Source organism: Mizuhopecten yessoensis, unplaced genomic scaffold (genome assembly GCF_002113885.1).
Source record: "Mizuhopecten yessoensis strain PY_sf001 unplaced genomic scaffold, ASM211388v2 scaffold10455, whole genome shotgun sequence".
NCBI lineage: Eukaryota > Metazoa > Mollusca > Bivalvia > Pectinida > Pectinidae > Mizuhopecten > Mizuhopecten yessoensis.
Window position 1 is genome coordinate 136,431 of NW_018408555.1, and position 120,171 is coordinate 256,601.

Below are 120,171 nucleotides of genomic sequence, written 5' to 3' on the forward strand. Positions count from 1 at the left end.
ATACCCGAAGCTACACACACCCGTGCACAGTGGTCGTCTTTATACTTTCCCCGTTCAATATTCGAATTAAATTAAAACGATACGTAAAACAGACATTGTACTTCAGTCTCATAATTCAATCAGAGACGTATAAAAACAGACTATAAACTATACGGACCCGCGAATTAGTTACAATAATGTTTGTTTTGACTTAACCCTGATATGTCGGAATAATCATTCTTAAATCTTTTTTTGGATGCTGTTGGAAGGAGGGGTGGCATTTATTTCATATATTACTCTTTACACAGCGGGATAGGTCTAAACAAACCAACTGTAGCCGGGTCCCTGTGACTGAACTTTACCTTCGAAATAACAATAGCCGCAGGTAACAGGGGTTATCCTACGTTTAATAAATTATAAACTATATGTATCTGTATCTGTTTAACCAACTTTTTAGATAGATATCAATGTTCTGTATACCATGCTGTCAGTTCTGAGTTTCCGCCGCCTCTTACATCAGACTAAGACTGTTTGACAGTAGACGTCTGGTTTGGGACCAGAGCGCACTAATTACTATGTTTATGAAAACGTAACCGTTTGTTATCGGAGAGTTTTAATTGAGATGCTGACAACAGAAATCTACTATGGCACAACACATACCTCACATACATCGATAAATAGATTATTTATTGATCCATAACCTCGCTCCGTTCGGGAAGCGCGTTAGGCCCAATCGGTAACACCGGTCCTATCGGTAGGCTTGCGTTCGCACCGGGTTCGTCCTGCGGTCGTATAGCGGCTCGTCTCCGTTCGGGAAGCGTGCGTCCTGCGTTCGTGCCACAAAAAGTGGATACTTGGGCGTAATTCTAACTGTACCGTTTTTTAGAAAAACATGCAAAATATTCATAAAATTTAAAATATAATCAACATTGTGAACTTGCCTATATATAGTTACAGTGGTAGTCTATATTTTAAACTTCTTAAAAAACTTTCCATATATGTATTTTGTCTACTGAATCATTTTTATGCAATATAAAAACCGGTAAAGTACTTTATTAGCATGCCAAACATGATCAATGCCTAATTTCACATACTCTTGAAGATTTGATTATCAATGTTTATTATGGTAAAAACCCATACATTTTCTGTTTTTGTATCATACCAAAACACTTTATTATATTACGCATGTTTTAAAGTTATGTGCAGCAGTTATAACTCATGAATATATATTCTGCCGAAGTAATCTTTCTTCTGGAGAACTACGTAAGGTTGAGATTGTGTTATAGACAAGGATAAGCAATTATATAAAAATAATCAAATAATCTTAACAGTAAAACTATTATACATTTTATTATACCCTCTGCAACAAAGTTGGGGGGTATACTGGAATTAGCTTGCCTGTCTGTCTGTCTGTCTGTCAGTCCGTAGAAAAAAGATTGTCCAGAAAACTCCTTCTAAAGTAATGGACCAGTTTCAGCGAAAGTTTCCAGATATGTACACCTCAAGTTATGCAAATGTTTTCCTTCTGATCCTTTTTTTACAGAGTTATGGCCCTTTGATAAATTATTTTTGTCCAGATATGTCCTCCAAAACTAAGGGGTCAATTTCAACATAATTTTTCAGGTATAATAACTTCCACCTGATGGTGTCCATCAAGGTATTTTTTTCCCGAATCTGATCCTTTTTAACGGAGTAATAGCACTTTGTTGAAAAACACTTGTCCTGACAACTCCTCCAAAACTATGCAGCCAATTTCAACGAAAGTTTACAGATATGGTAACTGCCCCCTGACATAGTGCATCTAAATAGTATGTTTCATTCCGAACCTTTAAAAAGGAGTTATGGCCCTTTGTAGAAAAAGAACCTTTGTCTGCCTCATAAACTACTGGGCCGATTTCAATGAATGTTTACAGATATGGCAATTACCCCCTGTTGTCGTGCATCATGGAACGTGTATCAGGGTAGTACTTTTTTTTATTTCGATTCTTTTTAAGGAGTTATGGCCCTTTGTTAAAAATCTTTGAAAACTCTTCCTTAACTACTAGGACGACTTAAGCAAAACTGGTTCATCGGGGCTAACAGGATTTGGTGTTGAAGTATGTTTTGGCATAGGGAGGGAGTACAGGAAGTATGTAAGTGACATATATTCTTGGGGGGGGGGGGGGNTGCAAGGCTTTGCCTTAGTTAGCCTTTAGCTTACATCCTAGGTTAAATAGGAGTGGGGGTATTAGTTAGTCTTTGGCTTACAGCTCTAGTTACTATTTTATTTGCCCTATTGCCCATTCATTTAACAAAATATGGAGAAATATTACATTATTTTATATCGTTAACTCTAAACAAATAAAGCAAGGAAAGGTATCCTTGTCTGACTCCACATGCAACAAATTATTTCAGCACATTTGATTTTTGTGACCTTGAGCGAAGACCAAGGTCATCAACGTTTACAGAACTTAAAGGGACATCACGTGAAAAGGCGTTTTTTTTTTTAATGAATGTATGTATTGTATGCACTTCCACTTATGTTACCTCGCTATCCCCATATTCATAGTCCGTTCCAAATGTCCAGTTTGACCACTTGAATTGTTCGGGAAAGCCCGGCTAAAAATAGCGCCGATAACGTCACCTGATTAGGCAGCAAACACAAGTGGTGCGAGCGAGATGAAACGGTTTACAAAGAGGCCCTCAGAGAGGGGCCGTCAGGCAACTGCAACTTCTTACCGCACTATGAAACCAAGTTATATGATTTCTAATTCCGTATTCAAACTTATTGAACAGTAATTATTCATCATCAGAAGTTAATTGCACACTTGCCAATATTAAGAATTTAAATTTATTTAGCTTTTAACATAAATCTGTTGCCAATAAAATTAAACCAAGGATGGGGCACAAGATTTTATAATTTATCACAGCCTTCTCCCGTGACCGGTACAGGTGGTACGGGGCTAAACACTCCCTCAACAATGGGACAAACCTTTCTGTAAAAAGGAATATTCACGAGACGAATATCCCTTTTCAAATGTTTACATAAAGTGCATATATGCAATGACAAACTACACGCGAATATAAAAAGGAAACGTTTGTGAATTTATTTATTACATTAAACAACTCAATGTCTTTGGCCATTTTTTTTCTAGACCATGAATATAAATCTATGTATACTCTCTTTCCCACTTTCACTGTCTCCAAACGCTAACATTTAGGAAGTCATATTAACCATCACACACAATAAACTGTATGGCAAAACCACTACGTGTACATGTAGAATATGTGTCAATAAGGAACGTGTTGAGATACTTGATAATTATATTTTTTCAATACTTTACAGAGATTAAAGCATACTTTTAAATGGACCTTTTTATGCTGAGACAACTTTTCTTTAATCAGTTCCTTTGGTCCGAAACAGAAGCCGTAGTTATCGGCAGCACGCGCCATTTTTATAACGTAATCAAATATTTTTTCCCCTGTTTTCAATACGTATTCCGATTCTATCTGAAGTCGAAAATTTATTCTTTATAGAGAAAAGGTTGTTACATGATCATACATTCTAAGTCAACATCATATGAAAACATGAACTGTTGAAAAATTACGATTTAAAAAAAAAGTGTTATGCGATCCTATTTACTAGAAGTAGGTTCTCCTTCCTCAGTTATTCATCCTGGTCCGTCATTTTGACATTTTTAATCTAGCTGCGATAACGTAGCTTTCTGACGAAGAGCGATTTTTTTTTTATATATTGCGTCGTCGCGCCAGGGCAGGCCGGGTATTATATTAGTACTAATTTAAAACTTGCATGTCAAAACAAAAAACAATCGTTTAATTCAGCAATATAATTAAATCATACCATTTTACTGATCCCGGTAATATTATAAATTATGTAAATCTAATAGCGCACGTATCTCATTTGACCCCGAGCACCGACAGAGGATCAGAGAACAGAATACGCCGTGGCCATCACAGCAGTTATCCCTTGGGGGGCCTCATGGCAAAATCAAACTAACCAGTCACTTATCCCTTTCGTTTGCATAAACCACTGTATAATTAAAAAAAACACAAAGTAAACTCTCTCCGATACATGCCCATTAACATATTAAACTAAGTTCATCTGTGTTCAAACTCACACAATGATACTAGCGAGGTTAATAGTTTTAGATATTTATTCATAACATAAACAGCGCTAGCATTTCTGTCGATTTTATTTCAGCTTAACCGGCCGCTATCCGGAAGAAAACATGCACCGTACTGACTGCTAGGGCAGTTATTTTCTGCTTTGAATACTTCCCACTGGCAATAATGATTCCGTAACGTACCCCTTGCGCTATCTTTTGACCATTTGGCAACTATTCGCTTCGTAGCTGACACGGTACAACACTTTTCTTTGGCTTACTTCACACGGCCAGTCATTTTGTTTACAAAGAAATGGTGTGCTATGCGCATGCGCTAGTAGAGGGAAATCCCTGAACAAAACGTTGGTCAGACAGGTAGAAATACCGATGATTATCTTAGATTTAATCATTTTTATGAATCTATTTCAGCCAAATCCGATCGGCATTTTCCATAAGGAGTCTCACTTGATATGTTTATGTAGTATTTGGAAAAAAGACAAAAACAAAGTTACTTCAGCGTGATGCCCCTTTAAATCAATTCACATGAACAACCTACTTGCCAAATACCAAGACCAAAGGACTTTTGGTCAGGAAGAAACACAAGTTAAAGGAAAAATGGAAGGAAAGTTACGTATTTCTTTTTTTGAATCAAAAGTGTTATTTGACAAAGTTACCGGTTTTCAATTTTCTTGAAATTCCTGATGTTGAAAGATATTATTGGTAGCTAACTTTTAAGTAAGTTTGAAATATAGACTGGTTTTAGAACTATGTAAATTAACGTGTCGAAAATCGAAATTTTCTCATTAGTAATGCAATTTCACATACTTTTCTGCTTAAATCTTCAATAAAAAGAACAGTTCTTTCTTCAAATAGTGTAATATTCGGTATCAAAATGAAAGTAGGAATATGTTGCACACGATGATGATATAATTATATAGTAATTTTTTTTTAAATGCTCTAGGAGGAATTGTGTTACCGCACCTTTAACACCCACACAGGTGTAAGTCACTGAGGTCCCATTTATCCTAAAATGAATTCTGAAACTAACGGTTCCTTATTTAAGCTTCCTATACTCATACCTTTTTGTAGTTATCTTGTTTTTAAATTCCAAGCGGGGGCCGACGCTAATGTTAAATCACCATAGGCGTTGACCCTACCAAATTAGATGAGAGGCCTACAAAAACATGACATTTTCAAGTTTGGAATGACACGACCTTTAGTACGGCCATCTACCACTATACTATATAATCACCCTTATCGTCACCTTATTAAGTAATTAACAACACGTGCTTTTATTACAATATAGAAAAATAAAGATGAAGCAATACAGAACTCAAAGATCCATTCGGTATCAATGATATCGTGGTTTATAGAGTGAAAAGTGTAAACGATTTCCAGATCAATGCCTTGAAGCCAATCGTCGAGAATAAGAAAGACAAACAAAAATTGATTAATTTAAAAAAAAAAAAATACTAGCTGATCTAATCATAAATCAGTAAGTCCTGATCTGAAGAAAAATATTGTTCCATGATGATATTGTGAATGAACCAACAGTTGCTTCAGTTAATTGACCTGCTGCACATATCCGTACAAAGTTATCAGAACTAGTCCTGCTACAGGCTGCCAGTAACAACGTTACATTTGTAGGCACACTTACATTTTATTATAGTGGATATAAAACCTGATGTCAAGAACGTTATATGTTTTTATTATTCGGGATCGCATTCGTTGCTATTTAAATGTAATTTCCTACATCAATATCCAACATCTCGGAAAAAGGCAGAAATAACTATCACGGATTCGTCGTCTTGAAATGCAATAAAACGGCGATAAATCTGCAGGTTGGTCTTGATGTTGCCATGTTGGAAGTGTCGTAAACATACGCCAATCTCCCGTGTGGACATAGCTTCCGTAGTGATAAATGGTCAATAATGAGCCATCGGTTAGCAACGCTAATGTAAAATTTCTCATATTTATTGAATTAGTTCATAGCTTGCATACAGCTAAGAGGAGATATAGGGTTCGTTTCAGTTTAATGAGGAGGCCGAAGGGGAGTTATTACTTAAATCTGAACAGAAGATAACCCAACTACTGTACTATACAGTACGAAATATACAGTCAGGTCTACGTTATTGTAGACAACTTTAATGTTCGATAAGAAAGTGAATCGCTTACATCATTCCAACACGATCCAGATTCCTCCGTTTTTATTACATTTTCCATATAAGAGGTCACCTCATGAGACATTCACGTGCTACTACAGCAGCCGCCTTGGTGGAGGTTTACAACATCGATTCAAAGTTCAAGTGCTCATTTAAATAGATAAATCAGGACACGGCTGGTGACTGTGGCGGGACTACTCTTTCCTTTGACTGAACCAGGTTTCACAGTACCACTTTTACCTCACTACTTCTTTAACGTTTCAGACATGTCACATTTGTTAATATGCATTTAGCTGACTTTTTTAACTGCCTGCATCGACTTACTTAAATATTTAACAGGTGCGTAGGTGAATCGGAAAGAGGCAAAGGCGACAACCGTGGTCAGGTAGCGCCAAATATGGCACACGCGTCTTTTACCAGGACGGCTGAGTTCGATTCCTCGATCGTACGTGCAATCGTATTTAGTCACATATCTGACCACGTGGGTTTTCTCCGGGTACTCCGGTTTCTTTCCACTTTTAGATCCACTGTGCGTTTCCATTTAGGCCGGCATGAGTGATTAATACAAGTTGGAAAAACGTCTTCAATAATTCTTGATGAATGAATAAAGTTTATATTACTGAAAGGTATTTACCAATTTTATTCCGTTGTATTTAATGGAGATATATGGAATATAAATCAAACCATCATTATTATTATTTGTGTTTTTTGTTTTTGTTTTTGTTTTTGTTTTCACTACAAAGTGATTGTTTTAAGTAGATTGCATTCAAATGGATACAAGAATATCATATCATCCAGTATCCAGTGTACAAAATCACGGCACTACGATTGCTTAAGTTCTTATCGCTGTTATAAGACAGTTGTTAGCTTTTGTTTTGAAGCACATCGGTTGACAGTATCGCTCTTATGGTAAAACGATCGTTTTTCATACTGTTAACTTAAAAGAACCTGACTAATATAATTTTGAATATAATTCAGTTCTTACGTTATATATTTGTCTTGATTAATAAATATTACATTGTAAAGACAACTTTCAACATTTATGAGTTACTATTACCGCCACCTGACAATAAACAACAGCTGTTGACATAACTACACAAGTAGTGTATGTTCGTGCTTTGGTAGAGTAATCGGTGATTCAAAATTTAGGATACATTATAATATAACATGTATATACTGTTATACTCCTTTAGGTGGTAAAACAATGACTAGTTACAGTTACTTTTCTGCCATTAAAAAATCAACAAATCAGCGACAGAATCTCAAGGAACACAAATCTGTCAATAAGCCATCAGAATTATAAAAAATGATTTCCGATAACTGTCAGACATACCAAACAATCCCCTCATCAAATATAGAACAATAACATAAAAACACACGCAAACCCCAACACAATTACACACACAAACCCCAACTCGATTACCCACGCAAACTCCTACACAATTACACACGCAAACTCCTACACAATTACCACAAATGTGCAAACCCTTCATAATTACAATACAAGCTTTATATCTATTTTCAGTAAGTTATAAAAACTGACGAAATTATTTTTTTTCCTTATATTTTTTTCCATCTACATTATTCAGTAGAACGTAACAATATTCAACCACTACACCAGGTGTCCACGTTACGTGAATATCAACATTAGTCAAACTGCTTCAACACGGATCGTTTAATCATAACCGCTGTCATCGCGACCTTGGGGTAAGAAGTTTTCTGATGCTTGTAGACACAGACACTTCCGTCATCGAAAGTAATTTCCGTCACAATTTGGATTTTGTCTTAACGAGCACCATGTGTTTCTTGTGGACATGAGTAGTTATTTAAATGTGTCCTTGAAAGCCTTTTGTCACGAACACTTTGGTCCGTCTGGCCAGACGAAACTGTTCATATCCATTTTCCTGTCACATAAATACAAATAAGGCGTTGTGTGGAAGATTCAGTTTTAGGCTTGGGAATTAGATAAACGTGATTGTATAATAAAATGTATAGAGAATGGCAATGAAATAAAATGATGAATTTAGTTTTTAGCATTCACGAATGTGTCTATACTCTTTGGTGATTTATATACTTGTTTTGGATTTGACGGGCGACATCATAAAAGGTGGCACATAAGATCAGAAGGTGCTTACCATTATTGAGCATTTTGTTATTATTGTATTGTTTTAACTTATAGATATCCCTATTTGTTTCCATTGTCATGAATTCCACTTGACCTGTAGATTTGTTGGAAAACTATTCGACGTGTTTAATTACAAGAGACGACCGTCTGAGGCGGTTAATGTGGGTTCACTGAGGAATCGAGATTTATACTATTACAAATACAGTACTAGGAAATATATTGAGCAGCGTAAATGCACAAACAAACTATCATCAATTATAAACAACATCTGTTCTGATTAATCTTAACCAAAAATTTGGTAATCACATATTTTATCATCCTTTCTTAAGCTACACTTGAATTAATTTTTAAGACTTGGTTTGTCCGCCATTCTATTTATAATGAAAAATGCAGATACGACCAAATTATTGCCTCAATACAAATGGCATTTTAATTAGAAACATCAGCTATGTAGACGAAGCCAATGAAACTGAAATTAACGGAATAAATGTCAACCTACTCTCACTAAGACAACGGTAATTGTGAACATGTAGATTAGGTTAGACTCTGTGAAAACAGTAGAGCAGATAAAGCGAATTTAAACAGCGATCCATGCAAGTACTCGACTGAATGCATCAGATCTCGTCAAATGTGTGTGCTGTTGCCTAAGCAACGGAAACAGTAGAGAGCACGCTGTTCAGTAGGAGGCCACATTATATATCTCACATCGCCTATGTTTACTTTTTGCTATCAGTTATTATGACACAATGGGTAATGCCTATTCACAATACAATGTTCTGCCAAAAGCCGCGTTCTAATTAGCCTTGAAATAAAAGTCATGACATGCAAACCTTTCATGTTACCAATATTAATTTAAGTCACAGTTTGGTTCCCGTTGGTCATTGTATTCTTCACTGTTGGCTTTGTAACCATAACTTTTGTCACTTCCTTTGCTTGTCAGGTAAAAAACTGAAATGATTTTACGTTAATAATGTACAAATGGGGTGTTCTCTGAGTGCCAACATATTTACCAACAATAGGTAGGTGTTGTTTTATGAAACAATGGCAAGTCAATTATATACTGTTTCTTTCTTAGATAATGTTTGCTTCTATATTTGTGGTCAAATCATAAAATGTAACATCGTCAGAACACTGAAAAGTGTCTCGACATATTTAAAAAAAGAAAAAATGAACAAAGAAAACGTTTGAAATAACAGTGAAATATTCCTTCATCTGTGATAAATATATTGTCCCCGACCTTTCCTATATCATCTTATTTTGCTTTGGAAGTAAGGATTAAAAGTATTAAACTCTAAATAATCCTTTTAAAAAACTAAGAAAAGGTTATGTCATTAGAGAACATACATGTATGAAGGAGGCTGAAATGTTTTAGCACTTGTTAAGCACAAATGAACGAATTTTCTTTTTAGAAAGTTAAAAGCTTGAACATTAATTTATGAAATGCCGAAAAAAAAGGACACTGAAAATGTAGAAAAAATACTTCAAATTAAAGAAAAATCTCAAATGAAAGGAAAATATAATAAAAGAAAAATTCTTTCAAATAAAACACAGGGAAAAGCTATCGGTTTTTAAGCTATTGAGATTCTGATCTCATTCAAGATGGAAAAGGCTGAAGAGGCATCTGCACAAATTGAACCATATTAGTTAATTAGATAAGCCCCCAGTCCAAATACATGTATTTATAAATCCTTTTTACTTCTGTAATTGTGGCGTCGTCTTTATTACCTTGTTTAAATCTAACTTTAATAGTTTTTTTATTTGATATAATCTAGACCTTAAAGCCCAAAGTCTGTCACTATTGTCCGATTTTGACAAGCTCGGTCGATACATTTTTACATGTTTTTTTGCATAACGACTGGACTGCCAGATATATATATACATACATGTTTCACTATAATCTGCATACTGTGACGCTTTTACTTTTTTTTATCTATATTTGACGTGACGTAATAGTATCGATATATTGCAAAGGGTGGGGTGGATACAGTTCCCCTACGGTTATCTTTATCATAGCCACAATTTTTAGGAACATTCCTTAAATAGAGAAATTCCTTAAATTAAAAATTATCTTATATTTAGTAAAGCATTACGAAATTTTAGGAAAATGTCTTGAATTAGATTTCCCTTTAACTCAAATAATGCTTTAATATGGAAAGAGACATAAGGCATTTCCTTACGATAAGGAAACGTTTATGAAACTGATGCCTGAATACTTGTTGAGGGCATTGCCAATTCTCACCTGAAAAGCGTGTTTTTTTTTAAATGATAATATTCCATGCAACATATTTCCATTAATTCCAAAAGTTTTCAAACTACTAAAAATAACTTTTTTTTCATTTGAAAATTCTTTTTCGATTTCATTTTTCTGATTATTCAAATAAACAATAAAACATTTTTTAAACCATATCGATTCTTAAAAAAAAAGTGTAATTTTATCACTTATACACCTGTAAGGTACTAATAAATACATACAGATTTGGTTTCCTCAGTAAATGACTAAGATATAAATTAATTAGGGTATTGTTAAATTTGAATTAATTGTGCTTTACAATTAATGTTATTCATCTGTCATTGAAAGATAAGTTCAATTAAAATTTTCTCAAATACTATATGGATCAGCTTTTTAATATTATCAAAAATATGAAAATTATGAAAATAAGAAAATTAAAAAGTCAAAAAAATATAAATGTATATATTTATATTAACATATGTGCTTGAGTTCCAACAGTTTTACAGGTAGATTACTTGTTGAAACCACAGACTTAGATACAAATCTAATCTAATTCCGTGTTGAAACTCAGACACATTTTAAGAAAAAGACTATAATTGCTATCATAACAAGTTGCCCTACAGAGAAATTAAAAATGTTGGCACTCAGAGATACACTCAGACGATAGTTTAACACGTAATTCCTTCCGTCCTATTTTTTTAAACTGTATTTAGCCAACGAATATTGACCTAGTTACAAGAGCATTCCCTCCTCTTCTTCCACCACCGCAATCAACTGTGATCCGCTGTCCTGATCACAAAAGACGTTCTGCCCAGTCGATCCCATAATTAATTTCTTAATCTTTTGTCATTAAAGATCAATATATAAACACGTAAGCAGTTACTGTGTAGAACTAATATCCACCGTGAGGCTTCTCGTAGATGAAAGGACATGACAGTATTGGCTAAACATTAACTCGACTGTTGCGTCGCGACCTTTTCCACTCATCAAATAGGATAATAAATGTCATTTTGTTTTTGTCCGTTTGAACGGATTTCTAATAACACACTAAGACATCTAAACACACTGTAAAATGAAAGGAAATGTCCATTGTGTGGGTTTTGTTTTCGTTTATTCTTACTCTGGCTTATGACCTGCTTTATTTACCAGATTATTTCTGTATTGTCATATAAAGACGATGTATTCTTTTGTTAACATTTCCAAGATTCCCACCTATACCTATATATGTACTTTACAAACACAGATATTTCCAAGGCAACAAATATCTGGTAGAAATGAAAACATTTTGTAACATCACGGAATTAGATTAGCAATCAAAAATATATGCATCTAGCTAGCCAATAAAGTATCTGTCGTTCCATTTGCGATTAAGCAATGGTATGTACTTTATCATGACCTTATTCCTAACTTTACTATGTAAGTGTCTACCATAATAAAAAAAAGACTTGTTGACAAACGACACCATTATATAATGCAGAATACTGTTGTTCAGGACTATATACAGGATAAACGGACTGTATACAAGTAGATGTCACAACCAAGCATCACTTTGATAAAGAGTCACGTTTCTTGCTAACGAGATAAAAACTCTCATGTAATACTAGGTACGGTAGTCTAGTAGTAGGACACCGGACTCTTGACCGAATGCATGGTTGCAGGTTTGAGTCACGTCATTGTGTTGTATCTTTTAACTCCGCTTGTTCCAGTCTACTCAGCTGTAAATAAGTACGTGGTTGGGCAGTGCTAGAATTGTTGAATACTAGCTGTGAGCGTCGAAATGGCAGCACTGGCTGTATGGTCCCAGACATTTGAGAAACATATTAGCTGGTTGCAATTTGCAAATGCACTATAACCACGGATAATAATAAGTGAACTGCTTTGAGACGGCCTACAAACTAGGTTGTGATAAAGCGGTATATCAGAACCTCGAGTTCTCTTTATTCTATTTCGGAAATGTGGTTCATTAAGTCGACATATTTAACTCGTGATGGCAAAGACACGATGCTTAACAAACGTCGCCTTGGTGCCTGTTGTATTCATAATGACCGATTGTATCTATGTGTATTGACCGATTGTATCTATGTGTAATGACCGATTGTATCTATGTGTAATGACCGATTGTATATATGTATAATGACCGATTGTATCTATGTATAATGACCGATTGTATCTATGTATAATGACCGATTTATCTATGTGTATTGACCGATTGTATCTATGTATAATGACCGATAGGAAAATATGTGTAATGACCGATTGTATCTATGTATAATGACGGAAACCCATTTTCTTTTTATTTTAATTCATAACCAAAGTCACGTTTTATGGCATTCACTGTATTTATGACATGTGTTATAATTCACCTAAGGCTTTCACTATAAACACCTAATTACCTGATGAACACTTGGGATGCCACACTGGTACCTTTTATATATTATACAAATACAATACATACAATGGTCTCCACTGCTCAGGGGTTTTATATCTCCGATCTATGGTAAGAGTACTGGCATGATGACGAACCTTGTTTATGCCCATTTGTAAACTATTTCCGGGACTTACCTTCTAAATGAAGCAGAAATGATGAGTATTCTAACTTTTCACTACGATATGGTATATTTATTGGGCCATTTTTTGTGTTGTTGTGGTGAAGAAGCGAAAAATCGACGCTCTATTTTCTTAAACGGCGCTTTGGTGCTTTTTTCACTTTTCATGGTAGGAGAAAATGTCCAATTTTTTATTTTTCTTAATGGCGCTTTTTTTTGCGTCAAATATGTACCAAATAAGGACATATTAAGGCGCTTTTGTGCATCGTTACCACTCAGTCATATAACGCTGTCGAAAACACGGTCAAAATCTCACAAGTAATTACTTAGTGACATTCTAATTTGGCAGAGAAAGAAAGATAACAGTGATCGTAATAGAATTTGTTTTTTTCTTGAAAATGCTGATCACCGGTGATGCAGGATGATAATAGTGTCAAGATGTTTTTGATTTATTTCAATAAAACTAGAATAATAAACATTTTATCTCAGTTCATTATTATAACCTCCCATGGAAACACATTAAAGATCCTTTATGACAGCAATATAATAAAACATTTCCCTAAGATTTTGTTTTTTTCTTTTTCACTTATTTCAGCGTGCTGCAATGGTGTTGTTGATTTCTTCTAAATATTATAGATAATTGGCCGTGATTGAGTTAAGAACAATGCATATGTTTACCAGTTTGTCCTGGCGCTAACATACCCTACAACAGCACAGGAGAGCCATTTATTTAGTACAGTGAGGCTATCCTCGGACGTCGCTGTCCGAGAAAGACTTCAATAACAGTGTGGTTTCCACCAAAGATTGTAGTCTAGACAACCTAAGTATGTCCACAAAACTGACAGTCTCTGAAAACACCAGGATCTTCAGGCGCACAGAGTTTCCATTCAACACCACAGACATACCGAGAGTGCTATAGCGCTATCTTTGCGTATTCCTAACTCCTGTGTCACCTGATGACTTTCCAGTGCAGTGTTCTCCCGTGAAATGCGTAAACATGAGAATAGGATGTGTTATTGTGAGTTTTACAAAATATTATATCAAGAGAGTTTCAAATTGTAAAAGAATGTAAGTTAAAATAAAAGGTGTTGTCAGCGTACGAAATTTGATCAAATAGTCTTTCCTATCCTATCTACATACGTAGAATGGAGCAGCCGTTTGTCACTGTTTAGTTGAACAACCTGGTATTATTGTTTTGAAAATGACCATTCAAATCAGTTTCATTCCCAGCTTCCCTGTCTGTCGCTCCACTAATTCAGCTAAAGGGAAATTCCCTCTAGTGCGAGGTCGAAACGAAACCGTAAACCTATGTACAATTAAACTCTGCGGAATATGTTTGTTGTACATATGATTACTGTTGCCTTTTGGCTTCCCACTAAACAGCTCTCCCTGTCTTATAGTACATTATTTGAATCCTGATGATGAAGGTGCACATGTAGCAGGCGGGGTCAGAAGTTTTTGCCACCAAAACAACTTCCCGTTGTGAAGTTCTGACTGCCGAATCCACTACAGGGTCACTCAATGCTACAAATCTCAGTACGAAATCGATCGTAACTGTCCAAGCTGCAGACGACGAAATCGACCTTTACCACAAAAGATTTAAAATTAGTGTTAAGGAATACAGTGCTTATTGTCACCAATTCGAAACGAAACGAAACAGTATGTTCCGTTTATTGTAATGAGCCTGTTACTGCATCCTTGTCCTACTTTTCTCACAATCTCGAAAAATGCCTAGTAAACACAAAACTGTTAACACGAAAACTCAGTGTTAACATTTTTCGAATGTCCTCAAACTGAACGATGGACAAATTAAAATTTCTTGTTGATCCTGTTGCAATTGGAAAAAGAACAAGACCATTACGGGAAATTATTGTGAAACGTCATTTTCAAGAATATGTTTTGCAAAAAGGCTATCATCTTGTTCAATGTCTTGCTTGGCTTAGCTTGCAATGTACAAAATGGCCGGTTTGAAGTATACTGCAATCTATAAACAGCCAACATGCATTACGGAGTTACACATTACGGAATTACACATTCGTTATGAATATCATACTTTGGGGTAAAATTTGACCCACATACCAAAGATTACAGATTTTCAGTAACTCTAGTGGCATCAAAAGTGATAGAGTCATAACTTATTTCTTTGATATGTATGTAAGACCACATTACGAATGGTCTCCGATTTCGAAATCATAGCTTTGTTCAATATTTTGTTTCTTTGCGTGGAACGCCGTCATGTCATGTATCGTACAATCAGCGTGTACCCTTCCTTATATCGGCAAATACACTCGGACCAATGCAAGACCAATATCGATTTTGAAAACATGTATAAATCGCAATCGCATTCATCTTACGGCTTGCTTTTATTATATTTACTGCTAATGCTTTTGAATATTTTTTTCTGACATGTTGGCCGTACTCAGTTTGCATAATTTACCAATTCTAATGTGAAGTGCAAAATGTAAAGGAAAATTTGTATACACCCCATCGTGAATTTGTCCTCACGTTCAAAAGAAGGGTGTAAATCAAACAAGGAATGAAAACATCCTGATGAACAGGCTCAGGTAAGATGTAAGTAAAACAAGTGGTACAAATATGTCGAAGTACATGCCTTGATCCAATGTTTATAAAACGAGGGGTGAAATCGTCATGCCTAACCATCCTTGTTTTAGTGTGAATAAATGAATGTATGTGAATTCTACGTGACGTGTTCCATTCTATTATTCAGGGTGAATGTAGACGTATTCTACACATTTCTGAAGTGTTATGTTACCTAACCCGTGATTACACACATTGTTTGGTAGGAATTTATATCCACACCACTCCTTTAAATAGAAACAATAACCAGCTGCTAAATCGAAGGTCATTTGTGACGTTATACGTAAAGCAAATTACTTCGCTGTCATTTTTCCTTTAAAGTTTGTTGTGACACTTAAGGATAAAACATACACTACACGGTAAGCCTTATCATGGTTGATATATTACGTATGTCACCGGCATAACTTCGTCCTAGGTATACACATAAGACGTATAGCATTGTCACATCGAGTTTCAAAATAATCTCCCTGGTTTTGGGAGTGATATATAAACACACCATGCGACATTTTTGTGCTAAGCTGTTGATATACAGAAAACACAGATCGTGTTTTGTTAAAACTAGCACTGTTCAACTTTACACCCAGTGATACATATATAATGGATGAACAAATGTTTTACTTGTTTTTCACCTATTTTTTGGAATCGTAAGTGATCGAAGATTTTTAAAACATAATTTTGTTAAAAACTCCACTGAAAGATGGGCAAACTACGTTTTGTCACGAATGTATGGCATTGTAGATATCAAAAAATATATAATGGCGTTAGTCAACAATAGCGTCGGCTTCACTTCTTTGTGACGTCATGATTAAAAGAAAACGAAGTGTCGATGCTGTTGTTGTTGTATCAATTAGTCGTTAACTAAGAGAATATCAATAAAAGTATAAAGAACAATGAAAATTCAGGCGATCATTGCGATAGCCTATGTTATTGGTAGGAAGCTTGCATGTCCATGGAAAGCATGTAAAACAAACAGAAAATATATTAAATGGAACCTTACTCATTATATAAATTAAGATACTTAATCACCAGAAATATGAAGAAATGTGGCACGTATTGGCAAATTGTGTTTGTAATTGCAAAAAGGCAAACAATAAAATAAATCATTTCACGACACCAAATGGCCATTTCGTCCATGAAGGTCTTATCAGGGGTACTTAAGGTCTACAGAATGAAAAATCTATGTCTTAAGTTTTCCGAATGTCTTAACTGTTCCGAATGTCTACTGTGTTCTGAAACATGTAAAGATTACAGTCTAAATATGTTGAGTGTTTCTGCATTTTTTTTATCTGTTCCTTGGAAATTGGAAAGATATCCTGCAAATTACCATTAGTGAAGAGTCATGTGAATCATTAGAAGCAATGTCATTATGACTCTTTACTGATTACTACCATGTCCAGAGCGTAAGACCACAGTTACACCGAGACACACATGTAAAATCTTGGTCCAGTCTATGTAGTACCAAGTTCTGAAACAGAAAAACTCGAGTGATTACGAAAATACAAGGTTCATAATAGAATTACCGATATTCACTTCGCAAAAGGAAATAGAGTGTTTCTCAATTAGAGCATAATGTCGCCCATAGTCTTCATCAAACCCGAAACACTATGTCGTAAGCCACCTATCACGTAAATAGTGATAAATAAGCCAGTGAATAAACGTAGTTGGTAGAAGCAGGGATGTTGTTATCAAGAAAAGAAAACTTCACAATCGTACAAATCGAAATTGTCGCGTTTACGATACAGTTTTAAGTAAGCCGTTCCTGTTGGTCAAAATGTTCTATTGTGTATTCGGTGAATTCAAATATTTTCGACCAATGTTACAAGGATAGTGAGTTTCCCTTTTCTAATCCGATATGTTCTGTTAATAAAATTAACTATGCTTATTCTATTTAGTACATTGACGAGCAACAGTATGAGACGACTCAATATGACATGTTTGATAAAAAGTTGTTTAATATTTGTCACGACCAAAACTGTGATAAAAACAAAAGCACCGAGGTGAAGGACTTGGTTTGAAGAAAGACACACCGACTTCAGACGTTACGCTGGTTTTATTGACTAGTCTTCAATCACCCTCCTCGTCGGCTGCCAGGCGTGTCCTTGGAATGCTTTAAAATGACTGAGCACATTGCGTCCTCGACTAATGACCCTATCAAAATTAGGTTATTAAATATTTGTAGCTTGAACCACTTTTAGAGATAACCTTTAAGAAATCTAATTGTTTTATTACATGTACAACTTGTCAAATAATAGATCCAGTTTGTCAGGATAGTTTCAGAAACTAATACACAATGCAAGCTGAACAGTTTCGTCGAATATGCAGACATTGGGTGACCGAGTAACAGAACATATCAAGTCATTCATATCTTTTTGAATCTCACAATAAAATGTTTTCTTAACAGGTAACGTGATAATACTTACAAACGCTAGGTATCGCCGTCAATTTAACATTCTATGAACTTCTACAAATATAAACATAGCGTCGACTTGTTTGTTTGTACTGATTAACCAGTTACCTCCTTGGATCCCCATGAACAAATCTCTTCACCCAATATTTACAATCTGCAATGTTTTATAATGTTTCTTCCATTATATTTTTACTTAGGAACTTGACATATCAATGCGATATCGTCAACCTGCTGTGTGAGTGGCGTTTAGCAAAATAGTATACATGTATCTGTTTTTTGAATTTCAGTCGTTAACAGTCCTTCAAAAAACCCCGCATACTGTTATAGGCAACACTGTGATATAGCATAACGGCCACTGGTGTCATTAGCTGGAATCAATGTATTTAATCCGTCAGTTCAATCCGCCATTTTAATCTAATATCCTTGAACGTCTTCTTGATGGGTTATCAGCTTTGATTATCAATCACTGTCTCAATGGAATTCTGTTTCCCTCATGTCGTCTGCAGCAGAGACAGCATGATGTATTTTCCTTCTTTGTCCAGCTCAAGGTGTCACAGCGCCATGTTTCTGCTTCACACTAATACCAAACTTTCTAACTTTCCCAATGTTTTCGTGAAAATCTTTCATTTATGCACTGGCAATTTACTGTCTGACAATTCGGTATTCTCTTGTTGTTTTTCTTGATATATAAAAAGAACCCTTTTTCTGTTCAACATCAAATTATTAATTAGGTTTTTATCCCGTATTATTGTTTCCCTCAAAAGCTTAATCTAGCTACAATTTGCGCAAAGTCGTTAAATTGATTGCATTTAAAAGTTTTTTAAATGTAAAAAACGCAATACTAAATTTCATAATGATCACTTTTAGAAATTAAGTTTAATGGTTTGTTAATCCGGTGACAGTGAGCTGACATTTCTGAAGGCCAAGGTCTCCAACAGCCGTGCACTAACGGCACCGCCAGAGAGCTGCCACCTTGATGGTGATAACCTGCAATGGCATGCTGATCAGGAACTACTAACGGTAGGGGGAACTCGGCTGTGATATGTTTTGTCCGCTCATCGTTACACCAGTCCTCCTGTTTTCTGCAGTTTTAAGGCTTTGAAAAACAAATTACAAACATCAATGCCCTATCTAATGGTTCGTATAATTGCCTGTTTACACGGAAACGTAATTTTTTGTAGTAATGTCATCGGGTACTCGCTTTTCATCCCTTATCAATATTCTTATTTGTACCTTAATGATGTGTTTAATGCTCTATCATTCAACACAAAATAAGTCAATCTGGAAATGTCAAAAACACACAGTAATCTATCACTTTTAGATATGAGGAAATAAATATATTAAAGTTAAACAGATTGTATTGAAAGTTGATTGTATAATGTCAAAAGGATTGGATAACAAGCTAAAAGCCTGTCCAAGTCCTTTTCCTTAGTGGTTTAATGATTTGTTAAACTGTTAACATTAATTTTGATAACCGATTACAGTTTATAAGTTATTGAGAAATGTCATACCGTTCATAATAAATAGTAAAATATCAATCATACTGGTAAAGCCGAAAGTTAGGGTGACGTCTTCCTCACTGTCGTCATTTGTAAAGAAGAAGAGCAGATTCAAAAGTGTATCATTGTGGTCAGTTAGGAAACAACTTATTGAAGGGCTTTACGAGACAAGATAGTAGACCCTACGCAAATGACATAGATCTAAACGTGTTTTTGTTTGATATTTGATACAACATGATCACTAGCACTAAGCCTACTGGTGTCTCCCAAGCCTCATTAGATATACTTGATACATGAAGCATTCATATGAAAAAAATGACTTTCAATTATCTTGAGCATGTATGACAATCAATATTTTGTTTTATTTGATTTTAGCAACAAAAGTGATACCCATGTATTGACACAATAGTGTTTCTGAACAGTGAATGGCTAAGAAGTTGGGGTTGCAAGTACCTGACTGCAGCAACTACAGTGTTGTGAACTTCACCATCAAAATACTAATCTTTCTGGCTGATATGTTTTCGCCTTTCCTGACCGTTATGTTCCCGCCTTAATGTCCATTTCCAGCCTCAGTATCCACAACCTCGGAGCAGCGACCTGACGTTTGCTGTTTTCCTAGCTCATCCTGATTAATCTGTAGTCCATTCGGACGAACACCTCTGTCTCTGAGGTAATTAACTCGTCCATCTCCCACCAGAGGTAGCGACAGATATGTGTCTGCTGTCCCTTAATGTTCCAGCAATTACTTCTCATCTTCAAAAATACACATATATAATGATAAATCTCGGATCGGTTAGACCATGCACATTTTTTGTCTTATTCGAAGATTATTATTTATCGGAATTTTTTTTTTCTAGGCTGTTGATATTATGGTTTTTATGACGGGAAATATGTCGATGGATGCCTAAAAGCATGTCAGACCTTAACGTATTGACCTATGTCCCCTTCCTACAAGATTGATCAGTTTCCAAAATATCAATGTTTCTTAATCGTCCAAATTGTGATGAAAAAGCATTGTACAGTGTGTGCCTCCATAATTTATAGACTTTTGCAGCACGGGTCATCTAACTCATAACAAAATGTGAAACTGACCAGACTCGGAAGTATGCGTCTTAAATGGCCTTCACTGTGGCGATAGTCTCATTTAAATTAGGTCAAGGGACATAACTCAGACATGTCTGGCAGAGTAACACGTCCTGTAACATCGCATCATGCCATCTCTACAAGACAGATGTATATATGATCTACAGTTCTATAATGGGAAAGTGATTTAACGAGTTTCTAATAGTGATCAATATGTATGGTACCATGACATGTAACAAATCATCGGTATTTTTTTGTCGACAGATCCGAGAGATCCCGAAGGGAGCCAGTATTTATCTTAACATCATGGCAGCACCCGAGAGCATTGGGTGTGCCTATATTATGTACATTGCCGGTGTCATCAATTATCCTTCTTAATAACAGCGTTGTAAATCAACAGTGAAGTGCGTTATTAATGTATCTGTGAGCTAAAGTATTCTAGGACGACGTACGTTACCGTCATACGTCATTAGCTGTTTGTTGAGTCTATTTTGGATGTTTATGATAGGACATGTCAGAATGTCTTGCCATCCTTTCAACACATACGGTGTTTCCTTTGATGTTCAGTATTTTGTTGTTTGAATGCTGCTGTCCTCGTTGATCACGTGACGTTGTCCATCACAGTAAACATATTTTTTATGACATGATCACTTTTCATATGAGATATTTTGAAACGTTAGCTAGTCCTTCAAGAAAGGATATGTGTGTTTTTTGTATTAATGGCGCGTACAAAAAGTAACTGAGAATGGTATCACACATTTTACGTCATCTTTAGGAGTTTACTTTCATGCTTGATTACGGAATAGTTAGGTGCCAGACAAGGAGATGTTTTTGAAACGTTCACTAAGTACTTTATTTTAACATTAAATACCAATTACAAAGTAAAATATCATTCCAGTTAATGGTATAAATATTTTTGTTACATGTGTGTTTTAGTTTAAGTACCATTGTGGTATACAACAACACTTTAAGACCATTATGATGTGCGGAACAGTATAGTAGAGTTCCCACAATGGGGTCCCGTGACCACTTTTCCGAGACCAGGGTTTGAAAGTTGATTTTAGTCAATCTGAGGGTGCTGATTAAAATGAGCTGGGGTGAACCTCGTGAAAATGTGACTCGGCCAGACGCGAAAATTCAATATGGCAAACAAGTACATATCTTTACTTGTAGATGTCCGTTTTATATGATTTTAGGTCTATTTATATGTTTTAAGGGTCAGGGATTTTATTTATTTGTACAGCAACTTGATTGAAGTAAGCGTTAGAACGAAAAATGGTCTGTTATTGTTTTGCTGCTAAAAACCAGGATAACCACAAGCTGACTGCAAAGGAAAAGACCAGGAAGACACCCTTAATGGTTTGGATGGAAAAGTTTCGTCTTTGACCGATGTAAATTACATAAAAGAACCATTGTATGAAATGTCTGGTAAATGAATTTGTTTATTATGGGTTTAACGTCATTACAACAGCCAGAATCCTATGATTGGTTTGTTTTTAATTTGGTTAACGTCCTATTAACAGCTAATGTCACGTGCCTCCGGGTGTGTGACTTAAGCGTGTATCTGTGTATGTGTCCAGAGACAGGGTATGTTGGTGTACTTGCCTCCTTGTGATAGCAGGGATCTGATGCCGACTTAATAGTGCTATCTCGCTGAAAAGCAATGCGGAAGGCACACAGCACACCATTTTGTCCAGTAACATTATACTGACAACGGGTGAACCAGTTGTTGCCATTTCCCTTAATGCTGAACGCTAACCAGGGAATAACAACTACCTTTTTTAAGGTATGTATCGGCCTAGGGACAGAACCCATTGGCTTCCTCACATAGGCGAACGTTCAACGCTAAAGCCAAAAGCGAGGTGTTTCCAAACAAGGCGCAAGGAAATAAAGGGTAGTTAGAAATAAAAAGAAATATAATACAAATCCCAAATATTGTAATTGTTGCAGCAGATTTATTTTGGTCGCTTTTATGTCCCAAAATAGAGGGCACAAAAACAAATCCCCAATGGTTAACATGAGAACGGTTGTCTAGGTAGTGGTCGCCACAAACAGCTATATATAGCTATTTAGAGAAGAAAGAATACAGGAAAGGAAGGAAACCAAAAAGATCTTTAGTGTTGTAATGGGAGAAGCAGATCAATTTTTGTCTCTTCCCTATCCCCTTCGTAGAAGACACGGACGAAACTCCCCAATTCTGCAGGGGCTCTTACTTTAGTCGCTTCATATGGCCATGCAGTGGGATTCAGCAGACTTATTCTTTTTCCAAACTGCACAGGTTGCTTGGTCAATGAAACATGTAGACTTTCAGTCACCATCTTTTTCTTTATCCAGAGTCACTACATTTGATGGTATGCGGCACTTGGACTTCTTTTTAAACTGATCCCACTTCAGTGTTCTGGTTTCACCTAAAGGCTAACAAATTTTTATCATTGTAGATGTGTCAAACAGTGAATGTGGACATTTGCTGAAGAACCTCTTGTGTCACTGGAAATGCTTTGCAACATCTTTCAAAAGATTGCGTGCCTCATGAGTTTCTGTTTTCCATGTCAATCTAAGTCAGATATTGCATCACAACCACTGTGGATACGTAATGGAATCAAGGATTTAGCTACCTCAACAAAGCCAAGACCTCTGCAGCTAATGATAGTGTCCTTCCGTTTGCTAGCAAGCGTGCCCTCAAGCTGATGTACAAGATATGCAGAAAAATAACAACATCGATATCCTCGGCATTAATCACCATTGTCTCCATTTCTCTTGCTTTTTGGATTTGCGAACAGTTGAAGAACAGGATTGCGTGCTGTAATGGGTGCCTTTGGCATGGTATTTCAGTGAGAAAGCACTATAAAGTCGGCATCAGATCCGTGCTATCATAAGGAGACAAGTACACCAACATACCCTGTCTCCGGCACACATACACACATGCACGGTTACACAACGCACATAGAGGCACGTCCTTAAATGACCTTAGCTGTTGATAGGACGTTCAACTAATTAAAAACAAACAAAACCAATCATAGGAGTCTGGCTGATGCAAGGACGATAAACCCGAAATAAACAAAATCATTTACCAGACATTTCATACAATGGTTGTTTCATCTAATTTACACTGGTTGAAGGGTGTCTTCCTGTTCTTTTCCTTTGCAGTCAGCTTGCGGTTATTTTTCGTTCTAACGCTTACTTTAATCAAGTTGCTGTACTAATAAATAAAATCCCTGACCCTTAAAACATATATTTAGACCTAAAATCATATAAAACGGACATCTACAAGCAAAGATATGTATTTGTTTGATATACCAGACGACTGGTGGCCATTTTGAATTTTCGCGTCTGGCCGAGTTAGCCCACATTTTCACGAGGTTCACCCCAGCTCATTTTAATCAGCACCCTCAAATTGATTAAAATCAACTTTCAAACCTTTGTCCCGGAAAAGTGGTCACGGGACCCCATTGTGGGAACTCTAGTAGGACTTTGTGTGTATGTGTTCACCTCATTATTTAAGATTTGAAGTGGGCTGGTACACACTTGGTGTACTGGCTAATACATAGATGTTGTACTATTCTTCCTCTCTTCTCTGTTCCAAATTGCAATGTCTCCAACTGTTTAGTTCGTAGTCGCTATGTCGTATGTTATCATTTAAGAATATCTTATCGTGTAGGTCCTACCTATAATAATAAGTTATGTGTAAGGTAAGCAGCTCTATTGCCTCCAGCTTTGGTTACTTAGTGGAGCGTAGGTCTCTTGGGAGCATTTCTCTGTCTTTACTTCCCGGGTTGAGGAGCCTGTAGAGATCACATGTTATACTTTTAGTGTTGACTCTCCTCGTTGTGTTTACGTCTGTCATGTTGCACGGTATAAATGCACAAAGTAGTGAGTTGCATACCTTAAAGTATTGAAGAAACTTAAACTTGGTGCCAGTGATTGATCTCCAGACTGATATGGAAGGGAATCTATCCACAATAACTTCCGTCTGTCACTCTTGCTTTCACACCTGTCTGAAGTTCCGTTCCGATACAGTTCTAAAATGACTTCTTTTATATAATACTAGGCAGTCATTGAGTCCGTCTTGATTATTAAAGACCGGGAAGACACAGTTGGGTAAGAAGGACGTATTTTTGGAAGGCTGTGCTTTAAAGAAGATTTCCGATTTCCAATCCCTTATCATCTACAACTGCTTGAAGAAGTAAAAGAAAAGACCAGGTGTTTCGAAAGGGAAAGCGTATTCTACTTCATCAATGAAACTCCCAATGAAATTCTTAATCAATTCAAAGTAATGTCACGGCCTTAACATGAGTACCGAGGTAGTGACTACGAAACCACGAGGCACACATCGTCTTCAACATCCCCGATGTTCATAGCCTAAAATCGTACGCAGTAAAGAGACGCTAGGAGTTACATGAATGTTTGTGTTCAGATCTATTCAAGAGAATTCTGGGTTGACCGAGATGTCTCCTAACCGACCATTATATTAGGATGCTCTCTTAGCCTTTTCTTATCTCTGATATACTCCTAGAGAAGACAGATTGATTGAATATTTAGTGGTCTGTGTTCTGCATTCTGTGTTGAATTTTAGAAGATATTTGGCGAGCTCTATCCAACCGCATGATCATGTGATGCGACTATTGTTTGGCCATTTTTGAAGTGGAAGCGTCCTGCTGATTTGTTGACCTATTGTAATTCTTTGTATATTGTATCTTCTTTTCGTGTATTACCCCCACTTTTACTTCACTTTCTGTCTTGGCGCTCAATTGCGAGAAAACAATTATTATCTAACATCCTGCCCTCTAGAACAGAATTGAACTGATGAATAAAAGCTACAAAATTGAAAACAAATCTGGGTTACTAATGATGCTTTGAGATGTACATAGCAGTATGTGTCTGACGAAACACTGCTAATGGTGGACGTACTATACTTCCCCGTGCAGTTGGGGATTAGTCATATTGAATAAAAAGTTAATAGAATTGTCTTCATTTTATTTTTCCTTTTGGTAACGCGTTTGGCTAGTTGAAAGCAATCTTTTTCCATGCTGAACCCATTTTGTTTCACTGGTAGATTACATATTGATGTCGTTGTTGAATAAGTATGCTCGACTTTAATGTAATTTCTGCTGGTTTTCAGTGCCTCTAGAAGTTGACTCAACGCGTACTTATAATTTGGAGAGGGTACTTATGATAATTGGTACCTGAGGAATTTATCATTCGAAATGATGTTCAAACCAGACTATTCCTTCTCAGATTTGTGTATTACTGTAAACTGTCGATTTGCCCCTGTATGACATTGGTTTTGTAAGATCTCAGTCTTGCTAACAATCGCAAATTTCTGTTCGAAAGAACGTTTGTTTGTTGGGGGTTTAAAGTCGCACAAGCCATTGTAACATAAGGACGGGCGCCCGGGGAGACACCGCCGAAGCGAAAAAGTAGATAGGAAAGAAGAAAGGTAAACAAGGAAAGGTATGAAACAAAAAAGATCCCAATAAGTGTTGCAATAGGAGCAGCAGATACTGTTCGTCTCTTACATGCCCCCTCCGTATAGAAGACACCTCCGCCCCCCTATTGTCATGGGGTTCCAAGTCGCCTCGCACGATCATGCAGTGAGATACAACACGCTTAGGGGGAATAATCATATGTGGATTATGACTACGTCACCAAGTCACGCAAAATGGAGAAAGAAATATTTCACATACCGTATTGAAAAGATGACGAAGCTTTATACAATAATAACAAAATATGGAACCTTTTCCTTTGTGATTAGAATTAAACTTTCTTATTTGGAAAACAGCTGCTTCATTGTGGTGTTTTTCATTATTGCTACTGCAGAAACGCGCATGCATAACAACAGACAACATAAGTGAATTGAAATGTCGGTAGAGTGATTAATGAAGTCTGCAATACGCTTTCGGTACACAACTGGCATTCTTCGGCAAACAATCTCATGATATATTCATATATACCTGTAGGTGTTGGAAGTGTAAGAAGTATGCTGTCGTACACATTGCATATTTTAGTATAAACATGCGATATAAATTATAAGTATTATAACAAGTACACGTTTCTAAAATACGTGGTATCTGTTGTATATATATTGACACAACACTCTAACAAGACACTGCTCCACCTAGAGCTGTACATTCACACCAGACCCTAGGAATGTTGATGACATGCGCGTTCTAAGTTACTGACATGTAGGCTGCTGTAAGGTTTGGGTATTTGGAAGATAGATATCACTAAGGGTAGAACCAAATGTACATCGTACAAGTTATTGCTCCTGCCTGAGGAGTTGTTTCCCGATTGAACTGCCTGATAAATACCCAATATGTTCTGTGTTTCTTGCGACTGTCGCTATGCCAGTAAGTATAACCTGTAAGTTAAAGGGAGGCGACTGTCGCTATGCCAGTTAGTATAACCTGTAAGTTAAAGGGACGTTTGCTTATAGGAACAAGTCAGTCGCTAAACATGTAGATCTAACAGAACTGGCAGCTAAGTTAACAAAACCAAACCTACACAAATAGATGTATCACTACCATCACTGTCCACTAGATGTCACACTACCAACGCTGACGACTAGATGTACCACTACCATCACTGACCAAAAGATGTAACGCTACCAATACTGACAACTAGATGTCACTCTACAAACACTGACCACTAGATGTAACACTACAATCACTGACCACAAGATTAAACACTACCATCACTGACCACTAGATGTAGCACTACTAACACTGACCACTAGATGTAACACTATATTCACTGACCACTAGATGTAACACTACATTCACTGACCACTAGATGTAACACTACAAACATTGACCACAAGATGTAACACTACCATCACTGACCACTAGATGTAACGCTACTAACACTGACCACTAGATGTAACACTACATTCACTGACCACTAGATGTAACACTACAAATATTGACCACAAGATGTAACACTACCAGCACTGACCACTAGATGTAACACTACAAACACTGACCACTATATATAACACTACCATCACTGACCACTAGATGTAACACTACAAACACTGACCACAATATGTAGCACTACCATCACTGACCACTAGAAGTAACACTGACATCTATTACATCTAGTGGTCAGTAGAACACTACAGACACTGCCGACTAGATATAAAACTACAAACACTGACCACTATGTATAACAATACCATCGCTGACCACTAGATATAAAACTAACAACAGTGACCACTATATGTCACACTATCAACAATGACCACTAGATGTATCACTCCTAACACTAACCACTACATGAAACACTACCAACACTGACCACTATTGTTAAAACTACCAACACTGACCACAAGATGTGACACTACCAACAATGACAACTAGATGTAATTGTACCAAAACTGACCACTAGATGTATCACTACCTACAATGACCACTAGATGTATCACAAACATCACTGACCACTAGATGTAACAATACTTACACTGACCACTAGATGTAGCGCTTCAAACATTGACCACTAGATGTGACATTACCAATACAGAACACTAGATGTAAAACTACCAACACTGACCACTAGATGTAACACTACAAACAATGACCACTAGATGTCACCTTACCAACACTGACCACTAGATGTAATACTAACTTTACTTACCACTAGAAGTAACACTTCAAACACTGACCACTAGATGTAACACTACCAACACTGACCACAAGATGTAACACTACCAACACTGACCACAAGATGTAACACAACAAACACTGACCACAAGATGTAAAACTACCATCACTGACCACAAGATGTAACACTACCATCACTGACCACAAGATGTAACACTACAAACACTGACCACTAGATGTAACACTACTAACACTGACCACTAGATGTAACACCACATTCACTGACCACTCGATGTAACACTACAAACAGTGACCACAAGATGTAACACTACAAACACTGACCACAAGATGTAACACTACCAACACTGACCACAAGATGTAACACTACCATCACTGACTACTCGATGTAACACTACAAACACTGACCACAAGATGTAACACTACCATCACTGACCACAAGATGTAACACTACCATCACTGACAACTAAATGAATAATACTTACCATGTCGGAACGAATCGTACCTTACAACATTAAAATTTCTTGAGTTTTACATTCAGTGCAAGCCCTGTTGTAAATGCCTGTGGTCTTAATGTGTTTTGTCCTTGCTTGTGTGTTGCGAATTCTTCAAAAAATCGTTATATGTTTCAGCCCATTAAGCCTCAGTCACACATTCAGGATTTTTACTGCCGTCCTTGAAAGGACCACTCCCGATTAAAATTGTCAAAAGTCTGATCAAGATCCTGTAATTCGTGGCGGGAAATTCACAAATTTGTGAAAACATTTATTTAATCACGACAACAATCAGATATTGTTCAGGAAGCGTCCCGATTCAGCCGTTTCATGCCGAATTCGTCCCGATTCTCCCGTTCTCAATCCGAATCTGATCCGATTTGCATCTTCCGCATGGTAAAAAACGACCGAATCTGTCCCGACAGCGTCCTGATTCTCTCGAACGCGCCCCGACAGAGATCAGACAGTGACCGGACAGTGACCGACGCATTCGGCAAGATTTGGACGCAATCTGGACTTAATCGGCTAGAAACGGCAATGACAAATTTATCCAAATCTTGCCCGTTTATCACGACAGCGTCCCGATCCACACGACACCGTCCAGACAACACAGGATATTGCTACGATTTGATCCAATACAGTAGAATCTGTCACGACATAGTCACGATTGTAATCCGACTAGACGAATGTTACGGGACGTCCCTAACTGTCGGGAGTGCTTGGCCGACCTCTCCGGACCATTTCCGATCCGTAGGACTCTGTTACGAACGTATATGACTGCGTTCAGACATTGATAGATTGAGGATAGTATTCCGACTTTTTCGCTTTCCGTGTGGCAGCGCTGTCTGATCTCAAACTGGAACCATAATCGGCACTGTGTGAGCGCCGCATAATATTCAGCACAATTTTATTCAAAGCGTGACTTTTCCCTATTTACACATTAATTCCCCATCAACATCACAATTAATTCAAATACAATAATTACACAATGCTCATAATTCTGAATAATCCTATATACATGAAAAACTGACCAGTTTGGCTGTTTAATTGTACGTCCTATTATCAGCTATGGTCATTTAAGGACGTGCCAGGTTTTTGTGGTGGAGGAAAGCCGGAGTTCAACCACCGACCTACGGTCCCCATGTAGGCCTCGAACCCGCGACCTAGTGGTGGAGGGCTAGTGGTAGCAAAATATCAGACGACTGACTTAACCATTTGCCACCCGGGCGGGCCCCCCCCCCCCCCCCCCAATTATTTTTTTTTATAAAAAAAACCGGCCAGTATACTAATAAATTTAGAATAAGCTTGTTTTATTTTGTTATCAGCGGTTATAAGTGTTATAAACTAAGTACTTCAGATACCCAGTGGGCCAATACAGGTCCAAATCCATCTATAAATATGAGAATATAAATAGTAATTCTAAAACGGAATAAAATCGGCAACTTTAACATGTTAATTTATCCATCAATGTAAAGCATAATGTTACATACTTAATGATCACTTATATAAATCATATTTATGTTCAATTAATATACAAAATAAACCTCTTAATATATCCATCAGTGTAAAGCATGATGTGAACAAATAATGTAAACAAATACATTTATACTGTTGTAGATGTATTGCTAATTTAATCCGAAATCAAGCATTTCACAGATCTGTGGAATAAGAAGAAATGAGAAAATCACATGATTTTTCGTTTCTCCGCATGTACAACTTCCATGACTACATGAATATTGTTATATGCTTTTCTTCTTCTTTCGTGTTATAAACCTATCTTTATAAACTTAGACAAATGTGATCTAGATCTATTTTATACGTGAATATGGGTGATTTAGAAAAAAAATACAGGTAGCTTTAAGAGCATTGTTCTTTGGTCTTGCAAATATCTTACAAATAATTTGAATCACGTGAAACAATGAGTCTAAATAATAAAAGAGAGGAGAAGATAATGATGTCTTGACAAGGGAGACAAATCTCACAATGAAAGAAAATATTAGTAGGGTATCTGTTGACATTCAGAGTATCAAATTTTTCCGACTTATGTATTTTATTTACATTGTGATAAACTTTCAAAACATACTTATATTTTGACATATGTTATAGGTATATCTAACGGTATCTGGTTTGAATTTGAAAATAAGGAAATTAATTAAGATTTGTTTTCAAGCTTTTGAAAAGGCCAAGAAAAGAAACGAATTAATCTTGATCCCCTCCTAAAAATCAAAACCGTTGATAAACGTGACAACTACAGAATACAGTCATAAGTCTGATATGGCAAGAGACGTGTACATATCTTTGTATTATTATACTACTATATACATTTACGTCTCTGATATGGTCCTATACTGATAAAAAAAATGTAGTCCTTTTAAATATATTCTACAATGTTTGTTAACTTCTGAGCATTGTTCATATAGTTATAACATTCAAAATAGCATTTTAGGAAATATACGCAGTGATTTGAAAATTGTTCGTTGTCAAAAAGTATTCCGGATATTATGTATCGGTATTTGGCCTTTACTTTATATTTTCCCTAGGTTAACAAAACGCTTATAAGCAAGCATTTACCTTACCTAGATCAATTAGTTTTGGCTTGCTTAGTAACGTCTGTGATGGATTGTCTGTGAAAAAAGTATATTTTGCCGCCAGAATGGATGTTTCAAAGCAATTAACTCGAGTTCTCGAAAAGAAAGGATTTTCTTCGGGTAATGACCAATCGTTAAGCGATAGTAATGAGAACATACCGTAAACTGTTAAATAATATTATGTTATCAGGTGGCAGCTCACCTGCCAGGTGCCCGCTTATATTTAGATAATCAGTGATCATGTCGACGTGATTGTGATTTGCATGTTACAGTGTACGGTACATGCACATATCATTATATTTTGTACGATAATATCATGTATGCAAAAAAATGATATATAACCAGATATATATCAATGATTTACTTTTTTTTTTTTTTACATTTTGTGCAGGAAGTTATACATGTATGTTTACAAAAATATTTCAGATTTAATCTTAATTTCAGAATCTAGATTCTCAAAGTACTATACATGATGTTATAGCAATGCTATTTGAAAACTTGTTTAGCAGATATGAATTGGATTACCACATTCTCAATCGGTATACAGGGATTTGTAAAAGATGTGGATTAATTAGGTTTTCTTACATGCGTCAGCTGTAGGGAATTTTCCTTTAGCTCAGCGGTAGAGCATCGGGCTGGAGAGCCAAGGGTCGCAGTTCGAGCCCCAGCGACGGCACTATCTTTATCACTATTCCTCGTCATATTACAAACTGGTGCCATTGGCCCTCCCTGTTCAAGGTAGGAGAACCCTTGGCGTGGGAGTCAAAGAGCCTGGAAAGTCTGGGAATGCAGGGTTTGAGTCCCAGTGAATGATGGATTTTTTTTTTTGTCTTCCGAAGTTCCTTCCTTATAATGATACAATAGTGAAAAGTATAAGAAAGGGTGCATATAGATGCACTGCCACAATTTCTTTTCCTGTCTTATATTTCAATTGAAAACCAATACCTGTGGTTGGTAAGGGTCTGCAGTTCTTGAATTTAAATGAATGCCGTTTTGACCCATTTGTATTTACAATAGATGTCATGGCCATCCCTTTTGTGCCTTGAATTTATAAGTTGATACCAGGATTCCAATTGATGTTGTTAGTTGTTTCTTATTGTTAGTAGAGCTGTTTTTGAGAAGGAAGATGTAGGGAACTGAGCTCATGTAAAGATGTTTAATGGGTTAATATCCATTGTCTTCAAAATTGTTGCTGTTTTCATGTCATGTTATATTTAATTATGTCGAATCCCCTTTTCACCTAGCCCAATCCCCTATCTTTAAAAAGATCAAACATTTTTGTTTTACCCATTCCAAAACATGTTAAGAATGGTAGAAGGGCTGGTGCTGCCAAAAATCGCATTATGATTTCCCCAATTCGCCCACTCTCAGTAGGTAAATTACATGTACATGTATAAAACAAATCCTCTGTGTGTTTTTCTGTAAGCTCATTGATGAATACTGATAATGTAATACATCTAACTTAAGTATATATGGTCAGACAAATCAAAGTGTTTCATTTTCAGACTGATCCATTTTTACGTCTGATTCTAAATCTGAATTTTATTCAGAATTTGTTTCTTTCCTCCAATTTCTCATAATAAAAATGCTGTATTTTAAGTTTAGTTATAAGTTAGTTTTCACAGGGATTGTATGTTAGCTTAAGGCAAGGTATTTCACACATGTTCCAATCATCTACATCTACATGAAATAAAATGATCCATAAAAACATAAATTAGGAAACTATATGTTTTCCTGGCCTAGCTATTTACATAGTAGATGCCCTAATTATTTAATTAGTAATTGTCTTTGAAGCAAAATCCTGGAGAAAGGCAGCAATATTTTTGTCTGACCTTTACATTTTCATTTAATGTTTCAAGACAGATTCCATTTTTTTTGTGAAAAACATATGTCTTGTCATATAACCAACAGCAATCTTAACCCTTCAACTCTTGTAACATGTGTTGTTATATCGGTGTGGTGACAGTTTAAGATTACATCATTTCATGTTGTCTAGATCTATTGCTTGTCAAATTACTAAACTGACGAGTCATTATATATTAGTTACTATATTTTATGTTTCTATTCAGTTATAACTTCACATTTGCATCAGATAGGATTTATCATTTTAATTACTGAAATTCCTTTGCAAATTTTTAGAAAGTAACAGGGTTTTTTTCGGTTTTTTTTCTCATGTGATATATAACTCCAGAATATACATTGTGACAATGATAAATTACTGCTGTCAAGCTGAAAGCAGAGTTTGCCTATACTCGCAAGTATTTGAAGCTTACAACCTAAGATATAAATGTAACTTGTTACAAAGTTATTTAATTAAAACACCAGATTGAGTATACCCATCAATCCTCATCAGTAATGCCTCAAGGATACTGTGGGATGTTAATTACAAAAAACAAAATTTGAGTTGCAGCTGCTGGAGTTTGTGTTGTAATAATAAGATTCCAATGTGGAGGTGTATGATTGGCAAAAAGTGATACATCTTTGTCTAGATTTAAAAAAAATATTATCAGTGAGCAGTTATATAAGAAGAGATGTATAAAACGATGCAAAATGATTAAATCTATAAGACACTGGCAGGATTGACATATTTCAGTCAGTGTCATTACAACTACATGTAATTAAGAAAAGACATGGTAAGCAAAGTAAGACTAATTAAGAGAGACTGTAAGTAATTAAGAATGATATTGAAAAAATCATTTGAAAGTAAGCAGAGGAAACATTAACATAAAGATGTAAATCAAAGATTTTTATTCTTAATTGGGGAAACTATGGCACCCAGAAATAGTCTAAATCAGAACAATAATGAAACCTTTGATGTAGCAAATTATATCATGTATGATGCAAGCCATCAAATTTTCTTTATGACTGGTTGTAGTGAACAAATATGAGTTAATGTGCCTTGAGAACCAGGCAAAAGACAATGGCCCTGATGAGGAGAGAACCAGACTGTCCTTCCAGGTCCTCGATGACCTCATTCCTAAGCTTGGTGTCTACACACGTATCTTTGCCAAGGTCAGGGACGACCTTTATGGTATGACTATATCCTAAAGTAACTTGTTTATGTACTGGTTAAACAAGGCACTGTCATTATTATATATAAAATTATGTGTTCTGCAATGTTTGGACTGCACTTATGTGTGGCCATTGACTTATTGTACAGTTTTAAAGTCATCGATTCATTTATAGATATGAACATATTATAAAGCTATAAGCACTGATATAACACTTATGCTGAAGACGCTATTTCAAAAACATTTATTATGATATAGTTAAGGATTAGAACCTGAGACATTTCTACCTAAATTAAGATCAGTTCAGTAAAAAGTGATTTCAAATGAAAGGTCAAGGGATATTTACAACATACATGATGACATAAAAAGTAGGGTCATGATGGTTTTAATATCTATACAATAAACTGTTGATTAAATCTTTTGAAATATGGTTAATCATTGTAACATGCAGATTACTATCAAAATTAAACATATATAACAAAATATTGGCAACTGTGTGGATAGCAATATTATTTTCACCATCTAGGAATTTAGGATGCAAGTTATTAGTATATTTTTATTTCTGTTAAGTATTTTTATATTTCTGATTACCGTAGTCAATCTATATTTTTGATTAGTACCTGGTAAATCTATATTTCTGATCAATTTTATATTTCTGATTAGTAAATCTGTATTTCTGATTAGTACCTGGTAAATCTATATTTCTGATTAATTTTATATTTCTGATTAGTAAATCTGTATTTCTGATTTGTCAATTTATATTTCTGATTAGTAAATCTGTATTTCTGATTAGTCAATTTATATTTCTGATCAGTAAATTTATATTTGATTAGTAAATTTATGTTTATGATTAGCATATTTATATTTCTGATAAGTAAATTTTAATATTTCTGATTAGTATATATTTTGTATTTCTGTGTTCAGCATCAGTTTACAGTGAAAACCTGACGGCACATAAAGATGGCAGTATTGCCCAGATTCCGTACTACACTCAAGTCAGACGTATCCATGACGAACATGATGACAAACTAGACGTTGTCACCGAACAGTTAGATATTGTCAAACAAAGGTAAAGTATCCTCATTTCTCCTTAAACAGCGTCTGTGTAGGTATTACAGGGAGCACTGTCTTCAATTCTATAGATTAAGAGTCTGTAACATACCACGAAGAGTGATGTAAACAACTAAACATGTACTTACCACAAAGTAGACAGATGGACATTTTATGTTATGTAAGTGTTCACTTTGTTTAAAGCTTTTATGGATGCACATTATTTTGAGGCAGAATTATCTGGGTGTGAAACATGACTTTGATTTCAATTTAAAATGGTTTTGTTATTGCATCCATTTTAATTTCCAATATTTTTTACATACCCAGGTACTTTAAAACTCAGATGACCTTCCAAACAATAAAAATATTTTTAAATATGGTAAATGTTGAGGGTAGCACCAGTGAAATGCTGGTAAAGAGAATTATAATAAATCCTGACTCCACCATGTTGTTTAAGTTGTGGATGCATAATACCAGACTTTGTAGATGTTAAGACGAAGAGGCATAGGTCAGAGCTGAAGGAGAATTTCTTGGTGCCACACCATAGATTTCTTATACATTGTTTATGTGAATTAAACAGGCTTGTTCCACCATCACTAACCTGTAATAGTGTACAATAGCTTGGTGCTGTGTATGCACTTAATGCAGATGCCTGATATCTTAGAGACAGAACATATCTTTAGATTCACCAGTTAAAAGGTATATGGCATGTGGTATTTACCACGAAATCACCAGACGACAGTTATCATCCATAACCATAAAAATAAAATAAAAACAATTATAGTTAGCAAAATATATTAAGTGTAGGATTTGTGAAGAAGTATGAACTATTATGTGAAGAAAATTCTGGACAAGACATACTCTGTATATATGTCACAACATAAAAAAACCATACAAAATGTGTATTCAAAAGTGACCAGGAAAATGGTAATGAATTTCTGTAACTGGCAAATGTCCAAAACAATCATTTAACTTATACACTCAGTTCATCCATTCATCATTTGCCTCTGTGTGACAACTGTCCTCTGCCTTTACTCTCCAGACAGGATGGTGGAGGACAGGTATTAGTTATAGCAATGGGAGAGAGCTTTGTTGGCAGGCTGCCAGACAGCTCATTCTGTCTGCTGTAGGTCCGAGTCTTCTGATGAAAAGTGGCAATAATTGTCTGTTTCATATTATCAAATACGAATCATGTCTTTTTCAATAATATTTCCATAGATGTTTTATAAATATCGGTTGTGTCTGTAACTAGACAAAGTTAATTAAGGCCCTAATACAGAGTTTCTAGGGATTGCTTTTTTGGTGTTTCTTCATTTCCGATATACAATCGGACATAAAACAAGCTTTCTGGCCTCATGAGTGGCTCAGACATATTGCACAATTTTTTTCTATTGGGCAGATTGTAATGAAAGTGATTGGAATGTGATGATCTTTTAGGTTTTAAGAATAGAATCAACATTTCTGAATGATGATCACCATGGATTGGCGTTGGATTGTCTGAGATAATTACAGTTAAAGTTTGGGTCCTATTCATCAGACACTGTTAATAACTTGTGGAAGTGAAACATACAGTGTATATGGAGAGTAGTTTATAACTTGAAGATCAACTTTCTCTGCTGCTGTGAATTTAACTTGTTTGTTTTAAATGAAAATGTCTATCGTTTAAAACATGTTACGTATATATACATACCATTTCTGTAATTTGAAATGTTAAAAAGAGAAACTATTTTTGATTTTTTTTACATGCGTTACAATCTCCTGAAATACACCTCGGTTAGCCCAACACTATGACTAGGCTGTCATTAACAAAAGAATAAGTACTGTAGACAGGTACCTGTGTATAACAGGTAGTATATAACAGGTTATACATGAAGCATTGCATAGCTTTCAGTTGTCATTCATAGCCAATGTGAATGCCAAATGAATCATGACAACAAATTCAATATGAAGTGCTAAGTGCACATATGTTCATTGAATTTGTTGTCTTTCTGTTAGCATCTATAGTGAATGTTTTAATCTCATAGAAAATGTACTTTTTAATGAAAATTCTAAGCATTATAAGCTCAAATAAGTGTAAAATAATATGTAGGCTTTGTATTACAGAATATGTATGATCACTCAAGCATGGTTCCTGTGTATAACAGGAGATGTATGGTCGCTGTAGCCAGGTACCTGTGTATTACAGGAGATGTATATTCACTGTAGCCAGGTACCTGTGTATTACGAGAGATGTACGGTGACTGTAGCTAGGTACCTGTGTATTACAGGAGATGTATGGTGACTAGCTAGGTACCTGTGTATTACAGGAGATGTATGGTGACTGTAGCTAGGTACCTGTGTATTACAGGAGATGTATGGTCGCTGTAGCCAGGTAACTGTGTATTACAGGAGAGGTATATTCACTGTAGCCAGGTACCTGTGTATTACAAGAGATGTATGGTGACTGTAGCCAGGTACCTGTGTATTACAGGAGATGTATATTCACTGTAGCCAGGTACATGTGTATTACAGGAGATGTATATTCACTGATGCATGGTACCTGTGTATTACAGGAGATGTATGGTGACTGAAGCCAGGTACCTGTGTATTACAGGAGATGTATGGTGATTGTAGCCAGGTATCTGTGTATTATAGGAGATGTATGGTCACTGAAGCATGGTACCTGTGTATTACAGGAGATGTATGTTCACTGTAGCCTGGTACCTGTGTATAACAGGAAATGTATATTCACTGTAGCCAGGTACATGTGTAATACAGTATGTGTATGGTGATTGTATAAGCAAGGTACCTGTGTATTACAGGAGATGTATGGTTACTGTAGCCAGATTCCTATGTATTAATGAGATGTATGGTCAGTGTAGCCAGGTACCTGTGTACTACAGGAGATGTATGGTGACTGTAGCCAGGTACCTGTGTATTACAGGAGATGTATGGTGACTGTAGCTAGGTACCAGTGTGTATTACAGGAGATGTATGGTGACTGTAGCTAGGTACCTGTGTATTACAGGAGATGTATGGTGACTAGCTAGGTACCTGTGTATTACAGGAGATGTATGGTGACTGTAGCTAGGTACCTGTGTATTACAGGAGATGTATGGTGACTGTAGCCCTGAGGTACAGTAACTATGACTAAATGATGTGATTGATACCAAACATTGATCTGTGTATTTCCAGATTATTTGAGAAACACAAGCAGCTGGAGGACAGTCAACAGAAAGGAGCCATGCTAGAGGAGCGCATTGAAGAAATGAACCAAAGACTTGTCATGGTAGATAGCATGCTCACAGATAAAACCTCCGATATTGTCAGGTAGGGCAGCCTTCGTACTTAGGTGCAACATGTACTTTCTCTTTACAATGTTAAGCAGAATAGCAGAGTTTACATTATTCCTAGTTAGTTGTGAGATAATTTGCTTTTCGGTTACAAAGAATGGCATCACTGACAGGATGGATTTGATAGACACATCAGCCTTATACTTAAATCAAGTATGTTGATTTCCCAAATGGACTTGTAATTGAAGAAATGGATCAATAGAATTTGAATATGTCTTATAAGATATGCTATAACACTGGATCAATTTTGTTTCAGAGAAATGTTGTTAACTTTGTTGCACTGGGAACCATTTCTCCTGGTGAAATGATTCATGTTACTTAACCTACAGGTTTATGTACATTGTAAGAAGCCAAGTACTATCTTTTATATTTGTCTGATTTACAGACTGGAGGAGGAGCTAGCTGAGGAACAAGAAAAGGGTGAGCAGACACAGGCACGGTTGGATGGTGATGTAGACGATCTCCGGGTAAGTTGTCTCCCCTGACAGCTGATTATCTATATGACAATTGTTCTTTGCAGAAGGCATACTTTTATAGCTGGTGGTATTTCAAGGGAGATTGTCTTTGTACAAGTGTGATGTCAAAGACAAAGTGTCTTTTTAACAGGTAGTATTTCAAGAGAGGTTTTTTGATAAGAGGTAGTTTTTGTGTGGCCTCTTATAAGAGGTAGTTTTTTGACTGAGGGTCTATCATAAGAGGTAGTTTTTGTGACAGATGGCCTCTCATAAAGGTAGTTTATGTGACTGATGGCCTCTCATAAGAGGTAGTTTTTGTGACAGATGGCCTCTCATAAAGGTAGTTTATGTGACTGATGGCCTCTCATAAGAGGTAGTTTTTGTGACAGATGGCCTCTCATAAAGGTAGTTTATGTGACTGATGGCCTCTCATAAGAGGTAGTTTTTGTGACAGATGGCCTCTCATAAAGGTAGTTTATGTGACTGATGGCCTCTCATAAGAGGTAGTTTTTGTGACAGATGGCCTCTCATAAAAGGTAGTTTTTGTGACTGATGGCCTCTCATAAGAGGTAGTTTTTGTGACAGGTGGTCTCTCATAAGAGGTAGTTTTTGTGACAGATGGCCTCTCAAAAGAGGCAGTTTTTTTGACTGATGGCCTCTCATAAGAGGTAGTTTTTGTGACAGGTGGTCTCTCATAAGAGGTAGTTTATGTGATAGACAGTCTGTGGTCTGTTTTGACAGGTGGGGTCTCCTGTCTCGTGATAAAAGGACCTTAATATTTCGTTACAGAATGTCTCTCTAATAAAACAGGTGATCCATGATTATGGATGATTGTAATTTCCCTGTCCTCTAAACCGACAAAAAGTGGGATAATCCTGCACTTTCCTGATTTCTCTTTTTCTTATAATATGATCATGTCATATCTCATAGCCACCATGTGTTTTTCAAGGTCGTAATGACACCAAATGTTCACCCTCGTGTTCTATTATGAGGTCACAGACTGGCTCCAGGCGTTAAACATTGTTCTCTGAACATCATCTGACATTGAGCTTTTTTCATGTATGGCAAAAACCAAATTATACAATGTATGTCAGAATTGTTTTTAAACCACCTTAAGGATGTACTCTTCTGAGGTTTCAATCACGTTCAAGTCTCGTTTTGATCTGGTGTAATGGGTTTTTGTAATATTTAACAAATTATGATAGGTATAATAGCAAACACACATCTGAAAAACATGTAAAAAAAAACAGATGTCTGTTGTGTGTAGAACATTTTTTACAAGAATTTTAAAAAAATGACCAATTTGGTGGCCATTTTGAAAAAGTATATTTATGTGAATTTCTTGTGCTTCACAAAGGGCCAAAATTCACCTTTTTTGACACTAGATTGATCACTTAAATTGTCATTGTGTCACCATTTTTAATTGTAACAGTTCAATTTTGCTGTACAACTTTATAATGTTCAATATGATTAAAATAATATGCAAAAAAGTGGAAAGTTATATATTATTGATATTTTTTTTTACATCTTAGGGTAACTGAAGCACTTTTGATTTTTGACCCCGAAAAAGGTGAAAAATAACACAAATAATAATGGGACAAAAAAAGAAGCACACCGACCCCCCATTTTTGTGGCTGTTTTAGAAAGAGAAACACATTTTCTTTTGATTCAGTGAATATTAAAAAAAGTTTATAACAGGATTTTTTTTATATCAAGCGTTTAATTGGCCAAAAATGGTGAAAAATGTGCATTTTTTCATTAAAAAATAAGGGGTAGGGGTAACTAAAATCGCATTTCTGAGTAAAATGAATAAGTTTAAGACATTTTACTTCCAAAGTTTCAAAGAAAATAATATTTTTATCAATTCTACAAACATTCATATGTATCTGATAACACACTTGGAAGAAATTGTATGAATTTGTTTTGCAAATGGTCAAAACCCGAAAATTCACCTAAAATCACATGTTGTGGTAAATTGGTATCTTTGACCGATCATACCACAAAAACGAACACACCGACATTTATTTTTTTTTGCATTTTCTACTATGTCATTATCTCCTTTTTCATAAAATCAATATAAGAAAAAAAGTTTAATACAGGAATTTTTTGACTTCTCAGAGGTGTACATCCTTAAGGGATTGCTATAACAGGATTAAAATGTTCAAAACAGCTTTTAGGAATACTCTTTCTATTTTTTGTAGATCTGTATTTCCATCATCTATATTAAAAAAATAGGAAAAATTCCTGAAGAAAAGCAGCATAAAAATGGATGGTATTTACTGTAGCTAGAATGTTTCACCATTTTTTATGTGGCTCCATATAATACTGAACTGTTCAATCTGAACACTGACAGGAACATTTCAATTTAGTATAAGATTCATCAGTTTGATCTAAAAAAAATATTTATTAAAGATGACACTATATTTTACATTTCATTCACAATAAATTCTAATTACCAATGTTCCAAGCAAATTAAATTTGTCTAAGGCTTCAGAAGGCTCGTTCTGATTGCTTGTGTTAATTGTTTGCTGTGTTAGATGATGATAGGAGATCCGTAATAGTTACACAGGTAGGATGTAAGAATTGTACCTGCTGCCCCCCGATTGCATGTTCATAAGAGAAGACTAAATTTGGAATATTACCTCTTCTCTTCTTTCTAAACAACTTTCTTCTTCCTAATGTCTCCCTTGATTATGCCTCACTTTTGGCCTTTAGTTGAGCGTTTGCCCCTGTGAGGAAGGCTTTGTGTTCTGTTCCCTGGCCGAGACATACCAGAGTCTGTAAAAATGGTAGTTTCTACTCCAACTTAACACTCAGCAATTTAGGAGTGGGACGACTGATTCGCCCGTTGTCAGTATAATATGACCGGATGGGGTGTCCTGCTGGGTCACTCACTTACAGTCTCCGGCAGTATGTTTCAGCAAGTTAGCACTATAAAGTCGCCATCAGTTCCGCGCTATCACAAGGAGACAAACACGAACATATCGCAGCCTCCCAAAACACACACACATACACTACACGCATGCATCTTGCACACATTGGAGGCCGTCCTTAAATGACCATAGCTGTTGATAGGACGTTAAACAATACTAAACCAAACCAAACCAATTTTAAGAAACATTTCAATTTTACGATTTTGAAATGGTTTCAAAAACTGTCAAGATATTTCTGAATGAACATATTCATGGCTTGATTTAATTGATTGGTTAAACTTGAATGGAAGTTTAGATCATGATCTATTTTGTTGATTTTTCTAGTATTTTTTTCAATATATCATTGAGTCAGTCCATCCCTGTGAATCGCTGAAATGCTGGGCATATCTCCTTAATACTGATTCAATCACAGTCACCTATAATTACCAAATTGTGTATGTGACTTTGTGTGTATCTTTTAGAACGGCAGATGTCATTTCATTGGGTTTCTCATCCCACTATATATAGAGTTATCCCCCTTTGTTAGCTCCTTGTCAAGGTAAATCCCATATAATATACTCTGTCAACTACAATAATTATCACATTTTGTATGGTAGTACCACGTGTTTGATGGTGGAGTTTTGCCTACTGAAATGTTGTACTATTTCCCACTATATACAAATTATATATCATTCCCATCCTTCATTTTTAATACTGAAGTTTGTCTGGTGGGAAATTTATTAAATAGATTTCTGACAATTAATACTTTGTCTAGTTTGTTGTTTAAGGCATCACATTTGATAACTCACTAACTCTGAGCATGATTATAGAAAAAATGGGGGTTTGATTTTTTATTTCTTCAGTACTAATGACAGAGTCATTCACATTTTTTACTTGAATTAGGAGATCTTTGAATTTCCTGCAGGGGAAAATACAAGCTTCAAACTCTAAATACAAACTAAGGATTCGTAGATGATAGATAATATATACACACACAACATGCTGAAGGAAATAAAATAACCTTGTCAATGTATCAGTTTTAGCTGATAATGATTACTATTTAGGGATATGGTTCATATATATACTTATAATGCCTTAAACTAAATGGCAGAGCTGATTTCTGTACATAATTTCCTGATAGTTAATCCATCTGATAAAAGTTTCTGCCTGTGACACGGGGTTATAGACTCCATTATAGATAAAGATATTGAAACCTCAAATACACATGTACCATCACATCTGTTTTGTTATTTTTTTTCCTATTATAATAAATAGTCTTGATACCAGGGTGTATTTGTCAGATAAGTAGCTTCATAGATGCTCAGAGATAAAACCTTTGTATAATAATGGTCAGTGTATGTGAGGGGGTTTTGTGTAAGGGTGACTTATAGATAGCAGTCGACTATAGACCTGCCGATGAAAGTTCGCCACAGACCCAGGAGACCCAGTTAAAGACTCTTTGATCTGTACATAAACCAGCTATGATGTGAGAGATTAGGTGCCCGTAAGGTATCATCAGGTGTCATCAGGCTTCAGCTACATGTATCCCTGGAGATCACATCTGCCCATCAACATTGCCTTCAATTACCTCTCCTATCCCTGATCCTCCAACTGCCCCTCCAGTTATTTTATTTTCCTAACAGACTCAGACTTTTTACTCTCCTGAACATTTCATGTCTTCATAGGGAATTCCAAAAATAGGTAAATTAATCATGAAAGCTAGGTTCTTGAACCTCTCTTTCTGGGACATATTGTTGATAATCTTGACATCTTAGTTTCTTCAAATTTAGGGATGGTGTTGCAGTCTCTTTTGACAGGAATTTTATCACTTTCCTATTGAATTAAAACAAAAATGATCAGCTGCATTCTGTGTGCAATCCTGACAGGTTGAACATCTCAGGGTATTAATTTTACTCTTCTCAGATGTGTTTTAAATAAATTAAAAAAAAAAAAAATGATGATCGAGATTAGCTCTGAATCAAAACCTTTTTTTATTTTAGAACAGATGACAGCTTAGAGCTCTGGAGTTTTTGTCACAGCAATGTAGTGCAAACTAATCCCTCTTCCAAACTACTAATGCTGTACATTTTAGAGGTCCAGAATTTCTATATATCTTCCTAGTGCTGGTATGAGTACGAGAATTTCTATATATCTGTCTGGTGCTGGTATGAGTATAAGCATTTCTATATATCTGTCTGGTGCTGGTATGAGTACGAGAATTTCTATATACCTGTCTGGTACTGGTATGAGTACGAGAATTTCTATATATCTGTCTGGTGCTGGTATGAGTACGAGAATTTCTATATATCTTCCTGGTGCTGGTATGAGTACGAGAATTTCTAGGTTGTGATTTTGTTTGTGGGTATTAATTGTGTGTTGGTGTGAGTTTGGTGGTAGCGTTTTTTGTTTTGGGTGTATATATATCTGTCTGGTGCTGGTATGAGTACGAGAATTTCTATATATTTGTCTGGTGCTGGTATGAGTACGAGAATATCTATATATCTGTCTGGTGCTGGTATGAGGAGGAGAATTTGTATATACCTGTCTGGTACTGGTATGAGTACGAGAATTTCTATATACCTGTCTGGTGCTGGTATGAGTACGAGAATTTCTATAGATCTGTCTGGTGCTGGTATGAGTACCAGAATTTCTATATATCTGTCTGGTGCTGGTATGAGGAGGAGAATTTGTATATACCTGTCTGGTACTGGTATGAGTACGAGAATTTCTATATATTTGTCTGGTGCTAGTATGAGTACCAGAATTTCTATATATCTGTCTGGTGCTGGTATGAGTATAACCAGAATTTCTATATATATATATTGACTGACGTTTCAAGTTAATAAAGTTTCAACAATTGCAACAAAAAACCACCAAAATATGCATATCAATTCATATTCATAATTTGAGAACTATATTTCGATGGATAACAAAAACTCAGTTATAAATACTGACATGTAAAAGGGCACTGTTCAATGTTATTTCTCCAGTGTCTGTGACGTAATGCACTAGTGTTTCGCACAATAATTTTATTACATACTGATTTTAAAATTCTTTTCAAAATCCAATACCTTCGTTTATCTGAACAACAATGTATTTTAAACATTAGAAAGCTCTGTAACCAGTATTACAAAATGTTTTCTTTATGAAAATTATTGCTTTCACTTGCTCCCGTCCGACCAGAAGTTCTTGTGAGCAGAAATTCATGCAAATACCTGGACGTCAATGTGCTTTTATAGTCAAATATCTGTTTGAAATTAATGATTTAATGTCCATTCATGATTACAGGCACATATAATTACAAACAAATCATTTTATTTGCGTATTTTATCAACTCAAAATTGTTTCAAAATATTTCCACTTCCGTGATGCATTCATGCATCATTTGGCCCAGACCGGGTAATGCATTCGGCCCAGACCTGGTGATGCGTTAATGCATTCGACCCAGACCTGGTGATGCGTTAATGCCTTCGGCCCAGACCTGGTGATGCGTTAATTCATTCGGCCCAGCCCTGGTGATGCGTTAATGCATTTGGCCCAGACCCGGTGATGCCTTAATGCATCATTCGGCCCAGACCCCGTGATGCATTAATGCATCATTCGACCCAGCCCCGGTGATGCATTAATGCATCATTTAGACCAGACCCGGTGATAAATTAATGCATCATTCGGACCAGACCCGGTGATGCATTAATGCACCATTCGGCCCAGACCCGATGATGAATTAATGCATCATTCGGCCCAGACCCCGTGATGCATTAATGCATCATTCGACCCAGGCCCGGTGATGCATTAATGCATCATTCGGCCTAGACCCGGTGATAAATTAATGCATCATTCGGCCTAGACCCGGTGATGAATTAATGCATCATTCGGCCCAGACCCGGTGATGCATTAATGCATCATTCGACCCAGACCCGGTGATGCATTAATGCATCACCAGGAAAGGGTAAATGTAACCATGGGCTTCACACTACTAATTATTTACTTTACCAGTATTATACAGTATATGTATCTTATCTACTATGTCACCTACATTTGTACAAGCTATATTGCCTATTGTACATCAGAATTTCTCTTAGAATCGCACTGGTTGCATTAATTGAAATCAGGTCTGCATAGCTCATCAGTCAACCCTGAGGCTCCTCATAATTAGGAGGGAGACTCCCCCATTTTGACCAAAATTTACCAATCTCCCTGGAAACTCTGGGGCCCTCATTCAAGTCAAAACTCACACAAACCTAAAATCTACATCCTGTGGTCAAATGATCTCCTAGTTACTGCAGGGTGTACTGTGTAATGACCATAATAGGTGTGTCTGAATCAAATGAATGCTTTTTGGAGTTATTTTGATACATAAAATAGGAAAAGATAAATTGAGCAAAGCAGTTTCAGTCACGTTTCATGCACTTTCTCCCTCATTGGAGGTTTCAGAGGTTGATACCTATGAGGTTTCATATTCCACTATATACAGAGTTACAGCCCATTGTTTACGTGTATTTCTGATACTAAATTTTGTCTGGGGGTAGGCCACACAGCTATGAGTACTTTGCCTTGTTTGTTATTGTAAGGTGTTGATGCATGTTTCTCATAAACATAAAATGCTAAATGTTTTTCATAAGGTATTTAATGGACATTAAATATTACATCAATACACGAATTTAATTAAAACCGTAAGATTATGTAATTGATCATTTTGCGAATGAAAACCTTGTGAAAGGACCTGATAAACATGACTTTGAAAATCTGTAATTTGTGAAAATTGAGTGATTCATATAGTATTGGGACGAATTATGAACCGTCGTTTACAACGTTAAGGTCAAAGAATACATTGGGTCGGTCACAACAGGGAGGCACGGTAGTCTAGTGGAAGGACGCCAGGCTTGTGACCGAAGGGTTGCACGTTCGAGTAATGGCACAGCACTCACAATGTTGTATCTTTGAGCAAGATACTTTTCTCAGCTTGTTCCAGTCTACTCAGCTGTAAATAAGTACATTGTTGGGCAGTGCTAGAATTGTAGAAATGCTAGCTGCAAGCGCCGAAATGGCAGCACTGGCTGTATGCTCCCCGGGGAATTGAGAAAGATATTGGCTGGTTGCAAAGGCCCTATAACCACGGATATAATTTGTGAACCGCTTTGAGACGACTTATGAACTAGGTTGTGATCAACCAGTATATAAGAACCTCAAATTATTATTATTTTTATTAACAGGCCTATAGGTTTAACACCACAGCAAGTGTCTTGTTTATATTCCTGCATAAAGACAGCAGAGCAATAACATTGCAAAAGCGGTCGTAAAAGTGACTTAATTATCGATGCTCTTCTTTATCATTTCCACTGCTTGTAGAGTATAAATACACAATGGTTAGTGGAAAGCCAATGTTTTTAACCTTTTACCAAAAATAGAATGAAAAGCTTGTGAGAAATAAGAGCCATAGAAACATTTGATAGGGCTATAATGAGATACTCTGAATGGTGGAATTTGATTTAATATAGAAACATGAAATATGAGGAGAATTTGATCTGATAAACCCTGTCATCCGCTAGGTCGGGATGATGTAGTGCACCCTTACTGTTACAGTGCACGTCACATGAGCTAATGATTGACATGCCGTCACGATACGACTCTCGTGAAACCTAATTACGCCATTTTGTGTCAATATTACATCACAATATCAACAAACTGTTGTTCCATTGACTTGGAGATCTGAGAAATAGATGAATTAGTTTATGCTGTAGAGGGTCGACCTTTAATTACTGTGGGTTAAGGGGCCTATCTAAACACAATACAGCTAATGATCAAAGACTTGTAATGGTTCCTCTACAATTTACCGACCCTGTAGAGCAATCAAATCCCCCAGCTTATTACAGATACCGTTATCGAGTCAAAATGATATTGAACTTGACGTACAATCGAGAGAGGTGTCTGTCCACTTTTGAATGATTTAAAAGTACATTAATATTATGTCCTGTATAGAGTATTATTGATAGCCTTTATTATAGCTACTTTATACATTTCAGGTAGGAATTAATTTCCATACAAACAGACAATTTTTAAGAGAAAAAGTCATAGCTTAAACCATACTATATTTAGGCCCATTTGTTCTTCTTCTGAATAACAAAAATGTCCAGGGTGACGATCGATATTTTGTCAGTAGCATGCTGTGATGAAGGGCTATCAAGTTTGTCAAATGAATTACCTTGACTGTAATCAAGGTCACAGTGGTCAAATATGTTGAAATCTTTAAACGAAAGTTCTTCTGAATAACCAAAAGGTCCAGGGTGATGTTATTTGGCCAGTAGTATGCTGGCATGAAGGGCTACCTAGTTTGTTCCAATAAATGACCTTCACCCATATTCAAGGTCACAGGGGTAAAAAATATTGAAATCTTTAAATGAATTCTTCTGAATAACCAAAATGTCCAGAGTGATGATATTTGGTCAATATAGCATGCTGTGAGGAAGGGCTACCAAATTTGTTAAAATGAATGACTTTAAATGACTTCTTCTAAATAACAAAAATGCAAAGGATGGTGATATGTCACCAGTAGCATGCTCAGATGAAGAGCTGACAAATGCCCATGTGAATAACCTTGACACACTTACAAGGTCACATCTTGTCATTTGTGTCTAAATGTTTAATAGCCATCTTCACAATTAACAAAAGGTACAGGGTGCACGTGGTTGTATTTGGCAAGTTGCAATCTGGGATGAAGGGCTATAAAACTTGTTCAACTTAATGTCCTTGTTTGACTTTCAAGGTCACAGGGGTCAAATGTGTTTAAATCTTTTAACAAAGACACTGATATTTTGCCTGTAGCTTTATTTTTATCAACTTTTAAGGTTACAATTGTGAGATCAATACCAGATGAGTGATGCAGGCTCATTGGGCCTCTTGTTGAGAACAATGCAGAATGTGATGTGATATATTGTTTGGGATTGTACATATATAGTTGGATAGAGTACAATAATTGAAATGCTGTAGGAAAGTTCCTGAACTTATTGAATATGTCTCTCCTGTTTTTGAATTAATATACTTACTGCCATGGTTAATAAATATACAATGCTGACTGTGTGTTAATTGTTCTAGGAATCTCTGGAGGAGGCCCACGGTGAAATTGAGTACCTGTCCCGATACAAAAAAGGCTATGATGATCTGTACAATGGTGAGTGGTTAATGGGAGTTAACTCTTACTCTTGGTGTGTGTACAATGGTGAGTGGTTAATGGGAGCTAACTCTTACTCTTGGGGTATGTACAATGGTGAGTGGTTAATGGGAGCTAACTCTTACTCTTGGTGTGTGTACAATGAAAACTGATTTAGGAATTAGGTAGCTAAACAACGGTGCCGTCAGATACATGATTTGTTGAGCATTGAAGATATTAAATATCAAAATTTTTTGATATATTTTATTAATGGTTAAGGGGAGTTAATGCTTGGTGTTTGTAAGTGGATGACGAGAGCTGATGGAAGGGGAGTTAATACTTGATGTTGTTAAGTGGATGACGAGAGCTAATGGAAGCAACCACATGTAGTTAAAATATTTTGATATATTTTAGCATTTCTGGACCAGCCTGAAATAGACGATTTGCCCAAAAAGAACCTGAGACCTGTCATATCTACCAAAAGGGTGAGTTTACAAAGGAATTACAATTTAATCAATAAGGGGATTAAAGGTTACTTTACTGATGTCTGATAAGTAATAACCCTTCGATATTCACTTCCGAAACTGAACTGGGTCCTGAAGGATAAATATTTTGTGGCTTTTATACTAAGACACTACTGACCTTTTAGGCTAACCTGATGACAAACATCGAGGCTGCCCAGCGTCTGGAGGAACAAATCATGAGTGTGATGAACACAGCAGTGGAAGGTAAGGACATTTGCTAGGTCGAGGTCATCTGAAAGGTCAAGGACATCTGTAGATGATCAGAATAGATAAACAATTATTGTAATATATGTCATTGTAATGTACTGTAAATAAGGAATGCAATTTCTGGTCTCTGATGTAACACCAGGATTAATGGAATCTACAGATGTTAGAACAGAGTCAGCTGATGAAGTTAAGGGCAACTTCAAGGTCATTTGTTATAGGGAACACTGATTCAAGGTCAAAATAATGTGAGCTGATGAAGATTAGGGCAGTTTCTTCTCTTAAGACTGGTTTAAGGTCAATATCAGGTCAGTTATTGAAGGGAATTCAAGGTCATCTCTAGAAGGTTCAGGCTGTTTCAAGGTCATCTTAAGATTAGCTGCAGGAGGTACAGACTACTTCAAGGTCAATATACAGTGTCAGCTATAGAAGGGGAATGGTCCAAGGTCAGTACAAGGTCAGTTATGGAAGGAAAAAAATATTTAAGGTCTTCTGTAGAAAGTATAGACTATTTCAAGATCATCACAAGGTACAGCTCCAAAGTTAATTCATTCAACCCTGAAGATTCTTTAGAACTCTTCCAACTCAAAGGTTGGAATAGTTCATTATGAAATTTTAGGGGTGAATGAGTTAATGCAGGTCTGCTGTAGAAGGCACTGTATCTGTGAGATCAAGATCATCTGAAGATTAGGTAGGACAGTAAGGTCAGGTAACCATACATCTGAAGTAAACATTGGCAAGGGAATGTAGGGAAAGTCAAGGTCAGCTGGAGAAAGTGAAACAACTTCGTGACAAGTTTATAACCCTGATCTGATTAAACTAAGCTATAGAATGTGAGGAGTGCTTCAAGTTTAAGGTCAGGTGTGAAGACAACAATAAGGTCTAGACCAGCTGTATGTGCAAGAGCATGCAGTAACATTATGTTCTGTTGAGTTACCCGTGTTTATTTGACTGCTACGTAAAATTGTTTCGATACCTATATACATGTATATACTTTAATAAATGAATATAAACATAATTTACAACAATTATGAAACAGGTTATTTAAACTTATATTAATCACTCTGGTTGGCCCGGATGATAGCGGAGAGGGGTCTTAATGTTGCCTTGGTGAAAGGTGAGTGCATTATCCAATGTGCCATTCTACCACCCCATATACCTGAACAGATTCTTTGTGGTTACAGAGTTTGACAAGTTCCTAGAAGAGCATAAAGAAGAGCTACAGAAGATTGAGATTCGTGACGATCTGACCAATGCTGAGTTTGAGGTCCAGGAGATGGACATTGAGCAGGCTGACCAAGAGGTACTCACTGTTTGTGTCTCAATACACATGTTGGCTCTCATCTGTACCCCTTTAGAATATCTGTAGTTTAAATATCTTGTTTAATTTTTAAAGTGTCTTTAATAGTTTTCTTTTCAAATGAACCTTTTCCAATTTTAAATTTGAACATTTACTGCAAAGATTTACCAAAAAAATAAAAACATTTTTGTTTCATACAATACATCCTAAAGACTTGTCAGACTTGTATTGGTGATACAATATATTAATTAAACAGTGTTTGATGTTGTAATATTCTATGACTATCAAGCTGGAGGCAATGCAGGACAGGTTCAGGAATACAGTGGGAGACATCAGCAATGAGCTCCAGCTCCTCAAACAACACGGCACCATGTTGATGGAGCAGCTACAGACCCTGGAGCAGAACAAACCAACACTTGTGTAAGTCAACAACCTGATGTCCACCATAGCTCAGTTCAAATTAGGACAAATTTAGATTGTGTGAGGCAACAACCCATGGCAAATTCAAAAACAACCATCAGAGTGCTCAGTTGCCATAGGAGCATAGCAACCATCAAGGCTTCAATCAGCACAAATCATACAAAGTTACATGAAAACTGTATCAGTACCTAATTAAGTGGCTTGTTTCCTGCGCATTCTTCACGAACAAAGTTGCAGTAAGATTTCATATTAAACAAAAATGTCTTTAATTAACGTTCAATGGCATGTTCCCTGTGGCAAGATTAATTTCATAAAAACATTTAATTAAAGATGATAATGTATTTTTTAATCCTATTTTGCAGAAAGAGAAATAGAGAGAGATCCAAGTTCTCTGACACCAATATCCAGCCAGGTTTGGGGAAGTCAGGTCAGTTACATAATTGTTAGTTCAAGGTCAGATTATGAACCAATAGAACAATGGTGGTGTAACTGTTGTCAGAATTACACACGATCAACCATGTAATTGTGGTTAAATTAATTGGATTTTGACTTAATGATACATTTTGATCTGTTCCAGACTCCATTTTGTCTGTTGGTCTCCAAGACACAGAGGCTGATGAGGAGGGGGATGCAGATCCATTTATCCCCCAGGAGCGGGTTTTTGCCAAATATGCTGCCATGCTGTACACCTCTAATAACATGTCTAAGTCATTTGAGGAGTTTAAGGATGCCAAGTTCTGCTCCAGCTGTGGTGAAAAGGTGATTATGGAAGGACTACCTACCAAGTGTTACAAACACCTGGACATCTATTCTGTTCCAGTTATATATAGGCAAATACATGATAGTACTCACTATGAGAAAGTCAAATCAGATCTAAACCCATTAGTCATAAAAAAGATAACAAGTTTTCTTAAGTTCATAAAAGAAAGAGAGCTATTAACCGACAATGAAATCAAATACCTAACGCCTAAGAATCCCCGAACCCCGATATTTTACACACTACCTAAAATACACAAAGCAGGTAATCCGGGAAGACCCATAGTATCGCAAATAGGCAGCTGCACAGAAAAGATATCAGAATTTGTAGATCACCATCTTAAACCACTAGCCATGAACACAGACTCATATTTGAAAGATAGCAACGATTTCCTACGAAGAATAAAAAACTTAGGCCAATTACAGACGGGGAGTATACTATGTACAGCGGACGTATCGTCGCTGTACACATCTATCCCGCACGCAGAAGGAATTAGGGCAGCGAAGTTAGCCTTAGATGAGAGAGGTCCGCGTGCACAACCCAGCACGTGGATCATCCTTCGGATGATTGCACTAATATTAACAAACAACTGTTTTAGGTTCAACACGGACCATTACTTGCAGAAACTAGGCACCGCCATGGGGACCAAGATGGCACCTAACTATGCAATAATTTTCATGGATTACATTGAGAAGAAATTCCTAGCCACACAAGAAAAAATACCACTAGTTTGGTGGAGATATATAGATGACATTTTCTTTATATGGACACATACAAGAGAGGAACTTGCTTCCTTCTGTGAAGCCATGAACTCAAACCACCCTACAATTAAGTTCACCTTTGATATCAGCGATACCGAGGTCAACTTCTTAGACACCACTATATACAAACAACCGGACGGCAGCTTGGGAAGCAAACTGTATAACAAACCCACGAATGCGTTTCTATACTTGCACTACCATAGCTGTCACCCCAAACGTTGTAAAACCAGTATCCCGTATTCACAAGCATTAAGAATCAAGAAAATATGCAGTGACCCAAATCACTTCGAACAGGAATGCTCCAACCTAATAGAGAGATTCAGGAAAAGAGGATACCCGTTTAACCTACTGACCGAGGCAGTCAATAAAGCACGAGCCGTGTCTAGGGAAGAATTATTAAACCCTGAAATGAAAGAGAACAGCCGCAAGGTAATACCTTTCGTTATCCCTCACAACCCAGCAAACCCACCGATTGGATTATTCCTCAAAAAATACAAACACATCTTAGGTCAGGGCCCGGGAACCAGGGGCCTGTTGGATTACAAAATGATAATGGCCTACACCAGACCCAAGTCCATTAGGAATGTATTAGTGAAGAGCGATATCTGCCGTGACTCTATCCAACCGGGCAGTGGTCCGTGCGGAAGTAACTGCAGAATATGTGCGCATATGAAACCCACTATCCACTTTACAAGTCACACTACCAGATTAGAATATAAAGTACAGGGACATGTCACATGCCAAAGTGTGAACGCGGTGTACCTAATATCATGTAAAAAATGCGGCATGCAGTATGTCGGACAAACATCGACGACGATAAATACACGCATCCGCAATCATTTGTATAGCATCATTAACAAACACCCAGACAAGCCGGTGGCGGGACATTTCACGTCGTCAGATCACAATACCAGTGACGTCATAGTCACCGGTCTGTTATCGAACGTCAGCGATACCAACCGTCGCCTGAGAATTGAAGAGAGTTGGATCAGGATACTTAGAACAACGCAGCCAGAAGGTCTTAATATTATATCGTGATGGCGCGCACAAAACTAACACCTCGGAAACAGGCAACAGATAAAAGAAAGCAAGAAAAGCAGAAAATACCGTGCATAAGATGCGGCAAAACGTACTCAAGTTAAGGAAACCTGAGAAGACCTGCAGATACAGCAAACACCATACTGAAAACATGGCACCGATGTAAAATTTGTAAACGTACTTACGGAAGGAAAGGGGCGTACAACGAACATTTAAAGAAAAAACACCCAGGATATCAAGTGGAACCTGAAATTTTCCAGGACAACACTAGGATGAACGCAAAGAAACCGGAGGATAAGCGCCCGTTCGAGGTGCTGACTAAGAAACAAATACAACAGATAAAATTCCGATTGAAACCAGCGGACGGCCCATACGACACAGTCGGGCCGGCCTGTAAAACTATCGACCTGTTTTGGATTTGGCACTGGAGGAATTAAAGAAAGACCTAGAATTATCCGATAGTGATGATACAGCATCAAACTCCAACATATCATCTACGGTCGACTACCGGAGATTGGATTACCAGTCTGAGTCTATGTCGACGGTGTGCCTAGATGAACGAGTCTATGATGCCTAGTTGAGATGAGGATCAGAAGAATGACTATGTTATATAAATATATATATATGTTTCTGTACCACCATTCAAGCATATTAGAAACTAATGCGTATTTACTTTAATCTTTTCACTGTTAATTCCGAAAATTGAACTATAAATGACAACAGTAACCGTGATGGAATATCATAGAACTTTTAATGAGTTACCGTTATTTTATGATCATGTGATGTCTATTGTATGACGTCACAAATAACAATGAAAACTTTCTCCCGATTTTCAGTACCTTAGGGGTAAAAATTTGTTAAAACTTTGTCCTGAAGAAGCCCACTGTTCGGGCGAAACCGGTAGACGATTCACACGAATAAAAATCAACTTATCCCGAACCTGTTGCGATTGTCTTATATACTTAGTTTCCCCTATTCTTTCAATCGCCCTGCATACCGGGTGGTATCCGGGCAAGGGATATAAAGAACCAACGGAACCTTAATAAAAAGTCACGGCGTTGGCTCTACCCCTGGATTTACGCTGTTCCAGTTATAGTATAAAGCTAATAATGCATTATCGTTACCTACTGTGTCTCATGCAATGATTTATGTCTTCTGATCTGAGTGTTAAGATTTTTTAGTTTGAAGGTCATACAGCCATAGTAATCTATAAAGAATAATTCCAAATAGTGGATTGTGCAGGTACGGTCTTTTCAAATTGATTTAGCGAAACATAATAATTTCATGTGCTGATTTTTTTTATCCCTTTGATGTCTTTAGAAGAAAGTTTATTTTATGCAGATTTGTAATTGTAAATCGGATTTTTTTTTTTTTGTACTGTTAATTCTCCTTGTAGACCGTGATATGTCCACACAAGTTGCCTGGTGTTGACAAGGTCATTGTTCTCCCACACAACACGACCCACATCAAAATCACACGGCCAAAGGTCCGAATCAACAAGGAACTCATCGAGTAAGTTAATCATCTAGTTGTAATCATAAGCATGTGATGCTCACATAATATGGAACATTTATTCTGTTTCATTGTCAAACCTTGAAAATACACGAATAGATTTGAGTTTATCAACTCTCAGTTATAAATTTGGATTTTAATCTGTTTCATTGTCAAACCTTGGAAACAAACATATTAATTTGAGTTGATAGACTCTCAGTTATTGATTTAAATTGACCCTTGTATACAGTGAGATGATGAAGCCGCGTAGTCCAGAGCTGTCCTTCGACATGCCGTCCACAGCAGCATCCTACAGTCGCCCCCGTATGGACAGTAGTGTGATGACCATCCAGACTCCGGCCACCTCTAGGGAGAGTCCAAGTCTAGTGGGCAGTGAGGCTCATATGGTAATTATTACTGTTGTGATACTGGTCATCAGATTTTGGATCAAATGTTACATGAAGTTAATTTAAAAGACAAAGAGATATCAAATCTGGATAACATTTTTGAGGAATAATTCTGCACATGTAAAAGTCACATATATATCTCATGGTAATTTGTTGTTAATTTACATATCTCCAAAACTTTTACCTGTTGCAGATATTGTAAGAATATGCATATGTAATATGTTTTCAAGAGATTTCTTCTTAGATTCTGTGATACAATAGTATCTGTACTGTTTGTTCCATAGGATGGGTTTACAGGGAGACCAGTAAGTAATACCGAAATTGTGGAGCTTATTTTCTTTTAATATTATATGCATATTGTGCTATTTTATTACAGACAGGCCAGTATACATTATATATGCTAACTTACTTATTTCAAGTTTAAAACCTTATTAGACTGACTAAAGTAAATTAATGCTGAGTTTATGATGCTTTTTTACACTGGCTGGTGTGTTTGTGTGTGTTTTGGAGAAAACTAAGCTATCAATTATCGTGTTCTTGCTGTTGAGTCCAGAAGGACTACATGATTGTACTGTCTGTTGGTCCTGTGCTCTAGCCCAGTCAATAAGGACAATCACACTTAATACTTGTTTATCAGACATCAGCTAGGTTACTGAAGCCTGTATGATCCTAATTAACAGCTACTTTCATTTTATATCTATAATGTTCTGTTATATACTACAGTTATGGTGTATTTTTGGTTTGTAATTTCAATGATGTATAAAAATGTGAAGCAGAAATATGAGCTAGTCTAGTGTCAGACATACAATTACCTGATTTACATAAACTATCAGGTATTGTTGAAATGATATTCACTGTACACTCCAACATGAGTAAAGTTTTAAGTAATTATCAACACTGCATGTTCGAATAATAACTGTAAGTAAAGGGAAATTACCCAGGTACATTTTATGTATATTAAACAGTTGATGAAATCAGAAGTTATTATCCCCAACTCCTGTTGTATTTCTCACTGAATTGCTTCCCAGATCAAATGCTTGTTTTTATTTACCCTTGTCATATGCACTATGAAAGACGTAAATATTTCTATCATTGCAAAACTTTTGATTGAGACCCTAATAATGTATACACATAATAAAATAATTATAATGTTATATACTGTTTGTCAGCCTGTAAACATTACGTATCTTACCTGTTCTCAGCAACACACCATGCACAGGCTGTTTGATGACTACAAGGACAGAACTCACTTGGAGAGGAACATTCCACGACAACTCTCCCTGGTAATTATAATGTTTTTATATTATTATCTGATCTTCATGATTGACAGATATGTAAACTTTCTATTTATGGGAAATCCATCACAGGTCAGACATCCAGAGACCTCTCCCAAGACTATATGGGACCCTCTATAGACATACAACTTCTGTAAACTTTCTAGGAATATGGTCTTTATGACAGGTAGTGTTCTCTCATAACAGGAAGTTTCCCTAGAAAGGTGTTTTCTCATGACACATGATCTCTCTAGACAAACAATCAAAGTAAATATAAAAAGATGTCCGATCATGAAAGTAGTCTTTCTATGAAGAAAGACAGCCAATCATTTCAGGTAGTCCCTCTGGACAGACTCTCTAGATAAACAGTCGTAAGAAATGTGCATTGTGATCTGTCACAACAGTGGTTGCATCTGCACCCACTAGTGTGACAACAACCCAGGGTACACTAACTAGTGTGACAACAACCCAGGGTACACTAACTAGTGTAACAACCAAGGGTACACTAACTAGTGTGACAACCAATGGTACACTAACTAGTGTGTCAACAACCCAGGGTACACTAACTAGTGTGACAATAACCCAGGGTACACTAACTAGTGTGAAAACAACCCAGGGTACCCTAACTAGTGTGACAACAACCCAGGGTCCACTAACTAGTGTGACAACAACCCAGGGTACACTTACTAGTGTGACAACAACCCAGGGCAACTAACTAGTGTGACAATAGCCCAGGGTACACTAACTAGTGTGACAACAACCCAGGGTATACTAATTAGTGTGACAACAACCTAGGGTACACTTACTAGTGTGACAACAACCCAGGGCAACTAACTAGTGTGACAATAACCCAGGGTACACTAACTAGTGTGACAACAACCCAGGGTACACTAACTAGTGTGACAACAACCCAGGGTCCACTAACTAGTGTGACAACAACCCAGGGTACACTAACTAGTGTGACAACAACCCAGGGTACACTAACTAGTGTGACAACAACCCAGGGTACACTAACTAGTGTGACAACAACCCAGGGTACACTAACTAGTGTGACAACAACCCAGGGTACACTAACTAGTGTGACAACAACCCAGGGTACACTAACTAGTGTGACAACAACCCAGGGTACACTAACTAGTGTGACAACAACCCAGGGTACACTAACTAGTGTGACAACAACCCAGGGTACACTAACTAGTGTGACAACAACCCAGGGTACACTAACTAGTGTGACAACAACCCAGGGTACACTAACTAGTGTGACAACAACCCAGGGTACACTAACTAGTGTGACAACAACCCAGGGTACACTAACTAGTGTGACAACAACCCAGGGTACACTAACTAGTGTGACAACAACCCAGGGTACACTAACTAGTGTGACAACAACCCAGGGTACACTAACTAGTGTGACAACAACCCAGGGTACACTAACTAGTGTGACAACAACCCAGGGTACACTAACTAGTGTGACAACAACCCAGGGTACACTAACTAGTGTGACAACAACCCAGGGTACACTAACTAGTGTGACAACAACCCAGGGTACACTAACTAGTGTGACAACAACCCAGGGTACACTAACTAGTGTGACAACAACCCAGGGTACACTAACTAGTGTGACAACAACCCAGGGTACACTAACTAGTGTGACAACAACCCAGGGTACACTAACTAGTGTGACAACAACCCAGGGTACACTAACTAGTGTGACAACAACCCAGGGTACACTAACTAGTGTGACAACAACCCAGGGTACACTAACTAGTGTGACAACAACCCAGGGTACACTAACTAGTGTGACAACAACCCAGGGTACACTAACTAGTGTGACAACAACCCAGGGTACACTAACTAGTGTGACAACAACCCAGGGTACACTAACTAGTGTGACAACAACCCAGGGTACACTAACTAGTGTGACAACAACCCAGGGTACACTAACTAGTGTGACAACAACCCAGGGTACACTAACTAGTGTGACAACAACCCAGGGTACACTAACTAGTGTGACAACAACCCAGGGTACACTAACTAGTGTGACAACAACCCAGGGTACACTAACTAGTGTGACAACAACCCAGGGTACACTAACTAGTGTGACAACAACCCAGGGTACACTAACTAGTGTGACAACAACCCAGGGTACACTAACTAGTGTGACAACAACCCAGGGTACACTAACTAGTGTGACAACAACCCAGGGTACACTAACTAGTGTGACAACAACCCAGGGTACACTAACTAGTGTGACAACAACCCAGGGTACACTAACTAGTGTGACAACAACCCAGGGTACACTAACTAGTGTGACAACAACCCAGGGTACACTAACTAGTGTGACAACAACCCAGGGTACACTAACTAGTGTGACAACAACCCAGGGTACACTAACTAGTGTGACAACAACCCAGGGTACACTAACTAGTGTGACAACAACCCAGGGTACACTAACTAGTGTGACAACAACCCAGGGTACACTAACTAGTGTGACAACAACCCAGGGTACACTAACTAGTGTGACAACAACCCAGGGTACACTAACTAGTGTGACAACAACCCAGGGTACACTAACTAGTGTGACAACAACCCAGGGTACACTAACTAGTGTGACAACAACCCAGGGTACACTAACTAGTGTGACAACAACCCAGGGTACACTAACTAGTGTGACAACAACCCAGGGTACACTAACTAGTGTGACAACAACCCAGGGTACACTAACTAGTGTGACAACAACCCAGGGTACACTAACTAGTGTGACAACAACCCAGGGTACACTAACTAGTGTGACAACAACCCAGGGTACACTAACTAGTGTGACAACAACCCAGGGTACACTAACTAGTGTGACAACAACCCAGGGTACACTAACTAGTGTGACAACAACCCAGGGTACACTAACTAGTGTGACAACAACCCAGGGTACACTAACTAGTGTGACAACAACCCAGGGTACACTAACTAGTGTGACAACAACCCAGGGTACACTAACTAGTGTGACAACAACCCAGGGTACACTAACTAGTGTGACAACAACCCAGGGTACACTAACTAGTGTGACAACAACCCAGGGTACACTAACTAGTGTGACAACAACCCAGGGTACACTAACTAGTGTGACAACAACCCAGGGTACACTAACTAGTGTGACAACAACCCAGGGTACACTAACTAGTGTGACAACAACCCAGGGTACACTAACTAGTGTGACAACAACCAAGGGTACACTAACTAGTGTGACAACAACCAAGGGTACACTAACTAGTGTGACAACCCACGGTACACTAACTAGTGTAACAACCCAGGGTACACTAACTAGTGTAACAACCCAGGGTACACTAACTAGTGTGACAACCCAGGGTACACTAACTAGTGTGACAACAACCAAGGGTACACTAACTAGTGTTCACTAACTAGTGTGACAACAACCAAGGGTACACTAGTGGGTAGAGTTACAGTTATTACCAGGGTGTTACAGTGGCCCTCATGATCATGACAGAGTGAGTTTCTTGACTGATTGTCTCTGTAGACAGGCCCTTCTCTCTAGAGAGGTCACAGCTTTTTCTGGGATGAGACATAACCATGAAATTTGTATTCTAATATTGCAATATTACAATAATGTTTAATTTTCAAAAATCTCGCCATAGGAACGAACACTGTCCCAGGTGGAGCAATTTTGGGCATACATGATCTGGACAGACGAGAATGGTGACGAGAATGACCTTCACCACTCGACCTTGGACCATGTGTACCTGTATATGAGGGAGCGATACATCATAGAAGATATCATGTTCCTATGTGCTCATGACTTTTTATCCTCAGTGGCAGAGTCAGGGGCAATAAATAAGGTGATGAAAACATTTATATCTTGACTATAGTTTTATAGCTGATCTTGTCATTCTAGTTTTGAGGAATTTCAAAATTTTTGCATCGTTGTTGTAAATGACACAATATATATCTGATGCTTTACTAGTAATAAAACCAAAGCATTCTGTGAATGATTAAATTCTCCGAACAGCATATTTATTTAAAATCTTAGTAATTTATCAGTCATATAAAATACTAATTAAAGTCTTTATATCTTACAATTCGCTGTTTAATATACCTAATATATACCAGGTACTTTATTGAATTATTATTATTATATATGTAACGCCCTGTTAATCTCATACAGTACCTGTAACTTTTGACTCCAGACAGTCCATGTGTTTGGCCACATCCTTGCTGGTAACCTGGACGGAGCTGTGTTCCGCTACGCCATGTTGATGTCAGATTTCATTCAGGCCGTGGAATGGAAGGAGGTGGAGGACTTCCGAGCGTTTGCCTCAGTTGTCTACCCTTTCCTTGGGGTATGTCTCAGTTGTCTACCTTTTCCTTGGGGTATGTCTCAGTTATCTACCCTTTCCTTGGGGTATGTCTCAGTTATCTACCCTTTCGTTGGGGTATGTCTCAGTTATCTACCCTTTCCTTGGGGTATGTCTCAGTTATCTACCCTTTCCATGGGGTATGTCTCAGTTTTCTACCCTTTCCTTGGGGTATGTCTCAGTTATCTACCCTTTCCTTGGGGTATGTCTCAGTTATCTACCCTTTCCTTGGGGTATGTCTCAGTTATCTACCCTTTCCTTGGGGTATGTCTCAGTTGTCTACCCTTTCCTTGGGGTACCCCCCGGGTATGTCTCAGTTATCTACCCTTTCCTTGAGGTATGTCTCGGTTATCTTCCCCTTTCCTTGAGGTATGTCTCAGTTATCTTCCCTTTCCTTGGGGTATGTCTCATTGCCTAGTCCAAGAGTTGCCTTCCTTTTTCTGGGAGTTTGTGTAGGTTATTTATTCTTTTCTATGCTGGGTGTAAAATTCTTTTCTATGCTGGGTGTTTTTTACACTTGGGTATGTCGCGACTGTCAAAAAATATTTTCATTGGGTGAGAACTAAATACACATCAGATATATTTCCCTATATACAAATGTCTTGAATGTCAGATAGCTGCTTATTATATGGTGGTAGCTGTTTTACATTGAATGTATAGCATGGAATGGGATCAATGGTAAGTTACAAACAGTGCTGTAAGCAGTGCCTGGTTGTTTGGCAGAAAATTTCAAAATGCAAGCAAAAGTTGTTTAAATTGAAAAATGTATTGTAAACATAAATAAGATATATAAAGTATAAAATTGAGCAGTTACAAGGGTGGTGGAATGTACATAACAAAAATAATGTCATACTATATGGCTATTTACTTGAGGGGGTGGGGAGTGTGAAAATATTTGTTTTATTTCTTAATGATCTAATTCTCAATTTCATTTTATACTAGACATCTAAGCATTTGGAAGCTATAAAAACATTAAGTGTTCTCCCTGGTGTATAGACAAGCTGTATACTTTACAGGAGGATGATGTGGAGACCCTACAGATGAGCTACACCTCCTTCAGTGAGAACAGAATCTCAGAACAACTTGTCTGCCAGTTCCTTATGCACCTGATTCTCAAGTACAGGGAGCCATGTTTCCAGGAGGTGAGAAAGCCATAATTCAACCTCCAGCCATCAACCTCAATCATTGAAATCTTCTTCGACTGTATTGCCATCTCCCTTCAACCTTACAACATTCTGATTTCCATCCTCCATTTCATTTAAATCTCCCAAGGCTTCACCTTAAAACATGATTTCAAATTGTTCTTGTACATCAACATATATTATTATTTATACACAACCACAACTTACATCTATATCACATACTCATTTTCAAATTTCAAGTACTGTATATAGGGTTACTTTACAACAGTTTTATTTTAAGAAGTTTTAATCAGGTATTGTAAATCCATGAAATTTGCATAACTGAGGATACATTTCTTGTAAAGCTACAGACCTTACTATTTTATGAACACACACTCATCACTGTTAATTTCAGCACAAATACATGTGTTGTCACACTATGAAATTTGTATAGAAGCATTGAACTGATGTAAACATCTATATATTAGAAATAATCTTAGGAGTCACAACTGGTAAATGTCACGACATTATAGGATTTTAATTATATTCTTTTGATCAGATGGAGCACAAGATCCTGCCATTCCAGACTCAGGAGAGCGGTCAGCCCACGCTCAATGATAAGGAGTTTAAAGAAGCCATTGACGCCGTTGTACCCCTGGCCAGTGATAAACTCCGAAACAGACTGTTTTACGAGTCAGAGAAAGCTGTCAGGATTGATGGGTTCCAGGGGAAGGTCCCCATTATGAGACTGTCACGTATCCTTTGAAATATAAGTTTCTCAAATTAAATGGTGTATATACATGAAGGTATTTAATATAGGTAGGTTTAGAATATAGAGAGTTGTATATATTTGGTAGTGATCATTACCAGCTAGATACAGAGAACTGCAGTTAGTGATATAGAGAGCTGGATATATTTGGTAGTGGTCATTACCAGCTAGATACAGAGACCTTCAGTTAGTGGTATAGAGAGCTGTATATTGGTAGTGGTCATTACCACCTAGATTCCAAGAACAGCAGTTAGTGGTATAGAGAACTGTATATATTTGGTAGTGGTCATTACCAGCTAGATACAGAGAAACGCAGTTAGTGGTATAGAGAGCTGTATATATTTGGTAGTGGTCATTACCAGCTAGATACAGAGAACTGCAGTTAGTGGTATAGAGAGTTGTATATATTTGGTAGTGGTCATTACCAGGATACAGAGAACTGCAGTTAGTGGTATACAGAGCTGTATATATTTGGTAGTGGTCATTACCAGCTATAGATACATAGAACTGCAGTTAGTGGTATACAGAGCTGTATATATTTGGTAGTGGTCATTACCAGCTAGATACAGAGAACTGCAGTTAGTGATATAGAGAGCTGTATATATTTGGTAGTGGTCATTACCAGCTAGATACAGAGAACTGCAGTTAGTGATATAGAGAGCTGTATATATTTGGTAGTGGTCATTACCAGCTAGATACAGAGAACTGCAGTTAGTGATATAGAGAGCTGTATATATTTGGTAGTGGTCATTACCAGCTAGATACAGAGAACTGCAGTTAGTGATATAGAGAGCTGTATATATTTGGTAGTGGTCATTACCAGCTAGATACAGAGAACTGCAGTTAGTGATATAGAGAGCTGTATATATTTGGTAGTGGTCATTACCAGCTAGATACAGAGAACTGCAGTTAGTGATATAGAGAGCTGTATATATTTGGTAGTGGTCATTACCAGCTAGATACAGAGAACTGCAGTTAGTGATATAGAGAGCTGTATATATTTGGTAGTGGTCATTACCAGCTAGATACAGAGAACTGCAGTTAGTGATATAGAGAGCTGTATATATTTGGTAGTGGTCATTACCAGCTAGATACAGAGAACTGCAGTTAGTGATATAGAGAGCTGTATATATTTGGTAGTGGTCATTACCAGCTAGATACAGAGAACTGCAGTTAGTGATATAGAGAGCTGTATATATTTGGTAGTGGTCATTACCAGCTAGATACAGAGAACTGCAGTTAGTGATATAGAGAGCTGTATATATTTGGTAGTGGTCATTACCAGCTAGATACAGAGAACTGCAGTTAGTGATATAGAGAGCTGTATATATTTGGTAGTGGTCATTACCAGCTAGATACAGAGAACTGCAGTTAGTGATATAGAGAGCTGTATATATTTGGTAGTGGTCATTACCAGCTAGATACAGAGAACTGCAGTTAGTGATATAGAGAGCTGTATATATTTGGTAGTGGTCATTACCAGCTAGATACAGAGAACTGCAGTTAGTGATATAGAGAGCTGTATATATTTGGTAGTGGTCATTACCAGCTAGATACAGAGAACTGCAGTTAGTGATATAGAGAGCTGTATATATTTGGTAGTGGTCATTACCAGCTAGATACAGAGAACTGCAGTTAGTGATATAGAGAGCTGTATATATTTGGTAGTGGTCATTACCAGCTAGATACAGAGAACTGCAGTTAGTGATATAGAGAGCTGTATATATTTGGTAGTGGTCATTACCAGCTAGATACAGAGAACTGCAGTTAGTGATATAGAGAGCTGTATATATTTGGTAGTGGTCATTACCAGCTAGATACAGAGAACTGCAGTTAGTGATATAGAGAGCTGTATATATTTGGTAGTGGTCATTACCAGCTAGATACAGAGAACTGCAGTTAGTGATATAGAGAGCTGTATATATTTGGTAGTGGTCATTACCAGCTAGATACAGAGAACTGCAGTTAGTGATATAGAGAGCTGTATATATTTGGTAGTGGTCATTACCAGCTAGATACAGAGAACTGCAGTTAGTGATATAGAGAGCTGTATATATTTGGTAGTGGTCATTACCAGCTAGATACAGAGAACTGCAGTTAGTGATATAGAGAGCTGTATATATTTGGTAGTGGTCATTACCAGCTAGATACAGAGAACTGCAGTTAGTGATATAGAGAGCTGTATATATTTGGTAGTGGTCATTACCAGCTAGATACAGAGAACTGCAGTTAGTGATATAGAGAGCTGTATATATTTGGTAGTGGTCATTACCAGCTAGATACAGAGAACTGCAGTTAGTGATATAGAGAGCTGTATATATTTGGTAGTGGTCATTACCAGCTAGATACAGAGAACTGCAGTTAGTGATATAGAGAGCTGTATATATTTGGTAGTGGTCATTACCAGCTAGATACAGAGAACTGCAGTTAGTGATATAGAGAGCTGTATATATTTGGTAGTGGTCATTACCAGCTAGATACAGAGAACTGCAGTTAGTGATATAGAGAGCTGTATATATTTGGTAGTGGTCATTACCAGCTAGATACAGAGAACTGCAGTTAGTGATATAGAGAGCTGTATATATTTGGTAGTGGTCATTACCAGCTAGATACAGAGAACTGCAGTTAGTGATATAGAGAGCTGTATATATTTGGTAGTGGTCATTACCAGCTAGATACAGAGAACTGCAGTTAGTGATATAGAGAGCTGTATATATTTGGTAGTGGTCATTACCAGCTAGATACAGAGAACTGCAGTTAGTGATATAGAGAGCTGTATATATTTGGTAGTGGTCATTACCAGCTAGATACAGAGAACTGCAGTTAGTGATATAGAGAGCTGTATATATTTGGTAGTGGTCATTACCAGCTAGATACAGAGAACTGCAGTTAGTGATATAGAGAGCTGTATATATTTGGTAGTGGTCATTACCAGCTAGATACAGAGACCTTCAGTTAGTGGTATAGAGAGCTGTATATTGGTAGTGGTCATTACCACCTAGATTCCAAGAACAGCAGTTAGTGGTATAGAGAACTGTATATATTTGGTAGTGGTCATTACCATCTAGATACAGAGACCTTCAGTTAGTGGTATATATAGAGAGCTGTATATATTTGGTAGTGGTCATTACCAGGATACACAGAACTGCAGTTAGTGGTATACAGAGCTGTATATATTTGGTAGTGGTCATTACCAGCTATAGATACATAGAACTGCAGTTAGTGGTATACAGAGCTGTATATATTTCGTAGTGGTCATTACCAGCTAGATTCCAAGAACTGCAGTTAGTGGTATACAGAGTTGTATATATTTGGTAGTGGTCATTACCAGGATACAGAGAACCGCAGTTAGTGGTATACAGAGCTGTATATATTTGGTAGTGGTCATTACCAGGATACAGAGAACCGCAGTTAGTGGTATACAGAGCTGTATATATTTGGTAGTGGTCATTACCAGGATACAGAGATCTGCAGTTAGTGGTATAGAGAGCTGTTTATATTTGGTAGTGGTCATTACCAGCTATAGATACATAGAACTGCAGTTAGTGGTATAGAGAGTTGTATATATTTGGTAGTGGTCATTACCAGCTAGTTACAGAGAACTGCAGTTAGTGGTATAGAGAGCTGTATATATTTGGTAGTGGTCATTACAAGGATACAGAGAACTGCAGTTAGTGATATAGAGATGCAGTTAGTGATATAGAGAGCTGTATATATTTGGTAGTGGTCATTACCAGCTAGATTCCAAGAACTGCAGTTAGTGGTATACAGAGTTGTATATATTTGGTAGTGGTCATTACCAGCTATAGATACATAGAACTGCAGTTAGTGGTATACAGAGCTGTATATATTTCGTAGTGGTCATTACCAGCTAGATTCCAAGAACTGCAGTTAGTGGTATACAGAGTTGTATATATTTGGTAGTGGTCATTACCAGGATACACAGAACTGCAGTTAGTGGTATACAGAGCTGTATATATTTCGTAGTGGTCATTACCAGCTAGATTCCAAGAACTGCAGTTAGTGGTATAGAGAGTTGTATATATTTGGTAGTGGTCATTACCAGGATACAGAGAACCGCAGTTAGTGGTATACAGAGCTGTATATATTTGGTAGTGGTCATTACCAGGATACAGAGATCTGCAGTTAGTGGTATAGAGAGCTGTTTATATTTGGTAGTGGTCATTACCAGCTATAGATACATAGAACTGCAGTTAGTGGTATACAGAGCTGTATATATTTCGTAGTGGTCATTACCAGCTAGATTCCAAGAACTGCAGTTAGTGGTATACAGAGTTGTATATATTTGGTAGTGGTCATTACCAGGATACAGAGAACTGCAGTTAGTGATATAGAGATGCAGTTAGTGATATAGAGAGCTGTATATATTTGGTAGTGGCCATTACCAGGATACAGAGAACTGCAGTTAGTGATATAGAGAGTTGTATATATTTGGTAGTGGTCATTACCAGGCTACAGAGAACTGCAGTTAGTGGTATACAGAGCTGTATATATTTGGTAGTGGTCATTACCAGCTAGTTACAGAGAACTGCAGTTAGTGATATAGAGAACTGTATATATTTGGTAGTGGTCATTACCAGGATACAGAGAACTGCAGTTAGTGATATAGAGAGCTGTATATATTTGGTAGTGGTCATTACCAGGATACAGAGATCTGCAGTTAGTGGTATAGAGAGCTGTTTATATTTGGTAGTGGTCATTACCAGCTATAGATACATAGAACTGCAGTTAGTGGTATAGAGAGTTGTATATATTTGGTAGTGGTCATTACCAGCTATAGATACATAGAACTGCAGTTAGTGGTATAGAGAGTTGTATATATTTGGTAGTGGTCATTACCAGCTATAGATACATAGAACTGCAGTTAGTGGTATACAGAGCTGTATATATTTCGTAGTGGTCATTACCAGCTAGATTCCAAGAACTGCAGTTAGTGGTATACCGAGTTGTATATATTTGGTAGTGGTCATTACCAGCTATAGATACATAGAACTGCAGTTAGTGGTATACAGAGCTGTATATATTTGGTAGTGGTCATTACCAGCTATAGATACATAGAACTGCAGTTAGTGGTATAGAGAGTTGTATATATTTGGTAGTGGTCATTACCAGGCTACAGAGAACTGCAGTTAGTGGTATACAGAGCTGTATATATTTGGTAGTGGTCATTACCAGCTAGTTACAGAGAACTGCAGTTAGTGGTATAGAGAGCTGTTTATATTTGGTAGTGGTCATTACCAGCTATAGATACATAGAACTGCAGTTAGTGGTATAGAGAGTTGTATATATTTGGTAGTGGTCATTACCAGCTAGTTACAGAGAACTGCAGTTAGTGGTATAGAGAGCTGTTTATATTTGGTAGTGGTCATTACCAGCTATAGATACATAGAACTGCAGTTAGTGGTATAGAGAGTTGTATATATTTGGTAGTGGTCATTACCAGGATACAGAGACCTTCAGTTAGCGGTATAGAGAACTGTATATATTTGGTAGTGGTCATTACCATCTAGATACAGAGACCTTCAGTTAGTGGTATATATAGAGAGCTGTATATATTTGGTAGTGGTCATTACAAGGATACAGAGAACTGCAGTTAGTGATATAGAGATGCAGTTAGTGATATAGAGAGCTGTATATATTTGGTAGTGGCCATTACCAGGATACAGAGAACTGCAGTTAGTGATATAGAGAGTTGTATATATTTGGTAGTGGTCATTACCAGCTAGATACAGAGAACTGCAGTTAGTGATATAGAGAGCTGTATATATTTGGTAGTGGCCATTACCAGGATACAGAGAACTGCAGTTAGTGATATAGAGATGCAGTTAGTGATATAGAGAGCTGTATATATTTGGTAGTGGCCATTACCAGGATACAGAGAACTGCAGTTAGTGATATAGAGATGCAGTTAGTGATATAGAGAGCTGTATATATTTGGTAGTGGTCATTACCAGGATACAGAGACCTTCAGTTAGTGGTATAGAGAACTGTATATATTTGGTAGTGGTCATTACCAGGATACAGAGAACTGCAGTTAGTGATATAGAGAGCTGTATATATTTGGTAGTGGTCATTACCATCTAGATACAGAGACCTTCAGTTAGTGGTATATATAGAGAGCTGTATATATTTGGTAGTGGTCAGTACCAGCTAGATTCCAAGAACTGCAGTTAGTGGTATTGAGAGCTGTATATATTCGGTAGTCGTCATTACCAGGATACAGAGAACTGCAGTTAGTGGTATTGAGAGCTGTATATATTCGGTAGTCGTCATTACCAGGATACAGAGAACTGCAGTTAGTGGTATTGAGAGCTGTATATATTCGGTAGAGGTCATTACCAGGATACAGAGAACTGCAGTTAGTGGTATTGAGAGCTGTATATATTCGGTAGTCGTCATTACCAGGATACAGAGAACTGCAGTTAGTGGTATTGAGAGCTGTATATATTCGGTAGTCGTCATTACCAGGATACAGAGAACTGCAGTTAGTGATATAGAGAGTTGTATATATTTGGTAGTAGTCATTACCAGCTAGATACAGAGACCTTCAGTTAGTGGTATAGAGAACTGTATATATTTGGTAGTGGGCATTACCAGCTAGATACAGAGACCTTCAGTTAGTGGTATATATAGAGAGCTGTATATATTTGGTAGTGGTCATTACCAGCTAGATACAGAAAACTGCAGTTAGTGGTATAGAGAGCTGTATATATTTGGTAGTGGTTATTACCAGGATACAGAGACCTTCAGTTAGTGGTATAGAGAACTGTATATATTTGGTAGTGGTCATTACCAGGATACAGAGACCTTCAGTTAGTGGTATAGAGAACTGTATATATTTGGTAGTGGTCATTACCATCTAGATACAGAGACCTTCAGTTAGTGGTATATATAGAGAGCTGTATATATTTGGTAGTGGTCAGTACCAGCTAGATTCCAAGAACTGCAGTTAGTGGTATTGAGAGCTGTATATATTCGGTAGTGGTCATTACCAGGATACAGAGAACTGCAGTTAGTGATATAGAGAGTTGTATATATTTGGTAGTGGTCATTACCAGCTAGATACAGAAAACTGCAGTTAGTGGTATAGAGAGCTGTATATATTTGGTAGTGGTTATTACCAGGATACAGAGACCTTCAGTTAGTGGTATATATAGAGAGCTGTATATATTTGGTAGTGGTCATTACCAGCTATAGATACAGAAAACTGCAGTTAGTGGTATAGAGAGCTGTATATATTTGATAAGTAAGCTAGACCTGTGTAGATTTTGTAGTGGAAGCATCCTAGGTACAAAATTTGACTTTATAATTATCATACTCATCATTGTCATATTTCTTATTCTCATTTTTTTTATTCCAAACAACCAATTAAGGTATTTTATACTACAAACTGTATTTTGGTGTTTTTTGAATATAGCTTAATTAACCTTGACCACTGTCCAGAGATTTGTGGTTACCTGTACCTACTCCAGATTGCAAATGTGACACGTGAAAATGTAGCCAATAAAGTAATACAATGGAGAGAACGGCCCCATAGCTCAGGTTCAGGTGGGTTATCTGTTGAGTTTAAGTTGGTGTAAATTATTTCCCTTGTCCAGAACACTGAGACTCTAGTTTTGTTTTGCTCTGCTCTGTGTGAAGTGATGTCCTATCAGGGTGAGGGGGATTATCTCCCTTGTCTAGTATATAGACATAAGTTTACTCATTCACCCATAAAATTATATAATGAACTATTCCAACCTTTGAACAGGAAGAGTTCAAATGTGTCTTCAGTGGTGAATGAGTTAAACTAGGTTCACATAAAGCTTTTTATAGCGTTGTAATTTCCATAGTTCAAGATAGTTGTGGGTATATTCATACGAGATCTGGACAAAATTGGATGTTTCTCAATTACACCTGACCAAACCCTGAGATCATAGAGAGGCCCGATGTCTTGAAAAAAGGTTGAATTCACAATTTTTCTTATGCCTTGTAAGTGGGATCCTTTGTGTATTTGACATCCAGAAGTCAAACTATTTTGCTTCAGGTATGCCTTAGTGCTCACATGCATTTTCATTTTTGTTGTTTTCAATTCATGAGTAACTTTTTAAGATATTGAGGAATTATTGTCTAATTTACCTAACATGACTAGTAGCATGTTGTTTTATAATAAAATTTAATGTTATTATTGCTGATAGGAATAGTATAGGTAGAGTACTTTGAGCAAAATTCAAAGGTTTATTTTGGCAAAAAACATTTTTGTGGAGTGTTGTTAAAAACTCAATATATCTTTTTTATATATATTTTTTTAAATATCTGTCAATTTCATGTCATTAAAACAAAGTGATTCTATAAAGTTCCAGGTGTTATTTTATGCTGTATAGGTTTTGTAAAGCAAAAACCTAAAGTGCCATATTTGTAGTCTAGTTATTGTTTTACTTTAAAGAGGTATTAACATTTACTTAGTTTTATTCATGGTTCAAATAGCTTGAAAAAACAAAAATCTTTCCTTTTAAGCAATCTTTTTGTGGTAAACTCTGTCAGCATCATATATTCTTGTTAGAGTATGTAATAGTAAAAGTGTTTATTTTCTTTAATTGCATAATTTGAACATGATGCATCATCTTCTCTGTCTGAACATTATTTTTCATTGTTTTCCCCACAGTCATGTGGTATTTTATTGTGTTTAAGATTTGTTTTTTGTATTTCTAGAAAAGAAAACCCATGAGTTACAATTGGTTGAGACTGATGAGCCATTGATCACGATGATGTCTGTCAAGAACCTGGCCACAAACATTGCAAGGTAAGGGAGTAATAAATACAAATGATCCAACTACAATCACAGATAGAAAAACTCATGTTTCATAATGATATGTTTCTGATTAATTGAAAAGATGCAAGCCTCTTCAGTAATTTATACAGAAAGGTTGTTTTTTTCAATTGATAAATTCATGTAAAATTTATCATTTACAATTAAATGTATTAACTACACAAGATGTCACTATATACAATTTGAACAGTTTCATTGATACAATGTAGTAAGCTTAAACTAACTACATTTCACTACAGAGTGCTCACACGCTCACGTTACTACATCCTAGGGCGATTGATTTAGTATTCATATTCCATGCTTTTTTACTCCATTAAAAATCAATAAACTTACACATGATTAAAATGGTTTATATCAAGTAAATTAGTTTTGTTTTGATGACAATTAAATGATTTATTCATGGTAATTTCACAATTTTTATATTCAGAACATCGTTAAAAATGTTACGTGGTTATTAATTTTTAAAAGAAATTAATGACCCAGACATTAATTAAACAATCTTTTATTAATGTGAATTTCTGTTCAGGACACAGTAAAAGTATGATTACATGCATTGGTTATCAATTTTTGAATGCCTGATTTATTATCATGAAAATTCAACAGTTTTATGATATGATTTTACATTCAGAATATCATTAAAATATGATAATTGGTTATCAATTTTTAATGCGATATTCATGCCGGGTATCAATTTTTAATGCGATATTCATGACCCTGGCATCATTTATCTTGTGAAAAAACAGCAATTAAAGTAAATTACAAAGATGCATGATTTACCTATACGAAAAGTTTAGTGGCTATGAGACATTATTAAAAACTGATGCAAATGAACATTGTAAAAACAAATTAAATGAATTAAACCACAATCACTTCAAATAATATAAAACTCAGCCTATTCATTATTTACACATGATACACTGTTCATTAAACCAGATGTTTCACATCCATGGTAGAATTTAATGTATATTGCACAGTATTAGAAAGCAGATTAACACAATATATAGAAGCATTAAACACTTGTTAAATATACCTATGCCAATCTGTGGCAATGCGTAACTAATTAAATGCCAATGTCAACAATTTATTGACTTTTAGGAACATTTGTTGTCTTTAAATTTCGTTTAAAGAGCTGAAATTTTATTCAAACCATCAGATTCTATTCCTGAATTGCATATAATAGTAACTAACAGCACATCATGCTAGTTATTAAACAAAGACAAGATATTATCTCACTTATGTCACAGTTTACTTACACTTCCGGAACACCTGATCATATTCTCCGTGGTCTTTTTTCAAGGATCCCCATGTTAATCTTTCCTTTGTTCAAAAACTAGTTATATCGACTTTGAGTTTGAACTACTGTTTGTATTTATGGTATCCTCTGGTATTGTTACGTACTTGATGTGACCTGTAAAATACAGAGTTTCCATCACAAGTGGTGGAATAAGACAAACGGGTGTTATCTGAGAATGCTTAAAATGCCTTGTGTAAAAATGCACATGAACAACAGAACTATTTACTATTAAAACAATTCGACAATACTTCAAAAGAAAACGAAGCAAATTAAGCCAAACATTTGTATAATGATTATTCATTCCTGTTTTAAAAGCAGACGTAAACATTCCATTTCTTAGGATGAAAAATCTTCTACAATAAAAGCTGTTTAGATATAGCCTTTTTATTTTTTATAGTCATAAACAGGGCAACATCTGTTCATATTTATACATTATTGCATACTTATATTAGAAAACGCTAGTTATGTTTATGTTTATTTTATATCTATAATATCGTGTTTGTTGTTGTTTCTCTTTATGTATATCCATTCAAACTTTGAACAGGAGGCTGGTCGCCCGTACACTCAGAATTGAGAAGCTTCGATCGGTTTGTGATGTTATAAATGTCTATTTTGATATTTTGCATGGTTCTACTATATATGTATATAACACCCTGGTTTAGGTCGATTTGTGTCGCACCCTGTTAGTTTGACACCCTGTTTAGTAGTACACCTTACAGTTAACCTCATTATTGGGGTAATAGACAAGGTGTATGCAGAATTAATCTTACTGTAATGTTTACTGAATGGATCACTCTTGGCCACTCTCAAGAGAAACTGTTCGATGGATTAAACCGCGTTTCCATTTGGAGACAATTTAGAGAAGATTTAGTGTCTTGAAATAAAGTAAAGCAACTTGTTACGAGCAAAAAATGTTTCGCTTTCTACTCTTTATTTGACTAATATCGAGATTCTTAACAAACTGAAATAACTTTTGATTTATTCGATCTCCAAAATAATTCAGTATTGGTTCATATTTAAGATGTAAGATGTAATAACTTGTACACTATCTATACGACGAACAGATGGTTTCAGTCATGTTCTGTGACTTTGCTTGAGAAAGAACGCCATCAAAACTCACATTTTGAATTACCTTATGAATCTGTCGCAAGACAAATTGACCTGTTCTCTTTGAAGAGTCTTAAAAATATTTCTGTTTATACTTTTTTATCACTTTCTACTTTAATTTATTTTATTGCTTAATATTTGATATGTAATTATTATTTTCTTATGACTCAACATGTAGATTTGTAGATGTACGCTTTGTTTTGTTCAGTTCAATATATCGTACTAAAATATTGCTTGCAGTTCTGATTACATATACAGTTATTTGTAGGGTTCATGGTATAGCAATCAAGAAATTATCATTCACATATTTAGACACGACACGACTTTTGTGCCGAAATTGCAAGATTATTATTGTTGGGTCAGCATCTGCGTAATTAGGTTTTTGTTCTTAATATAATGCTTTCCGTTCGACAATGGTATTTATAACTTTATTATTTTAGTTTCATATATGTATTGGCTGAATATCCAAATAGAAAACTGATTTGATATTGAATGCTTTTAAATAGAATCTATGACTTTATCTAGTGAACACATATTCCTGCACTTCTAAATTAGCTGAGTTCCAACTTGTATTTCCATTTTGTTTGTAGCCTAGACATTAGGAAAAATAGCTGTAGAATAGACTTTTCAGCTTTCATCATGCTTCAGAAGCCTTATTTATATTCTTTGTTGATATTCTGTGTATTTAGTCACAATCATAGCCTCATCTGCACTGTATCTTAATTATTGTTATACACTTTTTTGCTAATTAAGGACAACACACCCTGAAACAGTTTTTGAAAAATATTTTAAATTTAGGTACATATTTGTCAGTTAAATTTGACAAGTTCACCTTATCTGTGACTTACTAATTATCCGTTAGGTTTTATTACTAATTTTGTTAAAACTATCTTATATCATGTATTAAATCATCAGGGGAATTGGTATCACTCTGGAGTATTCTTACTGGGACACCATGGTTTTATCACGTGGTCTTTTCTGGCCAGTGATCTCCCTATTAATGTCGATGCCCTATGACAAGGGTCTCCTGTTTGGTTCTTCTTTTTTTGTGGATTTAATAATATTACAATCTTACTAGCAGCAAACAAACTATGTTGTGCATGGCGAATCTATTACAGAATGTATGTTTGGTTATATTTCTGTTTGTAATACCAACTTAAAGGATTTGTGTTGGCAACGGTAGTCAAACATATACATGTGAAATAGAAGCAAACTAGGTCTAAAATAATTCATTATTATGTTTTATTCATTTTATTCATTCATGAAGGCAATACAATGATAAGGTATAAAACAGAACTATCCATCATAAAAGTGTTGGTATAAACAAGAGTGTTACAAACTTACATGCTATATATCTCATCATCATATTGTTAGAGCTAATTTCGTTGACTGATGTTTCCCTTAATGTCATTTAAAGGAGGACTAGAATTCGACAGGAGAGAGTGGAAAATCAACAGGACTTGGAATGGTACAGCTAGGAACCGGAAAGAGTGGGACCCAGGAGTGGCATTGGAACCGGAAATAGAAAGATCTAGGAGTGGCATAGGAACCAGAAATAGAAGGATCCGGGAGGCGGCTTTGACAGGGAACTGTGGAATCATGTTAATATACAGCCATCCTTTATTACAACAAACCTGGATCATTGTTGTAGATTGACAGCTTTATTATAATGAACTGTGATCAATGCAACAACTATCATGATTTTACCCATGACAATTTAAGTTAATTGGACTACGAGTAATGTAATTATTTCCAAGTTTGTCATACAATGTTGATGTAACAGTATTACGTTGTAAACCTTTAGATTGTCAAACGTCAATTATTTTAAAACCTTTTTTGGGGTTTACAAAAAAAGAGTGTCATTTTAAATTTTAAAACCGACTTTAGGTTATATTTAATTATTTCATACGTATTATTAGAGATTTCATAGGTTATATTTACCGTGTGTGACACTATTTTGTGACACCAAATGCGGTTACCCTATGTCTACAATGTACAAACTCATCGGACATGGCCAGAATATGTTCCCTGTCTGTAGGACTAGACATACACGGTTGTCTTAACTATTTCAAGATAGTTATTATTTCAAGACAAACACAGAGAGCATGATATATTATTTATGTTCTATATATTTTTACCTGTGATATATTGATGCATGTTTTACCTACTGAAACTAAGAGTATACATTTCTGTATGTTAAGTGTGAAACGGTGTATATTTATGTATGTTGAATAAATGTTATTGTTGAGAATGATTTCGTTTGTTTTGCTTCTTTTGTTTGTGATGTAGTAAATATTTAAATTTGCTGATACATTTCACCATGGATGTGCACTACTTGTTTATGCACATTGTGTCGTGCCAGATGAAATAAACATCTAAGTCTTGCAGTACTATGCCTCAAGTTCATAAATACTGTCATAATCATGGTCCGATAATTCATCCGACATATATAATAATTTCGAAAAACTGAATATCAAAACTGAGACACCACTATGGCTTATCTTTCAATGATTTATCTTACTAGATATCCATTCAATTTCTAACTTCTATATCCAGTATGTATATTATAGTATCAAATATTTGAACTCTGATAACGTGCTCAGATATCTACTATGTACATATATTTACATTCTGTATGCTTAGACCCATTGACAAAAAATACATTCATCAATGCATAACACAGGTGTTCATAGAATCTCAGCACGTTGGAACTGATAGTACCCTGATCACACTGCGTAGTAATACACTACAAAAACTACTCACTCGGAACGACCGACCTTCGTCTGCTGGATAACCGATACATCCGGTAGTTAAGCGGACGTAAAACCTATCAATCAATCAATCAATCAATCAAACGACCGACCTAGATGCTAATTCTTACATCTTAAAATATTATTGAACTGTGCTTTGTGAAATATTCACGTATTCACGTGTCCTGTGCTAAAAATAAACATTGAATATGGAACTACATTTTGTTGTGTTATTGTTGTTGACGGTTGCTAAGATCTCTCACGATAGTGTCACATTTCCCCGCGAAAAAAACACTGTTCTCGCCAATGCGTTGCACCCGTGTATAAGCAGGAACGAACCCTGTTTATTTGTTTTATTCGTTGTTATATCGATCCACTGAAAGGATTCGTCAATGTAAATATAAGGAATGATATTTATTTTTTCAACATTTATGAGGTCATAACAACAATAGGTTTTTGAACATATTTTACATGAATCGCTAACGCGATTAATTCAATATGTCCATAAACCCATAATTCCTTAAGTATTAGTTTGTTCAGCCATATATACACGATTGAATAGTCCACAACTTCAGAGACATTTGGAAATATATATTGTGTTTAATGAAAAAGATCGTACTTGGTTTGATATCAATCATGTGAAAGTTAAAACAACTTTTAATCGACAGGACCGGTTACAGCAAACAAATATGACAATTTTCTCCAATACCTACCAGGAGTGTAGTACGACCATACCTACCAGGAGTGTAGTACGACCTTACCTACCAGGGGTGTAGTACGACCTTACCAACCAGGGGTGTAGTACGACCATACCTACCAGGAGTGTCGTACGACCGTACCTACCAGGGGTGTAGTACGACCGTACCTACCAGGAGTGTAGTACGACCATACCTACCAGTGGTGGAGTACGACCATACCTACAAGGGGGGTAGTACGACCATACCTACCAGGTGTGTAGTACGACCGTACCTACCAGGAGAGTAGTACGACCATACCTACCAGGGGGGTAGTACGACCATACCTACCAGGTGTGTAGTACGACCGTACCTACCAGGGATGTAGTACGACCTTACCTACCAGGAGTGTAGTACGACCATACCTACCAGGGGTGTAGTACGACCATACCTACCAGGAGTGGAGTGTACTACGACCATACCTACCAGGGGTGTAGTACGACCGTACCTACCAGGAGTGTAGTACGACCGTACCTACCAGGGGTGTAGTACGACCTTACCTACCAGGGGTGTAGTACGACCGTACCTACCAGGGGTGTAGTACGACCGTACCTACCAGGGGTGTAGTACGACCCAGTACCAGTGGTGTCAATTTAAGGGCTGCTGTTTGATTCGGTTTTTGACCATACTCAACAGTCAAAGACGATCGTTATTCTTCTATTTCAGCATGACAGTCAGGTCTTCTGTACAGATCACTGTTGGAGATTTCATCAAACCAAAAGATTCGGCGATTCATTCTTGTTCTTGCTTGCCTTTATCGCCCCTCTTACACTTACAGCTGTAGAATCATACTCGAAAACATATATTCTATATTACAATTGAAGGGTTTAATCTTGGGCTTCATAATGTATGTGTTTAAACCATTTTTTGTGTGCTTTTCCCAGCTTGCCGTCGAAACCTATTGGTGCTAGATATCCCAAAGAAGACAGTCGTAGAATGCAAACAATTATTGTATATATGTAACGGTACAGGACATGGATTGTCCTTCTGAATGTTAATGATTCGATGTCAGAGACAAGGCTCACAGAGACAGTAACTCCCAAGTCCTGACCATTCATAGAAACTTATTTGATGAATTTAATATCATAATCGAACACAAGGGGGTCCCATACATGCTTACCCTGCCCGTACTGTATACACACGTAAATCGTTCATAAGATAAATATGGCGAGTATGGATTTTTACTCTGTCGATATAAGCTTTTAAAATGTTGACCATTAAAATTAATTTAAACGAATTTTTTTTCATATGATACTGTCTCAGTCATAATGAATTATGTTTCATTTATTGAAGAGTGTTGGGCTCCTCATGAAGGTATGTAATAAGAAAGCGTAGCTTTTGTTCTTTAAAATGAGTTAATGAAAACATTAAATGTAAACATTGTTTCTATGACGCCGTAACTATCTCTCAAGTTCAAACATACTTTTCCCTTTTGACACCAGAAACAATCTAAAATGTATATACTGAGCAAAAGTATGTATATATATTTTACTTGTTTACTTCACATTGAAATAAAAAGCTTGCAATTTCCATAAAGTTCAATTTCTACTTATTAAAACTTGATTGATTATTAAAACTTGATTATTGAAAATTCTGCACTTTGAAAAATGTAGAGGGTTATTTTTTTCTGTATTTGGGAAGGGGTACGTACTATTCTTTTTAAATTTCCTGTAATCTGTAATAGGTTAAAAATCAGCACAAAATTAGGTAAATGAATGGAACTTAACCAAACTGTTCAAACAACGGATGGCATTAAATTGTAGGCGCAGTTTGAAGTATTTAATCACAGTAAACGGTATTTGTTTGGTGCGTGTTACGTGTAGTTGAACGATGGCTTTACAAATACAGAGGTTCGGTTATATAAGTAGGTAGGTATGTTATACATTGTATGTCCAGTCATGTCCTGAAGCTAATCCCCTATTGGACTGTGTTTCAGCTCGTGACTTGTAAAACTACACCGACATGTGGACAATAGCCCTTTAATAGCCGAATTGTACATCGTGTGTTGTATAGATATTTCCCCATGCATGTATACAGGTCTGTCGAGGGGTAAACAACACACTAAATACGACAAGAACAAAATGGCGCAGATATTTCTAGCCTCAGTCCTAGTGTTTCTACAGATACTAGGTAGGTATATCTCATTGATAACCGATTTGTTTTTTAATTTCGCATGGAAGTGTTTGTTGTAGGGATAGGAATTAGACATTGCTTATTATTTCGAATATGTATTGATATATACACTTGTTGAATACAGGAAGTTGAAGTTTTTAATAACCAGGAGGTTGAAATTTTAACCAGTGAACATACAATAGTATGTGCACAAGACGTCCAGGTGATACATTATCGAGTAGCAGGTAAATTCGTCTGTGAAACGTACAGTGTTGTCACCACTGGGGTCAATATGTAGGACATCGGTGCCAGTGGCGGACCTAGATCAGTTGGTTCCCTGTCTTGAGGACATCGGTGCCAATGGCGGACCTAGATCAGTTGGTTCCCTGTCTTCAGGACATTGGTGCCAAAACAAACTTTTAATATGTTTTGTTCTTTTTATTCGGTATTTTTTCTTTTGTTTTGAAATATTGATTTGTTATAAATACATATGCTATACCTTTATAAATACGGATGAATGTGTAGTTTTGTTCCTGTGTAGTAGCTTATGCGTTACCATCTCATAGGGAAATATGGGGAAAAAATTGTGTGTTATATGAAGGTCGTGTTTTTTTATTATGCTCACTAGTATGGCTTGTGGTTTTGTTGTCACTACCCGAGATCTCGATGTTAGGACGTGATGTTACCTATATTTGACTTAGATTTACATGGCGGAGTCGTCAATAAAGCAGAAGACGCTTACCCTTCTGGAACATCTGGTCTTATTCTGCTTGTACATTTTAAAGATTCTCCATGTAAATCTTACCTTTGTTTATATTTTGCCCTAGTTTTATCGGGTTTTAGTTCGAATCATGGTTTTGTTGACATTTCGGTATTCTCCTGTTTTTTCAATGTATTTACTCTCGAATTCAATCGTGGTATCAAAATTATATATATATATATATATATATATATATATTGAAAAAAGATAAGTGCTAAAATAATGAAAGACATGATTCAGGAAAACCCTAAATATAACTTCAATTCAATTGTGATTTATTACAGCACACATTAGCGTACCCCTCGATATAAATATAACATTGCTAATCATTAAGAAATATTTACCATCGTATGGCATCGCCACTATATAACCCTACCAAATTCAGTTGGCATTCATATAGGCTATGAATACCATGGACCGATTGATGCTGTCATAATTGTTACGTTGCATACAACTGACCCTCCCTTGGCGATGGCTGTTCTATTCATTGAACAAGCATACACGATACATCCATTATATGAACTAATTAATATAATTGCAGAATAAAAATAAATGCACTTTTGTTTTTAAATGACAAGATTAAAAAAATTGAAAATAGAAGTATTGAACTGCTTTCAGTTGCCATTCATCGGCAATATGAATTCAAACTGCACAATTGGCAAATTCAACATTAAGCGCTAGCGCTTCATTGAATTTGCGTTTGTCCAGTTGGCATTCGTAATGCCTGTGAATACCAACTGAAAGCAGTTCAATGCTCAAGTAAGGGATATTAATCCAGTCCCAGTACCCACGACATACGACAGCTATATAGTAATAAGCCAGAAGTATTCAGCACAATGTATTTTTTTATGTTTTTAAAGCAGTCATGTTTTGACCATGTGTAGGTGTTGTGGGTGCGGATATATGCTACGAGTACAGCTACAGTTTTGGCACAGAGCGATACTACGGCTACTGCCCGGAGGGTTGTTGTGGGTATACCTACGACCGGAAGTGCTGTGAAGATGAAAGTTTTGATGCTAGCATGTATGTATACAATTCTTATCCGTTATGTAAAACATCATGTAACACGCTTTATTAAATTATGAAAAGATTCTTGTAACACAACCAATAAGTGTTTCTATGTGACTAGAACGGTATGTTCTCTGTCACCTTCATCAGACAAATGACCAGTGAAGCGTCTGTACACAAAGGTGTAAACTGTGTACGAGTTGTCCACAATTTGATGTCGATTCGACTACGCCGTATGTACAATTAGTTGTTATATATGTACCGAAATGACTCGATTTAGCTACGCTTTATCTAAGTTGTATTGATAATTGACTTGTTTGGTGTATTTCAATACAAAATACATAGACATTTATTATTATAAATTATTATAAATATCTTAATCCGCCCTTTCCGATAATGACGTTTATCTTCGATTGACGTAATCAATAACTTATCAAAGTAACTATCTTGTTTTAGAAGAAGAGGAAGTAATGGACTAACTTGAATACGTAAATTGTTATAACTACGCCTTATTCTTTGTAAATAATATGTTAACAAAATGTATTTCCATACATGTATATGGGACTCTACTTAAGGCTCACCGTCCCACGGTACTCTAGGTTTGTATCACAGTGACCTGTGCTCACCACACTATCGTTGACCAGGTAGCTGAGTAGATTACAACGATAGTATAATAATCGGAGGTCCTGGGTTCGAATCCTGGTCTGGCCACGCTGAATTGAGACATTGTTCTCAGTTATTTTAATCCTTTCACCACTGTATACCATAATGGAATCATCCAGATCAATGAATGGAAGAGTTAACTTAAGTTACATAGGGGTAAAAGGGTTAAAAAATGTAAGGTTCTCCTCAAAAATGTTTATCAACGCTATAGTTTTGCCAAAAACATATCAAATGCATGGTTACAGTTTTTGGCAGTTGTAAGGGGGTCCTTGAAATACTCTCACATTTCAATACGTACTTACTGTGTCATATATTGAGCACATTTAACTACTTATATATTTACCAATACGTGTATATTATATTGCATCTGACATGTCATGCTCCTTACATCGACATATTTTCTCCAGTGTTGGTATCATCGCCGGATGTGTTATTGGCGGAATCGTCTTTCTTGGTTTCATCGTGTCCCTGGTGTTTTGCCTCGTGTGTATGGGGACGAATAAAACAGGCAATAGAGGTCGTGTCATAGTTCCCCTTACACAACAGCAAGGAGCGAGCAACGTGGCGTATGGTAAGTACAGCTCAAGTTTAGGTGTATGAAGTTAAAGCAAGTGTTGCCAGAACCTATGTGTGATGTCAGCAGTACTCAGTGAAATAGCATGCCAGTCTTAATGAGGGTATTTGATGAAAGAGTATGTGATATGTATTTTATATATGTATTTAGTTTTGAATTTGTAAGGTTGTAAACCTTTCCCTTTTTGTTTGCCGTATTTTATAATGATTCGAAACACCTGTTCATCTTGTTCTTACTCTGGTGAATCCTAAATGGACAAGGTTGCCATTATGAAGGAGCAGTAAGATTTACTTCGCTTGTCTATCTGCATTTACATACAATATATTGAAAAAGGTCATTTAATGGTATTTCTAGTGAATACTTAACCAGTTCTTGTTGTTGACTGACATTGAATGACAATGTGAAATACGATTGTTCACTGTACTTGACGTTAAATATTGAATAAAGAACGCAACAATTTAATTTGTTTGCGGATTGAGATAAGCGACCGTGAGAGTTTTCCCTATTGTTAAATTGAAACAATTAAATATATTGAACTTAATGCAATGACGAGGGAATCAGGACAGAAACATGAACACGCTGATATGTATTGGTTTGCTAATGTTTTGAGGATATCAGCACACGTGATTTTCCCTGCAGTGAGGGCATGTCATACTGAATGTCTAACTTCCAGTAGGAAGCAACCTGTCTCGGATAAGACAATAAAGGTATCACCCTTGAATTAAGATTTCTCTGATGCCCTTAATGTAGAGAAAAACAATTTATAATCTAGCTTTCGAGTCTTAGACAAGACTTGTGATTGGGACATCATGCTCCAATTTCAGTTACACTATTTGACTGCTGCAATTCAGGGTTATTTAAAGTAAAACGCAGAGAAGAACAATCACCTATCTCCATTGTGTTGTTGACAAAAAATCACAACTTTCGTTCAAAGATTTTTTCACGCTTCCCACAACCATTTTGCAAATCGACATATATTCCTTGTTTTGCTGTATTTTCAGTAAGTACCCATGCGAACTGGGCCTACACTGGCCCCTATCCATCACAGCCACAAGTTCTGGGACATACCATGGGTTACTCCCAGTACGGACGGACCACGGGAACATTCCCACAACCGCCTCCCTACGAGCATCAACAACCCCCAAGCACAGCTCCCCCCGAATATCCTGCTTCGTCGGAGTTATACGATCCTCTGTCCTCGTCTGCACAAGGTCTCCCACCAATAGATGGCACCTCCACGCAACGATTGCAAACGAGTCTACCACCAGTAAACCACGGAGGGATAGATACCTCTAAGGTGTGAAACGTGCGAAACATACAGGTTTTCGTCTTGGAAATGGAACACGACACTAAGAAACAGGTCACGCGTTACATTTGGAAGTTCTTTGTAAAATACATGTTAACCGAAATGTGTATAATATGTAAATAAGCAAATGTATTGTATTAGCATACATTATAAACGAAACATATAAAACGCGTTATAACTGTATGCCTGTTCGTCAGTCACTCGGTAATTGATCATAACGTCTGTTGACATCAGCTGCATTAATTAATGAATAAGGAATTGATACATTGTATTACTTTTGATATTAAATTTTATAAAACATTTGATCGGAATACAACCTATATGTCTATTGCATCCATTGGTGTGCATATCTGTCACAGGTGTAAACTGTAAATGTACTTATCATTGGTGTGCATGTCTGTCACAGGTATAAACTGTAAATGTACTTATCATTGGTGTGCATGTCTGTCACAGGTATAAACTGTAAATGTACTTATCATTGGTGTGCATCTCTGTCACAGGTATAAACTGTAAATGTATTTATCATTGTGTTATTAAAAAATTCGCATTTTTTTTAATTATTTCGAAAGTTCTATATTTTTATATCAGCTATATTGCTGACTGTAACTTGGAAATTGTCGGCGGTGCGCTGAAATATGATAACATTAAATAAAGCACAGTAACGGTGCCCTTTATTATTACTGTCACGTAACCGAGGTACGTGTACACTGAAGTAGGTAAAGATAGAGTACGCTTTCCTTGTTTCTGTCATGTTACGAAACTATGCATTTCTGTGATATCAAAAACACTACAATACAGTTTAGGTTGTGAGAGGGGAATGAGTACTTCCACTTTGTTGAAATATTTGATTATGCATTTTTTATCTTTCATTTGTTATGTTTATAAAGGATACCGAAGAAAGTTTCTTTGATTTTTGGCCTCTTAGATGAAAATTGCCATTTTTCGATTTGAACAAATATTTGGTGATTAGTATTGCATTATTTTTCTCTAATTATATTTGTTTCTTTATTTTAAATTGTTTAAAAAATAAATTTAATGATTTCTTATTTTGATGTTAAACATTTTTAACAATTTTGACATGAAAAGTAGCAATCAAGACGGCTATTCTGTGGAAAAAGAAGTATTTGCGTATCGGTTCTCAAAATAAGAAGTGACGTACAGCATGAAAGGAAGATATTGAGTTATTGTGTTTTGTAATCCGTATATATCTATGTACTTAAGCGAATCTGTGATTTTTAAATGAAGACTCTTTACCTAGGCATTTACATAAGTATACAGTGTAATGCATGTTTTTTTTGTTATAATTTGTATTGAAAAAAGCAGATAATTAACATTCAGAGTCCCCCTAAAAGTTGCATAGTCAACCAAACTGTCAGCCACTTAAATAAGTCATATTCAAAGAACCCAGTTCAACAAATTGATTCAGAGGTGTGATTTGGGCATATTGAACATAGTGAGGTGAACACAGTCTGTGATAAATCATTTAAAGTCGACGCTTTCATAAAATTTATAACGGGGCAAACTGGCTTCTTGTGGCTATGTGAAACCCCCAAAATTGTTGTGAAAGGATCCGGTAATATATTTCAAGGTTCTATCAATGTTGATGGACTTGATATAAAGTGTTCTCATTCATCATTAGGTGATGTTAGAAAAAACTTATGTTTATAACAGGACTAACTCATACATACATGTAACACCACAAAATTAATGTTATGAAGTGATACTTCATCTGAAGCTCGGTTAGCCTACGTTTTCCTTATAAGTGTCTTATGAAATATGTTACTGGGATATTTTACTATACGTTGAGGTGTTTTGAATGGCATCATCTATCCAGATTTGGGACCGGTATATAAGTGAACTTTATAAAATAATATGTCATTCCGCAGCATTCATTTGGGTCGCAATAAAGATTGATGTTTATAAAGCCAATAAACTATTGTAACAAAACACCAGCCTTAATGATTTATCATTGACTATGTTAACATTATATAAATATCACATTCATGAGCCGAGGTCAACAATGCTTTCCGAGGGGTGAAAATATGCAATATCGCCCTCTCATGAATGTGATTTTTATTTTATTATACCGAGTGTCATGTTTAGGTGTTTCACCACTTCACCATTTTTAAAGGTCCTTGTGTTGATTTGACCTAAACCAAGACTTCATCTCAACAGTTGTCGAATGAACCAACCATGATAACATTCTGGCACTGGGACGAACCGTGCACGCATATGTTTGGCGCATGTAACAATTTTTGGAATAACACCCTGGCACTGGGACGAACCGTGCACGCATACGTTTGGCGCATGTGATATTTTTTGGAATAACACCCTGTCTCCTTTATCTTTGTAAAACGAGCAAGTAACATTGAAAATGTTCACATCTTTCTCAACCAATCAGATTACGAGATTTTAACAGAAGGTATAATAATACTATATACCATTTTATTAACAATAAAGTACAAGGTTAATATATTCAAATTACATTATTATCTAAACTATGATGATGAAATGGTGTCTTTTAATATGACGAATCAAGCGGTAGAAATTAAGGGTGACCACACTATCTTTAAGAGGGGTTGTGGAACCTTAATTAATGTTAAACAAATTAGTTATCTTCTAACATCATTTTCGCATGAGTGAGTGAAGGGATGAGAACCGAATGGAAGTGGATCTATACGACCAAAAAAGGGACAATATTTACCCTACTATAGATTTAACAAGTTATCAAAATCAATAGTTTTGATAAGACCCCAAGCGCGCCAACATCAGGGTCAACAAGAGTGATTAATATAAGTTGTAATTACATGTTTCATAATTGTAGTAAAATAAATAAAGTTTTAAAAAACCCGAAGAAAACCCTGATTACTTAGGGATCCTACACTAGTCACTTTTTACGAAACACTTACAGTGGTATACGGCAGGTCTATTCTTGATTTATTCAATGTCCCCTAATAGGCTAGGAATATTGTGTTTTGAGGTCAAACAAATTGCAATAAAAAAAAATACTGCAATGCATTTAAGTAAGGTCCCCAAAATGACATACTAAAAGTCCGAAAAAATCCGTGTAGTGGAAGTGTGTCTAATTTACATAAATACAAAATGGCAGCCAATTCTACTGTTTTCTCCCAGATCTAATCAAAATGTTCACCTTACATACCTTTAAGAATATTTTTAGTGTACTTTGAATATCTAAAATGTTATTTTCAAGAATGTTTTTGTTTGCACAAGGTTTCATGTGCCTAATTGAGTGTCTTAATTTGCATAAATTCAAAATGGCTGCCAATTTAGGCATTTTTTGTGTGTAGAGAATTGCGACGACACTTATTCATGTTGTGAAATATTTTTAAATTTTCAAATATATCATAATTAGGTTCTTTAGTTTGCATAAACACATACATATCCACAATGTATTCCAGAGCAACTATAATATATGTCTATATTGGTTTTAAATCTCAGTTCAGTTATTATTACAGTTGGTAGTCTCCAACAAACATACATTTATGTGGCACGCTGGTCAGTAGTAGCATCAAGTTCTGGGTCTGGTGGTGGTGAGTTGGTGCAACTAGTGCCACGACAATCAGTGCAGGCTGTTGAACATTGGAGGCCATACTTCCGGCACGTGCATTTCTTGGTTGCACAGTCTTTCTTGCATCCACATCTGATGACTTTAAGGAGTGATGCTGGTGCTGGTGGTATATCAGTTTGTATTGGAAGATACTTCCCATCCGTGACATGCCAACCCCAGTCTCCCGGTGTCAGGTCGTCTGCCATTCCTTTCCATTCTAATATCTGATAGTACTGATAGTACACACGCAGACTGTGGAACTTTGCTGCTGCTGAAGTTGGTGGCAAAGTCTTTGCTTCTAAGGTAGACGAGATTAATGATACATTTACGAAATAAACGTTTACCTAAAAAATGCAATATCTTTCCTAGCCTATAAATAGACTTAGAAGAAACCACCCCGATTCCGCAGGGGCCCCCAAATTAGCCGTTTCTTTCCCCGAACCTGCACGGGTTTTGGTCAATAACAACGAAGACTTTATTATTTAGCACTGATTGACATGGACAATCCACTCTGCTAATGATAGTCCTAGCAGCGCCATGATACAATATCCGGCATCTTTGCTGCGAAGTGATATGGATTTAATCGTCATAAACAAATAATGTTTAATCTTGTTAATGTTTTCTTTCATACGCTATTGCCTCATTTCACGGAAAGTCCTGATTTAATTTAACGATAATAAATACTGTGAAACCACTAAACAGATAAGCACAGTATTTGTTGTAATTAAACCTGTAAACTATTGATTAAGTTAACGGTGTGCTGTGCTATACGCCGGGAATCGAAAGCGAAAGTGAACACAGGTTATTTCCGTGTATTACATAACCCTGTATGACTCAGTGGTCGTTAGGTGCACACATATCTAGTGACTACAAAGAGGAAGGAATATCCAAGGTAGGTACACTAAGGAACTAACTATATCACTGGACTATAAATCATCTCTGTACTGTCCATCAGCAAGTTAGCTGCTACTGACGAACATTCCAAACGGGTACCGATTTTACATTAAACGCATGTCTTCATTTTCATATGAATAATACCCTCCATCAATACTGGTGATTGTGGGTAGGATTTGGAAAGTATGGTGGGTGCAGCGTTTGTGTTATTTTGTAATGATGTAAATTACATTTTTTGCTATTTGTGTTTTGCTTTATGATAGAAAGAGGTTAACACATGATGGCTTAGTGGTTGCGTTGTTGGTGCCCTGTCCTATTTTATGTTGTATATTGTCTAGTTTATTTTTGTTTGCACCCTGGAAATGCACTGTGAGTCATATTGTGACTACTGCCGTTTGTTACAAATACGGTGTTTACTGTCGATCGTTACAATTCAAAGAGCATTTGGGTGTTACAGCAGATTCCTTTGATTTCCCGAAGCAATGTCCTACACTGCTACTTCAATCTCTCAGACCTTCCTGTGCTATTTAGCTATTCAGTTTTTGAGAGTTTGAACGAATTATCATCATGATATCAGAATTCTAATGCAACTAAATGATCTTGCTTTGTCATTCATTGCCAGGGCATATTGTAGTGTACTTCCAAAGGCTCGTCTTACCTATAACAAGTATTATTGAAAAAAAATGTCACGTATGTATTCACATATAATACAATGCATATGTGTGAGAGAACTAAGACAGATCTTTTGTGTTAATGTGTTTTAGATAGACTCTATTTGGTAGGTGATCTCTTCAAGTACCGTGGTATATTATATCTTAGGCACATTCAGTACACCCTGTTGAGTGACAAACAATATTTGTCTAAGTGGAATTATACACTCCCAGGTAAGTACAATTAAATATCTTGAGTGTAATGTGGACATATTGAATACTCGCTGGTACTGGAGAATATTATACGTTGAATACTGGCGTTGATAACCATTTAAAAGACTTGTTTAACGGGGTATTACAGTAAGTTCCCGTGACTATCCCACAATGAATACCAATTAATCCTGAAGACTTTGCTATATTATTTGGTTTCACATTTCCTGAGTATATAATCGAGATACAAAACAAAGTCTCAACTTATATTGGATAAACATATATCAGTAAAACTGGTTTTTTTGTTGTACTCGTTCCATATTAGGATACTTGCATATGGCTCTAAACTTGCATCTCGGTGATAATGATGATATATCATTGACATAGCAAATCATCATAATTTCATTGAACAAAGCAGTGTAAGCATGTAGTTGGAGTTGTGTGGGCTGGAGAGAACACTTTCTCTGTATCCAGAACAGGAATAAGTGCGCCAGTGTTAACATTATATAATGTGTGGAAGGATGAATACTTCGCACACATTGTAGTAAACACCTAGGGACGATGTCAATAGTTTTCAATTTTATGTGAATGACTTCCTCGTGCATTAATGCATAACATTCAGCTCTTCTACAGCAAAATAAACACAACAAATTGTTAAATAAAATTTATGGATAAATATATTTAGAACTCGAATAATATATTACTTGTTCAGGTTCCTATCACATCAGGTGAAGCATCATAACAAATATTAATGTTTTGTTATGTGCTTCAAACTAATATGAGGGAAATTAATGTTCTAACAAGTAAACCTGGTAAAATTAAAAGGTTCTGTTTTCTCTTTAGTTTTCTTCAATATGCCATTACAATGCTCCAAAAGGTAAACTCAGTTATTTATGTTCAAGGACTTGCACAGCAATTCAATATACTTACATGCTTAAAAATATCCAAACATGTAATGTATCTTAGCGATAATCATGTCTAAAAGGAAGTGTTCATTTACAACAAAACTGTAGGGGATCAGAAAACCAGTCTCCGCGACTTTTAGTACGTAGGTATGTATGGGATCCGGGCTATAGCAATTTCCGCCGTGACGTCACAATGTCACGTGACTTCCGATTGGTTGGCAAGACAAGATTCAAGATTCAAGAAGCTTTATTTAACGTCGCATATACATGTAACTTAATAACATTAGCACTGTAGTGCTATTCTTGCGACAAAACATATATAAAATTTAACATGGATTACAGTACTTAAGAATAAATATAAAAACAGGACAACAATTCAAATTAGATATGCTAAAATTATACAGTAGGTCATATGATATCACACATGAATGTCAAACAAGTGTTACAAAAGACAAGTTAAGACACTATACTTGTGTAATGTACATATATGCTAATGTAGTAAAGTGTAAAAATTTACAGGATATACACTAATATAGTGTGAATTAAAAAGAGACAATGAAGTCATAAATAGAGACAGAGCTGTAATTATCATATTGTAAAAAAGTAGTGATCTTTTAAATAATGAGCTCAAATCTAAAATAAATATCAATTATATGATAAGTATATTACTGAAGTATATTAAATGAAATAACACAAGCAGCAGTGAAATTAAATAGTTTAAGTATAAAACATGTAGGTAGATTCCAAAGGGGGACAACTCACACTATATGGTGTGTGCAGATAGCACATGAGCAGACATTTTTGTTCCAGGTGCGGAGCAGCCCACGAAACGACTTATAGTTTTCAGCTAATCAAAGTTCATTTGGTAGGCTGTTCCACACCTGGGAAGCAGAAAATCGGAAAGATCTCTCACCATATGTGGAGGTGTTCACCTTTGGAATCTTTACCAGGTTATCTTGTCTCAGGTTGTAATAGACTTCTTTCCTCTCAACAAGATTTTGTAAAATTTCATTTAAAATTTTAAAAACCTCAGAGGCCATATCTTTCATACGTTTTACATGTAAAAAATCAAGTTTGTGTTTTCTAAGAATATCAATGACTGGGGAAACATAATCATTTTCAATAAAACGAAGTGCTCGTTCCTGAACTTTTTCCATTTTTGGAGTATTTGTCAATGTACAAAAGTGCCAGGCAAGTGGACAATAGTTAAAATTTCTTTGTAAGATTGTTTCCCAGTCTTTTTAAAACAGCAAGTTGTTTAACAGCATTTCTGCAAAGGCGAGATCATATATAAGAAGAAAGTCAATATCCACACCTAAACGTGTCACACTGTCTTCACAAATAATCTCAAGGCTTTCAATATTAAAAGATTTGATAGTGTTATTCTTTTTGCCAAAACATATTGCCTGAAATTTCTCTGGATTGGCCTTCATACCATTAAAATCAAACCATTCTAAAACAACTTTGCTCTCTTTTTCTAAACAATCTTTCAAATATATATAATTGTCACAAATCTTAGAGAGCGTGTTGTCATCTGCGTAATTGTATAAAATACATTTATCTACAAAGGTAAAAATATCATTCATAAAAATACTAAAAATTAGAGGTCCTACAATAGAACCCTGGGCGACCCCGTTCTTTACATCAGTCTAAGACAATCGGGAACCGTCGGCAAGAATGTTGTTTACATAGGCCTATGTCAGATCGATCATAACCTGTTTTCGGTTTAATTACAATGGTTGTGTCCTGTTGTGTTATCAACTGCACTACAAGATTTGATAATAATAACCCAAAAAGCTTTTATCGTCTCCCAAAAAACCTGACATACGCAGACAACTTTGGATTACAGCTATTAAGCGTGAAGGTCCAGAAGGGAAGCCATGGGTGCGAATGAAAGTTTAACGAAAGTTATAAATGCCTAGTCACATGACCAATCCATGCAGTCACGTGATCGTCACGTTATAATTTTCCAAAAGACGTTGATTGCAAGCGTTCAAATATCATTGACTGCGTAATTAACAAGCTTTCTTCTGAATTTAAGATGGCAAGGTATTTTTCCCTGCCAACTCAGACGATTTGGAACAGGTAAAATAGATGTATTGCAGGAAAAAACCCAGCAGAAAAGTGTGCTATATTCTTTGTGGATTTTCAAATCGCACATGTTGGCAAATCTCATTTAACTAGAAATAACTCGTCATAAGAAGTTGAAGTTAGTCAACAAAGTTTAACTGATATAAAAGTCGTTTGACATTAGTCATTATTATGTCATCAAAACTGCTATTTAATGCCTTCTTTCTGGGAGGTAAAGTGAAAAAAAATGCCTCTCGGTGCTGGCTGTTGACCAGATGCTGTTATGCATTCAGTCACGTTTAATATAGCACATAGTCAACAACTAGCACTTAGGGTGAAATAGTTTCCGCTATACCGTATCTGTTAAAGATCTCTCTAAGCTAAGAAAGTGTCAGTTTTGTTTGTATAACGTAGCGACGTACGTATGTCTATACATACTTGTTAACACTGATAAGGTTGAATCAGATATCAGTTGAAAACGAAAGCGGAACTTCGGGGAGTTTTCTTGGGAGTAATTTACGGTTTTAATAAACAGGAGTTCATGTGGAGGCAAACACTTATATATTACTTTCACATTTTTACTTTCAGTTTCACTAAATGTAAAGCTGATATAGAACCAGGTACTAAAATCTAAGTTTAGTGTCATTTAAATGTGAACATGATGAACAATGCTAAAAGCTAACCAAACATTTACTTGATGTGGCCCATAACTTATAGGAGGTGTACATTTGTGCCAAATTGTAGGGGATCATGATAATGGCTATATCTTGAAATCCGTTTCCCTCGGAAAACCTGTCTCCACGGGTTCTGGGTAACACATGTCACATGTGAATTATCCGGGCAAGGGGATTACTATAAGTTACTAAGTTTATAATAAAACGTGCACGGTCATATGACCAATATGTGCACAGTCACGTGATCGTCACGTTATATTTTTCCAAATTATCATTTACCAAATTGTTGACTAGCTGTTTCCTGAATGTCACTGCAGGTGATTTTGAACAGTTTTCGTTGAACTACATGCATATGTATGGCAGAATACGTACAAAAGTGTCCAATATTCGTTGAAATTTTTGTCAAATATTGCGTGTAGGTGAAACTTCATCTTTATTAACAAAAAGGAGGTGAGTCAATAAAATTAAGCTTAGAAAGAAAGAGTGTTAAATGTAATTAAACTGTGTGTACTAAAAACTGTTATTAATTGATGTAGTGAAAACACGACTGCCACTCGGCAATGCTATTGGACCCTGTGTTGTGACATTGTGTCGTTCACTCGGCCTCACGCGCATTGTTACAAATGATCAACAACCAGCGTTTAATCTTAGTTTAGATTGACTATTGGAAGGCATTTAACATTTATAGAAGATTAAAAAAGAGTACCTACTTGTTTACCATAACAACAAAGCAACGTACATGTATATACATGTATATATACATGACTGTATATGTTACACTGATAAGCTTCAAACGTAATTTATTATCATTGAAATTAGATATACATTGTAAGTTTCAAACGAAATTGAAATACGTTGTATTTTCTTTGGATCAGATCATAGTTAAATGTTAACAAGTTTTTATGTGGATGTTTCTGACAGATACTGTTAGGTTAGTGCTACATTTTACAAATAATGCAATAATATTTGTGAGTATTCACACATATACCTGTTCCGAGTGAAATTACCCACACATGCATCAAGTTATTCGGAAACCCGCTACTGCAAGTACTATAAGGATGATTTTGCATTGAAAAATAGCATTTTAAATAGGGTTTTTTTGCAGGAACGAGACGAGTCAGATGCCTTATCCACTTGGCCACCGCGGCCGCTACAATAACGTTATGGATATGTAAGTGTTATTGTTTAGTTGTTCCCATTTTACCTCGTTTCACAGTTTTTCAGTGTAAACTAAATAAAAACAATGATTTTCATTCTTCTTCCTTGTTCATACCAACTCCTTAGTCGTCTTTTATGCTCAAGAACTGTTTTTCCTGTGTCGAGTAATATTTACTCTGTAACGGATGATGCTTTAATTACCACCCTTTTTTGTGTTCTAGATATTACTATGATATGGTAATAGTGTTTATTGTAAGTTTGTATTATATTCCCAGAGACGTACGAAATGTTGATAACACCATTTTACGTTCAAAACGAAAGCGAAACTAGGGGAATTTTTTCTTTGGATCAGTTCATGGTTTAACGTAAACATGTTTGCACGAGAAGGTCTCTTAGTGTCACAGTAAGTTACTGCTACATTTTTCTACCCAGAATTTGGCAGGGTTGAACTTCCCTTGACTGTTTCGGTCATGAAATGAAATATATCGTTTTGAATTTTCAGTCTTATCGTTAGTTTTGCTCTTGGTTATTGATTGTACTGAAATCTAGAAACGACATTTTTACCGTGTCTGCTAGGATATGAAACAAAATGCGCCCATAAGCTCTTTTTTCCCCCTCTAAATTTTTGAAGTGTCTCCAGTAATAGTTTATGCTTAAGCACTTGAAGTTTGTCATTGTTACATGTAATTTACATTCACTCTGTAACCGATGATCAATCACTCGTTGTGGTATAAAAGTCGAAGATTATTTAGAATCCTTACAAAGTGTATGTTTGTATCTATATGATAGCGCTATAACTTGTTAATCATAGCGTACATGTATACGTATATATAGCGACGTATGGGTCTACGTAGCGCTGATACGTGCCCAGAGCCTACGAACTGTTGATAACACCTTATGATCATTTAGGTTCAAAACGAAAGCAAAACTATGGGGATATATGTTCCTAGTGTAAAGTAAATATGTTTTACATGAGGCTTTCCAACAGTCAAGGTTAAGATACTGTTACATTTTTACTTTCTGTTCCTGTCAATATAAATCAATGTGTTATCAACAGAACCAGCTACAAAGAGGATAGTCGTGACTTGATGAAGATCAGGTGTAACGGTGAGTGAGATAAAACTTTGCCATTTAGAAAGCAGGATTTTAGGACATATATGAAAATAATTCATCAAACAATTGAAAGATAATTCATTTTGATAATTAACCTTTGAATATTAACAGGATAACAGGGCACTTAACTTACCTAATATATTGTCACTGGTATGTCAAACAAGGTTGTGACGGTGCATTAAATGATGAGGTTACACTCAGATCAGATGTCAAACCTTTTGTGTCTCACTTTCATTTTAATGTAAAGTGATGCTTTTCTTTTGGTCAGTTTAATTTAGAAAGTAACAAGCGTTTATTCTCTTTTTCCCTTACAAGCAATGTCCCTTCAGACTTAATAAAATGTTTGTAGTGAATTCACAGTAGTGTGTCTGTAAATATCTTACCGACCCCATTAAAATAGCCATAATACAGTAAAATGGACTATGCCATCCTTTGAGTTGATTAAATCGGGCACAAAGGATGGGCTAATGCAAAATGATGTAACATGATTTACGAAACTGATCTGAGGAACATGTATATATTCATAGCATAGTTATAAAATGATTTTATCATTTGAGTGACAGTATTCACACGCACTCCCTGGTTCCGAATGACTGTATCCAACGCACTCTCCGTCATTCGGATATCAATCGTCACTTAACATAAATGAACTTTCTTGTGAAAATATTATTAAGACGTTCTTCCATTGATATTGTCTTTTTCCAAATGAATTAAGACTAAATGAGGGAGGACGATTTTGGTAAGTAGAAAACAGAAATTTAGAGGTAAAGTAATGTTTGTTTGATTTGCAGAAAGTACCACAGCTATGTTTCACCGTAGTAATTATAATTAGACCATGCTCTCAGTTGAGACCCTTATAGCTGGTAAGTATTTAGATACCCACTATGTAACTTTTATCTAGACTCAAAAAAATATCACGATATTGTATTCTACATCATGGAGCTCTATTTAGATTTAGCTCGGACATTGAAGGTTATGTAATGAATATATCAATTTCATCCGCCAGTCATTCCCGTTTAGTCTGATGTTTTAACTGTAAACGAAATAACGATTTTCACCTTTCTTTCTTTATTATATGACAGGATGTGAAACTAAATGCGCTTAAAAGGTTATTTTTATTTTCATTTTTATTTTTGTAACTTCCCAAGTCAAAGTTTGTGGTCAGGCACATACACTTTGTCAAGTTATAACCGTTCTGTAACAGACCATCATTTATCACTGTGGTATTACTTCCTGATGATTTGGATACATACAGCGTTGTTGTAACATTATTGTAACAATGTATATTTTATCAGTGTTCTGTAGAGACGTATGTGTATACAAACCTGTATCAGTAACACTGCCAGGTGCCGCACGTAATATCGATAAAAGCTTATTCAAAAACGAAAGCGAAACTATTAGAAGTTTTAGTGGGCTCAGTTCAGGGTTAAAAGTAAACATGTTTTACGAGAAGTTCTCCAAAAGTCACGAATAAGACGATGCTTTATTTTAGGTTTATACATTGATTGTCACTGCAAGTTTACAATAGATTTCAGTCACTGTGCATTAACTACATGTATATCCTCCTGTCTGTAGGATAAATACTTTCAGTATTTTGCCTTAGTGCGCCAGCATAAGTTAATGACAATAATGTGATAAATAATCCTATCAAGAATTCTTGTACTGCTAATGAATCCCCTCATCCCCAAAAAAGTGAAAGAATTCGGGAATTGTTAAGGAAACTTTGAATATTGTAAATGAGAAAAGAATTACGTGTTAGTTAATAGAGCAATCAAATTAAACAATCCCGTTTTGTTTTTCTTTATAGCGCCTGCCACACTCATGGTGTCAACACATGTGCAGCAGGAGAACATTGTGATCGAGAGAACCTTTAGTATCTGATAGGTCATTTAAATAACCAGAATGGCTCTCGCGAGGTCGGATCGCACCTTTTCTGTCGGGCGCTTGAAATCGTTGTTGGATGAGAGCTGTAGCAACAAAAAAGTACTGGATACCCTTGTATCCCATGGGCGATCCCGGGCTTTAGTGTCATTTGATACATCCGACTTACCTCCTGCCGACACCATCTGTTGGCTAGCAGTCATTGCTAAGGCCGTCCAATGTGTGACGGACAAAGCAAAGGTGATAGACCTTCTCACCATGGTGCTTGGAACCAGACTCTTCACAAGGGAGATAACCAACACATTGTCAATGTTTGCAAGCAACACGAGTGAAGACGATGTCATACAATTCATTCAGAATTTAGTCGAAGTAGTTAGTCAACTTTTTCTACGCTTCCCACACTCCTTCACCGACGTTTTTGGACATATTGTGATAATGGAGAAGAGAATTGAGGAAATGATTCTAACCACAAAAGGTAAGAAAAGACAGAAAATACAGTCATTATCGGATGTGGTTTCAAGTTTAAAAGAAACTGCATTGAAAAGGATGACTGGTTACGACAGAGGTAAGGCCAAATCAGAATGTCTGCCACCGCCCGAGGATTTTCGTACTATTCCGGTATTACCAAGAACATCAGACATATTTGTGAATTATCGTGGAGTGTATCTTCGAAAGAACAAAGCTTCCGGTGGGTACGAAAACCTAGAACATTATCTAGATGTACAGTTTCGTTTGTACCGAGAAGACTGCATAAGCCCTTTAAGAGACGGTGTCAATGAATATATAACAGCTGTGAGTTCAGGAAATAACATTGGTCGACTTCAAGACGGAAAGCTGTATAAGAAAGTTGTCGCCGTATCCAAGAAACCGACCATAGAAGGAGAGCAGTATGTGATTAAGCTGGATAAAGACCAGTCCAGCCGAATCAACTGGATGTCAAGTCGAAGGCTGATCTACGGTTCGCTGGTATGTCTCTCTGTCGATAACTTTCGCAACATGCATTTTGCAGTAGTTTCAGAATCAGATCGCAAGGATCTTCAAAAAGATCGCAAATTTTCAGTTGTCTGTCCCTGCAATGACATACTACCTCTTGAGACAAAAATGACAATGGTGGAATCATCTGCATACTTCGAAGCCTACCGACACGTGCTGGCTGGACTACAGAACATAAAGGAGGGCGAACTTCCATTTGAGAAATATATAGTTAAGTGTAGGAAAGACGTTGATCCGCCATTATATGTGATGAACACATCAGCAGAATATGATTTGCAACCCATTCTTTCCGGTCAACCAATTTATAATTCAAAAGAGAAAGCCACATATTATAAGCGATTTGCCGGGGAAACAGATGGTGAAAACAAAGACTCGGGTAAGCAGCATAATGTCAAAATCCTGCAACCGATATATACATGGCCAACAGCCGAGGAACTCTGCTTAGATCAATCTCAACTTGAAGCATTTCACGCTGCTCTCACACAGGAGCTTGTCCTAATACAAGGCCCACCAGGAACAGGTAAAACACACGTCGGTCTTAAGATCGCCAAAACTCTCCTTCATAACAAGTCTACCTGGGAAACACCCGAGACGAAAAACAACAGAATACGGGATAAGAGGAAGTGTCCAATGCTGGTGGTATGTTTTACAAATCACGCTCTGGATCAGTTCATGGAAGGCATCGTGAACTTCCTTGATCCGAAGGCAAAACTTTCATGGCGAAATGACATCGTTCGCGTCGGAGGGAGAAGTGATAACGCTGCAGTAGAACAGTTTTCACTAAAGAATCGTAGACGTTCCTTTGGAAGAGGAGGAAGGGTTGATGAAAATAGATACTTCCGTTCCTTGCAGAGACTACAGCAACAAATTGCAGACACTAAATACCGACTCAGAAACTTACATTCAGTCATACTGAAGTTAACTTTCCTGAAACCCATAATGTCCGGACGAAATTGCAAAGCCTTAGACAAAGAAAACATATTTTTTGAATGGTTAGGTGCTGATGAAATGAGTTGGATGCAAAAAGCTGAAATAGCATATTACTCAGAGCTTCAGACATTGTATTCCGGACATGCGGGACTAAAAACAAGGGAAACACAAAACCAACAAGAGTTGCTGCACGTCAAGACAGATGCAGAGATATTGGAAGACGACCGAAGAATCGAGGACGATACTCTGGCTAGCCTTGAAGCTGACAAAGACATCGGTCTGGATGTCAGGATTGCAATTTCAAATATGTTGCATGACGATTCAGATGTTTGTAAAACATTACAGATGGACGATCTTTTTAAAGCGGTACTAAGACAAGAAGCGATGAAGACGTTTACCAGGCTTACATCCCACGATACAATGACTGACTGGGAGGCAGCCGGTTGTTCAAGCCTTTCGAATTTGAACAATCTTACCCTTGATAACAGATGGCGGCTATACAGATATTGGGTAAGGAAATACAAAGCATCACAAGAGGACGCACTTCTTCAGTTAGAACAGGAACTCTCACAAGTTCTAAAGGATTATCAAAAAGAAAAAAAATGTGTAGACGCAATGGTTTTGAAGACTGCAACGGTAATAGCAATGACAACAACTGGGGCAGCACGTTACCAGGACGTTCTGAAAGAAATCGGGCCAAGGATTGTTATTATCGAGGAGGCTGCCGAGGTGTTGGAGACACATATCATCACCGCCCTCAGTCCGAGGTGTGAACATCTCATTCTGATCGGTGATCACAAGCAATTGGAACCAAAACCATCTGTTTACAGATTGGAACAGAAATATAATCTGGGCCTTTCTATGTTTGAAAGATTGTTAAATAATGGCATAGAAAATCATTGCCTGCAACGACAGCACAGGATGAGGCCAGACATTTCCAGACTTGTACGTGACATATATCCTACGTTAGAAGACAGCGAGAATGTTTTCAAATATGAACATGTGATGGGCGTCGAAAAAGATGTCTTCTTTATCAACCACAACAGATCAGAGGATTATGGAGGAGACACAAGAAGCTACTCCAACAAACATGAAGCTGGCTATGTTGTTGCACTCTGCAGATACCTATTGAAGCAGGGATACGCTCCAAACCAGATTACAATCCTTGCAGCCTATTCAGGACAGATGCTCTGCATTAGAAATTTGATGCCAAGAAACGAATTTGAAGGAGTGCGGGCAGTTGCCATAGACAATTTCCAGGGAGAGGAAACTGACATAATACTCCTTTCACTAGTTAGGAGTAACAAAACAGGTAATATTGGATTCTTGAAAAAAGAAAACAGAATTTGTGTAGCACTTTCAAGAGCTAAGAAAGGATTATATGTCATTGGGGATTTTTCCATATTAGAGGCAGGATGTCATCTTTGGGCACAAGTCACAAAGAAAACGAAATTATTTGATCAGTTTGGAAATGCTCTTCCCCTTGTCTGTCAAAATCATCCACAAACCCGTACTCTAGTGACAGATGCTGAGGACTTCAACAGATCACCAGATGGAGGTTGTGATCGAAAATGTGACTTCCGACTTTGCTGTGGACACGTGTGCAGACTTTTCTGTCATCCAAAGGATAAAGAACATATCGACTACAAATGCAAAGAGACGTGCAACAAGGCTTGTTCCAATGATCATCAATGTAGGAAAAAATGTCACTTTGAAGAGGAATGTAAATGTCCTATACTGATGAAAAAAGATCTCCCGTGTGGACACAAAGCGACTATGAAATGCCATATACATCCCGAAGATCACAAATGTACAGTGAATGTAGAAAAAACACTTCCTTGTGGACATGTGTTAACATTGCAATGCAACAGCAAACCAGAAAGCATTTTGTGTAAAGAATTTGTCAACAGAACTTTAGGACGATGTGGCCACGATGCAATTATGGAGTGTTCCGTTAATCCAGACACATTCAAGTGTCGAATCTTGGTTACACACACCCTTGAAAGGTGTGTTCATGAGGTGACATTGGAATGTCATGTGGACGCAACAGCTTATCAATGTAAACGAATCGTTACACGAGAGCTACATGCCTGTGAACACACAGCAGAACTAGAATGTTGGATAAATTCAGCACACCACGAATGCACAGTCATGTTACACAAGTTTCGAGAAGATTGTGGACACAGTTTTGACGTCGTATGTAGCAAGTACTCGCCGTCTTATGAAAGTGACACCTGTTGCAGTACGATCACCTCAAAACGTTTTTCGAAATGCCAACATTCGGTGGATGTTGCTTGCCACATAGACATAAAGAACATCAAATGCAAAGCTATCGTTAAAAAACAATGGGATTGTCAACATTCAGCTGAGCTAGAGTGCTGTACCTCAGAAGAAGCAAATTGCAAACAAAAGTGTTTACAAAAGTGTACGCGTGGACACATATGCTACAGAAAGTGCCATTACCCCGAGCAGTGCACTTGCAAACGTTGGGTGGACAAAACAATACCAAATTGTTGTCACATTCAGAAAGTGGAATGTCACAAAGATCCAGGTAGTGTAGACTGCACTGAAATTGTCATTAAAGAACTGCCCCACTGTGCACATATAAAGAAGATGCCATGTCATGAAGACCCAAGTACAATTGTCTGCGTTCAGATGGTCAACAAAGCTTTAATTCCTTGTGGTCATATGAAAGAACTTGAATGTTCCTCAGATGTTTCGATGATAAAATGCATAGAGATCGTTTCTAAACGCATTGAGTTGTGTGGACACTCACAAGACATGGCGTGCTCAATGGATCCTAGCAGCTGTAAGTGTACTTCACTGGTCAACAAAGTCCTTCCTCAATGTGGACATATCAGTAAATTAGAATGTTCCGCTGACCCAGAACATCATCTGTGCGACGAAATCGTAAGCAAAAAACTTCCTTGTGACCACGAGATCAAAATGGAATGTTGCAAATCACCAAGCACATCAACTCGCTGTCAGGTTATGGTGCGAATGTCCAGACCAGCATGTAGTCATAAGGTAGATATTGAATGCTCAAAGAAAGCCAGTATTGACAAGAAGAAATGCAACAAGCTTACACAACAGCAACTAGCGTGTGGACATGACTGCTCTGTAGAATGTTGGAAGTCAGTCAATCAGCAGCCGTGTCAGCAGAAATGTTCAGCAACTCTTTCATGTGGACATAAGTGTGGAGGAAAATGTAGAAACTGTTCAGTAAACATGTTCCATGAGCCTTGTAAAAAATCCTGTAACAAAATTCTTATATGTGGGCACTCTTGTAACAGTACAAAGTGCGGTTCATGTCGATCATGTAACAGTCAGTGTAAAAACTACTGTCCACATCGACATTGCACACATGCTTGTGGAAGTGAGTGTCGTCCATGTCATGAGAAGTGTTCGCTTAAATGTCCGCATCACCAGTGTTCTCGGCTGTGTTTCGAGCAGTGCGATCGACCTCGATGTGATCGTCCCTGTCCTCTGCTTCTCGACTGTCAACATCGATGCTTGGGTTTTTGTGGTGACCCTTGCCCCGAGTCCTGCATCAAGTGCAAAACTAAACACATACAGAAGGTCTTCTGTCACACGCCGCCGTCAGAGGATACACGTTTAGTTCGATTAACTGACTGCAGACATGAATTCGAATCTAATTATTTAGACGAGATCGTGGACGGAAAAACAAACGCATTAGACATTTTTAGGTGTCCGAAATGCAAAGAAATCGTTCGATGGCATCCGCGATATGCTAATGTACTGAAAATTCAATGGGAAGCAATAGAATCTGTCAAAACTTTTCTAAACATGCATGTGAGCTTACCCAGAATATCATTTCCAAAAGAGACGGAAGATATTGCTAAAGCAGCCATGTATATAACGAGATTCCGAACCTACTTATACATACAAGAAAAACTACACAACGGAACGACTGATGTCAGGTTACTCAATCAATGGGCTATATCATATTCACAAATGTTAACAAAGTTGTTATACAGTTCACAGCAGACTATAGACTTGACTCCACAACAAGTAGGTTGTATCAATCGGAACCTGTGTAAGCTTTCAGCGGTTTGGCTTCTGCTTATCAGCAGCCACTGGGAAAACAGATCTGCTTCTTGTGAACTTAAGGTGGATACCAGGACATCTGGACGAATCTCGGATGGCAAACGGATCGAATATATAACAGAGGAACACAAGACAGTAAATGATGCTGAGAGCTTTATCAGGAAAGCGCACACGTTCACAACATCAAACCTACACAAAGTGCGGAAAATGCTTGAGCCCCTTTTGACAAATGCGTCGGAGGCAATCGTTGCTTTTGATTTCCCAGTCCTGGTAGCTGTCGGTGTGCACAGGGACGACTGGACTATTTGTGACAAAGGTAAATCAATTGCGTCAAAACTAAACATTTATCATGGCTTATGCAATAAAACCATAAACATATAATCTACTTCAAAATAGAATATCATAGCATAAACTTTAAGGTACATGATTATTATACAATGCGAAAACCCGTGTAGAAATGCAATGTCATTTTATCAAACCCACATACTGATCATATGTTCTATATATGTGTTATACTATATATAATTTCAAAAAACAAAACAGAATAAAGCATTCTGACATTTACAAATTGTGTAAGAAAATTAACCTTTTCTTTTGAAGGTCACTTCAGACCATCAAATATCTGGAGCAAGACTTGTTCGGAGTGTTCCAGTGAAAACCTTATAAAGCAGGTAAATTGTTTTCCGAATTTTTCTAGATCTGTAAATATGAAATAAGTTCTTACATTTTTCCATAATCTTATATGTAATTTCAAAACAAAACGATAGGTTATTGGTATGTGTTGTCTTTGAAGCACGGCCTGGACGTTGGAGGTGCGTGTGGAGGAGATGAATACGGAACGGGTCAAGGAGGACGACATGGTCGAGGGAGAGGTCAAAGCCGGTTCAATGAAGGAAGCAAACGAGACCGTGGTAGAGGTTCACGGGGGCGTTGCAGGGATCGAGGACTGGAACGTTCAAGTGGATTCAGAACAGACTGCAGGAAACTGGAGGACACGAGGAAAAAGAATATTCTAGAAAACAGTGGGCAAAGCAGAGAAAAAGGTGACAAAAAGACTGGGAGAGAATGTTGTGGCGAGATTGTCGAAGGGAATGGGAAAATGCGTGGCAGGGAAGTGGAACAGCACAACAAAATAAATGAAAAAGTGACTGATAGAGAAAATAAAATAGGGTGTGGTAGAGGAGAAACAGACGTGGGAAGCAGAGGAGGACTTAGCAGAGGTGGTGGTAGACAACGTGGCGGAGGGAGCAAAAGAGGGAGAGGTAAAGAGATTGGAAAAGAAAATGGTAAGAGGAGTTTAGAAAGGCATGGCAGAGGGACTGTAGAACAGCAAGACGAGAGTAGTAAAAGATTGCGTGGTGATGAGAATGTAGGGGGAAATTATAAAGGACGTGACAGAGACCGAGACAGTGGTAGCGGGGGCAAAGGAGGAAGAAGAAAAGAGTGTTGTGAAGAGAGCGAAGGAAGTCGCCATGGAAATATTAAAGGAATGAGCGGTAGGGAATTTGAAGGAGTGCCTAGTAGAGAAGTACCTGACGGAAAAAGAAGGGGTCGTGATGGTGAGCTTGGTGGCGAGCGTGGTGGCGGTTATAGTGACAATGGCGGTGGTGGAGGAAGTAAAGGAAAAGGTGTTGAAAAGAATAAAAGAGGGCGGGGTAGAGGAGAACATAGTGAGGGAGGTAGGGGAGGTCCTTATAGTGGGCATAGAGGAGGACGTGGTAGGGGAAGTAGAGGTGGGCGTGGCAGAGGCAGTAAAGTAGAGAGTGGAGCAGAAGGTGGAAAAGTAGATGAAGATGGGAGTTGTGTATGGAATGAAGTTGAGCGTGGTGGAGGTCGTGGAAGGGGGCGTGGCAGGGGAAGTAGAGGTGGGCGTGGCGGAGGAAATAGAGGAGGGCGTAGTGGAGGGAATGGTTGAGTAAGATGTGTGAAAAAAGTACATACTAGTTTTGCATGGGAAATGGTCTTCAGATAAATATATTGACCAGAATGTATCTAACCGAAAATCATTCGTGCTTTCATTAACAATATAATGTAGCATGTGTTGAGCGAACTGATGATCACAATAACATAAAGTTGTGTTTCATATCTTAACAACCATTACACAAGGTCATACATGGCCACAGTGAAGGTCATACAGTGCCACAGTGAAAATGACGAACATCGATGTCCAGACCTGGTCCTTATTAAGGATAAAGTGAAGTTTAGTAGAAGTTGACTTTGTAAACCCTGTGTGTTTCCATGTCCAGTTTGGATTAATACACATAATTTAACTGTATCCACCAAAACTTATAAATGTTTGACAGTACAGTAATGTTTACATATACAACACACGCGTCATTGCCAGTATAGAATAGGTGTGTTGGCGTAGTTAACGCTGATTGTTTGTCTGAAATGAGTTAATTAAGTTTACAATAAATTGTTTTTGAGTAAAGTTTGAGCTGATGTAATCCATCGCAAATGTTTCCCAGTAAACTAAGAACTAAGAGTATTTATGTACTAGTGTTCAGTATGTTTCATCAACGGTAACAATTTAGATTTTTGCAGTATTTAGCGTTAGCCTATGTAGTTAAACTTAACCCTGCTTTTTTAATGTAATATATCAAATGACTCCCATGCCCATGCGTGTCTACCATGAGTTTCAGTTTACCTAGCTAATACAGGTAAGTCCCTACAGAGTGCGAGATGACCTAGCTAACAATAAGTGTTTTCAGGTAAATTGAAATTTGAGCAGATTATAACTGGATGGGACTAATTAAGTATGAAATTTATTGACCCAGCATAGTATATAGTACATGTACATATTTACCTAATTTACCCCATGTTTTACCAATAATAGTTATATTATCGTTAACCTTGTTAATGTGTTTTCTAGAGAAAACGTTTTTGATGACCTAGTTATAACTAGTGTGGTATATATATCAGCTGACGTGGTAACACCTTGTGGTTCCCAGCATAGTGTTGCCTTATCTAATTACCCACAAGTGTCTCTGAGTATAGTACGGGATGACATACATGTACGTAGGTAGTTTTAAGAATGGGTTGACCTGGTTTGTTCGGAGTGTTTCTGAATCTGATCGACTCCAGGTGTGTTCCGGTATAATACGAGTGGATGATATTAATGCCAAACGTTTTCCAATATAGCATGAGGCGACCTCTTTTAAAGGTCGAGTGTATCATAGTAAATGTTGTGCTAACCTACATGTAGTTATACTAACTCCAAATGTTTCAAAGTAATGGGATAGCCATTTTCAGTATGCTTTAAATTGATCTATAACTAATGTTGACCTAGTTTACCCAAACGGTTTCTAATTATAGTAAGTATTGACCTCATTAATCCCGACTACTTCCCATTAGAGATTGTGTGGGTTTAAATGTAGTGACGAGTAATACAGAGAATTTCCCTGTATTATTTGTGTTATACTTTCCTGTATGGTTGGTATCATGTCGTTTGGAATGATACTGAGTATTTCCCTGTATATAGTTTGTGTTATACTTCTTTGTATGATTGGTGTCATGAAGTGACGAGTGATACCGACTATTTCCCTATATACATTTATTTTGTGCTATAGTTCCTTGTCTAGTTTGTGTTATACTTTCCTGTTTATATTTTGTGTTATATTTTCTTGTATGGTTGGTATAGTGTAGTTATGAATGATACTGAGTTTTCCCTTGTATATAGTTTGTGTTATATTTTCCTGTATGATTGGTATAATGCAGTTACAAAGGATACCAATATTGTCCTGATTATACTGTGTTCTATTCAACAGTGTGGTTGGTATCATGTAGCTACAGATGATACTGAGTATTTCCCTGTATAGTTTGTGTTATATTTTCCTGTATGGTTTGTTTTATAATTTTGTGTATTCTTGAATATGTATCATGTCGTTAAGAGTAATACCGAGTATTTTCCTGTTGATAGCTTGTGTCGTATTATTCCGTACGGTTGGTATCACGTAGTGACGATTATACTGAGTATTTCCCTGTATGTTAGTATCACGTAGTGACGTGTATACTGAGGATTTCCCTGTATGTTGGTATCACGTAGTGACGATTATAATGAGTATTTCCCTGTATGTTTGTATCACGTAGTGACGATTATACTGAGTATTTCCCTGTATGTTTGTATCACGTAGTGACGATTATACTGAGTATTTCCCTGTATGTTTGTATCACGTAGTGACGATTATACTGAGTATTTCCCTGTATGTTGGTATCACGTAGTGACGTGTATACTGAGTATTTCCCTGTATGTTGGTATCGCGTAGTGACGATTATAATGAATATTTCCCTGTATATATTGTGTTATATTTTCCTGTATGTTGGTATCACGTAGTGACTATTATACTGAGTATTTCCCTGGATGTTAGTATCACGTAGTGACTATTATACTGAGTATTTCTCTGTATGTTGGTATCGCGTAGTGACGATTATCCTGAGTATTTCCCTGTGTGTTTGTATCTCGTAGTGACGATTATAATGAATATTTCCCTGTATGTTGGTAACACGTAGTGACAATTATAATGAGTAGTTCCCTGTATGTTTGTATCTCGTAGTGACGATTATTCTGAGTATTTCCCTGTGTGTTTGTATCTCGTAGTGACGATTATAATGAGAATTTCCCTGTATGTTGGTATCACGCAGTGACGATTATACTGAGAATTTCCCTGTATGTTGGTAACACGTAGTGACAATTATAATGAGTATTTCACTGTATGTTTGTATCACGTAGCGACGATTATACTGAGAATTTCCCTGTATGTTTGTATCACGTAGGGACGATTATACTGAGTATTTCCCTGTATGTTTGTATCACGTAGTGACGATTATAATGAGTATTTCCCTGTATGTTGGTATCACGTAGTGACAATTATAATGAGTATTTCCCTGTATGTTTGTATCACGTAGTGACGATTATAATGAGTATTTCCCTGTATGTTGGTATCACGTAGTGACGATTATACTGAGTATTTCCATGTATGTTGGTATCGCGTAGTGACGATTATACTGAGTATTTCCCTGTATAGTTTGCGCTATAAGTTCCTTTATGGTTGGAATCATGTAGCTACAGATGCTACCGAGAATTTCCGTGTATAGTTTGTGTTATATTTCCTGTATGGTTTGTATCAAGTAGTGACGATAATACCGAATATTTCCCTGTATATATTGTGTTATATTTCCTGTATGTTGATATCGTGTTGCGACGATAATACCGATTATTTCCCTGTATATATTGTGTTATATTTTCCTGTATGTTGGTATCGTGTAGTGACGATAATACCGAATATTTCCCTGTATATATTGTTACTTTTTCCTGTGTGGTCGGTATCATGTTTTTGCGAGTGATACCGAAAATGTCCCTGTATACATCTGTATATGCACTGGTCATTCAGAGCTTTACTAGCCAGGGAGAGCCATACCTTAAACCCAAGGTGGCTGTGGCTCTGTAAAACATCAAGAATCATAACAAAATGTTCTGGTTACACATTTTACCGGTATGTAAATGCAAAGTCAATGGCCTTGTGACCGTGATCATAAATTGTTGATAAAGTCATATTTCGTAACATTTAGTGTTATAAAAACAAGATGTTTTGTTAACATTATAGAATTGCATGTTCATTTGCGATTCATATAGTATTATGTCTATCTCATTATAACTCCACATAAATTATAAAAATGACATATATCATCTTTAATTAATTTATCAATCCAGATCACTTAACGTTCGTCTTCTTATTCACAATATTCTAAAATATATTACTGAGGCATTTCACTTTAATTTTACTAGGGATTTAGTGGTTTCGCGTTGCAACATCCATCTTGATTCTTGTGTGTCTTTAAGTAGGATTAACATGAGGTTGACATTTTGGGTGACCATACAATCTATAAGGTATCGTGGTGAAACTTAAGCACGGGTGTTTCCAGGGAAATTTTGAGTTGACCAATGTAAACTTGCCCAAAATGTTTTAATGATATTGGTTGACCTAGTTAACCATTAACGATTCCAAGTATATTCCGATATATATTACACAATGTCATTCATCTGATTAATCCCGAGTGTTTCCCAGAATTATTATCTTTGGTACGAGTGATAATAATCAGTGTTTCCAGCTTAAGTTTATGTTGATCTAAGATAAATACATTAATTAATCATAAATATGTTTTTTTATCAAATTGATTTTTTTAATTTTATTTCTTAGGTAAAAACATTTATGTATATTGTTCAATATTGTGAAAACTTTGTGTATCATTTGGATATGAGGACATTAAAAATCTCCTAAGCAAATAAATAAAGTTGATCATTGCTAACGTTTTCAAGATAGCCACTAGGATGAAAACATTAGCAATGATTAGTTATATTTGCTTCGTTATTTTATATGGCAAAATATCTAAACGATTGTATATATATAAATACTAGACAGATCTTTAAAAGAGATCTAGCTCCTGTGGAATTGGCAAAATTATTTGCACTTAAATGTAAAAAAAATATATTTGTGGAAACAATTCTGATTACATCTGGTAAGCCGTTGTTTTTTGACAAATAAAAAAGAGTTCGTAACTGAAAAAGTCGAGCATGTAAACAGTTAGGATTGTAGCAGCTTAGGGTAGGACAAACAGTTAGGATTGTAGCAGCTTGGGGTAGGACAAACTTTAAGAAACTTAATTGTATATGAGCTCTACTCATGTATAGAACATGTATTAATTGTACTAGTTAAGTATCCACGTCTGAGTAACACTTAAGCTGCTAACAAGATTAGCCAGCAAATTTTTCAAAACAAATTCTTTTGGCATGGGAAATCGGGTTGGGTTTTGGAAGGGACTGGAGTTTTTCAAAGTCCAAATATTTTCATTTTTAGCTCATATGCCCGAAGGCACGGTGTCCTTCCGTCAACTTGTTTAAACGACTTCTTCTGTAGGTCCGGGGGTCAAATAACTCTAAACCTTCAACTGCTTCTCCCTTTTAGGCCTCTTGTTTTTGAAAGCATGTATTTTTCAAAGGTTTCCTTTATTTGCTTGCCATCTGTTTCCTTTACCCCCAGTGCATTAACCATGTATTGTTTACACATGTCCAGTACATGCAATATATTTTTCTTTTAAAATCAAGTCTCAGATTCATGAGTGAAATGAAGAAATATTATTTTGAGTTACAAAATATTTTGACATGTAGCATTAAGTACTATATTTACAATTGTATACCTTATATAAAAAAATACATCCATGTTTGTATACTGTGAATCAGTAAAAATAATATTTTGTAACATGAATCTATACCAGTATGTAAACAGTTTATCAGTAATTATATATATACAAATTCATACAATGTATATAAAATAAATACATGTACAGTGTATCAGTATATTTTATACATACAATGTATATAAAATAAATACATGTACAGTGTATAAGTATATCATATACATACAATGTATATAAAATAAATACATGTACAGTGTATCAGTATATTATATACATACAATGTATATAAAATACATACATGTACATTGTATCAGTATAAAATATGTGTTATATAAATATATACCAGTATGTATACAGTTTATCAGTAATTATATCCATACAATGTATATAAAATGAATACATACACAGGGTATCGGTATGCATACATTATATACAAAAAATACATAAACATTGTATCAGTATATAACATGTTCAATGTGTGACTTCCCATTTCATAACATTTTTGTGTCGCCTGCGAAAAGCTGGTGACACATAGGTATTGCTATATCCACGTCGGTGTCATCGGTGTCGTCTGCACAGAGGTTTTCGTGCGATAAATTGAGTTTCATTGGGCTGATCAAACTCAAACTTCATGCAGTGCTTCCTTACAAACAGTGCTTGCTTGGGATTGCTTTTCAGGTCCGAAGGTCAAAGGTCAAGGGCACTGTTACTATAAATAGATAGCAAGTTCTTTAAAACTCAGAGTATTCTTCCCAGAATAACAGATTATATAACAAAATGATGCCATCCAAAAACATAATCTATGATTATTGCTTACTTTTAACATTATTTCGTGAAATGAAAAGTGTATCTATTTCTTCGTAATCTCCCTGCTTCCTGCGCAGGCGACACATCCACTTCCGTGGAATTCTTGTTATGATATGAGCTTAATTTTCATGAGTGAAATGTTACACATTGAATTTAAATAAAAATGTCACATTTTTTTACGTTATCACATTTATTCATGTGATGTTGTAACAGGAGATATTGTTTTAAGAATTGCATTATCGTTATGCTAGACAGAAACTTCAGTCTCTAAAAATAGTAATTTCGTATTAAAAATTCATGTTTGATGATTTGACTTTCTGCCATTCTAGAAACTGAGAGGATTTCTTACTCAAAACAAGAGAAATACATTCCAGTTTGATGCTTGGCTTAAATTGTTTTCATTGAAATCACACAATTCAAAATTTGAAAAAATAAAATTGAAAAATTAATCCATTTTAGTCATTTATTATTATCCATTATTTCAGTCTTAACAAAACAGGCACTCTGGCAACCAGATATACACATTTCACATACAGTCAATGGACATGATTTTACGATCGACACAAAGGTTGTTATCATACATATCGGAATGTAGAACTGTATATAGACATGTTTACATCCCTTCCATTTAGAATTTTCATAAACCTTTCAGAAGAATACCAAGGAATATTCAGATATCAAGCAAATTGCAAAATATTCAGTTAGAAGCATGTAAAATTTTAAACAATTACACTTCAAACATAAGAACATACAGTCCACTCACTGTGCTGTTATCAATTTCAGACCATGGTGGCCATTTCGAATTTCTAGCCGGATAATTACAAAAACAAAACCAGAAACTTTTATGTCAATTTTGGTTTAAATTAATCTTTGGGAGTTCAGAAGCAACAATTTATGGAAAATGTATCATCTAATCAGATTATAGGATGGTTAACCTAATAGCATCCTAGTTAAGACATTTAGTAAACCTGGAGCATGTTAGGAATTACGACCATGATAATTCATAGCAACTTTCACCATTGTGTCACCCTGTTAGAATACTAGCAGCTTCCTACCGACTCGGCTAGGGAGAATTTCTCTTTAGGCCATTTGGTAGAGCGTAAGACAAGTAAACCAGAAGTCCCGGGTTCAACTACTAGTAAAGGCATAGAGAAAATAATAACTTTTGAATTGACAAAAAATACAAACTTTTCCCCTTCCTCTGCTCTGTTAAAAGGGGGAGGGACAAAACTTTCACTAATATTATATATTAAATTGTATTAGCATCCTTGTCCCAGGGATGCTTCTTCTAAAATTAAGCAAAATTCTTCATTCATATTGAAGGAACAGACACCCTTCATTTATACTTCATTTAATCCCCCTGACACAGAAAGGCTTCAATCATAATTGGATTAAAATCCTTACATATCTTAGGCCTATTCTTGTACAGATTATCCCTTTTCCCCTCTCTGGCCCTTCCCCTCTGCATCCAAGGTGCCACACCCTTCATTCATAAATCATATGACCCCATACAATCTTCTCAAAATCCCTTCAGCAATTTTGCACTAAAACTTAACAGACATGCAGAAGGTCTTTGACCACTAACAATGTGCCATATCGTAAACACACAAACAATTTGTGCCAGGACATATCATACCTGAGAAGTTAAACATTGCCTCAGGTTAGTAGGCTAACATAGTGAAGTAAAACTGATTCGTTTCTGAGAGTAGAACTAAGCTAGGAAAGTAGATTTACACTGCATAGATTGGACATAAAATCATAAACAGCTCTCTATAACGGGAAACGTACACACGGTCAAAACTGTTGCCCTTCACCAGTAAAACCCACATTCACCCAGTGTTAATTTCATCCTTGACGTTTGCCTTCCATGTTTATCACGTTGTTGACTATAGTTAGTGTTAATGATAAATTGCCTTAATTGTAGAGGGAAAAAAAGCAGAAGTTAATCGGAGGCGAAAATTTCCTTATATTGAGTATAGAGGTCAATGAGCAAAATTTATAAAGCCCCAACATTATCCCACCATATAGACAGGATCTGTAACCAATTACAATGGAATTTTTAATGATTTTTATAACTGTCTGTGCAATGATGACAAGCTGGAGATTCTTTTTATCATATGATTTACCCATAACTATGTCAGATAATACCGTTCGATAAAACATTAGGCAAAAAAATAAAATAAGCCGCCATAAATGCTTCTACTGCAAATTCCTGACGTCATCTCATTATACTATATGTAGTGATATGACAATGAGGTTTGTTACAAGTTACATAGAGAAAATGGATTACACTGAGTAAATGTCAGATATGACATGTGATTAAAAGAGTTTTACAACAGAAATATTGTCAACAATCTCATTTAAATGAGTACATCAAAATATTAACAAGACTAAACCCATCAACAGCTGTATCTTCTAAGAGCTGGGACTATACTCAGGGTTTAAATGAGAGGTATTTCTCATAATACTGAAAAAGGGTTCATGAAAACTATGCAGACATTCCTCCGTACACTAATTCACCAGCTAAGATACAGGTTTACTGGTCACAAAAAATAATGGCACCCAAAAAACAAGAAATATTTCCAGCAAGGTAATATATTACCAACTGGCACCCCTGCTTAATCTAAAAGATAATATAATTGTGTACTATCCCTCTCATTGTCAACAACAGTTTGTACAAATACATGGAGACATATTAAAAATGGCAAAATGGGACCAATGAAGTATGACCTATCCTGGGAACAATAGAGTATGACCTATCCTGGGACCAATGGAGTATGACCTATCCTGGGACCAATGAAGTATGACCTATCCTGGGACCAATGAAGTATGATCTATCCTGGGACCAATGGAGTATGATCTATCCTGGGACCAATGAAGTATGATCTATCCTGGGACCAATGGAGTATGACCTATCCTGGGACCAATGAAGTATGATCTATCCTGGGACCAATGAAGTATGATCTATCCTGGGACCAATGAAGTATGATCTATCCTGGGACCAATGAAGTATGATCTATCCTGGGACCAATGAAGTATGATCTATCCTGGGACCAATGAAGTATGATCTATCCTGGGACCAATGAAGTATGATCTATCCTGGGACCAATGAAGTATGATCTATCCTGGGACCAATGAAGTATGATCTATCCTGGGACCAATGAAGTATGATCTATCCATGGACCAAAGAAGTATGACCTATCCTGGGACAAATGGAGTATGACCTATCCTGGGACCAATGGAGTATGACCTATCCGGGGACCAATGGAGTATGACCTATCCTGGGACCAATGGAGTATGACCTATCCGGGGACTAATGAAGTATGATCTATCCGGGGACCAATGAAGTATGCCCTATCCGGGGACCAATGAAGTATGACCTATCCTGGGACAAATGAAGTATGACCTATCCTGGGACCAATGAAGTATGACCTATCCTGGGACCAATGAAGTATGACCTATCCTGGGACCAATGAAGTATGACCTATCCTGGGACCAATGAAGTATGACCTATCCTTGGACCAATGAAGTATGATCTATCCTGGGACCAATGAAGTATGATCTATCCTGGGACCAATAAAGTATGATCTATCCGGGGACCAATGAAGTATGACCTATCCTTGGACCAATGAAGTATGATCTATCCGGGGACCAATGGAGTATGACCTATCCATTTAGGTTTTGTTAAACATTTACAGAGACACCTACATACGGTGTAGAGGCCTCATACCAATACATGTACATGTAACAAACCGATTCAAGCCACGGTTGAATAAATGATATGCATATATGATAACCTAAATAAAAGTGCCTTTAACATTCTATCTGTATATATTATAATATAATTAAATTACATTTCAAAATTATTCTGAATTGTCATAATTTCTAAAAATAAAATGATACCTTGGTAATTTGCAAATCTTTTAGCAATAATTCAAAAGGCAATTTGACTTTTTATAATCTTTCCATAAAAAAGGAAATTTCACTTACATGCTCACATTTCTGTATGAATACTAAAAACTACACACCATGTGCGTTGTAACAAAAACTTATGTTCTCAGAGTTCATACAGTGTATATCGAGTATATACTGACATTATATGCCATAGTCATTGAAACACATCACAAACACAAACACATGTAATTTACCAGACTGTTATCTATCACATATATAACTGGCCATGGTTCCATGTCCGATAACTTTAATAAATAATTGTAATATAGCCTTTTAGCACTACAGTGGTAAATGAAGAACATTGTAACTAAAATGTTATATTTCATTATATATTCAAAATGTTCCTATAATGATAGTAGACATGACAATACCAATATACTTTGTAAATAAGCTAGACTTTTTTATGAGTTTCCGGCAAAGAAAATGTTCCCCAAAATCCCTGATTTCTATAGATGGCAATCAGAAATAACTTTGGAAATAGACAACAAATAAATGTCATCACAAATCATAACAAGAAATGTAGGCCAAATATTGCAATATTTCTTTATATGAAAACCTAATTCCAGAATACTTCGGCATATATTCGGTCTTTGCATATTGCAGAGTTATCTTCTCTTGTGAGCAGGTATTGATTGTTACATCATTGGTTTGTGTGAGAAAATTACAACGTTTTCGAAAAATTGATGACGTTACTCTCACAAACAAATGACGTAAAAATCAATACCTGCTCACAAGAGCAGATAACTTTGCAATACGAAGAGACGAAATTATCTCAAGGAGTATTGTTGAAGCATGAAGTTGACCTCTTGAACAGAGATTCATTTGGTTGAAGTCTAATGGTCAAAAACATGCTGACAAAAATATTACATTTTGTGTTTGTCTTCACAAGAAAGCATATACTGTACATAATGTAATATTAAAAAAAAAAGATAACACACAAACACTGTATCCCTGAAGACAAAGGCTGAGAAATGGAATTATCTAATTATGATCATAACTTACATAAGTGCAGTTTGAGAACAAAACATACTTGTGCAAGTAAAACCTGTTTCTTTAATATCAATGCACCATTTTGTATACTGTCTTACTGTGCTGATGGAGAGATGTCATCTTTACTTTACATCTCAAAATACCAAAATACAAATACCATTCTTACTCTAAACTTTTTATTTTTAAACTTCATAGAAACCTTATATTATTGGTGCAACTATAAGTGACTTCTAATATAAATATAATTATAATACCATATTGTAGTAAATCATATTATGTTTATAAACCATTTTCTCTCAATAATCCGAAATAAAAATGATGTATCTGCATTGCTTACATTTCATGCGAAATAATATTTTCATGATCTCTTATAATTGGACAATAATTTTAAGTTATTTCTTGTTTTAATCACTCATTTATCTGTCTTTCTCCAAATAATTGGTTCAAGAACTCTATATCAGTTTATGTTCATTTTTGACTAAATTTGAATATTTGTTTACAATCTATTGTTAGCCTTTTAATTTACATACTGAAACATACATTTTTTGTATTTTTCATAAAAGTGATATAAACTAATTACTGCAAGTTTGATCAAACCTATGTACTAAATGTCCATGATTTATTATTACTACACTACCAACACAAAAATAAATATGCAAAAAAACAACCCAAAGAAAACACCAGACTTTATATACATAATTTGGGTTTATAAATAACGTCCTCATCACAGATCAGAACAAATATGTGTTAAATTACACAATAATTTCATTATATCACATACAAATTAAAACAACTGATGGTATATACGTTTGCCTGTATGCACAGGATTCTAGCTTAAACAGTGCTTCATTTTAGACAGGTTACACTGTAAGCCAATCTGAACCCGTTTAACTATTTGGTGGGTGTATACAATGGTGGAATCGGTGTTAAAGTTTTTGTTTACTTGTTTGCCGGGCTCGTTACAGCCAGGGTTGTACGAAGACAGTTAGTGTTCATGTGCGTTCAAGCCATGAGCTTACATGTAGTGAGTAGCACTGTCATGAGTCAATGTGTAAAGTAGTCAGTCGGCTATACTTGTGTATATTGTTGAATTCAATGTTTAGTTTCTTATAAGAAACGTATCCTTTGGTAATCAACTTTGACTATAACATGTGTTGATTTTCTGTTTGTTTTACATAGTTATGTAAAGCACTTTTACGTGTAAAACTTTACACTGTCTATTATATAAATGCTGTATGCATGTGTGATCATTCGTAATTGAATTGTCTAGGTCAGGTTTGGGAGGTATTTTCTATGCTGACAAGTATCACAATACCAGTAGAACCTCTGTGAGGTACTATTTACACTAGCATGTATCACAATGCTGTTATCAGTTCCTCGACAATCAAGTTCACAATGCTGTCATCATCTAGGACAATCATGCGTACTGGTAACTAGAGGGATTCTCGTCATTGTCATCAGTTCCAGGACAATCATGCGTACTGGTAACTAGAGGGAACCTCGTCATTGTCATCAGTTACAGGACAATCATGCGTACTGGTAACTATACGGATCCTCGTCATTTTTATCAGTTACAGGACAATCATGCGTACTGGTAACTAGAGGGAACCTCGTCATTGTCATCAGTTACAGGACAATCATGCGTACTGGTAACTAGACGGATCCTCGTCATTTTTATCAGTTACAGGACAATCATGCGTACTGGTAACTAGAGGGATCCTCTTCATTGTCATCAGTTCAAGGACAATCATGCGTACTGGTAACTAGAGGGATCCTCATCAGTGTTGAAGAAGGAGTGTGAAGGCACTCTTTTCAAATCTTTCCGAGTTGGACACAGTCGCACTTGAAGGCGGTGCATGTATAACAGGATGGCCATCACCACAACAAAGATACACACGATTATCACGTAACTATTATACAGAGACCAGGAACTCTTCACATTGGAGGGCTGGGCATGCTGAGTTTCAAATCTTTCTACATCCCTGAAAAAACATGAGATACGTTGAAAATGAATTAATAAAGGATATGTTGATATTATAACATGTTGGTAAATATTGACCTGAAATGTTATAAATGATATTAAAATGATACCTTTCCATCCTTATTCCATCCTTATACAGGCAACCAGATAAAGAACTCCAAATTGAAATGCCAGGGGAACTAATAACTCAAAACTGAAGAGCTTAAAGGGAACTAACTTATTACAGAAGAGCTAAGGGCATTAACTCAATACAGCAGAGTTAAGAAACTTACTTAATGTTGTCGAGTCAAGGAGGCAAACTTAAAGTTACATCACTAGAAATCAATGTAACTAAAAAACAGATTGGCTATGTAAAGTAATCTGTTTACACAATAACCCGACTCCAATATAAGAAGGAGCTGTTTACACAATAACCCGACTCCAATATAAGAAGGAGATGTTTACACAATAACCCGACTCCAATATAAGAAGGAGATGTTTACACAATACCAAACAGTTGAACTGGTTGGACTAGAGTTGTTTGTTTATGAAATAAGGTTGGACCTAGTTATCTGAGGCTGCTTTCAGGCCAGCCTTGCAAAGCTTGCATAAACTTGTGCAGGTCTGCCAGGATTCATACTAAAAATGTTACGAACTGGTTATTCCACATAAACGAAGAGGCCCTAGGTTTCCCTGAAAGATAAGTCATTTGTGTGAACTTACCTGAGAGGCAAGTAACGGGTGCGATGTATGAGGGCCCCTAGTGTCCACTGGATGTCCCTGCTGTTGATGAGGTTAACTGAGTGGAGTTGGTGGTAGGTCTGTGGAAACTTAAGACCTTGGTGAAGAACAGAGGTCATCCATGCTGACTTGAAACACTGCAACCTGTATAAAAACAGTTAATATTAATCTAAACAAACAGGTTAATTTTTAATCTACACAAAAATAGTCAAAAATAACTAAACAAGAGGCCCAAGAGGGCCTGTATCGCTCACCTGAATATTTAAGCAGTCATAGCAAAATATTCTCATTAAATATTATATTGCACTAAAAATATTTCCCTCACAAACTTTGTTGGCTCCATCTGTTGAAACTACCAGCAAAATATTATTATAAGATTCTATGCTTTTTGATTCTTCTTCAGAAGTTGCTTGACATATTTTTCCCTGTGATCTTGTAAGTAGGTCAATGTCATTTTCCTTCTCAAATTGGTTAGCTCTATTCCAAAAAGCTACCAGCCAAATCTT

General features: G+C 36.5%; 4 protein-coding genes across 8 annotated transcripts in view; 3 read left to right on the top strand and 1 right to left on the bottom strand.

The window, feature by feature from the left end:
- Positions 1 to 31,424: 31,424 nt before the first annotated feature.
- On the top strand, positions 31,425 to 77,246 carry LOC110460694. Of its 3 annotated transcripts, XM_021513748.1 has the most exons (24): positions 31,425 to 31,547; positions 34,303 to 34,458; positions 35,363 to 35,507; positions 38,663 to 38,797; positions 39,206 to 39,287; positions 49,280 to 49,355; positions 49,749 to 49,819; positions 49,984 to 50,062; positions 51,247 to 51,365; positions 51,652 to 51,782; positions 52,145 to 52,209; positions 52,360 to 52,541; positions 55,735 to 55,850; positions 56,080 to 56,236; positions 56,521 to 56,541; positions 57,439 to 57,519; positions 61,161 to 61,361; positions 61,710 to 61,862; positions 62,894 to 63,019; positions 63,558 to 63,753; positions 71,232 to 71,336; positions 72,480 to 72,570; positions 74,436 to 74,478; positions 76,416 to 77,246. In XM_021513748.1, the coding sequence occupies exons 1-24, from the start codon at positions 31,493 to 31,495 to the stop codon at positions 76,422 to 76,424; spliced, it is 2,595 nt and encodes an 864-aa protein (XP_021369423.1). In that variant the 5' UTR covers positions 31,425 to 31,492; the 3' UTR covers positions 76,425 to 77,246. The 3 variants fall into 3 exon arrangements, with proteins under 3 accessions (XP_021369423.1, XP_021369422.1, XP_021369424.1); XM_021513747.1 differs by lacking the exon at positions 74,436 to 74,478; XM_021513749.1 differs by lacking the exons at positions 56,521 to 56,541; positions 74,436 to 74,478.
- A 3,094-nt stretch (positions 77,247 to 80,340) lies between these two features.
- On the top strand, positions 80,341 to 86,852 carry LOC110460696. The gene is made up of 4 exons (XM_021513751.1): positions 80,341 to 80,612; positions 82,239 to 82,377; positions 83,433 to 83,596; positions 84,601 to 86,852. The coding sequence occupies exons 1-4, from the start codon at positions 80,510 to 80,512 to the stop codon at positions 84,900 to 84,902; spliced, it is 708 nt and encodes a 235-aa protein (XP_021369426.1). The 5' UTR covers positions 80,341 to 80,509; the 3' UTR covers positions 84,903 to 86,852.
- Positions 86,853 to 89,241: 2,389 nt separating this feature from the next.
- On the top strand, positions 89,242 to 108,311 carry LOC110460692 (NFX1-type zinc finger-containing protein 1-like). 3 transcript variants are annotated; one of them, XM_021513742.1, is made up of 7 exons: positions 89,242 to 89,365; positions 94,982 to 95,047; positions 96,092 to 96,141; positions 96,939 to 97,010; positions 97,955 to 104,335; positions 104,620 to 104,690; positions 104,813 to 108,311. In XM_021513742.1, exons 5-7 carry the CDS (start codon positions 98,050 to 98,052, stop codon positions 105,932 to 105,934), a joined length of 7,479 nt encoding a protein of 2,492 aa, XP_021369417.1. In that variant the 5' UTR covers positions 89,242 to 89,365; positions 94,982 to 95,047; positions 96,092 to 96,141; positions 96,939 to 97,010; positions 97,955 to 98,049; the 3' UTR covers positions 105,935 to 108,311. The 3 variants fall into 3 exon arrangements, with proteins under 3 accessions (XP_021369417.1, XP_021369419.1, XP_021369418.1); XM_021513743.1 differs by lacking the exon at positions 89,242 to 89,365 and adding an exon at positions 90,089 to 90,251; XM_021513744.1 differs by lacking the exon at positions 96,939 to 97,010.
- Positions 108,312 to 117,988: 9,677 nt separating this feature from the next.
- LOC110460693 (ectonucleoside triphosphate diphosphohydrolase 7-like) overlaps positions 117,989 to 120,171 on the bottom strand; it is a 15,914-nt gene continuing 13,731 nt past the window's right edge. Inside the window, exons 9-10 of the mRNA XM_021513746.1 lie at positions 119,648 to 119,809; positions 117,989 to 118,946 (exon numbers count right to left, since the gene is read on the bottom strand). Of these exons, the coding sequence (XP_021369421.1) occupies positions 118,712 to 118,946; positions 119,648 to 119,809 (397 nt within the window). The 3' untranslated portion in view covers positions 117,989 to 118,711. The remainder of the gene's footprint in view (positions 118,947 to 119,647; positions 119,810 to 120,171) is intronic.

Excerpts from the sequence above, each read along its gene's own strand:
- LOC110460694 (XM_021513747.1), top strand. The coding sequence starts at position 31,493 with ATGGATGTTTCAAAGCAATTAACTCGAGTTCTCGAAAAGAAAGGATTT. Across the intron at positions 52,542-55,734 it reads GCTCCAGCTGTGGTGAAAAG|ACCGTGATATGTCCACACAA; the intron begins GTGATTATGGAA and ends TTCTCCTTGTAG. Across the intron at positions 57,520-61,160 it reads TTCCACGACAACTCTCCCTG|GAACGAACACTGTCCCAGGT; the intron begins GTAATTATAATG and ends ATCTCGCCATAG.
- LOC110460696 (XM_021513751.1), top strand. The coding sequence starts at position 80,510 with ATGTATACAGGTCTGTCGAGGGGTAAACAACACACTAAATACGACAAG. Across the intron at positions 82,378-83,432 it reads GAAAGTTTTGATGCTAGCAT|TGTTGGTATCATCGCCGGAT; the intron begins GTATGTATACAA and ends TATTTTCTCCAG. Across the intron at positions 83,597-84,600 it reads AGCGAGCAACGTGGCGTATG|TAAGTACCCATGCGAACTGG; the intron begins GTAAGTACAGCT and ends CTGTATTTTCAG.
- LOC110460692 (XM_021513742.1), top strand. The coding sequence starts at position 98,050 with ATGGCTCTCGCGAGGTCGGATCGCACCTTTTCTGTCGGGCGCTTGAAA. Across the intron at positions 104,336-104,619 it reads CTGGACTATTTGTGACAAAG|GTCACTTCAGACCATCAAAT; the intron begins GTAAATCAATTG and ends TTTCTTTTGAAG. Across the intron at positions 104,691-104,812 it reads GTGAAAACCTTATAAAGCAG|CACGGCCTGGACGTTGGAGG; the intron begins GTAAATTGTTTT and ends TTGTCTTTGAAG.